Source organism: Anolis sagrei, chromosome 5, assembly GCF_037176765.1.
Source record: "Anolis sagrei isolate rAnoSag1 chromosome 5, rAnoSag1.mat, whole genome shotgun sequence".
Lineage (NCBI taxonomy): Eukaryota > Metazoa > Chordata > Lepidosauria > Squamata > Dactyloidae > Anolis > Anolis sagrei.
The window spans coordinates 189788122-189932300 of record NC_090025.1 but is presented as its reverse complement, the minus strand read 5'-3'; the positions used below and the strand labels follow the sequence as shown (position 1 = coordinate 189932300).

Genomic DNA, 144179 nt, shown 5'->3' with positions numbered 1-144179 from the left:
AGTGGGTGTATGGATGTGTATGGGAGTTTTTGCTTACTTAAAATGGCCTTCAGTCGTTACTTGTTAAGCAATGTTTTGGAAGTGCATTTGAGGCTGTGACACCATGTCGCGTGGAGGTTTGGAACATAGGTGTGTAGTGATGTAGGAAAAGGCATTACTGGCTCCCCTCATATTAATATGTCTTTCAAGGACCCTGTACTCTAATAATACTTACATTGAGACTTGATGCATACTTTGGGTGATAATTGGACAGGAGATAGAAAACCTTTTCCAATGGCAGGCAAAAGTGAGTTGCAAGATCCAGCATTCCAGTCTCAGAAGGAATACCATTAGTGAAGAATGCTGAAACCTCTCCAGGCTGGTTCCCCACTTTCTCTATTCACTATCAAGTTACAAATACCTATCAGCATCCCACTTAGAGAAGTGTTATCTCAAACCTAGACTAGGGCAGTGGGAAGTTATCCCTGTTCTTCAGACCTTTGAGGGGTCTAAATAACTTTTCCTAAATCGTGACATTAGCAAAAGCCATATTGTCCTTTGTGTTGTCGAAGGCTTTCATGGCCGGACTCACTGGGTTGCTGTGAGTCTTCTGGACTGTATGGCTATGTTCCTGAAGCATTATCTCCTCTAACGTTTGCCTGCATCTATAGCAGAGGTTGTGAGGTCAGTTGGAAACCAGGCAAGTGGGGTTATCTGTGGAATGTCCAGGGTGGGAGAAAGAACTCTTATCTACTTGAGGCAAGTGTGAATCTTGCCATTGGCCACCTTGATTAGCATTAAATGGCCAATTTGCAACTGGGCAAGGACTTTTCACTCTCGATAATACGTTCAGTGTGACTTCGTTAAGTATTTCTTAGTATTCACCCTAAAGTTGCATTGTTTAGATGAGAGATGGGTAAACTTTGACCCTCCAGGTGTTTTGGATTGCAATTCCAAAACACCCAGAGCGCCAAAATTTGCCTATACCTTGCTTTCTTCAGAGGTCCAACAGAGACTTTTAAGACTGAACCCAGAACCTCTTTATATTCCTGTCTTGAAACCATATGCTGAGTCTCTTCATACGTTGTGTTTGTGAGAGAGTTTTGCAAGAGTGAGACCTCGCATCATTTCAAAATATCCCCAAGTCTTCCCCCAACTTTCACTTTTTGTTTTGGAATATTTTGGCAGATCGACTTAACCCATCATATGTTTTTTTTAAAACTGCTTTCTTCATACGTTTCGCTGCCTTCTTCCTTATTATCCTTTTGTTTTTTATCTTTGTCTCGCTCTGATTTAGGATGCAAAGAAGGGACCTAACACCCTCATGAGACGCAATAGCGTCACCCCTCTAGCGAGCCCAGAGCCCACCAAAAAACCTCGCATCAACAGCTTTGAGGAGCATGTGGCCGCTGCCGCCGCCGCTGCTGCCGCTTCTGCTGCCCTGCCCACCATCTGTATTCCCCCGGAGGTGCCCACCCAGGTGCCTGGACAAGTTGGTTACTTTCTTTTGTTGGCGGTTTTGCCTTATTTTGGTGTATGTGATGCTGCTGGCAGTGATGCTGTTGACGTCCGAATGTTGTGGCTGTTGTCATTGCATGCTTGTGCCGTCTGTTGCTTTATATCTGGGGAAGTAGTACAGTAGAGCCTCGCTGATCCAACCTTCACTCATCCGACGTTCTGTATTATCCAACGCAGTTTGCCTCCCTGGATCCACAATTGTTTCAATACATTGCGATGTTTTGGTGCTAAATTCATAAATACAGTAATTATTATGTAACATTACCTTGTGTTGAACTGCTTTTTTCTGTAAAACATGATGTTTTGGTGCTTAATTTGTAAATTCATAATGTAATAAGACATTTAACAGTATTTTCCTTAATCCCTCCTTATTATCTAATATTTTCGCCTATCCAACATTCTGCCGGCCTGTTTATGTTGGATCAGCAAGGCTCTACTGTACTTTGATCTGACCCTTGGATTAAGGCAATCTAGGCTTTTTAGGATGATCATTTGATTTAAAAAAGTCTTTCTTATGTATGTCTGGTCTTCAGACTTCTGAGATAAACACAAATGCAAAGTCTTACTCGTTTGTCTTTCTGCTCCAGCCCTTTCCATTTTTGTCATCATGCCATAATTTGAAAAGTTAATCAACAATGTCAGTTCATTGATAGTGTAGCGATGTTTCTTTACTCTTACGTCATCAAGAAATCAATATTTATGTATGTATCCAAGGTTAAGAAAGAGCCATAGAAACCATTGAGTTGGAAGAGACTCCAAGGGCCATCCAGTCCAACCCTCTCCCTGTAACTTGGAGAGGTACAGCCTGCCTGAGTTGTTAATACTGAACCAGTTGACTATTGACCTGAACCAGTTGACTATTGACCTGAACCAGTTGACTATTGACCTGAACCAGTTGACTATTGACCTGAACTATTGACCTGAACTCAATATTCAACTCAATTGAATACTGAACCAGTTGACTATTGACATGATTCAATATAAGGCAGCTCTCCTTTATTATTAAGGTCCAAAATTGCTGGCAGTCAACTCTTCTACTCAACCTCTCCGTATCCTTGTTGGGCCATTTCTGTTCCAGGACTCTAAAATGCTAGAGCCTGTCTTGCTGACCTTGTGTAACCTTTGAGCATGAATGCAGCTAGATACTGAAGCTGGGTGCTTTGTGTCTCTTTGTCTGTCTTTCCTTGGCCATCTGATTTACTCCCTCTCCCCGAGCTTTCTGTTGGCTGTCATGAATCAACGTTGCCAACCATACTGATTTCTTTCCCCATTTTTCTTTTTTCCCTTTTGTCTCTCTGCAGCCTTTACTGGGGAAAGCCTGCCTGTAAGTATCTTTTTGCAGGTGACCTCTTTCCTTTCTCACTCACCTGGCTTTCTTTGTTCCTCATGCTTCCCTTACACCGCCTTTGATAACTTGCGAAGCTTTCTTTGGCTGACGGGAACACAAAGTGCTGGGTTTAACCCACTTTAGCAGAATATTAGGCAGCTGTATAATCCTCACTTGTCATGAAAGGAGAAACTGTAATGCTGTGTATCTTACCATCTTTCTAGCAGACAGTAGCTCTATACACTACATGATTTGAATTCAGACGAGGCCAAGTTGAAAAGACAATGACCAGAGAATCCATATTATAGACAATCTGTAATGAACGGGATTAACCAGGAGTCCCCATCCATTGTATCTGTATCAGGTCCAGATGGCTGATCCTTCAGTTGTGAAACAAAACCTAGCTAGAGATCTGAGGCAGAATTTGATATGGACTTTTGTTGGCGGGATAGCGGAATCCACTGGAAAGAAGGGAAGTTGATCTCCCTCTTCGTGGATCCCATTCCCTGTCCTCTGTATGTTCTCAGAAGCTACAGTGAACTTCAGGATGGAAGGAAGGGACATCTTGCCATTTGGTTACGTTTAAGCCCTGTAGTTTCCAGTGTGCTGGATAACCTTCCAAATGTTTTTGGATGCTGATTTCCACCTTCTTCTGCCAAGACTGATGGTAGGGTCTAATGGAAGTACCAGTTCATTGGAGGTCCATGGGTTCCTCAACATTTGGTTCTGAAAAAAATACTGTTTCAGAGCTAAAAAGGCTTGTTTTCTCCAAAAGATATAATGTAAATTGTAGGCTGAGATTCAACCTTGAGTAGTAATCTTGAGTTTTGGATCCCAAGGCTCTAGAACAGTGTTTCTCAACCTTCCTAATGCCGCAACCCCCTAATACAGTTCCTCATGTTGTGGTGACACCCAACCATAACATTATTTTTTGTTGCTATTTCATAACTGTAACTTTGCTACTGTTATGAATCGTAATGTAAATATTTGATATGCAGGATGTATTTTCATTCACGGGACCAAATTTGGCACAAATACTTAATATCCCCAAATTTAAATACCTGTGGGGGGGGGGGGGATTGATTTTGTCATTTGGGAGTTGTAGTTGCTAGAATTTATAGTTCACCTACACTCTGAAGGTCATACTCTTTCCATCTCAAAAGAAAACTCTTTTGAATATTTTTTTCCCAAGGAACCCTTATGTGAGGGCTTTTGGGGTGACAATTATCTAAATTGTTCAGAAGATGTGACAGAAATTTTCCTATCAGAGGCACCATGCTTCCTCCCCTCACAATAGGGCTGGGAAGGACCTCTTCTTTCAACCTTCATTTCACCTTAGTGATGGGCAGAAAGTAGAAAATTGAATTAATTAGTCGTCCAACCTGGGGATAAGGCAGTGTTTGAGGTTTCTGTCTTAGTTGAGTCGTCGTCACCTCACCTTGATTTTGGAGGAATCCCTTGCATCATTGCATTAGTTTTAAGACAGTTTTGCTCCATGGTCGCTCTTCTTCACCGCTTGTCTCTCTCTTCCCTTTCCACGCTGAAAGACGGCCCCTTTGCCACCTTTTCAACCTTTTTACTTTACTAATATTTCCAAGGTAAATGGTTTGCTGCTCTGCCTGCTGTGCTGTCCCCCAAACCTACCCTCAGCTCATCGAAATAACAATCTAGATGGTTTCTGCCTTGGCTTTTTCTTTGTGTGTCCCTGTGTGTTTTGAGGAGGAGAACTTAGGTGAAGGCAAGGTTTGTGGTTTCTGGTGATGCACGAATGAGAACCCCTTTCAGCAGCTGCTTCCCTTCATTGGAAATGCTTTCATTTGGAGCAAATGTGTGTCTTTCTCAGGTCTTGCTTTGTGTCTTGAAATACTTATGCAGCATTTGCTTTCTGCCAAACCGGATGGGTTATATCTGCATTTTTGGACTCTGCTTTCCCCTCCCTTTATCTTTGCAGCTCTTTTAAGTGCCTTCACTAAGCGAAACTTGATGGAATGTGCTAGTGTTTTGATGCATCAGTTTCTTTACTATTATAAAAAGTATTTCAGTTTTTCAGTTACACAGAATTGTTCATCAGACATGACAGAGACATTGCATTTTCTTTAGCATTTACTAAAACATATCCCTGAAGCAAAAAGCCAAAGATTCTAGACAGGTCATAGAATCATAGAATCAAAGAGTTGGAAGAGACCTCATGGGCCATCCAGTCCAGCCCCCTGCCAGGAAGCAGGAATATTGCATTCAAATCACCCCTGACAGATGGCCATCCAGCCTCTGTTTTAAAGCTTCTAAAGAAGGAGCCTTCACCACACTCCGGGGAAGAGAGTTTCACTGTATTACTGTACAGAAGGCAGGTAATATTTTGGACCTGCTTCTTATGTGCTGATCAAGGTGGCCAATTGCACCATTCCCACTTGCCTCTAGCAGACAAGAGTTCTTTCTCCCACCCTGGACACCATTCCACAGATATATAAACCTCACTTGCCTAGTTTCCAAAAGACCTCACAACCTCTGGGGATTCCTGCCATAGATGTGGGTGAAATGACAGGAGAGAATGCTTCTGGAACATGGCCACACAGTTCAGAAAACTCACAGCAACCCAATTTCCCCCTCTACACTGTCCTATATCCCAGGATCTGATCTCAGATTATCTCCTTATCCCAGATTATATGGCAGTGGAGACTCATATAATCCAGTTCAAAGCAGATAACTTGGGTTGAGATCCTGGGATATAAGGAGAGCGTAGAAGGGGGCTCAGGGCCCTTCCAGACATCTCCTATAGCCCAAGATCTGATCCCAGATTTTTTGCTTTCATCTGGTTTATGAGTCCCCACTGCCAGATAATCTGGGATAAACAAAAAACCTGGGATGAGATCCTTGGCTATAGGGCCTGTCTAGAAGGGCCCTAAATCTTCCCACAACATTTGCAGATTTTATCTTTTGTGGAGTTGATTAATAGTATCTTTGTACGAATCTTGAGGTCGTCCAGTGCAACTGTGGTCACAGAAAGACCTAGAGGTTTATAGAGAAGTGTCCTCATAGGTTAAGAACTTCAGTATCTATTGTTTTTCCACTTTTGAGGGGATGCCATGCACTTAATCCTAGAGATTGTAGAAGTCTGGCTGTAATAACTAAACATACCATTGAAAAACTTTCCATAGTGTTTTCAAGAAAGGGGATCATGCCTATCACCTGTTGGCTCTGTTCCTTCATTGTGCTGTATGTCCAAATTAGCTCTAAATACAGTGTTTAGTCCCATAGCAGCATGCACCTACCAGAATGGTTAGCTCCATGTAGACAAAACAGGTCTACAAATCTTTAATCTTTCTCCCTATAGCTCTCAAGGAAGCCAAGGGATATTTTTTCCTACTGAATATAATTTTGTAATACCTTCATTTGGTTAAAAAAAACCCAAACAAGATGAGTAGGGAAGGGGAGTAGACTGCTATTTGTCACCTTCAGAAGTAGCAGGCATTTCTTCAGTGCTCCTCTTTCCTTACAAAACTTGGTTTCGAGTGCTTTGGGGGTTGTTTTGGTACCAACTTTCCATCAACCATCACAACAGCTACCTCAAGCCAGAGGCATTGAGCTCTTCCTATAATAGCCAGCAACAGGCATCACACAAACCCTTCTCCAGGCCAGGCAAACAGATAAGACCAGTGGGTTGCTATGATTTTTCCGGGCTGTATCACCATGTTCCAGAAGCATTCTCTCCTCATATTACGTCCACATCTATGGCAGGCATCCTCAGAGGTTGTGAGGTTTGTTGGAAACAAGCCAAGTGGGGTTTATATATCTGTGGCACGTCCAGGGTGGGAGAAAGAACACTTCTCTGCTTGAGGCAGGTATGAATGTTGCAACGGGCCTCTTTGATTAGCATTGAATGGCCTTGCAGCTTCAAAGCCTGGCTGCCAGCTGTAACATTTACACTCGCCTCATGCAGACAAGGGTTCTTTCTCCCACCCTGGACATTATTTCACAGATATATAAACCCCACTTGCCTAGTTTCCAGCAGACCTCACAACCTCTGAGGATGCCTGCCAAAGATGTGGGGAAAACGTCAGGAGAGAATGCTTCTGGAATATTTATGTATTTTATTTATTTATTTATTTGCGGCACTTGTATCCTGCCCTACTCAACTCCGAAGGGAACTCAGGGCGATAAATAGATAAATAAAAGCATTAAAAACCTACCAGTTTAACAACGATTTACAAATCATATGGCCATACAGTCCGGAAAACTCACAGCAACCCAGTGATTCTAGCCATGAAAGCTTTCAACAACACATGGAGTCAAAATCAGCTTTCATTTCACTGGCTCAGTGACCTGTGCTTAGGACACAATGAGATATTGGGTTGTTGTAGGTTTTTTGGGCTATATGGCCATGTTCTAGAAGCATTCTCTCCTGACGTTTCGCCTGCATCTTTGGCAAGCATCCTCAGAGATTGCGAGGTCTTGCTTGCCATAGATGCAGGTGAAACGTCAGGAGAGAATGCTTCCAGAACATAGCTATATAGCCCAAAAAACCTACAACAAGCCAGTGATTCCAGCCATGAAAGCCTTCGACAATACAATGGGATATTTTTCACAATTCAGTCCAGGGGAGGAGATGAAGGAGGGAAATGAATGAAACTCTAGCCTGTTTGGATTGGGATTCAATGTGTCTTCAGCGAGGTCATTTTGCCCTGTGGCTATTACTATCTCCCTTGATGATGTTTCCATAGCAATCTCTGTGGTGGATTCTTGTTGCTTTTTGAAAACCCTTTGCATGCCAATTATGTCTTGCTTCTCTCCTGCTGTTGCATAGAATTTTATTTTGAAACTTAAAAAAAAAATAACCCAATGAACTCAAAAAGTTCTTTTCTTTCCCTTTTCTCTCTTTTGGTCACAGAACCTGAACTGTTCCTAGAAGCAATCTTGAATTTTCTTGGGTCGAAGCTTGAAAACCTGCCGACGGAAGCCCGGCTCCTTTGCATCACCATCCATCCTCCGAAGCATTTGTCTGCTGTACGAACGACTCCATTTGACTTGAGGCTGATGGCCCTGGAAGATGATCACCTGCCTGCCTTTCTGGACTGAACAGAAATGGGAGTTTTTGGGAAAGGCAGGGGAAATAGAGAAAGAGAGACTGAGAAGAGGGAGAAGGAAAAACAAAGCATCTCATAATGTAAACACTGGATTATGCTGGTCGTTCCTCCCCAGTAGACTACAGTAGGCTCCAATGTACTACGTTGCAAACTGTTATATCCTAATCAGTTTTATTTTTTGTTATGATTTTTGTAAAGTGACACTCTTGCCTTGCTGAGGAAGGAGGAGAGGCGGCACACTGTGTTTGCAAACCCAGATGGTCTTTGTGCACATATGAGAAAAGTAGTTTGAGAGGAGGTCATAAAGGCTGCTCTTGGAGTCACCAACCAGTGTGTCTGCTCTCAACAGCTTGCATGTCTCTTGTATACACTCCACTTAGGAAATATGTTGGTCACCTGCAGAATCTGTGCCCGTTTTGGGATTGAGAAAGGGGAAGAAGAATTTGCAATATCTCCTTCCAAAGAGGGAATTTCAGCTGCCTTTCTGGGCTGGGAAATCTCTCTGCTGATAAACATAGCAGGCAGCTGATGGCCTGGGTTGCAGGTGATAAGTAGAACGTGACGGTCTGAAAATATTGTTGATTTTGATTTGACCGAATGCATAAAAGAAACATGTGTGTATTGTGTTTTTTTGCAAGCTAGCTTTTCACTTTATTTTTACTTCCTTCTGCCTTTTCACCCCATTTATGCAGGGCATTAATCCAGCTGTGAAGGAAGTGTAGAAGACTAATCTGTTGACGTTGCTTTTGGGGATGCGCCGAGGATTAGTTGGCTGCTTTTGTTAGTTCTCTAGGGATGCACCTTGACCATTTACTCCTTTCCATTTCCACCAGTGTCATTTCCCTACATGCAAGACAGCCTGCCTTCTTCCATATTCTGCTTCCCCTTCCTTTCCCCCCAACGAAGCCTCCCAATTGCGAACATGGATAGATCTTGATCCAACAAAGGAGATTGTTTCTCATCACATTAGAGAAAAATATCCACTTAAAATCCAGTTTCTGCCTCCTGCAGAATCCTGGGGTTTGTAGTTTAGGGAGGAGCCTTTAACAGCCTCACAAAACTACAAACCCCAGAATTCTACAGGAGGCAGAAACTGGATTTTAAGTGGATTTTTAATCTAGTGTTATGAAATGGAAAGGCAAAACACCCCTTAAAAGTGGATCTAATAGTGCAATCTATAAAGTACAGTTGGGCAAAGCAGGTCCTTCCAGATGCAGTTGGAAGTCCATTGCCCAGCATCCTCTAACCATTGGCTTTGCTCACCAGGACTGATGGGACTTGCAGTCTCATTGGAAGGGATCCGCTTTGCTCCCTCTTGCTCTCTTTGGCATTTGCAAGAAATCTGGGCATCCAAAAGCAAACACAGGCTCATTTCAGACCCCTTTCCTACTCTTCATTTGAACATTTTCAGACTGAAATACTTGATAGGAAATTCTAAGTGGTTCTTGATCCAACAAAGGCAAAACACCCCATAGAATTGGATCTAACAGTGTAATCTATAAAGCAGGGTTGGGCAAAGCAGGTCCTTCCAGAACATCCATCTCCCTGCATCTTCTAACCATTGGCGTTGTTCACCAGGGCTGATGGGACTTGCAGTCTCATTGGATCAGCTTTGCTCCCTCTTGTTCTTTTTGGCATTTGCAAGAAATCTGGGCATCCAAAAGCAAACGCAGGCTCATTTCAGACCCCTTTCCTTTTCATTTGAACACTTTCAGACTGAAAGACTTGCTAGGAAAGTCAACGTGGTTTGCGTGTTTACAATTTGAGGAACCATTTGAGGTTGGCTTTTGCAAAGGCGAACAGCAGTGCCTTCAGCCTTAGCCTTGTGCTGTGACAAGTGCTTTAGTATGTTTGTTTTTTTCCTTTTTTCTTATTGACAAAAAGTAGTATTAAACTGTGACACATACGAGATCGCTGACCATTTTTACAGGGATTTGCAGTGTGGAGGGATTTATAAGTGTGTCCTTGTGTATAGGTAGAACAACCCTTTTGTTTTCTAGTGACTGTTTTAAAACCCCATCCACTTTGGGGAGGGGAAGAGTGTGTTTCCAGAGTGTTTTTGCACACAACGAGGTTTTTTATTTCCTCCCAGCTTTTTAGCCATTGGGATTCTCTTGTTTCCTCCCTGACTTTAATTTTTTTTAAAGCGTGTACATGACTTTATCTATTGCATTTCCAACAAGTGGCTTTTTTTGTGGTCCTTGTTTTGCCTTCTGTCCCGCTTAGATAAACCCATTGCGGGGAAACACCATGGCTTCTGCTGCCCTGTGATAACACCCTTGCTTAGTCTTACAGAAATTGGAAACCGAGGGACATATAACTGGACCATAAGCAGGGAATCCCGGGACAAGAAGACAAACTATTTCTGCTTCAAGAGATTTTAGGGAAAGAGGGAAACATTTAATGTTAGGTGAGTTAGTGTTTTTGCAGAACTACCAACTGGGGAGGCTCAGCCATTATGAAGATACCATTGGTTGCGTAGAGAAAGGCAATTGAAAACCACACCGATGACTCATTCTTTGATTGTGTTTTTCCTTTGATACTTGAATTTCTATTTTTATCATTTTTAATAGCAAAAATGCTATTTATTTAATATTTAACGGATGTTGCAAGAACTGAGAAAGGAAGTGTGCATTTTTTCAACGAGTGAGGTTAATTTTGTATGTATATATATATATATATGCATTTGGAATAATTTCTGTATTGTTTTTGGTGGGTGGGAAGAGGGTGTTGCCTGAGGCAAAGCAGTGCCAGCGTACTCAACAGGTTTGCCTTTTGGAAATTTGTATATTTTGCAGTTGCTGGACCAATTAAATATCTTCTTGAAATAAGATGCTCATGGGTCTGTGTGTCTGTTCACAAAATGTTTTATTGCTTCATGGGTGTTTCCAATTGATATTAATTTTCTAGCCCATTTTATATACTACTAGCCTCGGTACTCAGCATTGCCCAGGTTATTTGAAAATATCATTTCATAATTGTACAAAATGTATAAAGTTGTGGGTGAACTACAACTCACATCATGCCAGGTTAACCTCCTGAAACTCCCATCAGTAGTTAAAGTTTGTCATGTTGGGCAAGTTTGCTCTAGATGAATAATTGTTGGGGTTCAGTGTAATCTCTGGTTGTAGGATGAACTACAGCTCCCATCATGGTGTGTCAGTGCCCTCAAATTCCTCCAGTAGATTCAGTTGATTATAGAGGTTCTGTGTGCCAAGTTTGGTCCAGATCCGTCAACCGTGGTGTGCTGTCAACGCGCTGGGCCTATAGTTTTTGAACAGGACGTGTTCTTTGTGCCCAGCGGGAAGCCGGGGTGCCTCAGCTGAGAGGCCCTAAGGATTTTCCTATACAAAGTCTTTAGAAGCTTGAAAAGTTTAACAAAGCCCTTTATTATTGCTTATTTCTTCAATAAAACAATCACTTCTCAGGTCAAACAAATACTTCAAGGCTTTGAATCAATTGGTGGCTTTCTTAATCTTGTCCACAAGGGACAGGCAACTGACTTCGTGAACTATTTCTTTTCTTTAAGAGGAAAACTCCTTTTAACCCCTCCTTGGGCAATCTATTTTCTAAACTTTGCTGGTGTGTGCCCTACTCCCGGCTCCAACTGCTTCTTGGGTACCGAGTAGACCTACCAGCCAAGGCTTTGTAGATTCTCCAGCTGGAGTCCTTTGGAGTCCTTTGGAACTGTTTCCCCTCGGAATTTCATAAGAAACGAAGCTTCTCTACAGGTGGAGCTGATTCATGTCCTGCAGCTAAGCTTTCAACTATAAGACTGAGCTAAAATGGCTCTCTTTCCTTCCTGAACCCTGGGGAAAGGGGCGGAACTAAAGAACATAATGATAATTGATGGGTCATTGGCCCTATAATTGCAAACCAAGGGAAGCCACCTTATTGCAAAATTCATGGAACCTTGGAATACATGCAAACACTCAAAGAAAGAAAAGGAAGTTGGAGCTCCTGGTACAGCCATACCAACACACGTGGTTACAGTGTCTCTGGATGTAAGTGAACTACAACTTCCAGAAATGAAGATCAGCTTCCCACCAAACCCCTCCAGTATTTTCAGCTCGCCATAGTTGGTGGTGTCCAGAGTGCTCTTTGATTGCAGGCGAACTATAAATCCTAGTACCTACAATGGCTATAAATCAAGGTGAATCCCCCCCCGCAAACCTCTCCAAGATGTTTCTTATGTCATGGGGGTTCTGTGTGCTAAATGTGGTCCAGGTCCATTGTCCGTGGGAGTCATAGTGATCTGACTTGATGCAAGGTGAACTACTATTTCCATGGTGTGGAGTCAATCCCCCAAACACCTCCAGTATGTTTAGTTGCTGATTACTTTTGCTCTGTTGTGGAAAAGAGTAGGAAAGGGTTAAGGGAGAGGAAATGGGTAGGATCATGCAAATTCCACACCAATGGAGAGAATAAGAAACACTGGGATGTCTTGCTGTAACCTGTAATGTGATTGGAAGGAGAGCCTTTTGGTGGCTCTTCAACACTGGATTAAAGCTGTTTGTGGAAGTGGGCACCGCAGCCACATACACACATACATATTTTCACTTTTAGGTATAATATAGAAGATAATAGATTTGTGTGTGTCCATTGACTAGTTACCCTTTTCACTAACTTCCAATTCTACGATTTTACTTATTTTATTGCAGTCTTCATTAAGAGAATATTAGGCTGTACTTTTCACACCAACCTTATGAGCAGTTAGGCAAATAATTATCCAGACCAAGACTGACCAGAGCCAGATGTGGAGCTTAAATGTGGATTTCAGTCATTTTACTACTACACTACTAAAGTTCATAGAATCATAGAATCAAAGAGTTGGAAGAAACCTCATGGGCCATCCAGTCCAACCCCCTGTCAAGAAGCAGGAATATTGCATTTAAATCACCCCTGACAGGTGGCCATCCAGCCTCTGTTTAAAAGCTTCCAAAGAAGGAGCCTCCACCACACTCCGGGGCAGAGAGTTCCACTGCTGAACGGCTCTCACAGTCAGGAAGTTCTTCCTCATGTTCAGATGGAATCTCCTTTCTTGTAGTTTGAAGCCATTGTTCCGCGTCCTAGTCTCCAAGGAAGCAGAAAACAAGCTTGCTCCCTCCTCCCTGTGGCTTCCTCTCACATATTTATACACGGCTATCATGTCTCCTCTCAGCCTTCTCTTCTTCAGGCTAAACATGCCCAGCTCCTTAAGCCACTCCTCATAGGGCTTGTTCTCCAGACCCTTGATCATTTTAGTCGCCCTCCTCTGGACACATTCCAGCTTGTCAATATCTCTCTTGAATTGTGGTGCCCAGAATTGGACACAATATTCCAGGTGTGGTCTAACCAAAGCAGAATAGAAGGGTAGCATTACTTCCTTAGATCTAGACACTATGCTCCTATTGATGCAGGCCAAAATCCCATTGGCTTTTTTTGCCGCCACATCACATTGTTGGCTCATGTTTAACTTGTTGTCCACGAGGACTCCAAGATCTTTTTCACACATACTGCTCTCTAGCCAGGCGTCACCCATTCTGTATCTTTGCATTTCATTTTTTCTGCCTTGTTAGTTTTGGCCCATCTCTCTAATCTGTCAAGATCGTTTTGAATCCTGCTCCTGTCCTCTGGAGTATTGGCTATCCCTCCCAATTCGGTGTCGTCTGCAAAGTTGATGATTTATTTATTTATTTATTTATTTATTATTTGCACTTGTTAACCGCCACTCTCAGCCCGAAGGCGACTCGTGGCGGTGTACAGAACATAGAACATAAAGGACAACAGGTTACAATAGATCGGGACCATAACACACATCTTACTAATACACAGCTACTTAACTAAAAATCCGCTTCGTCTTGTTTGGGTCATAATCAATCTCGCAGTCATGGTCCATTCCGGTGGTCATTCCAAAAAACATAGCACTTAGTTGAAGGCCTTTTCGAAGAGCCAGGTTTTCAGGCCCTTACGAAAGGCCATGAGGGAAGGCGCCTGTCTGATTTCAGCAGGGAGGGAGTTCCATAGCCGGGGGGCCACCACCGAGAAGGCCCGCTCTCTTGTCCCCGCCAGGCGTGCCTGTGAGGCAGGCGGGACCGAGAGAAGGGCCTCCCCGGATGATCTTAAGGTCCTCGTGGGCTTGTAGGCCGAGATGCGGTTCTCAAGGTATTTTGGGCCGGAACCGTTTAGGGCTTTGTAGGATAACACCAGCACCTTAAATTGGGCCCGGTAGCAGATCGGCAGCCAGTGGAGCTGGGACAGCAAGGGCGTTGTATGCTCCCTGCGTCCCGCTCCGGTTAACAGCATGGCTGCCGCGCGCTGGACTAGCTGGAGCTTCCGGGCCGTCTTCAAGGGCAGCCCCACGTAGAGAGCGTTGCAGTAGTCGAGGCGGGATGTGACCAAAGCGTGTACCACCGTGGCCAAGTCAGACTTCCCAAGATACGGGCGCAGCTGGCGCACGAGCCGAAGCTGTGCAAATGCTCCCCTGGTCACCGCCAAAACCTGGGGATCCAGGCTCAGCGATGAATCCAGGGTCACACCCAAGCTGCGAACCTGTGCCTTCAAGGGGAGTGCGACCCCGTCCAGCACAGGCTGTAACCCTATACCCTGTTCGGCCTTGCGACTGACCAGGAGTACCTCTGTCTTGTCTGGATTTAATTTCAGTTTGTTCGCCCTCATCCAGACCGTCACAGCGGCCAGGCACCGGTTCAGGACTTCGACAGCCTCCTTAGTAGCAGGTGGGAAGGAGTGACAGAGTTGGACGTCATCTGCGTACAGGTGACACCGCACCCCGAAACTCCGGATGATCTCACCCAGCGGCTTCATGTAGATGTTAAACAGCATGGGGGACAGTATGGAGCCCTGAGGAACACCACAGGTCAAAGGCTGTGGTGTTGAACAGGAGTCCCCCAATAACACCTTCTGGGTACGACCCTCCAGAAATGACTGGAGCCACCGCAAGGCGGTGCCCCCAAGGCCCATCTCTGCAAGGCGTCCCAGAAGAATACCGTGGTCGACGGTATCGAAGGCCGCTGAGAGGTCCAGGAGCACCAACAGGGACACACTCCCCCTGTCTAGCTCCCGACGGAGATCATCCACTAAGGCGACCAAGACCGTCTCGGTACCATGTCCCGGTCTGAAGCCAGACTGTGACGGATCCAGATAATCCGTGTCTCTCAAGAATACCTGGAGTTGTGAGGCCACCACGCTTTCCATGACTTTGCCCAAGAAGGGAAGATTGGAAACAGGCCGAAAGTTGTCAAATTTGGTGGGGTCCAGTGATGGTTTCTTCAACAGCGGCTTTATAATAGCCTGTTTTAGGCTCGCTGGAATCGTGCCTTCCCGAAGGGAGGCATTAACCACCACCGTTACCCACTCAGCCAATCCCCCTCTGGCCTCTTTCAGAAGCCAGGATGGGCAGGGGTCTAGGATGGACGTGGTAGGCCTCATTCCTCCAAGTATCTTGTCCACATCCTCGGGTTTCACAAACTGAAAAGAATCCATCAAAATAGGACAAGCAGGTGCTTGTGTCACATCCACAGAGACTGCATTTAATGTGGCGTCCAGCCCAGAACGGATCAAAGCGACTTTGTCTGCGAAGAACCGAGCAAATGCTTCACAGCACGTGGCCGAGTTGTCAGGGCTCCCACCTGAGGTAGGGGGAGTTAAAAGACCTCTGACAATCCGAAACAACTCCGCCGGACGGTTTTTTGCAGACGCAATAGTGGCCGCAAAGAAAGTTTTCTTTGCGGCTTTTATTGCCGCGGCATATGCCCTTAGAAAGGACACAAACTGTGCTCGATTTGGCTCGCTGCCAGCTCCTCAGTGAACCAAGGAGCTGGTTTAGCTCGGTTACTTGAGAGGGGACGTTCTGGAGCGATCCTGTCGATTGCCCTGGTCATCTCCCCATTCCAGAGAGCGACCAAGGCCTCGACATGGTCACCTACCGAGGTAGCGGGGAACTCCATTCGGATCCATACGCCTCCTGGGGCGGACCATCTTAACCTTTGCGGAGGTTAGGGGGCGCAGTGAGCCTAAATCTGATCAGGAAGTGGTCGGTCCATGGCAACGGAGAGATAGACAACTCCTCCACACCGCCACCCTGCTCCCATCCCTGGCAGAAAACCAAGTCCAATGTGTGTCCAGCACAGTGGGTGGGGCCAGTTATTTGTTGGGACAGCCCCATGGTTGCCATGGCAGACATGAAGTCCTGAGCCGCTCCTGTGAGGGTTGCCTCGGCATGGATGTTGAAGTCCCCCAGCACAAGAAGCCGTTGGGACTCCACCACCAGGCTCGAGACCACCCCCGCTAGCTCAGGCAGGGAGACTGTAGTGCAGCGAGGTGGACGGTACACTACAAGAATCCCTATTCTGTCCCGGTCACCCACCCTCAGGTGGACGCATTCGAAATTTGTGGTCTGCGGGATGGGACTCCTGGTCAGATGGATGGAATCTCTATAGACCACTGCGACCCCGCCTCCCCGTCCTCCGGCTCTTGGTTGGTGTTGCACGGAGAAGCCTGGAGGACAAAGCTGGGAGAGGTTTACGCCCCCCGCTTCATCCAGCCAGGTCTCCGTGATGCACGCCAGATCTGCCCGCTCCTCCAGGATTAAATCCTGGATCCAGGTCGTTTTTCCGTTGACAGATCTGGCGTTCAACAACACCACCTTCAAACCAGAGGGCCCGCTCACCTGGTTACACCAATTTACCTTAGGAGACCGGTTGGGGGTTGTTAATATGGATAAGCGGTCCGAATTAGGCCAAATTCGAGGTCTCCTTTTCCCGCATCTCCTCCTTCCCACCACGACCTCTATGGGGGCCCCTCGGCTAATGGAACACCTCCCCCCCTCCATGCCGCAGTCTAAAGACAAGATCTTGCTTTCTGCTTTGTTCGTTGTTTGATTTTTCGGTCCTTGGCCATATCCTTTCTTCCCCTCTACCCCCCTCCCCACCTCATTCTTATTTACAGGGTCCAACCCACCTCCTCTCTTGTCCCTTACACTATACAATAGCAACAAGGATAGTACACAAAGGGGGATGGGGGACCACATGGATAACAACTATACAGGTGGTGTTCGATGTTCCGGCCACACCAATCAAATAGTTCATAAAGTGCACAAATAAAGTGCTAGGTCTAAAGTGCAATGAGTGCCCTATATTGATTGGACGGTAGCTACAGTAGCTAAAGTGCGGCACAGAGGGACAGGAAAGGGGCGAAAGTGCTAGTGCAGTTAGCGGCAAGGCAGGCGCCTTAAAGTGCTCTCTTACGTAAAGTGCTATATTTCGTATTTATATCACATTATCAACCGATATAAGCCCAGGAATGTGCAAGCTGATGGTATATAATCACCCTCCTATGGGGTTGAGATGATGGCAAGTTAGCTCAATGCTGTTATGACCCAGATGGAATCCCTAGACGGTTGGAATGAAGCGGATGGGAGCTTCCGGGGGTGGCAACTCGGCAGTGGGACAGCACTGTTGGTCGGTTACAATATTCCACACTCTGTACTACGCAGAGAGGGTCGGCCCAAGGTCTACACAAGGCCAGCGCTAAGGTCTACACAGAGGTCTACCCAAAAGGTCTGCACAGAGGTCTACACAGGGAAGGCCAACACAATATAAGGTCTACACAAGAAGGTCAGCCCAGCCCCTACAGTGGGGCGGCAACGGGCCCGTCCGGGCGGTGCGGCCCAGCCGCGGCCCAGCCGCAGCCTGATGGTGGAGGCGGCCGCAGCGGAGGCGGCTTGGTAGAACGGCAGTCGCAGCGGCAGCGGCCCGGCAATGGACCCGCTCCTGCAACGGGCGGCCGAAGTCCCGTCTGGCAGCGTCCGGCGGCGGAGCGGCTCAGCAATGGCCCGCTGGCGGTGGCCCAATGGCGGCTACGGCCTGGCGACAGCAGCGGCCCGGCAGCACAGCGGCAGCACAAGAGGATCAACACAAAGGGGGTCAGCGCAAAGGTCTACACAGTGTTGGTGGGCCCAAAAGATGGAAAAGGTTGTGGGCCAGAGTCTAGCTCCACTGGCTCCTGTGAACTCCTACAATGTATCAGCCCGCTCAACAGGAGCCTGAGGGGGCAGAAGCGATGGAAGGAGTCCTGCCAGTGGGAGCAGCAAGCAGTGCTGACTCAGCAGCCGCATCCTGTGCGGCCAGATGGAAAGGCTACACAGCCGCGGCCTAGCTAGGGCAGCGCCCAATGGCGCCGTCAGCCCCCCAGAGATCCAGACAGCTCACCTCGGAGCTTTCTCGCTCCGCAGTCTCGCCGCTTCGCCCCGGAGGGGGGGGCGAGCCAGCCGCTCAGGTGGTCCCGGCGTGGTTCAGCCTCTGCCGCGGCGGCGGCGGTCTCTCTCGAAGCAGCGGCCCCCGGCGGCGGCTAGGCCTCTTTGGCGGCCTCTTTGGCGGCGGCGGCTTCAGTGAAGGCCCCTACAGCGGCAACGGTGATCTTATCCAGGGCGGCCCCAACGGGATCCTGGCCTCTGTGCCGGCGGGGGGCGGACTCGCCTGAGGTGGAACGGGCCCCGCAGCGATGGCTTGGCCTCCTCGGCGACGTCTGCCCTCGGCGCTTGGCCCCCCTTCGGTGGCGGCCTAGCAACAACAGCGGCGATGGCTTGGCCTCCTCCGCTCTCACGGCGGCGATTGCGTCGGCACTCGGCCTCCCCTTTCGGCGGCCGGTGGCAGCGGCGGTCCGGCGGTGGCTGCCTAGCGGCGGCCCCAACAATGATCTCCTCACCGGCGGCGGCAACGGAGGCCAGGCAGCGGCGGTGGTGGTCCGGCCAGCCAGCTAAGCCAGCCAAGCCCAGGGTCCTGGCGGCAATGCGACGATGCGGCGGTTGTAAGGTAGGCCGCGATAAAATGGCGGCGGGCGTTTTCCTTCTCCCTCTCCGTCTTCTCCGCCTTTCCTCCGTCTTCTCTCTGGCCTTCCTGGCTCTTTCCCGGCTCTCCGCCCCTCTGTCGGGAGCCTGAGGCTTGGGGTTCATCTCTCCCCTCAATTTGAGGATGGTAGGCGAGGGGGAGGCTCAGGATTCCTCCAGATTGAAAATTTGGCTGAGCAGCGCAGCGTTTTTGCTGTCAGCCACCATACCGAAACCGGAAATTTGGCTGAGCAGCGCAGTGTTTTTGCTGTCAGCCACCATACCGGAACCGGAAGACATGATCATGTCTTCTAACCCTTCGTCTGAGTAATTAATAAAGATGTTGAACAGGACCAGGCCCAGGACGGAACCCTGCTGATGGCACCTCCTTGTCACTTTGAATCTAGTTTGGGAAGTAGCTCCAGCTGCATAAAAGTACAAACCTAATTGAAACATAATATGCCATCCCAGTTAACAGTCCTTCAGGAAGTTTGGATTTTGGAACTAATTGTAGTTTCCTAACTATATTGGGTGGCAACTCTTCACACAACACACAACCATAGTCTGGAAGTCACTGGACATGGCAGTTGAAATGTGCCCATCTGTTTCTTGTGTCCCTCTGCAATCTCATTTCACTGATGGGAAGCATTTATTTACCATAATACATTCATTAATTGCTTTCAGGGCTGCCATAGCGATGTACAATGCAGTATATCATCATCGAGCGATTTATATAGTAATCTTATATGGTGATTTTTATTTATACCCCACTTTTTATCTCCACAAAGGAGATTGAAAAGCATTCGGATGCCAGCGTGAGAAAGGATAAAGACCAGCAGATAATTCTTATAACCTGGAATCAGGGAAGTTGCAGTTGGACAGCCTTCACTTGCTTCTGGGCCCAGGTAGGATCATCATCATCATCATCATCATCATCATCATCATCATCATCATCATTTAATAACTTATTAATCGCCCTCCATCCGAGAATGCTCCAGGCGATTTACAGCTAAATTACAAAAGATAAAATACATACATACAAAAATTAAAAATCAACAGAGATTGAATGCTCTAGTAAAAAGCCAGGTCTTAAGTGCGAGAGTAAAAGGCCCTAAGTCACGCATGGCTCTCATGTAGGGCGGCAAGGAATTCCACAAGGCAGGGGCAGAAATAGAAATGGAGCAGTGCCTCCTGCTTCTCCTTTGCAACCAAAGCAACTGCAGTTGCAGTGAAGGGAGGAGGGCCTTTCATCTGCTCCTGGTGCTAAGCATGGTGGAGCTGGGCCTCTTTCTTCTCTTCCTTTGTCAACAGGTGTAGGTTTAAGACCTCCTGTGATTATTCTGCATATTTCATTCAATGCTATGTTCACCTGCTTTGCATGGGAAGACCTATGCCAAACAGGACAGGCATACTCAGCAGTTGAGTTCCTAATGTGAAAAATGGACAACTGTCCAGCTGCCACATTTTGCATTAGCTTTTGACTTCTGAATTGTTTTTCCAAGTCAGCTGCACATAGAGTGTATAAATCAAGAGTTAATAGATAGCTCATCAAATCCTCCCTCTTTTTCTTCCTACAGCAGCCATTGTTTGCCACCTTGAAATACTCTTTTGCACATCATAGAATCATAGAGTCAAAGAGTTGGAAGAGACCTCATGGGCCATCCAGTCCAACCCCCTGCCAAGAAGCAGGAATATTGCATTCAAATCACCCCTGACAGGTGGCCATCCAGCCTCTGTTTAAAAGCTTCCAAAGAAGGAGCCTCCACCACACTCCGAGGCAGATAGTTCCACTGCTGAACGGCTCTCACAGTCAGGAAGTTCTTCCTCATGTTCAGATGGAATCTCCTCTCTTGTAGTTTGAAGCCATTGTTCCGCGTCCTAGTCTCCAGGGAAGCAGAAAACAAGCTTGCTCCCTCCTCCCTGTGGCTTCCTCTCACATATTTATACATGGCTATCGTATCTCCTCTCAGCCTTCTCTTCTTCAGGCTAAACAAGCCCAGCTCCTTAAGCCGCTCCTCATAGGTCTTGTTCTCCAGACCCTTGATCATTTTAGTCTCCCTCCTCTGGACACATTCCAGCTTGTCGATATCTCTCTTGAATTGTGGTGCCCAGAATTGGACACAATATTCCAGGTGTGGTCTAACCAAAGCGGAATAGAGGTAACCCTGGAATAAGTAACCCTGGAAAAATATATAATGGTCAAATCATCAGAGATGCTGTTTTCAATAACTTTAAATGGCTTTATGTATATTGAACCATCAGAGAGCAAAGGTGCACAATCTCAGCCAGGTATATGGACAATTTTGGAATATTGTGGAATTCCAAATGAGGGATACCCAAGTCTTATATTTTTGCCCAAACTGAAAAGTAGGAGTTGTGGACTTGAATCATAAGGATTATGTAACAAATGAACAGGTTCATCCTCCCCAAAACCCACTAATCAAATCAAGCAGAGGAGGAAAGAAAGATTTGGAAGACAGCTAATACGATGTTGTCCATCCAATAGCCTGTGAGTGTGTGCCAATTTTATTTCAGTTTCCAGGGGAAGGGAGAATAAGGGTTTTCTTTCTATTCCATTGGGAAATATCAGACCAGGGAGATTGTTTTCATCCATGGCCATAATAGCCTTCCCTGCCCAATCAGACACTGAGATGAGACTGTGATAAGATCACTTTGTCTACAGGTCAGTTACCAAATTCTTCCACTGTCCCTGTTTTGGGCTGCACAAAAGGGTAATTCAAAGATGTTTTTCTGCTTTTTCCAGTAGTGGCGTCGTTGTTATCAATAAGCCCTACTTTTCTCAAAGCTAGATTTCAAAAATGTCCTCCCCCCAGCAGTGATTTTCCATTTCAATTCTGTTGGAATCTCATTGTGCTTGACAAAGCCAAAAGACTTGAAGTATGACCCACATAATCTTTCACGTTATACCCTTACAGCATATTGAGCCATGGATGCATCCTACAAAATCCTAGGATTTATAGTTTAAGGTCAATGAGGCTAGAAGCACAAAATCCTTACAAAAGTGGAACAGACACACAACACAGTCCTTCTCTCTCTCTCTCTCTACACACACACACACACACACACAGAGAGAGAGAGAGAGAGAGAATCTCTAGATCTTCTAGTGCAACTGTTGTCATCCTCTGGAGGAAGTTGACCATGTCGTCATTCCTATAGAGAACATATTAATCCAACCTGTAAATACTGCAATCTACAAAAGCAAAACTCACAAACATGGAGAGTCAATGGGACATCTCATGAAATTATGGAAAGTGGAGTTTATTCAGGCTCTTGACTAGACTACATTTGATTGAATCCTGGGATTTGTAGTTCAGTATGGGCCGTGGTGGCGCAGTGGGTTAAACCGCTGAGCTGTGGAACTTGCTGTTCGAAAGGTCTGTGGTTCAAATTCGCAGAGCAGGGTGAGCTCCCGTTGCTAATCCCAGCTTCTGCCAACCTAGCAGTTTGAACCTATTGATCATGCAAATGTGAGCAGATCAATAGGTACCACTTCGGTGGGAAGGTGACAGAGCTCCATGCAGTCATGCTGGCCACATGACCTTGGTGGTGTCTATGGACAATGCCGGCTCTTTGTCTTAGAAATGGAAATGAGTACCACCCTCAGAGTCAGACTCAACTAGACTTAATGTCAAGGTGAAACCTTTCCCTTTCCCTTTAGACTTCTCTGGTGGAGAGGTTGAAATATTTCATGAAATGACAAATCCTAGGGTTCCATAGGATGGAATGATGGCTATATTTGTGCAGTATGGAGGACACTCCAGAGTGCAATTGTGTAGTATATATATATGAAAGTCTTGCTTTAAGTATGTCATTCTAAATGAAAATAATTCAGGGTCTATCTTCCTTGAATTTTTTGGGGGGGGGGGGGTGGTGGTTTGGGGGATGAAAAATAGTGCCTGCCTTCAAATGGAAAAGGATGCTAATGTGGGATGTGTGAATTGCAAGGTATGGTTAGTGATGGAGCATGTCTGTGTGTGAACGTGCCTCGGTGCACATGTACAAACAGGGACCATAGCAGCTGTGTGAGGCCCACCCATTTGCAAGAGAGGAAAGATAAAGTATGGGAGGAAAGCCTGGACTTGTTTCGGCTGTGAAATTTACTGGTCTATATCTCACCATCACTGCATTTTCTCCGGTCAAGAGTGGTCCCTCCTCATAGTGCAAAAGGACTCTATGGACTTCGGTCTCTTCAAAATATCTCAGCTTCAATGAGAGGTCAAGACTGCTATGGACTTGGTGATTTTTTTAAAGTAACTAAAATCCAACAAATTTAAGGTTGAATTAAAAAAAAAACAGATACAAGAAAATTAAGAATCAAATACAAAACTGTTATATTTGAGCCACTGCTATGGAATCCCGGGATTTGTAAATTTGGGGATGTGCCAGCACTCTAAAAACCTTGGTAAAACTACAACTCCCAGGATTCCACAGAACTGAGCCATGGCAGTTAAAGTGATGTCAAGCCGCATTAATTCTACATGCACCCCAAAAACAGGCAAGTTTTATAGAAGTACAGAAAAAACACATGGAGACCACTTGGTCTTACAAAATGCATCCAGAATGACTTTTTCTTTGCTCATGATTTCCATTTTGGAGGCCAAAAATCTCACTCTAAAAATATGTTGGATGCAACTTAAGTGGTTGGGGGGGGGGGGATTATTATTATTATTATTAACTTTATTTATACCCCGCAAAATCTCCCGAAGGACTTGATGCGGCTTACAAAGGCCAAGGCCGCCAACAAACAACAACATACAAATATAACAGTAAAACTCATAAGCAAATAATAAAACATCAAGCAAAGACATTGAAACACTAAAAACAATAACACCATGACCATGGATTTAAAACCTAAGGGCCGGGCCAAATGTAATGGACAAAATTTAAAAGTGCTGAACTTGACAGGAGGTATGTAGAGGTTTTTTGGAGGTAGGAGCAATGTGCAGACCACCCTAGTCTCTAACAAAGTGGATTTGGGACATGATGCCAGGAGTTTCCTAATCTGGAAAGGCACACTGGAACAGCCAGGTCTTCAGGCTCTTCCTAAACATTGCCAACGTTGGGGCTTGTCTGATGTCCTTGGGGAGAGAGTTCCAGAGTCGGGGGGCCACCACAGAGAAGGCCCTGTCCCTCGTCCCCACCAAACACGCTTGCGACGCAGGTGGGATCGTGAGCAGGGCCTCTCCAGATGATCGAAGGGAACGTGTGGGTTCATATATGGAGATGCGGTCACGCAGGTAGACGGGTCCCAAACCATTTAGGGCTTTGTAGGTGAGCACCTGCACCTTGAATTGGGACCGGAAGATGAACCAATGGAGCTCCTTAAACAGTAGGTTGACCTCTCTCTGTAAGGAGCGCCAGTTAACAGCCTGGCTGCCGACCATTGGACCAGTTAGAATTTCTGAGCCGTTTTCAAGGGCAGCCCCACGTAGAGCGCATTACAGTAGTCCAATCTAGAGGTGACCAAGGCATGGACCACCCCGGCCAGATCAGCCTTTATGAAAGGAAAGGGCCTGAGACTGTACGCAGATGATGTCCAACTCTGTCACTCCTTTCCACCTGCTACTAAGGAGGCTGTCGAGGTCCTGAACCGGTGCCTGGCCGCTGTAATGGTCTGGATGAGGGCGAACAAACTGAAACTAAATCCAGACAAGACAGAGGTACTCCTGGTCAGTCGCAAGGCCGAGCAGGGTATAGGGTTACAGCCTGTGCTGGACGGGGTCGCACTCCCCTTGAAGGCGCAGGTTCGCAGCTTGGGTGTGATCCTGGATTCATCGTTGAGCCTGGACCCCCAGGTTTCAGCGGTGACCAGGGGAGCATTTGCACAGCTTAGGCTCGTGCGCCAGCTGCCCCCGTACCTTGGGAAGTCTGACTTGGCTACGGTGGTACATGCTCTGGTCACATCCCGCCTTGACTACTGCAACGCTCTCTACGTGGGGCTACCCTTGAAGATGGCCCGGAAGCTTCAGCTAGTCCAGCGCGCGGCAGCCATGTTACTAACAGGAGCAGGACGCAGGGAGCATACAACGCCCTTGTTGTTCCAGCTCCACTGGCTGCCGATCTGCTACCGGGCCCAATTTAAGGTGCTGGTGTTATCCTACAAAGCCCTAAACGGTTCCGGCCCAAAATACCTTTCGGACCGCATCTCGGCCTATGAGCCCACGAGGACCTTGAGATCGTCTGGGGAGGCCCTTCTCTCGATCCCGCCTGCTTCACAGGCACGTCTGGCGGGGACGAGGGATAGGGCCTTCTCGGTGGTGGCCCCCCGGCTGTGGAACGCCCTCCCTGTAGACATCAGACAGGCGCCCTCCCTTATGTCCTTCCGTAAAAGCCTGAAGACATGGCTGTTCGAGAAGGCATTTAACTGAATGCTACAGTAACTGGAAATGACAACTGGAACGGAAGATGGACTACGAGCTTGGTTATGATTCTATGATAAGACGGAGTGGATTATTTTAGTGTAATTAGATGATTGTGTATTAGTGATATGTTGGTTTCTTTTTGTTGTTGTAGCTTATTGTAAAATGTGGTTTTATATGTTGTACAGCGCCGCGAGTCGCTCTAGGGCTGAGAGCGGTGGTTAACAAATGCAGCAAATAAATAAATAAATAATAAATTAGGAATTGTGGGAGTTGAAGTCCAAAACACCTGGAGGGCCCAAGACTACCCATGCCTCATGTAGATGATGAAAGCTCTTTCTGTTTTATTCTTTGTGCATGTTTAGTAAAGGATTCTGGAAGCAACCACTGTTTATTTTCCCTGTTGTTGGCACACTTACGCAACTACTTAGGATTGGATAGAGGAAAATCCCATTTCCCCCAGTTCAAGACAATGGAGAAAGTCTGCGTTCCTTCAGCCTACTCAATGCTGATACTGCCAATAAAACCTCCAGCTGGAGAGGAGAGGAAGGAAGATAAAGGGGCTGTGCATATGTCAAAAGCCCTTTTAAGAAAGGCGTTTCACTGCCAGAAGTTTCCTTAACCAGATTTGCCAGCGAAGCCCTGTTTCCCAGCTAAGCTTTTTGGCTTCCCACATGGATTCCCAAGTGCCAGAACAGCATGTGGGTTGCCTTCATCTTGATGCATCACAAGGAAAAGGGAGCGTAGGCCTGGTTTAACAGGGTGATTCAATCCCTTCCTGCCTTTCTGGGGGGAAATGCACTCAGGATCATTCACACATTTGTTCAGCTTAATATACATAACAGAGAAAGGATTGCAGGGAGAGACCGGAAAGAAAGTCAGTTCAGTTGTCAGTGCTTTCAGGTGGCCAGATGTCTTTCTTTACAACAGGAGGTTGGCTGTTTGAAGATGTTATCAGGTCCAGTATAAAGCCTGTTATGACCTGGAGTGCATCTGCACTGTAGAATTCGTGCAGTTTACTTTTTTGAAATCCCGAGACTGGAAGAAAAGGATATTGGATTGTTGTGAGTTTTTTGTGCTGACTGGCTATGTACTAGAACAGTGTTTCTCAACCCTTGGGTCAGGACCCCGGGGGGGGGGGGGGATCACAAGAGGGTTTCAGAGGGGTCACCAAAGACCATCAGGATGCACAGCATTTTCTGTTGGTCACAGGGATTCTGTGTGGGAAGTTTGGCCCAATTTTATCATTGTTGGGGTTCAGAATGCTCTCTGGTTTGTTTGTTTTTTTGTCGTGTCAGGAGTAACTTGAGAAACTGCAAGTCGCTTCTGGTATGAGAGAATTGGCTGTCTGCAAGGACGTTGCCCAGAGGATGCCCGGATGTTTTGATGTTTTATCATCCTTGTGGGAAGCTTCTCTCATGTCCCCGCATGGGGAGCTGGAGCTGATAGAGGAAGCTCATCCGCTCTCTCCCCGGATTCGAACCTGCAGCCTGTTGGTCTTCAGTCCTGCCGGCACAGGGGTTTAACCCACTGCACCACCGGGGGCTCTCTGGTAGTAGGTGAACTATAAATCACAGCAGCTACAACTTCCAAATGTCCAGGTCTATTTTCCTCAAACTTCACCAGTGTTTATATTTGGGCATACTGAGTATTTGTGCCAAGTTTGGTTCAGATCCATCATTGTTTGAGTCCACAGTGCTCTCTGGATGTAGGCGAACTACAACTCCAAAACTCAAGGTCAATGCCCACAAAACCCTTCCAGTAGTTTCTGTTGGTCATGGGAGCTTTGTGTGCCAAGATTGGTTCAATTCCATCATTGGTGAAGTGCAGAATGCTCTTTGATTTTGGGTGAACTACAAATCCCAGCAAGTACAACTCTCAAATGACAAAATCAACCCCCCCTCCCAAACTTCACTAGTATTCAAATTTGGGCGTATCATGTATTTGTGCCAAATTTGGCCCAGTGAATTAAAATCCATCCTGCATATCAGATATTTACAGTACAATTCATAACAGTAGCAAAATTACAGTTATGAAGTAGCAATGAAAATAATTTTATGGTTGGGGGTCACCACAACATGAGGAATTGTATTAAGGGGTTGCCACATTAGGAAGATTGAGAAGCACTGTTTTAGAAGCATTCTCTCCTGACGTTTTGCCTGCATCTGTGGCAGGCATCCTCAGAGGTTGTGAGGTCTGTTGGAAACTAGGAAAATTGTGGAAAGTCCAAGGCAGTTTCTGTTCTGTTCTGACCTGGAGTGCATCTGCACTGTAGAATTCATGCAGTTTAACATCACTTTTTTGAAGTCTCGAGACTGGTTCAATGAAGAGAAGAAGAACATCAAATATGGTTATTTCCAAGCTTCCTTGCAGAAGATGTTGCCGAGAGAGAGAAAGAGAGAGAGATTGAGAGAGAGAGAGAAAGAGAGAGAGAGAGAAATGGCACTATGCTCTTGATAAATAATTTGTGGTGACAGTCCCTTGTGGCTCTTGCCCGATTTTGCCGCTCTCATTCCTCCATCTTTCAGAAATCGGGTTACCTAAGGTTATTGAAATGCTCCTTTCTTCTCTGCAGAAACCTTCCCTTTTCAGAAAACTTGTGGAAACATCTACACTATCTGCACTTTTCCGATGGGAAAATAAATGATGAGTTGGTGTGGAATCATACCTCATCATTTACTAATATCACAAATATCACAGAACAACTAATACCACTGGGTGGTAGGTTTTTCGGGCTGTATGGCCATGCTCTAGAAGGATTCTCTCCTGAGGTTTCGCCTGCATCTGTTACACACAGGCAGGGCTGATAGCAAGGATTAAAAAGTTTAGAAACACTAGGTGAAAAGGCAATGTATTGTATCTGGACAGGGGATCAGAGGGACGAAAGTAGGATTTAATTGCCCTAGTAGGTAGAAAATAAAGTGCTTCCAAGAACATTATTTTGCAAGGTTTGGCCAGGTCAGGAGTTATAGTTCAATTCATCATTCCTTGAAGGCACACTGGAACGCATGTGCGTCTGCCTGAAGCCGAGAACCTCCTCTGAAACAGAACTTGCCTTTTTGCCTTGGAAAGTGCATGTGGCGTGCAGACCCAGAAAGCATGCCTGTCTGCCTGCAGCCAAGCGCCTCCTTTAGAGTAAGAAACAGGTAAGAAGGCCTCCTTAAAGGGCACACCTGCCTGCAACTGAGCACCTCTTCTCTAGAGTAGAGCTTAAATGCCTTAAATGATGGGAAGGGGAGCCTGGGAAACCCCCCCAATAATGGGCCAATTGAAAATGGATCTTTCGGCACACCAGAGCGAAAACAGATATCTGCCCTCCTGATTTTGGGAAGCTTTCAAAAAATAGATTGGGGCTCCCACCAAAAGCTGGGACACTAAACGGGTCAAGGTATACCCAGATTGCACAAGCCTACCATCTACACAGCCTTTGACTGTGTGGATCATAATAAACTGTGGCAAGTTCTTGGTGGGATGGGCATCCCAAGCCACCTTGTCTCTCTCCTGAGAAATCTGTACAAGGACCAAGTCGCAACAGTCAGAACTGACCACGGAACAACAGACTGGTTCAAGATTGGGAAAGGCGTCCGGCAAGGCTGCATCCTCTCACCCAACCTTTTTAACTTGTATGCAGAACACATCATGCGATGTGCGGGGCTGGATGAATGCAAAGCTGGGGTGAAAATTGCTGTAAGAAACATTAACAACCTCAGATATGCAGATGACACCACTCTGATGGCCGAAAGCGAGGAGGAGCTGAGGAGCCTTCTAATCAAGGTGAAAGAAGAAAGCGCAAAAGCTGGGCTGCAGCTAAACATCAAAAAAACCAAGATTATGGCAACAAGAATGATTGACAACTGGAAAATAGAGGGAGAAAATATGGAGGCCGTGACAGACTTTGTATTTCTAGGCGCAAAGATGACTGCAGATGCAGACTGTGGCCAGGAAATCAGAAGACGCTTACTTCTTGGGAGGAGAGCAATGTCCAGTCTCGATAAAATAGTAAAGAGTAGAGACATCAGACTGGCAACAAAGATCCATTGCCTAGTCAAAGCCATGGTATTCCCTGTAGTCACCTACGGATGTGAGAGCTGGACCTTAGGGAAGGCTGAGCGAAGAAAGAGAGATGCTTTTGAACTGTGGTGTTGGAGGAAAGTTCTGAGAGTGCCTTGGACTGCGAGAAGATCCAACCAGGAAATAAAGCCCGACTGCTCATTGGAGGGAAGGATACTAGAGACAAAGTTGAACTACTTTGGCCACATCATGAGGAGACAGGAAAGCCTAGAGAAGACAATGATGCTGGGGAAAGTGGAAGGCAAAAGGAAGAGGGGCTGACCAAGGGCAAGATGGATGGATGGCATCCTTGAAGTGACTGGACTGACCTTGAAGGAGCTGGGGGTGGTGACGGCCGACAGGGAGCTCTGGCGTGGGCTGGTCCATGAGGTCACGAAGAGTCGGAGACGACTGAACGAATGAACAACAACAAACCATCTACACTTAATGCCTTTGGATAGCACTGCAGTGGCTCTGACTCATAGGAGTTGTAGTCTTGCGAAGCACCAGCACTCTTGGCACTTTTAGCAGTTGTTGTAAAACAACAACTATCTGAGCAAACCTTTTACTTTGAAGCAATGCATATCTTTAATGATGCCAGTGCCTTTAACAGGTATGTCTCTAAAAATAGGTATGAGGGCAAAATGATGCAAGAATGCAGTGCGTCTTTAAATATCTTTTGTCTCAAAGGCATAGAGAGAGAGAGACAGATGGACAGATAAAAAGAAGACAGGTGGGTTGAAGGAGCTTGCATTTGAGAAGAAAGATCTTCCATCAGAGCAATAAACAATAACCTGGAGCTGAGCCACAAAAGGGTTAAGGATGCTGAGCCAACCTTTAAGGACCAAGTCTATGGGAATGAGCAGCATCTGTGCTCTGTTGCCGCCACGGCCTCCTCCGAAAACTACAGAGGACCAATGAAAAGGGCTCTTCTGCCTTGCCTTACAAAAGCTGGGTTCTAAATGGATGTTGAAACACATCAGGCGATGAGATGCTGCTTCAAGAGCAGGAGAAGGATGCAAGAAGAGGAGGAGGAAGAAGAGAAGGGGAAAGACAAGAGCCGATGAAGAAGAAGAGCAAGGATTTGGGGTTATGAGGGCAGTTTAACATGGAGACTTATTGGGTTTATCTTCTGTGAGACTAGGTGTGTGATGCACCATTGCACTTCTACGCTTGTTCCATATCAAAGCATAGGAGTGTTGGGCAAATATGGTCCTAAGGTACCAATCTGGGTCTTCATTTCTCCAGACTAATCTCCAGACTAATTTCTCCAGACTAATTTCTCCAGACTAAACTGTGTGTGTGTGTGTGTGTATGTGACAAAAACAGAAGGAAGGTTCTTGGAAGATTTCAGGATTTTACTTCTGCAGGAGTCTACCATATACCATGCAGCTGTGGACAAGTCTACATAGGGACCACCAAATGCAGCGTTGCCCAAACACAAATCAAGGACCAGAGAAGTCAGCCATAGCAGAGTACCTGATGAACCAACCTGGACACAGCATATTATTTGAGAACACAGAAATGCTGGACCACTCTAACAACCACCATGTCAGGCTACACAGAGAAGCCATTGAAATCCACAAGCATGTGGACAATTTCAACAGAAAGGAGGAAACCATGAAAATGAACAAAATCTGGCTACCAGTATTGAAAAACTCTAAAAACTAATCACCTCTCAACAAAAGATTGCCCCAGGCACAGCCAGGCCATCAAATGCTAATCAAGGTGGTTAGTTGAAACATTCACACCTAGCTCCAGCAGACAAGAGTCCTTTGTACCACCCTGGTCATTTCCATTGTGCATGTGGCAGGGCTCGGTTTGCATTATAATAGGTGGTCTGTAGTTTGCTCTTCTCCGCACTTGTCACTTGCATGTCATGGATTTCGCCAACAAAGTTGACCATTCGTAGGATCACCAGATGTCAACCAGTCATGTGTTGAGAGAAAGAAGGCCGATGACAAGACTAATGTCACGTCTACTTTGGCTTGTTGCTTTCTTCCTGGTGGGGAAGTATCCCACGAGAGAGAATAAAGACCACGTTTTGCTTCTGCAGTCATTAATCATAATCCTTGACGGGTATGACTGGGAAGGATCCATACACACTGAAAGTGCACATTGCAGAGGCCAAAAATACTTAGTCGGTTGCACACAGTTCGACTTTGGGAAGATGAGATTTCTGGCAAAATGGTATCAAATAAATCCTTCAGTGTGCCTTGCCTTGTCTTGTTTTTTCTCTCTCTGTAAGGCATTAGACAAAACTGCACAGTTATCTCAGCAAGTGTGCATTCCCAAACATGTGTTTGCTAAGATAACATGAATGGAAGATTTGGGGCTTGGGCAGAGAAGCGAGTGGATGGGACGGGTTGCAGATGTGCTTCTCCAATCGGCAGGCGAATGAGAAACTTGTCACGTAGCTACTGGTCATGTGCATTGACCATTGAATCTAGACTATTAATTCATAAGAGATCTGGAAGGTAGCAACAGGTTAGTAGAAAAACAAGAGCATTGCCCACCCGTATTCCACAGCCTCCAAAAAGATTTTCCTTCAGTCCCTAACTATCTAGAATAGCAGTAGCATAAAGCATCTTACCAAGCATTTAGGACTTGGGACGTCCAAAGAAAAGGGTCAAACAAAGTACGCAAGGGAATGCAAACACAGCAAAAACTTGAAATTTGGAAGGTTGGCAGTTCGAAGCTGCGAGTCAGAGTGAGCTCCCACTGTTAGCCCTAGCTTCTTCCAACCTAGCAGTTCAGAAACATGCAGTGTGAGTACATCAGTAGGTACCACCTTGACGGGAAGGTAAAAGGTGCCCATGCAGCCATGCCGGCAAAACAGGACCAAGAAGGCTCCTTGGCATGGAAATGGAGCAAGAGCACCTCCCCATGGCTAGTGTTGAACTCTGCCTCCAGATGCCGGAGATGGAAAGGGAAACCTTTGCCTTTGTTGTACATTGTATGTCATTGTTGTTATGCATAAAAGGCATTGAATGTTTGCTTATATATGTGTATACTGTAATCCACTCTGAGTCCCCTCGGGGAGATAGAGCGGAATACAAATCAATTGAATTATTATTATTATTATTATTATTATTATTATTATTATCACACGTCGAACACTTCCCAAGTGTCTAGGACTCTGTGATATATCGGCGAATAAGGCATGCAGATCCCAGTAAGGTGTCCTTCTGCAGCTGACAGCGCTGATTGTGTTTAAGTGCAGGCCAAGGTCTTTAGGCACTGCGCCCAGTATGCCAATCACCACTGGGACCACCTTTACTGGCTTGTACCAGAATCTTTGCATTAGTACATGAAATACGAGAAGCTCGGCCTGTCATTGAACATCGAGAAAACTGAAGTGCTATTCCAGCAGTCACCAGCCAACCCCTTTCCAATGCCAGAGATACAGCTTAATGGTGTAACATTAGAAAATGTTGACCATTTCCGCTACCTCGGCAGCCACCTCTCTACCAAAGTCAACATCGACATCGAAATACAACACCACCTGAGCTCTGCGAGTGCAGCATTTTTCCGAATGAAGCAGAGAGTGTTTGAGGACCGGGACATCCGTAGGGATACCAAGGTGCTTGTTTATAAAGCTATTGTCCTCCCAACCCTGCTATATGCCTGCGAAACGTGGACTGTCTATAGACGTCACATGCAACTCCATCAGCGCTGCCTCCGGAAAATCCTGCAAATCTCTTGGGAAGACAGATGGACAAATGTCAGCGTGCTGGAAGAAGTAAAGACCACCAGCATTGAAGCGATGGTCCTCTGCCATCAACTCTGCTGGACCAGCCACGTTGTCCGGATGCCCGATCACCGTCTCCCAAAGCAGTTGCTCTACTCCGAACTCAAGAATGGAAAATGGAATGTTGGTGGACAGGAAAAGAGATTTAAAGATGGGCTCAAAGCCAACCTTAAGAACTCTGGCATAGGCACTGAGAACTGGGAAGCCCTGGCCCTTGAGTGGAGGTCAGCTGTGACCAGCAGTGCTGCAGAATTTGAAGAGGCACGAATGGGTGCCCAGGAGAAGCACTCACTGCAGTCCTTATTATTCTGGGTGAAGACCGAGCAAGTATAGATGATGATGATGATGATGATGATGATGATGATGATGAGTATTATTATTAGAGGGATTTCGTTTTTGGATGGGAGGTAATACCATCACTCTATTCCTCTTTTGTTTCATCCTTGAGAAAGGAATGAAAAAAGAGAAAGGAAGCTGGTCTCTGTGTGTCTGAGCGCACAAAGAGAGAGAGACATGCACCAGCCTCTCTATGTGCTCTCAGTCACATCTGCTGGCCCTCCTGACTCATCTCCCAAGCTGCAGAGGAATGAAAACCTGACTTTGGTCACATCATCACACTTTCTCATAAGGACACAAACCTCCTATGGATCCAGCTGGAAATCCACTGATGGGAATCTGACGGGGAAATGAAGAAGCAGGTGTACGCCTCCTGTTTTGGTTTTTCTATCTCCTCTAATCTCTCTGCATTTGACAAAGTAGACCTTTTCCCTCTGTAGAAGCAAATAGTACAATCAGTGTATGAGCAATATGAGTCTAGGGCTGCAGTCATAAGTACGCTTACATGGCAGTAGCATCGATTGAACGAAGTGGGGCTGGTGCTTCTGTGCCACTTGGGGTGTATGCATATCCACTTCAGTTTGACACCACTTTCACTCAATGCCATGAGAGATGCAGTTTCACAAGGTCTTCTCTGCCAAAGGTGCTAGTACTCATCAAACTACAAACCTAGGAAACTACAAATCCCTGGATCCCATATCATTGAGCCTGCAGGGTTTTTTTTTCCGTGTCAGGAGCACCTTGAGAAACTGCAAGTCGTTTCTGGTGTGGAAGAATTGGCCACATGCAAGGAAGTTGCTCAGAGAATGCCTGAATGTTTTACCATCTTATGGGAGGCTTCTCTCATGTCCCCTCACGAGAAGCTGGAGCTGACAGTCAGGAGCTCACCCCACTCCCCAGATTTGAACCGTCAATCTTTCGGTCAGCAGTCCTGCCGGCGCAAGGGTTTTTACCCATTGTTCTATTGGGAGTTCTGCGGCCTGCAATTAAACTGATATCAAACTGTGTAGATGCACCCCAGGACCTTCTAAGGCCAAAGCACCTGGACTTTTTGATTCACGGGTGCCATAATATGGGTCATACACTGCACCTACAGTAACACACACACACAGAGGGAACCATATATAAGGAGATCTCAGTATGACCTAAATACAGTCACTAGAACCCATCTGATCTTGGATGATAAGCAGGGTTATTCCTGGTTAGTACTTGGATGGGAGACCACCAATGAATCCAAAGTGCTGTAGATTATTTTTTATGAGGAATGAACTGGCAAAATCACCAGTGAATATTCATTGCCTAAGAAAACCCTATGAAATTCACGGGGTTGCTATAAATCAGCTTCAAGGCACATATACCCCTACTCATAGAATAATAGAATCCAAGAGTTGGAAGAGACCTCATGGGCCATCCAGTCCAACCCCCTGCCAAGAAGCAGGAATATTGCATTCAAAGCACCCCTGACAGATGGCCATCCAGCCTCTGTTTAAAAGCTTCCAAAGAAGGAGCCTCCACCACACTCTGGGGCAGAGAGTTCCACTGCTGAACAGATCTCACAGTCAGGAAGTTCTTCCTCATGTTCAGATGGAATCTCCTTTCTTGTAGTTTGAAGCCATTGTTCCGCATCCTAATCTCCATGGAAGCAGTAAACGAGCTTGCTCCCTCCTCCCTGTGACTTCCTCTCACATATTTATACATGGCTATCATGTCTCCTCTCAGCCGTCTCTTCTTCAGGCTAAATATGCCCAGCTCTTTAAGCCGCTCTTCATAGGGCTTGTTCTCCAGACTCAGCAGTCTATAAAGTCCGAATCTTTGTTTATTTGTCATGTCTAGAATAATCAGATTGATTGATGAATCATGATGAATCAATACGAGCAAATTACAAGGTTTCAATGAGCCAACTCTATTTGGGACTGACAATAGAATATAGGTCTCCAATCCCCTTAAAGACATATCATATGGCTTTGGTGATCACGTGGATTGCCTGTGCAGTGGGTGCCTATATGGCCATAGTCTCATTATGAATCCAGTCTCATTATTTCATCCACCTTCACAAATATAACAAATCGCCTCTTTCAGATGTTCTCTTGGCTTTTCCCTTTGGTACAAAATATTAGCCAACAAGTGAAATATGTTCTTCTTTAAATGGAAAGGCAAAGATAGGAACGCTGTGCAACTGCCTTGGTGTAATGAGTGACGGGGGTGAAAGGGAACATTGGGAGCAACCTGTTCCAGAAGCATAATCTGTTTCCAGGACAGGTAGACGCAATCTCTCCCACCCACACCTCGCCTTTTAGCCTTCGCTCCGGTTCCAGTGCTGTTTGCACAATTTATCGAAGGTCCCTCTGATAAGTGAGCAAAGTGGCAGATTGGCACAAGGGCAGTCATGCCATTAAGCTTTCACCTGCTAATCTAATGAGTCTTTCTAATTTTGGATTTAGTAACAGAGTCAAGAGCTGGTTTCCATAAAACCCCTGTTTCCGATGCTTTGTCAGAGAAAATTATTGCTACTTCATCACAGCTGTGACATTATTGCCACAATCATAACTCTCTATGTCTCTATGAGTAAATGTTGAAGGAGCTGTGCATGTTCCACTTGGTGAAGAGAAAACTGAGGGGTGATATAATGGCACTCTTTGAATATTTAAGGGGCTGCTACAGAGAGGCCACATCATGAGGAGACAGGAAAGCCTAGAGAAGACAATTATGCTGGGGAAAGTGGAAGGCAAAAGGAAGAGGGGCCGACCAAGGGCAAGATGGATGGATGGCATCCTTGAAGTGACTGGACTGACCTTGAGGGAGCTGGGGGTGGTAACGGCCGACAGGGAGCTCTGGCGTGGGCTGGTCCATGAGGTCACGAAGAGTCGGAGACGACTGAACGAATGAACAACAACACAGAGAGGAAAGGGCAGATTTATTCTCTGCTGTCTCCAAGGGAAAGACGAGGTCTAATGATCTGAAGTTACCAGAGGGTAGAATTCAATTGAAATTTTGATTGCACGTCTTGATGGTAAGAAAAGGCACGCAATGGAATTGTTCTATGGCGCGCTGGGCCTGTAACAGCTGTCTTTTCTTTAAGCCCAGCGGGAAGCCAGGGTGCCTCAAAGAGAGGTTCTCAGGGATTTTTCTGAAGTAATGGTCTTTAGAGTCTTTAATGATACAACAAAGTCTTTATTATGGAACAAACAACGAATCTTCAATGGTTCAAACAACACTTCAAGGCTTTCTTAGTCTAATCCTCAATGGACTGGTACCTGACTTTAATTAACTGTACTTTCTCTGTAGGAAAAAACCCTATTTAACCTCTCCCAGGCTGTTTACTATCTATGCCTCATCGGTGTGGGTCCTACTACCGATTCCAAATGCGTCTGGGTATCAAGTAGACCTACCAGCTGAGGCTTGTAGATATTTCAGATGGAGTTCTGTGGATCTGTAGTGCTGTCCCCCCTTAGAGAATTCTTTGAAAACCTCAGGGTTGTTTTCCCTCTGATTGCTGTGAGGCTGAGAGGCTGTGAGCTCTCAGCCAGAGCCTTGGGACCTTTTCCCTGGAATTTCTGTTTCTGTTTCCCGATGTTCTTGAGAAAAGAAGCTTTTCTACAGGATGAGCTGATCTATGTTCTATAGTTTAACTTCCTTATGTGAGACTGCCCCCAAAAAATGGCTCCTTTCCCTCTCAGAGCCCTGAACAAGGGGTGGAACCAAAGCTTAATTATGATGGACAGGAGGCCTGCCCTATGACTGCAAACAGATAATAGAAAGAAAATAAAGTTGGAGCTCCTGGTACAGCCGTACCAGCACAGGAATCAATTAGTGAGGTCTTTTTCCTTGGAGGTCTTCCAAGATACACTGGACAGTTACCTGTTAGGAAGGCTCTAGCTCCAGCTCAGCATTTCTCACCTGGGGGTTGGGACCCCTGGGGGTGGGGTCGCAAGGGATTTTTGGAGGAGTTGCCAAAGATCATCAGAAGCCATATATTTCTGATGGTCTTAGGAACCTCTTTGACAGAGAAGGCTGAAGATCTCTCCGCCTGTCCTTCTCTTTTTTTTTTGGAAACAGACAGCAAATCCTCCCACCAAAAGCCCTCCTCCACTATGATTGGCTGGCCTCTCAGCCAGCCTCTCAGTCAAGGGGAGGGCTGTTTCTGAGGCTCTAAGTAGGATGGGAAGAGCAGGCTTGCACAGCATGGTGCACATATGTGGGCAAGGGAGAGCCTATGAGGCTGAAGGTTGGCTCGTGTCAGTGGGTTCCTCCATGGCATGGGGGCAGGGGCGGCTCAACCCATTACGCAAAGTAAGCATTTGCAGTATAGTTGATTTTGCCCAGGGGCACTTTTGAGGTGCTTTTTGGGGAACATAGACCTTGTCATATGCGAGTTGTAGTTACTGGGATGTATAGTTCACCTATAATCAAAGAGCATTCTGAACTCCACCAATGATGGAATTGAACCAAATATGGCACACAGAACTCCCACGATGAACAGAAAACATATATCAGTGATTGGTTGGGGGGGGGGGGGGCACCAAAATACTGTTTGCTTACTGTTGAAAATTACCTAGGGCCACCTCTGCACAGGGGTTCTGTGTGGGAAATTTGGTCCAATTCTCTTGTTGGTGGGGTTCAGAATGCTCTTTGGTTGTATGTGAACTATAAATCCCAGCAACTGCAACTCCCAAAGGTCAAGGTCTATCTTCCCCAAACTCCACCAGTGTTCACATTTAGGCATCTTGAGTATCCGTGCCAAGTTTGGTCCAGATATATCATTATTTGAGTCCACAGTGAAAAACTCAAATCCTGGCCTTGGGATCAAGCATTTTTGTAATAGATGAATCAACTGGGAAGAGAGTGTTTTAGTGGACCGCAATGGACTGATCTGGATTATGTTTTGAACTGATGAATTTTGTTAATTGAATGCTTATAATTGTTTTAACTGTCTTAATTGTAGTTGTGATTTTTAATGTATTTTTGGCACCTAATGGCTGCCTGTTGTAAGCTGTCCAGGGTCCCTCTTTGGAGGTGAGAAAGATGGGATATAAATGCTTGAAATAAACCAATAAATCAAGGTATAAATGTTACAAATGCTTATAAAATGAATTTAGAGGGCTTTCACTAGAAAAAAAGCTGATGACTTGCCTCGTTTCCTAAAATCCATGAATGATTCCATGGATTTTAAGAGTTGCTCCAGTGTGTGCTGCTTCCTTACCTGCGTGAGTCAAGTGTTGCCAAATATGGGGTCAGATTTCCATTAGGTACCAACGTGACGCAGACCTTTCTCCGGTGACTCACAAGGCTGGTATCTGTCGCCATGTGATTTTTGAGATGGAGCTGATTCATCCTTCCATGTGATATCAACCTTCCAGGGAGGAAGCGAAGGCTCACAAAGCAGGGTGATTACACACCCTGAAATCTACAACCTTCTCTAGGATCTGTCTTCACTAAAAGGCTTGGGCCCTTTCTATACCACCATATAATTCAGATTATCACAGCAGATAATCCACATTATCTGCTTTGAACTGGATTATATGAGTCTACACTGCCATATAATCCAGTTCAGAGCAGATAATATGGATTTTATATGACAATGTAGAAAGGTCCATTGATTTAAGTAGAGTTTAGAAAAGATGATTTTTTGGGGGACTGCAAATCCCAGAATTCCCTAGTCTGGTTTTACTATTTTCGAGTTGTAAAGCAACAGTCTTGCTGAACATGCTGCATTCAGCGTGCTTTATTATAATGAATCTTAATAATCATATTAGTATAAATAATCACAACAATAAGGCCAGGATGTAGTGGTTTGAATGCTGGACTTCGACTCTGAGGTCAGGGTTTGAATATCTTTTCAGCCAAAGAAACCCACTGGGTGGCTTTAGGCAAGTCACACTCCCTCAGCCTCAGAGGAAGCAAAGGCAAACCCCTTCTGTACAAATCTTGCAACTCTAAGGTAAACCTATAATGGGATTTTCATTCCCATTATAGGCTTTTCATTGACTTCAAAGAATCATAGAATCCTTGAGTTGGAAGAGACCTCATGGGCCATCCAGTCCAATCCCCTGCCAAGAAGCAGGAAAAAAATCACATTCAAAGCACCCCCGACAGATGGCCATCCAGCCTGTGCTTAAAAGCCTCCAAAGAAGGAGTCTCCACCACACCCCGGGGCAGAGAGTTTCACTGCTGAACAACTTTCACAGTCAGGAAGTTCTTCCTAATGTTCAAGTGGAATATCCATTCCTGTAGTTTGAAGCCATTGTTCTGTGTCCTAGTCTCCAGGGCAGCATAAAACAAGCTTGCTCCCTCCTCCCTATGAATTCCCCTCACATATTTATACATGGCCATCATGTCTCCTCTCACACTCTCAGCCTTCTCTTCTGAAGGATAAACATGCCCAGCTCTTTAAGCCGCTCCTCATAGGGCTTGTTCTCCAGACCCTTGATCAGAGTCTTCCTTCGAGGCTGAGAGCATGTGACTCGCTTAAAGTCAGCCAACAGGATTCCATGGCCGAGCAAGGATTCAAACACTGTTCTCTTGATTTTCAGTTCAATACTCAAACTACTATATCACACTGTCTCCTCTGAGGGGAGAAAATGTGGGGCTTTTATTGGGTTTCTCACTGTGAATGGGAGGAAGAAGTTCTCCAAATATTTCTTTAAAGATGGGCCCTTCCTTTGAACAGCTCAGTTTTGAACCTGCAGGTGGAGCATCCCTTATCTGAAATACTCCAAAAGTGTCCATATGAGTATCTGAGATAGTTGCACTTTGCTTTCTGATGGCTCAGTATTCACATACCGTATATACTCGAGTATAAGCCGACCCAAATATAAGCTGAGGCTAATTTTAACAAAAAAACTGGGAAAACGGATTGACTCAAGTATAAGCCAAGGGTGGGAAATGCAGCAGCTACTGGTAAATTTCAAAATAAAAAATAAGACAGCAATAAAATTACATTCATTGAGGCATCAGTAGGGTAAATGTTTTTGAATATTTACATAAATTTGTAATTTAAGATAAGACTGTCTAACTCTGATTAAACTATTATTCTAACCTTCTTCATTGTAAATGTGCGTACGTATCCTTCCAATAATAATAATAATAATAATAATAATAGTAATAATAATAATGATTTAAAATAATAAATGTAATCATAATAGAATAAAATGATAAATGTAATAATAATAATAATAATAATGTAAAATAATAAATGTAATCATAATAGAATAAAATGATAAATGTAATAATAATAATAATAATAATGTAAAATAATAAATGTAATCATAATAGAATAAAATGATAAATGTAATAATAATAATAATAATAATAAATAAATAAATAACATTGACTCGAGTATAAGCTGAGGCAGACCTTTTTAGCCTAAAAAGGGCAGAAAAACTAGGCTTATACTCGAGTATATACAGTACTTGGTTTCATGCACAAAATGATTTAAAATACAGTATATAAAATGACCTTCAGGCTATGTGAAGCATAAATGAATTTCCTGCTTAGACCTCTCATTATTGATATGCAAGTATTCCAAAATCTGAAGTACATAATACTTCAGGTCCCAGGCATTTTTGGATAAGGGATGTTGAACCTGTCTGCACGTTCTGTGCTGGATCGTCCCAAAAATTCCCATAATTGGTAACTCCTGAAAAGTGCTTAAACTGGAGACAATGTAATAGTTATTTCATAATGCTTTCTCCCCCTTAGGTGATAGACTGCCTCTGGGCATGGAGGTTCTTTCATGAGCAGCAATTAATACAAATTCACCTGAGACAGAACTCTCTTTTTCACAGACATTGAATACACATTGCGTTATGGAAGGAATGTCATCTGACTCTGTGAGAGGAACTGGGTGTATTCTTTGTTTACAGTTTAGTGCCTGTGTGAACAAGGGCAAGGTATTACAGTCTGATTTCATCAGGGCTCGTGAAACTCCTGAAGTCACACATTCAAGGGTCAGGAAAGGATACTGAAGGGAAATAATAAAAATAAATAATAATAATAATAATAATAATAAATAATAATAATAATAATAAAAATAAAATAAAAAAAATAAATAAAATAAAAATAATATTAGGGGGTTAAAAAAAAAGGAGAAAAAAAAGGACAATTACAATACATATTTAAATTGCCTTAATAGACAGAGAACAAGGAGCAGAAGAAAGAAGGAGAAGGAGAAGGAAAGAAATACCAATATACCAAGGATTGGAACACAGACAATAAAAGAGAAAAATAAAAGTGGCATATGAGAGAGTGGTGGGGTATAAAGAGACTATTGGAATTCACGATGGCTGCCAATAAACTGAAAGGAGAGAAAGGAGAGAAAGAGGGAAAAGAAGCAAAAGGGACACCAAGGAAAATGTCAGTGACAGAGGAAATGAACTTAAAGGAAATGATGAAGGAAATGATGACAGAAGTGTTGACAGAAATACAGACGATGAAAACCGAGGTTCAAACAATAAAAGAAAGACAGGATATATATCAGAAAATCGCACAAGAACAGATGACAGACCTAAAAAGGGATATAAGAGAGGAAATTGGAAAATTAAAACTAGAGATGTTAACGATGCAACAAGAAATGAAAGAACGGAAGAAAGGGGAAGAAGACATGAAGAACAGACAAGAAGAAATGCAAACAAAAATGAAGAATATTGAGATAAAAAATACAAGAATGGAGGTGAAACAGGAACAAATGGAAGCAAAAGAGATGGAATTTCAACTAAGGATAAGGAATATCCAAGAGGACGCGAATGAGAACATAAGAGAAAAGGTGATAGAAATTCTGGCAGAGTTAATGGAGTGCACGGGACAGTTAATGCAAGAACGGACGGACAGAATCTATAGAGTAAACACTAGTTACGCGAGACGAAACAGGACGGCACGAGACGTGATAGTTCATTTTGTGAAGAAGACGGTGAGAGATGACATTCTGAGAATGAACAATAGAAGAAGGATCTGCTACAAAGGAAAGAAAATAGTCATACTTAAGGAATTCCCGGGAATAGTGCTAAAAAGGAGAAGGAAGTATGCTCCACTGACGGAAGAACTAAAGAGACAGAAGATACGGTTCAGATGGGAGAGAGAAGAAGGACTGATGTTGACATACAAAGAACAAAGGGTCTGGATAAAGAATGAAGATAGTGCAAAGGAATTCCTAAATAGAATAAAACTGGATTATGAGAGAGAAAAAGGGGAACATACAAAGGGAACAACAAAGAAGAAGAAACGCACAGACTCGATGGAAGAAGAAGGCTTAGAACAGGAAGAAAAGGAAGAATTAAGAAGAATGTCGGAGGAAGGTGCGGGAGTACTGGATTTAAGTGACTCAGAAGAGGAAGAAATAGAGGAGGAGGAAATAAGAGAGGAGGAAGAAGAAGAAGTAATAGAAGGAGAAGAGCAGGAAACAAGAGAGAGAGAGGAAGCAGGAAAAGCATGCTGAGTGAGCTAAGAATCCACTCTAACAACGTTAACGGGATGAATTCCCCGAATAAGAGAAATAAAATTTTTAATGCATTAAAGAAAAAAGGACTCCATATTATTGCGTTCCAAGAAACACATGTTATGAGCAGACACACAAAACATTTGGAATATAAAAAAATCGGTCAAGCATTCTATGCAGCAATACAGGAAAAAAAAGGGGGCTGGTTACATATGTAGACAAAAATATAAAGGCAGAACTAGCCTTTAGGGATGAAGAAGGAAGGTTTCTGGGGGTGAATATTTGGGTACAAAACAGGAAAATACTTATATGTAATATATATGCTCCAAACAATGCAAAGACAAAATTTGTAGGAAAGTTGAGGAAGAGTATAGAAGAACAGGAGCCTGAACAAATGATAATGCTAGGGGACTTTAATGGCGTTCTAAATAAGGCCCTAGATAGAAGTATAACAAAATTAAAAGGGGCAAAAATAAACAATGAGAAGGGAGACCTACCAAAATCAATGATAGAGATGAAGCGGAAACTGTGCCTGGTAGACATATGGAGAAGCAGAAATGAGAGAAAGAAAGATTATACGTATTACTCACCGAGACACCAAAATTGGTCCAGGATAGACATGATTTGGATAACATCATCAATGCAAATAAACGTCTCAAAAATACAAATTTTACCCAGGACGAATTCGGATCACTGTGCGATGGAATTGGAGATAAAAATAACAGAAAGGACAAAAAGATGGAGGCTAGATGAAAATCTATTAAAGAAAGAGGAAGATATAGAGAGAAATAGAAAGTTGCTAAAAGAATATTTTGATATTAATGATGGACCAGAAACGAAAATCTTCACATTGTGGGAGGCGAGTAAAGCCGTTATGAGAGGGAACTTTATACAGCAGAAAATAAGAAAGAACAAAGAAAAAGATGGAAAAATGAAAAATCTACTTAAAGGAATAAAAGAAGAAGAAGATAAACTAAAGGCCAACCCAAGGGATAAAGAGGCAAAACTAAGATTAGAACATCTACATAAACAGAGAGAATTCATAGAAACAGAGGAAAGGGAGAAGGAGCTAAGATACATGAGACAGAATTTCTTTATGAATGCGAATAAACCGGGAAGATGGCTCGCAAACAAAATAAGAAAAAGAAGGGAGACAACATATATTACGAAACTGAGAGATAAAGAGAGGAATATAACCCAAGAAGAAGAGATAAGAGAACAATTTCATGGATTCTATAAAAAACTGTACCAGGAGGAAAATATAGAAGAAGAGGAGATCTACCGCTACCTAACCAATCATAAGATCCAAAGAATTTCAGAAAAACAAAGGGAAAGCTTAAACAAGGAAATCTCAGAGAAAGAGATTAGAGAGGCGATAAACAAATTAAAACCAAATAAATCCCCGGGACCAGACGGAATGTCGGCAATGTATTATAAAACCTTTCAACAGGAATTGGCACCTTACCTAAAAGAAATGATGAACAGAATAAGAATCTACAAGGAAATCCCAGAAACATGGAAGCAGGTGAATATATGCTTGATACATAAAGAAAACTCAGATGAAGAACAAGTAAAGAATTACAGACCAATCTCGTTGTTGAACGTAGATTACAAGATCTTTAGTTTGATTATGGCAGAAAGATTCAAATGGGTACTCAACGAATACATAAAGGAAGAACAGGTGGGTTTTCTACCCAACAGGCATCAAAATGAAAATGTGAGGACGATTGTGGACCTGATTGAATTCTATGAAAATAATCACCAAAAGAAAGTAATGCTACTCGCGCTAGACGCGGAGAAAGCTTTTGATAATGTAAATTGGAGTTTTTTTAAAATTATAATGAGAGAAATGGATCTGGGTTTTTATTTCCAAAACGCAATCGAGGCCATATATGAGGAACAAAAAGCAAAAATCTTAGTGAATGGGAAAGAATCAGAGGACATTGATATAAAGAAAGGAATGAGACAGGGATGCCCCTTATCGCCTCTAATTTTTATTCTAACGCTGGAAATATTGTTAAACAAGATAAGAGAGGAAAAAACCTTGGTAGGCGCACAGGTGCAAGGTCAAGAATTTAAAATCCGCGCATATGCGGATGATGTAATATGTGTAATTGAGGATCCAAAGAACAATCTAGGAGAATGGATAAGAATAATTAAGGAATTTGGCAAAGTATCAGGATTTAAAATCAACATGGAAAAAACAAAGGCAATAACTAAAAATATTGGGAAAAAGGAACAAGAGGAATTAAAAAATCAATGGAGGATACAAATAGTAAATAAGCTAAAATATCTAGGGATAATTTTGACGTCAAGGAACCTACACTTGCTACAAAACAATTACATAGAAAAATGGAAGGAGATAAGGAAGGACTTGGAAAAATGGAAGAACTACAACCTCTCACTTCTCGGCAGGATAGCCACAGTGAAAATGGCAGTATTGCCAAAATTAATCTTCTTATTTCAGAATTTGCCAATAATAAGAAATAAAAAAATCTTAAAGGATTGGAATAAAGATATTAAGAAATTTATTTGGAAAAATAAAAAACCGAGAATTAGTTTTGACAATTTAACAGAAAAAAAGGAAAAAGGAGGAATGGCAGCACCAGATTTGGAACTATATTTGGAAGCAAACGCATTAATTTGGGCTAAAGATTGGGCGAAATTAGAGAAGAAGAAATTATTAATATTGGAAGGAGCGGATTTGCGAGAAGGCTGGCACACATATGTGTGGTACAAAGGGAAAAAAAAGAAAAAAAAATTGGCAATCATTTCGTAAGATCGGCAATTCTGAATATATGGGAAAAATATAAAAATAGACTATATAACAAAACACCGATGTGGGTATCCCCGCTAGAGGCGGGACAAAGAAGATGCACAGGTTGGCATGAATGGCTAAAATATAAAGATTTACTAAAAATGGAAAGAGGAGAGATAACACTAAAATCACAAGAAGAATTAAATACAGTGGAGCAGAAAGTATCATGGCTAGAATATTGGACAATAAAAGAAAAATATAAGAAGGATAAAAATATAGGTTTTAACCAGGACAAAAATTTCTGGGACAAAATAATGGAGTCAAAAAAGAAACTGATAACGAAGATATACAAAAAGCTACTGGAATGGAAAATGGAAACAAAGGGAGAAAAAAATTACAAAAAAAGGTGGAACGAAAATATTGGAAGAAATATAAAGCAAGAGGAATGGGAAAAAATTTGGAGAGAAAAATTAAAATATTGCCATGCCATTGATCTGAAGGAAAATTGGCTTAAGACGGCACATAGATGGTATATGACGCCGAAAAAATTAGGGAAGAGCAATAGCGACACTAGCACAAGGTGTTGGAAATGTAAAGAAAAGGAAGGCTCGTATTTTCATACATGGTGGACCTGTAAAAAGGCGAAAAATTTTTGGAGGGAAGTTCAAAAGGAACTTCAAGAAATACTACAAATTAAAATACCTTGGAAGCCAGAATTATTTCTCCTAGGGATGCACGATATGAAAATAGAAAAGAATACAGATAAGATTTTGTTTCTGATAACAACAGCAGCAAGAATAACTTATGCCAGAAGATGGAAGCAGGAAGACACGCCAGACGAAAATGAGAGGCTGACAAAAATCTTGGAAGTAAGAAATATGGACCGGCTCACATTTCTAATAACAAGAAGTAAAGGGATACAAATGAAGGAAACAAACTGGAAAGTAGTGATGGATTACTTTAAACAAAGGAACAAAAAGATCCTGATGTAAATGAGGAAGAGATGGAGGGAAGGAAGAAGAAAAGAAAGAATACGAGGAGAGAGGAAGAGGAAGGAGAGGGGAAGGAGGCTAGAGGAATGATGGAGAAGACCCTGTGAAAAACCCCGGGAAGTTGAAATCAAGAAATATTTCTTTTTTTCTTTTCTTTTCTTTTTTTTTCTCTCTCTCTTCTATGGGCTTTGGGGCTTTGAATCTTCTCTTACTATATCTCTATATATTTCCTTTCCTATCCTACGCACTATATCACTTCATATTTCGGAGATAAGACATACACACTTTTTATAGCTCTTTTTTGGTAGCCTTGGCTACAAACTATATTTTAAATGTATGCTGAAAAACTGAATAAAGATTATTTGAAAAAAAAAAAAAAAGGAAAGGATACTGAAGGGCATAATTAGAACCAGGGTTGCTGCCCTTGCCTTTTGGAAAGGAAAGATCATTCTCATCAATGTCATTTTCACTATAAGATCTTGTGCCTGCCTTTCTCTCTTACCATTAATAAGCATAGCCATGATTTTGGGAAGAGACAGTTTTGTGGTCTGGAGAGCAATGAGGACCTTCACTTGAAGATGCTCTCAGATGCTGGAGTCCCTTTAAAAATTAGGCTTGTGCATTTCAGATGAATCACTATCCGTTTCTGCTTGCCGGATACCAGAAGCCCCTCATATCTGTTTTAGTGTACCTCCCGAAAATGGGTGTGCTGCTGAATGGACTTTTTTGTTCCACATTTGAAAAAAGCGGCTCTTTTTTGGCCAATTGGTGGCAATGGAAAACTTATGAGGCTCCCCTTTCCCCTGGAAGACTTTTCTTTCTTCCTGTCAAGGAAGCAATTGGGTTAAGAAAGCACCCTTTCTTAGCCCAATTATGCCCATTATGGGGTGGGGGATGACTTCCCACAGGCTCCTTTTCCATATCCTTCATTAAAACCTGGATTTTAAAAAGCATCAGAGTTAAGTAGCCATATTATCATACACAGTTGCTCCCCCTCAATGGTTTTTGTCCCCAGAGTATATTTCCCCACCTGTATGAAGGTGAAACACACCCTACAGCACCTGGTATTTGTTGATGGTCAATCATCCAAGGACTAACTAGGATCTGGACATTTTTCCTCCCTTTGGACATTGGACACTGAAACTTTATATCTAACGTTTTAAGTTACTACAGTGCTAGATTTTTGAGGCTGAATGAAAAGTTAATTGCAGGACAGATTTCTTATTTTGTAGGTGATGATGCCCATGAGCCCATGAAATTGCATTATATGGTTAGTGTGTTGTTGTTCATTCATTCAGTCATCTCCGACTCTTCGTGACCTCACGGACCAGCCCATGCCAGAGCTCCCTGTCGGCCGTCACCACCCCCAGATATTTCAAGGTCAGTCCAGTCACTTCAAGGATGCCATCCATCCACCTTGCCCTTGGTTGGCCCCTCTTCCTTTTGCCTTCCACTTTCCCCAGCATAATTGTCTTCTCTAGGCTTTGCTGTCTCCTCATGATGTGGCCAAAGTACTCCAACTTTGTCTCTAGTATCCTTCCCTCCAATGAGCAGTCGGGCTTTATTTCCTGGAGGATGGACTGGTTGGATCTTCTCGCAGTCCAAGGCACTCTCAGAACTTTCCTCCAACACCACAGTTCAAAAGCATCGATCTTCCTTCGCTCAGCCTTCCCTAAGGTCCAGCTCTCACATCCGTAGGTTACTACAGGGAATACCATGGCTTTGACTAGGCAATGGATCTTGGTTGCCAGTGTGATGTCTCCAATCTTTACTATTTTATCGAGACTGGACATTGCTCTCCTCCCAAGAAGGAAGCGTCTTCTGATTTCCTGGCCACAGTCTGCATCTGCAGTAATCTTTGCGCCTAGAAATACAAAGTTTGTCACGGCCTCCACATTTTCTCCCTCTATTTTCCAGTTGTCAATCATTCTTGTTGCCATAATCTTGGTTTTTTTGATGTTTAGCTGCAACCCAGCTCAATGGTTAGTGTAGACGCATATAATGCTGTTTAACAGCACTGAATTGCACTGTCTGCAACTACACTGACACATCTAATGTCATATGAGTCTGTGGCCGTGTAGATGGGGCCTCTGACACACACAGCAAATGAGACAAAAGGCTGGCAGTCAGCTGTTTCAAAAAGCAATAAAATTGTTGGCATTTCAACTAATTAAACAATTTTGGGTTGGGTGAGTTATTTACACAAGCAGACAATCATATGAATACGTGCCCTTTGTGACATGCTGTAGGTTAGTGCCAACTAGAGCAAGCCTGTTGAATCAATGGTTGAATGGTGAGTCACATGTCTAAGGATGCATCTACACTATAGTATTAATTTAGTTTGATATCAGTTTAGTTGCCATGGCTCAAGCTATGGAATCCTTGAGTTGTAGTTTGGTGAGGCATTAACGGTTTGCAACAGAGTAGGCTAAAGAACTTATAAAACTCCCATGATCCCATAGCATTGAGCTATGGCAGCAGAAGTGGTATCAAACTGCATTAATTCTACACTTAAATGTTTTGTTCTCGATAGAGTAGAACCCAGAGAGATTGGTAGGACTTAAGACACGAAAAGTTGAGTCACACTGGCTTTGGGACTCCGTTCTTTCCGTGACGTGTTGAACAGGTATCAAAGGCCAGCTGGGAGTGCCGATTTGATCTACTTCTTCACGTGCCACATCTAGCCGGGCAGGGCATTTCCACACTAGTGTTTCTCACATTCCTTTCCGTGTTAGGAAACCTTGCAGTGACGCATCATCACCTGCCTGGCACGTCACCAACAAGGGCGGGTATCCTTTTAAATGGAGAGAAAGTTGGGTTAATTGTTCTGTCCTTTGAGATGGTAACCCCACAGAGAGCAAGAAAACAGCTGGAAATGGGTCACAGCTGGTGGAATTCCAGGTCAGTGGGGCAGTGAATTCACTCCAGGTTTAAGTTCAAACTTCAAAGGAGTTATCTCAGTGCCTGCTTACATTTTAAAACAGCAAAGAAGAAGACTTTCCCTTCATCAGATATTGTAATGGGTATATGACAATGATTAAGGTATATGACAATATCTGATGAAGGGAAAGTCTTCTTCTTCCTTGCCTTAAAATGTAAGCAGTCTCCAAAATAACTCCTTTGAAGTGTGAACTAAAACTCTTGTCTTGCAATCCTGCGAGGAGGCTTCTCTCGTGTCCCGCTCATGTCTCTCATGTCTCATGGCCTGCCTCAGGGGAGCGTGCTTGCTCCATCCATGTTCAACATCTACACAAATGACCAGCCACTGCCAGAAGGGACAGAGAGTTTCATCTATGCTGATGATCGTGCCATCACTGCTCAAGCAGGGAGCTTTGAGATGGTAGAAAAGAAGTTCTCCGAAGCTCTAGGTGCTCTTACTGCCTATTACAGGGAAAACCAGCTGATCGCCAACCCATCTAAAACACAGACATGTGCCTTTCACCTTAAGAACAGACAAGCATTCCGAGCTCTGAGGATCACCTGGGAAGGAATCCCACTGGAGCATTGCAGCACACCCAAATACCTGGGAGTCACTCTGGACCGTGCACTTACCTACAAGAATAATTGCCTGAACATCAAGCAAAAAGTGGGTGCCAGAAACAATATCATACAAAAGTTGACTGGCACAACCTGGGGGTCACAGCCAGACACAGTGAAGACATCTGCCTTTGCGCTGTGCTACTCTGCTGCTGAGTACGCATGCCCAGTGTGGAACACATCTCACCACGCTAAAACAGTGGATGTGGCTCTTAATGAGACATGACGCATTATCACAGGGTGTCTGTGGAGAAATTACACTGCTTAGCCAGTATTGCACCACCTGACTTCCACTGGGAAGTAGCAGCCAATAGTGAAAGGACCAAGGCAGAGACATCTCCAGCTCATCCCCTGTTTGGGTATCAGCCAGCACATCAACGACTTAAATCTAGAAATAGTTTTCTAAGATCTACAGAGACACTCACTGGAACACCTCAGCAAGCGAGAGTCCAAAAGTGGCAGGCTCAAACCCAGAACCTCAATCAATGCCTGATACCAAATGAGAGACTCCCTCCTGGGCACACAGAAAACTGGGCAACTTGGAAGGCGCTGAGCAGACTGCGCTCTGGCACCACGAGATGCAGAGCCAACCTCAAGAAATGGGGCCATAAAGTGGAATCCACAACATGCGAGTGTGGAGGGGAGCAAACTACTGGCTACTTGCTGCAATGCACCCTGAGCCTGCCACATGCACAATGGAGGACCTTCTTGCAGTAATACCAGAACTACTCCAAGGGGCCAGATACTGGTCAAAGGACATTTAATCAACTACCAAACTCACAAATTTTGTATTTTGTCTGTCTGTTTGCTTTGTTCTGTTAGAAATGTAATATAAATGACTGGTTGCCCTGACACGACTAATAATAATAAGCTCTGGTTTGTAGTGCATTTTTCTTGTACTGATTCTTTGTCTGCTGTGCTTTGAGAAGTTTCTGATTATTGACTTCAATTAAAGCAGGTTCTTGGCTTTCCTTGACATATTCTGCCAGGGAGAGTTTTTCTTCTTCAACTGCTTGCTTTACTTGTAAAAGTCCTCGGCCACCAGACCTTTTAGGCAGATGATGTAGTGAATTATGTATGGTCATGAGTTTTCTGTTGTTGTTGTTGTTGCTGTTGTTGTTATTAGGACTGTAAATCAAATGGTTAGCCTTGTGTGATTTTATTTTGCATTCTTTTCCCTCCCAAGTAAAGCAACCACCTTACATTTCTTCAGTTTGGTGGTCAAAACATTGTAGAATTATTCCCCTGCTTCCCCTTGCATTAATAGACGAAGCTGCAGTATTTTGACAAATGGGATTAAGAATGAATTCTGGTAACGTTCTATAGAATAAGGCAGGATTCAAAGATGGATGTTCAGCTCCCAGTGAGATAAGCTGATTTCTTTGGAAGCCACAAAGCTGTGCACAATTCCTTCTGAATGACCCATTAAAATACTTGTCATGGTCTAGTATTATAATACTCCCTGATCCAGCACGGCAACCTCCATCCATCTCCACTCTCTGGCAATTTTCTGTGTGTTCCCTTTTGGAGATGAGTGAGAATCAGCGAGCAACGAAATAGACTTTCCGGCATGGTCTGTCAACCCTGATCAAGTCGGCAAGGCTAATGTTCTCATCCATTTTAGATGACGGTTATTGAAAGTGGCTTCATTTACAGGAAAACCTCCCATTATTCAGTTGAAATGCATTTGGATTCTATGGAGCAAGATGTATCTGAATATTGCAAACACAATTATAGTTTCACTCTATCTCCTTGTCTCTCATTCATAGAATCACAGAATCATAGAGTTGGAAGAGACCTTGTGGGCCATCCAGTCCAACCCTCTGCAAAGAAGCAGGAAAATTGCATTCAAAGCACCCACAACAGATGGCCATCCAGCCTCTGTTTAAAAGCTTCCAAAGAAGGACCCTCTACCACATGTCAGGACAGAGAGTTCCACCGCTGAACGGCTCTTACAGTCAGGAAGTTCTTCCTAATGTTCAGATGGAATCTTCTTTGCTGTAGTTTGAAGCCATTGTTCCACATCCTAGTCTCCAGGGCAGCAGAAAACAAGCTTGCTCCCTCCTCCCTATGACTTCCTCTCACATATTTATATATGGTTATCATGTCTCCTCTCAGCCTTCTCTTCTGCATGCTAAACATGCCCAGCTCTTTAAGCCACTCCTCATAGGGCTTGTTCTCCAGACCCTTGATCTCAATAATCTACATCTGTACTCTATATATAGTATTATATTATATTATAATATATTCTATTATATGTGTAATATATATTATATATATAATTATATAATCTCTCTCTCTCTCTCTCTCTCTCTCGGGGGTTATATATATGTGTGTGTGTGTCAGCTTAAGTGGCTGAGAGGGAAAAGGAAAGGGCCTGAGGCTGTTAGGAATGATGGGAGTTGAAGTCCAAAACACCTGGAGGACCAAAGTTTGCCTATGTCTGCTCTAGAGTCAACATAGCTTAGCTTCTAGGATTACACAGCATCCCGTGCCTTTAGGGTATTATGTCCATTCAATTTCTAGCTTTGAGCTGACATACAGTAAAATCGGCTCATTATTTCCCCTTTGAAACCATCTGAGATGAATTTACCCCCTACAGTTTTCCAAAAGCTGCCAGGAATAAATAAATAAATTCATTACGTAAGGATGGATTTGTCCGAAATGTGGTGAAGGCTGGGATATAGTTACTCTGCTCTTTAAAAAAAAAATTCAGACAGGCTGTAAAAACAACAACAAATAAAACAAAATGCCAATTCCCCGAAGCAGCCTCTGGCTGTGTCCTCATTTCACCTCCTCAGCCCTGCAAATTGGAATCTGTTTTAGTGGCCAAACATTGAATGTGCAGCCACGAAAATCATCAGCAGGACTAAACACTGCTGGCATTTGTTTAAAGGCATGCAACTTTTTGCCATTAAAAACAAAAGCTGTTACAAGCGATTAACGCTGCCAGCTAATTAAGCCAGGAAGTGGCACTGGTGTTTGCTTCGGCTGCCAACTGCAGGGCATGAGGTTTCGGGATTCTCCCGCTGCACGTCTGTCTTGCTGGTAATCAAGGATAAAAGATCTAATGCAAGATCAGACCACACCTGGAATACTGTGTCCAGTTGTGGGCACCACAGTTGAAGCTGGAATGTGTCCAGAGGAGGACGACTAAAATGATCAAGGGTCTGGAGAACAAGCCCTATGAGGAGCGGCTTAAAGAGCTGGGCATGTTTAGCCTTCAGAAGAGAAGACTAAGAGGAGACATGATGGCCATGTATAAATATGTGAGGGAAAGTCATAGGGAGGAGAAGCAACTTGTTTTCTGCTGCTCTGAAGACTAGGACACATAACAATGGCTTCAAATAATAGGAAAGGAGATTCCACTTGAACTTTAGGAAGAACTTCCTGACTGTGAGAGCTGTTCAGCAGTGGAACTCTCTGCCCCAGAGTGTGGCGGAGGCTCCTCCTTTGGAGGCTTTTAAGCAGAGGCTGGATGGTCATCTGTTGGGGATGCTTTGAATGCAATTTTCCTGCTTCTTGGCAGAATGGGGTTGGACTGGATGGCCCATGAGGTGTCTTCCAACTCTATGATTCTATGATTCTAAGTAGGCGAACTCCAGCAAAGGATCACCGCCTTGTCGGGGCGCTGGAGCTTGAGCACCTCAATGATGTCATGAGCGAAACCGTGAAGGGCCACCCAAGACGGGACGGTTGTGGCAGAGAGGTCAGACCAAGCGTGATCCCTGGGGAAGGCAATGGCAAACCACTCCAGTATCCTTGCCAAGAAAACTAAATGGACCAGTACAACCAGAGATATGTCGGTATGCCATTGGAAGATGGGACTCCCAGGTCGGAAGATGGCCAAAATGCTACTGGGGAGGAGCAGAGGATAAGTTCAACTAGCCCCAGATGTGATGACGCAGCTAGCTCAAAGCCGAAAGGAAGGCTAGCGGCCGACGGTACTGGAGGTGAACGACGAATCCGATGCTCTAAAGATCAACACACCATAGGAACCTGGAATGTAAGATCTATGAGCCAGGGCAAATTGGATGTTGTTATTGGTGAGATGTCAAGACTAAAGATAGACATTCTGGGGGTCAGCGAACTGAAATGGACTGGAATGGGCCACTTCACATCAGATGACCACCAGATCTACTACTGCGGACAAGAGGAACATCGAAGAAATGGAGTAGCCTTCATAATTAATAAGAAATTCGCTAAAGCGGTGCTTGGATACAACCCAAAAAATGACAGAATGATCTCAATTCGAGTGCAAGGAAAGCCTTTCAACATCACAGTGATCCAAATATACGCCCCAACCACAGCTGCTGAAGAAGCAGAAGTAGATCAGTTCTATGAGGATCTGCAGGACCTACTGGATAATACACCAAAAAGAGACATTATTTTCATTACAGGAGACTGGAATGCCAAGGTGGGAAGTCAAATGACAACTGGGATCACAGGCAAGCATGGTCTGGGAGAACAAAATGAAGCGGGACGCAGGCTGATAGAATTCTGCCAGGAAAACTCGCTGTGTATAACGAATACTCTCTTCCAACAACCTAAAAGGCGGCTTTATACATGGACCCCACCAGATGGTCAACACCGAAATCAGATTGACTACATCCTTTGCAGCCAACGGTGGCGGACATCCATCCAGTCGGTGAAAACAAGACCTGGGGCTGACTGTAGCTCAGATCACGAACTTCTTATTGCCCAATTTAGAATAAAACTAAAGAGATCAGGGAAAATACACAGACCAGTTAGATATGATCTCACTAACATTCCTAGCGAATATACAGTGGAAGTGAAGAACAGATTTGAAGGACTAGATTTAGTAAACAGAGTCCCAGAAGAACTATGGACAGAAGTCCGCGACATTGTTCAGGAGGCGGCAACAAAGTACGTTCCAAAGAAAAAGAAAACGAAGAAGGCAAAATGGTTGTCTGCTGAGACACTGGAAGTAGCCCAAGAAAGGAGGAAAGCAAAAGGAAACAGTGAAAAGGGGAGATATGCCCAGTTAAATGCGCAATTCCAGAGGTTAGCCAGAAGAGATAAGGAACTATTTTTAAATAAGCAATGCATGGAAGTGGAAGAAGACAACAGAATAGGAAGGACAAGAGACCTCTTCCAGAAAATTAGAAACATTGGAGGTAAATTTCAGGCAAAAATTGGTATGATAAGAAACAAAGATGGCAGGGACCTAACAGAAGCTGAAGAGATCAAGAGAAGGTGGCGAGACTATACAGAAGATCTGTATAGGAAGGATAACAATATCGAGGATAGCTTTGATGGTGTGGTGAATGAATTAGAACCAGACATCCTGAGGAGTGAGGTTGAATGGGCCTTAAGAAGCATTGCTAACAACAAGGCAGCAGGAGATGATGGGATCCCAGCTGAACTGTTTAAAATCTTAAAAGATGATGCTGTCAAGGTGATGCATGCCATTTGCCAGCAAATATGGAAAACACAAGAATGGCCATCAGACTGGAAAAAATCAACTTATATCCCCATACCAAAAAAGGGAAATGCGAAAGACTGCTCCAACTTCCGTACAGTGGCCCTTATTTCTCATGCCAGTAAGGTAATGCTCAAGATCCTGCAGGGAAGACTCCAGCAATACATGGAGCGAGAGTTGCCAGATGTTCAAGCTGGGTTTAGAAAAGGCAGAGGAACGAGAGACCAGATTGCCAATATCCGCTGGATAATGGAGAAAGGCAGGGAGTTTCAGAAAAACATCTACTTCTGCTTCATTGACTATTCTAAAGCCTTTGACTGTGTGGATCATAATAAATTGTGGCAAGTTCTTGGTGGGATGGGCATACCAAGCCACCTTGTCTCTCTCCTGAGGAATCTGTACAAGGACCAAGTAGCAACAGTCAGAACTGACCACGGAACAACAGACTGGTTCAAGATTGGGAAAGGCGTACGGCAAGGCTGCATCCTCTCACCCAACCTTTTTAACTTGTATGCAGAACACATCATGCGATATGCAGGGCTGGATGAATGCAAAGCTGGGGTGAAAATTGCTGGAAGAAACATTAACAACCTCAGATATGCAGATGACACCACTCTGATGGCCGAAAGCGAGGAGGAGCTGAGGAGCCTTCTAATCAAGGTGAAAGAAGAAAGCGCAAAAGCCGGGTTGCAGCTAAACGTCAAAAAAACCAAGATTATGGCAACAAGAATGATTGACAACTGGAAAATAGAGGGAGAAACCGTGGAGGCCGTGACAGACTTTGTATTTCTAGGTGCAAAGATTACTGCAGATGCAGACTGTAGCCAGGAAATCAGAAGACGCTTACTTCTTGGGAGGAGAGCAATGTTCAGTCTCGATAAAATAGTGAAGAGTAGAGACATCAGACTGGCAACAAAAATCCGCCTAGTCAAAGCCATGGTATTCCCTGTAGTCACCTACGGATGTGAGAGCTGGACCTTAGGGAAGGCTGAGCGAAGGAAGATCGATGCTTTTGAGCTGTGGTGTTGGAGGAAAGTGCTGAGAGTGCCTTGGACTGCAAGAAGATCCAACCAGTCCATCCTCCAGGAAATAAAGCCCGGCTGCTCACTGGAGGGAAAGATACTAGAGACAAAGCTGAAGTACTTTGGCCACATCATGAGGAGACAGGAAAGCCTAGAGAAGACAATTATGCTGGGGAAAGTGGAAGGCAAAAGGAAAAGGGGCCGACCAAGGGCAAGATGGATGGATGGCATCCTTGAAGGGACTGGACTGACCTTGAGGGAGACTGGGGGTGGTAACGGCCGACAGGGAGCTCTGGCGTAGGCTGGTCCATGAGGTCACGAAGAGTCGGAGACGACTGAACGAATGAACAACAACAAAGTAGGCGAAACTGTACTATTAGTAATTATGCTCCTCACTTATGCAAGTTGGCCCCTTTCTCATTGTCACTTTTTATATACCATCATGGTGTTGACAGCAGGGTTGATGCTTGGTATCTCATAGAATCATAGAGTTGGAAGAGACCTCATGGGCCATCCAGTCCAACCTCCTGCCAAGAAGCAGGAAAATTGCATTCAAATCACCCCTGACAGATGGCCATCCAGCTTCTGTTTATAAGTTTCCAAAGAAGGAGCCTCCACCACACGCCGGGGCAGAGAGTTCCACTGCTGAACGGCTCTCACAGTCAGGAAGTTCTTCCTCATGTTCAGATGGAATCTCCTTTCTTGTAGTTTGAAGCCATTGTTCTGTGTCCTAGTCTCCAGGGAAGCAGAAAACAAGCTTGCGCCCTCCTCCCTGTGACTTCCTCTCACATATTTATACCTGAACCTTATCATGTCTCCTCTCAGCCTTCTCTTCTTCAGGCTAAACATGCCCAGCTCTTTAAGCCGCTCCTCATAGGGCTTGTTCTCCAGACCCTTGATCATTTTAGTCACCCTCCTCTGGACACATTCCACTTGTCAATATCTCTCTTGAATTGTGGTGCCCAGAATTGGACACAATATTCCAGGTGTGGTCTAACCAAGGCAGAACAGAGGGGTAGCATGTCTCCTTGGATTTCAAGCCACTAAAATGCTCGACATACCTGCAGTTAAAAGAAAGCAATGTCAAAATCCTGTGTTTTGTGAAAGAAGTGAAACTTGAACTGCTATGGCTCAATCTTGGGGTTTGTAGTTTACTGAGGCACCAGCAATCTTTGGCAGAGAAGACTAAAGACATTGTAAAACTACATCTCTTAAGATTCCTCAACAATTAGCCTTGGCAGTTAAAGGGATGTCAAACTGTATTAATTCTATGTATTGTCGAAGGCTTTCATGGCCGGAATCAATGGGTTGTTGTGAGTTTTCACTCACAACAACACTCAAAACAGGGGAATTCCAGACAAGAAACAATCAGGGCCAGCTAATCACCTTCCAACAAAGGATTCCTCCATGCAGTAAGAAGCCAGACCTTGAAACTGCTAGGTCAGGTGGCCAATTGTAACATCCGACACCTACCTCATAGAATCATAGAATCATAGAGTTGGAAGAGACCTCATGGGCCATCCAGTCCAACCCCCTCCCAAGAAGCAGGAATATTGCATTCAAAGCACCCCTTACAGATGGCCATCTAGACAAGGTTTCTTTCTCCATCCTGGACATTCCACAGATATACAAACCCTATTTTCCTAGTTTCCAACAGACCTCACAACCTCTGAGAATGCTTGCCATAGATGAGGGCGAAACATCAGGAGAGAATGCTTCTGGAACATGGCCATGCAGCCCGGAAAACTGTGTTAATTCTACAGTGTAGATGCACCCTTTGAAATATCACAGAGAGGTTAGTTTTAACTTGGCAACTCTGCAACAAATAAGAGCTCAGGCTATCACAAGTTAGTTTGTTTTCCTACTGCCAAATAGTATTTACTGTAAGGAGCTCAGACATACTTCCTGGCAATTTCCACCTGTTGGTTCCAGACTTACCCTCGGCTGCAACAGAAGAAATCTGACTCACCTTCCGCATGACTACCCTTCAAATATTTGAAGACTGATAAGATTTCTCCCTTTAATCCCCTTCTCCGACAAACATATTCACCTCTTTCAAAGCATTTTTTTTACAGATCGTTTTGAAATAAATCATTGCTGGGCTCTATTCTTTCATTCAGAAGGCTTGTGAGAGGAAGCTTCATGGCCGGAATCACTGGGTTGTTGTAGGTTTTTTCGGGCTATATAGCCATGTTCTTGAGGCATTTTCTCCTGACGTTTCGCCTGCATCTATGGCAAACATCCTGAGAGGCAGTGAGGCCTATTGGAACTAGGAAAGTGGGTTTATATATCTGTGGAATGACCAGGGTGGGGCAAAGAACTCTTGTCTGTTGGAGCTAGGTGTGAATGTTTCAACTGACCACCTTGATTAGCATTTAATGGCCTGAGGGGAAACAATCAGGCACATCTAATCACCTCTCAACAAAAGATTGCCCCAGGCACTGCCAGGCCACCAAACGCTAATCAAGGTGGTCAGTTGAAACATTCACACCTAGCTCCAACAGACAAGAGTCCCTTGTCCCACTCTGGTCATTCCACAGATATGTAAACCCACTTTCCTAGTTCCAATAGACCTCACTACCTCTGAGGATGCTTGCCATAGATGTAGGCGAAACGTCAGGAGAGAATGCCTCTAGAACATGGCCATATAGCCCAAAAAAACTACAGCAACCCAAATTGTTGCTTGTTGGATATGTATGAGAAACGGACTTCAATGTGATCCCATTTGCCTTCTTCCCATTCTTATTTTCTTACAAAGTAAACCCTTAAGACCCTGGCGTCAAATAGTTCTATTAGCAAGTGCTCCAAATATGTGGGTTTTCCAAATTTCTAATGACCTGCAGGGCTTTCTTTTATTTCCAGGGCACCAGTGATTGCCACAAAAGGAGAATAATAAAAAAGAGCGGCTGTGTTGAGTTGTTTTAATGCTGCAATGTGATGCCAGAATCCAGGATCAAAACCCGGTCATCTGAGGATAACGGATGCTGAGAGCAGCCCAGAAAGGGCTTTTGGCCGCAGAAGGGATTCGCTCGGCAGCAGCCGGTTGGCTTGCAAAGGCAGTGATGAAAAGGCAGGGAAACTTTTATGTAACAGAGGCAGACTTTTGCTTCCTTGCTTGCATAACTCTTTGCATAGAGAAAAGCATCAGGCAAGAGAAAGAGGCTCTCCCTGATGGGCTAGTTTTCTATGTACAAGGAAGTTGTCTTTTTTGTTTGTTAATTTATACTTCTGTCTCTCAGGTGCTGAATGTGAAGATTTGAAAAGAGACACCATGATGTAATAGGTTGACCGGAAAGACATATGCTGGCAGCTGATTGACTGAGCATGCGAGGACCCAGAGTTCTAATTGGTTTGCTGCTGAGACAAACGGTTTTAACTGCCACTTTCACCCTGGGAAGTGGAGCCCCCGGTGGCACAGTGGGTTAAACCTCTGCACTGGCAGGACTGAAGACCGATTCAAATCCGGGGAGAGTCGGATGAGCTCCCTCTATCAGCTCCAGCTCCTCATTTGGGGACATGAGAGAAGCCTCCCACAAGGATGATAAAAACATCAAATTATCTGGGTGTTCCCTGGGCAACATCCTTGCAGACGGCCAATTCTCTCACACCAGAAACGACTTGCAGTTTCTCAAGTCACTCCTGACACGAAAAAAAAAAAAAACAACCCTGGGGAGTGAAGAGAGTGCTGACTGGAAACAGCCAGGAAGGAAATGGCTGCCAACTCTCTGAAGCATGATCATATCTATGGCATGAAGCATATTTTAAAGACTATTTAAAAGGACTGTTTTATCCCCTCTGTTCTCTGTGTGTATTCAGAGAGACTGCTGTATATATTTTTACCCTGTTTGACCTTTTGAATTGAAGTAAAGTAAAGTGTTTTTGTTGTGTTTCGCATAACACAACAAAACCTCAAAGAAATGATTGGAAACTATTTCTGGAATTTGTGAGGAAAGAAAACAGAGAAATATATATCAGAAATTTGTAATTGAAACTCGAAGTATCAATACAAAACCGACGACAAAAATAAGCAAACACAGGAATATATATATATATATATCAGACAGTTGGGTCATCCTGGAGGATCCTGAAAGCACCCTACCCACCCCCTTCACCCTTTTCTTCTTCCCTCCTTCCTCTTTTTTGCTTTTCTTTCCCCCTCCCCTTTTCCCTCCCCCCACCTCCTTTATCTACTTCACTTCCTTACTTTCCTACTTTACTCCACAGAAACGTATTGTTCACACTCTTTTTATGTAAATAACATGAAAGCAATAAAAATATTATACATAAAAAGATACTGTTACTTGTTACACAAGCCCGAGTGACACTTTATTATATTGCAGGGTATATCTTGGTTCAGAAACGGAGATAATGCTTCTGTTTATTTACATTTACCAACCCCAAACATTGATGAATACACAATCAGCATGCTGTAAGAGGATACAGAAGGCTTTAATAAGGTACTTTCTGGTGGTAGTTTGGCTTTATTATATTTTCGTAGATTTTTTTTTTGTGGTTTTACACACCTGTGATTTTTAGAGGTATATTTTCAGATATTTGTAAGTTTTCAGTTCAGTGTGTATTAATGTACATTGTTAGCTGGCCTCCAAAAAGCTTCATGAGAACCACCACTCCTCTTAATGATCCCCAGCAACAGCAAGAGTATCCCTTTGGGCAGTTAAACCAGGAAATCCCAACTTTAAAAGGGTCTTCCTTCAGGGGCAAACCAAAAATGGACGGGTTGTCATGTGTGAGCATTTACCTTGAATTTTGGAGTTGTAGTTCACCTACATCCAGAGATCACTGTGAACTCAAACAATGAATACTCCATATGCCTAAATATGATCACAGATAGAGTTTGGGGGAAATAGACCTTGACATTTGGGAGTTGTATTTGCTGGGATTTATAGTTCACTTACAATCAAAGAGCATTCTGAAGCCCATTAATGACAGAATTGGGCCAAACTTCCTACACAGAACCCCTGTGACCAACAGAAAATGCTGTGTTTTCTGATGGTCTTTGGCAACCCCTCTGACACCCCCTTGCGACCCCTCCATGGGTCCCGAGCCCAGATTGAGAAACGCTGACCTAGAAGAATCTTTACCTTGTGCGGCTGTGAAGCAGTGCAAACAACTTCACATTTGTATTCTTGCCCACAATGCCCTGCCCCATGCACAGAGGAAGAATTGTTTAAAGTCAGACAATGTGGTCACTGTTGCCTGGTTTTGGTCCAAAATTATTTAGTTGCTTGTGCTCCCTCTATTTTATCAGTTTTATACTTATTTATGCAAGACCTCTCAACCTCTGAGGATGCCTGCCATAGATGTGGGCGAAATGTCAGGAGAGAATGCTTCTGGAACGTGGCCATACAGCCCGGAAAACTCACAGCAACCCTATTTATGCAATGCCTTTGACACAAAATAAATAAGCTGGCCTCCAAAAATGGAAGTCCTCCTTTGTGCCAACTCAGCAGGGAGAACTTTGCTAAGTGATTTTTTCGTTTATGAAGTTTGCAACTTTCAAGAGGCTAAAATGGTCTTTTAGATAGTGTTAAAAGGGGATTATTTATTTATTTGCTTTATTTCTATCCCACTCTTCTTACCCTTGCAAGGGACTTTTTTCCTACTTTTGTGGGATTTGACTTTTTAAAAAATACCCATTGCAAACTGTGGATACAGAATCTGTGCATATGGGGGGCCAACTGCATGGCAAGATGATTAAAACTGGACCTTTTCAAATTCTGTTCTTCTCAGAAGATGCAAAAGAGTCCAAGAAGTCCCTTGAATTAATTAATGGAAATTGCCCTTGATGAATTAATTATGTAATTAAAATAGCTGCTTAAGGAGGTAGAGTTATGTTATATCTGCATTGGACTTTCAGAATCCATTGCACTATATTTTGCCACATTATCCTTAGATTTCAGCCTAATCCAAGGCTTGTGTTTCTGAATAAGGTCAACATTTTTGTGGGCCCATTTCCTGCCATTTAGGCTAAGGATTTAATGACTCTTTTTGAGGTCCAGTAGGGAAGCAATCAGCCTAAATTGAGATTCCAAGGGAGGGTGTTAGGAAAACAGAGGACTTGCCAAGGTTGGCTTATCTCATTTGATTGGAAGTGCGAACCATGCTTTAGGGGGTGTTAACACAGCTGATGGATTTGGCAAAGTGCTTTAGCAAGAATGTGCTGCTTTGTCATGGGTTTGATGCCCCACTGAGCGTACGTGATGGGGCTCACATCCCACTCACATCCCAGTCCATTTGCCTTCTGCAACCAATTGCCATCAGAAAAGGCTTCTGAGGAACCATCTTGCCCCAAAACAGTGTCTGTGGGGCAGCAAATCCACTCCAGGTATTCCTCTGCACTTCAATGGAGCTGTCCAAAGTGCTGAATGGATTTCCAATGAGAGAAGAGGCGGGCTAAAGAGTTGAGAAAGTGAGAAGAAAAGGAATAAATAAAGAAACCAAGAGACTGTTGCAACTCAGGGTAGTTCTCACCTTGCTCCCAAACACCACCACACCAAAGCTGAAATTTTTGTAGTTTATTGAGAAAAAGGCAAAGTCAAAACATAGTATAGCAAATGCAAGAGTTCCATAGGCAGAACACAGGCTTAAATGCAAAGACACAGTTCCTAAGATCCAAAGGCAAAAACATGAAGCATAATCCTTTAAGCAATGGTCAAACAAGAGTCCATGGTAAAACAGTTGAACACAAGACCCAAAATCCCAGAATCAGGAAGCCAAAAGCGTCATGCTTAAAGCCAAGGTTAATCCATAGAAGTTTGGATGGAAAGAGCCATGTTGAACTGACAATGCCTGTTTGTCAGCCAGAAGGCTAAATACCATTTGTAGTCATGAACACATTGCAATGACCTTTGGCAGACTTAGCTTCACGTTTGCTAGCTAAGCGAGAACTTCTATGGACCCTTAATTGCAGGCGATCCTGCCTGCTCATTATCTTCAAGGCTCTCTAACCCCTTATCTTGGTTTACCAGCTGGGCTGGATCACCGTGGGAAGGCAAAGGAGGTGAAGACATCTCCACCTGGCCGTTTGGGAAATCACTCTCGTTATCAGTTTCACTGACCTCCTTTTCCCCTGAGAACTGACTTGCTGTTTCCCCTTCTGCAGCCTCACCTCCAACCCTGTCTGAGACATAAACAGAAATCTGTAACCCATCATCCTCCTCCTCAGGGAACTCTTGCTCACAAGACCCACAGGGCTGAGCTTCAGACTCAGAGTCAAACTGAGTCACAACAGAGACCAGCTCAGAAATCAACAGGTTGGTTTCAACTCCTTTGCTTCAACAAGTCCTCTGGCTGGTAGTCCATTTCTGGACAAAATTTAATATATAAATTACAAGGACCAGGCTGTGGCACAGCAAGTTAGTAGCCAGCTGCATTAAATCACTACTGACCGAGAGGTCATGAGTTCAAAGCCAGGCCGGGTTGAAGTAAGCTCCCAACCATTAACAGTCCAGCTTGCTGTTGACCTATGCAGCCCAAAAGACAGTTGCATCTGTCAAGTAGGAAATTTAGATACCGCTTTATGCGGGGAGGCTAATTTAACTAATTTACGACACCTTAAAACCTTCCAGCAGCATGCGTAAGAATGAGGAAGTACTCCATCAAGGACTCGGTGTCACAAGTTGACGGTGAAGCAGCATCTCCTCCTGTGGCCAGAATTGAGCATACATGAAGCTGGAAATAATTGCCTCTGTGTCTGTCTATATATGTTGTATGTCTATGGCAGTGAATGTTTACCATGTATATGTGCATTGTAATCCACCTTGAGTCCCCTGCGAGGTGAGAAGGGTGGAATATAAATACTGTAAATAAATAAAAAAATAGTTCCTGGCAACATGACAGATTGTATCTCCCCATATGGGTCTATCTCAGGCATGGGCAGACTTTGGCCCTCCAGGTGTTTTGGACTTCAGTTCCCACAATTCCTAACAGTGGCTGTTAAGAATTGTGGAATTTGCAGTCTAAAACAACTGGAGGGCCAAAGTTTGTCCATGCCTGGTTGATCCAATTCTAAGTCTCGGAGGAAAGGATATATGAGATGAGATTTAGGAAGGCTGTAACATATGGGAGATGCATGGCTTTGGCTTGCTGGTGTTAGCAAAGCTTCCTTCCATCCACCTCTCCAAATCCGGTTTGCTTCTCAGCCCTTCGTTCCACAGCTGCCATGCCAGGTTATTCCAGTGCAACCAAGTCATATGCCTGCGGTCTGCAGGAAGCACACTTTCGGGCACTGGTGCAGAAATGGCGGCTGGGGTCCTGTCCTTGAGTTGCATTGCTAAAAACGTGCTTTGGTTATGTAAGATTGTGGGAAGGATGGAAAAATACTGCCAGATGCAGGGGATGTGGGCATTCATTCCATGTCTGTGACTCAGAGGAGAGAACGGAAAAAGGGAGCAGTCGAGGGCATCCCAAGACTGTGTTGATAGTCAAGCCAAGCTGGGCATTGGGCAGGTGGGACATGAGTCCCAAACAAAACCCTCAGATCCAGATGTAAGTAGGACTCCTTTATGGCTAGATCAAGTTGGAAAAGTTACTTTTTCATCTTTTTGGAAGATTCTGAGTGTTTTACTCCCAAAGACCATCTGCATGAATTCTACAGTGTGGATGGACTCTAGGGAATTCCTGCAAGCAATAAAAGGCAACAGATCTGAAATCTCTTAAATAAAGAGGTGAGAGGGGGAAGATCCAGCCGGCTCCATTGTTGAATAGGGTAGTTTTGACTTGGGCCCCTTCTACACTGCCATATAAAGTCCAGATTATCTGCTTTGAACTGGATTATATGGCAGTGTACACTCATATAATCCAATTCAAAGCAGACAATGTAGATTACCTGCTTTGATAACTTGGATTATCAAAGGGCCAGAGAAGCAGATGGTGGAAACAGAAGAACGGCCTGCCTCAGGGGAGCGTGCTTGCTCCATCCATGTTCAACATCTACACAAATGACCAGCCACTGCCAAAAGGGACAGAGAGTTTCATCTATGCTGATGATCGTGCCATTATCGCTCAAGCAGGGAGCTTTGAGATGGTTGAACAGAAGCTTTACAAAGCTCTAGGTGCTCTTACTGCCTATTACAGGGAAAGCCAGCTGATCCCCAACCCATCTAAAACACAGACATGTACCTTTCATCTCAAGAACAGACAAGCATCCCGAGCTCTGAAGATCACCTGGGAAGGAATCCCACTGGAGCATTGCAGGGCACCCAAATACCTGGGAGTCACTCTGGATCGTGTCTTACCTACAAGAAGCACTGTCTGAACATCAAGCAAAAGTGGGTGCTAGAAACAATATCATACGAAATCTGACTAGCACAACCTGGGGATCACAACTAGATACAGCGAAGACATCTGCCCTTGCGCTATGCTACTCTGCTGCTGAGTATGCATGCCCAGTGTGGAACACATCTCACGACACTAAAACAGTGGGTGTGGCTCTTAATGAGACATGCCGCATTATCACGGGGTGTCTGCGCCCTACACCACTGGAGAAATTACACTGCTTAGCCGGTATTGCACCACCTGACATCCGCCGGGAAGTAGCAGCCAATAGTGAAAGGACCAAGGCAGAGACATCTCCAGCTCATCCCCTGTTTGGGTATCAGCCAGCACGTCAATGACTTAAATCTAGAAATAGTTTTCTAAGATCTACAGAGACACTCGCTGGAACACCTCAGCAAGCGAGAGTCCAAAAGTGGCAGGCTCAAACCCAGAACCTCAACCAATGGCTGATACCAAATGAGAGACTGCCCCCTGGGCACACAGAAGACTGGGCGACTTGGAAGGCGCTGAACGCACTGCGCTCTGGCACCACGAGATGCAGAGCCAACCTTTAGAAATGGGGCTACAAAGTGGAACCCTCGACATGCGAGTGTGGAGAAGAGCAAACCACTGACCACATGCTGCAATGCACCCTGAGCCCTGCCACATGCACAATGGGGGACCTTCTTGCAGCAACTCCAGAAGCACTACAAGTGGTCAGATACTGGTCAAAGGACATTTAATCAACTACCAAACTCACAAATTTTGTATTTTGTCTGTTTGTTTGCTTTGTTCTGTTAGAAATGTAATATAATTTGACTGGTTTGTCCTGACATGACAAATAATACTTGGATTATATGGCAGTGTAGAAGGGGCCTCAGTGCTTGATTCTTGTTCACCATTTTGCTGTCTATTCTCCTAACTTGGAAATTTTCTTTTCCCAAGAATCCATTTTTTCCCCCTTACATCCCAAATAACTTCTTATTGGAAAACTTGGACAGCCTCACTCCTTAGCTGTAACTCCAGGTCACTAATTAGCCAGGAGCCTTTCACAATTATTGCACTTTGGATGGAACCAGAAATGTTGAATGTTTTCTATGCCAGTGAAGGTGTGAATCCACTCTAAGTTTTAATCTGAACTTTGAGCTATCCAGCATGTTGAACCTATTGGAAGGGTGAGGTTTAGAACTTGAAGAGGTTCTTTGAAGTCCAGACCAAAACATAAAGCTGAATTGTATCCTTAGAACAGATTTGTGTCTTCTAAAAGTTTCCTGTTATAATGGTATTGAGTTTTGTACCTTGATAAAATGCCATATCTTGTTAACTGCAGCCAAGTCGACATTGATTATGGTGGCCCCATGAATAAGAGACCTTCAAGTCAGCCTCTTCTCAACAGCCCTGCTAAGGTCTTGCAGACTTGTTTGAATCTGTCCATCTGGAATGCAGTCTTCCTCTTTTTCGATTGCCTTTGACTTCACCAAATATGAAGAAATAGTTTTCTAAGATCTACAGAGAGACACTCGCTGGAATACCTCAGCAAGCGAGATGGAGGATCTTGTAATAGTAACACCAGAGGCACTCCAAGTGGCCACCTACTGCTCATACAGCTTGGAAAACTCACAGCAACCCTATTTATGCAATGCTTTTGACACAAAATAAATAAGCTGGTCTCCAAACATGGAAGTCCTCCTTTGGGCCAACTCAACAGGAAGAACTTTGCTAAGTGATTTCTTCATGCCATAACCAATTAGTTTATGAAGTTTGCAACTTTCAAGAGGCTAAAATGGCTTTCTAGCCTAGAGAGTACTAAAAGGGGTTTATTTATTTATTTGCTTTATTTCTATCCCGCTCTTCTCACCCTTGCAGGGGACTTTTTTCCTACTTTTTTGGGATTGACTTCTAGGGAAAGATCAGGCTTGATTTGCTTTGGGGGGCATTTATTTGCTTTTTTGGAAGTAACTCACAATATTAGCAAAACTGCCCTCCAGCATTGTATGGACCGGACTTTAGCAGAGCAGGTTAAACTGTCAGCTGCAGAAAATCCTGCTGATTGAAAGGTTGACAGTGCAAGCCCAGGTTGGGGTGAGCTCCCAACCCTCAGCCCAGCTTCTGCTCACCTAGCAGTTCAAAAAACAGTAATGTAGATACCGCTTTGGTGGGGAGGTAATAAAAGGCGCCCATGCAGACATGACGGTGATTTGATTGGGAGAGTGTCTAGAAGATGGAGCGATAGCATACACTCCTCCTCCCGGTGGCCGAGTGTGGTGGAGGCTCCTTCTTTGGAGGCTTTTAAGCAGAGGCTGGATGGCCATCTGTCAGGGGTGATTTGAATGCAATATTCCTGCTTCTTGGCAGGGGGTTGGACTGGATGGCACATGAGGTCTCTTCCAACTCTTTGATTCTATGATTCTATGAAATAATGCAGCCTTCAGATGCTGGAGATGGAAAAAGATGGGAAGCCTTTTCCTCTGTTTATGTACTTTCTTTGTTAATTGTATAACACTATTGAATTTTTGCTGTTCATGTGTACTGTAATCTGCCCTGAGTCCCCTCGAGGAGATATGGTGGAATATAAATAGAGTATATTTTTTATTTATTATCTCAAATGATGTGATTTTCTTCCCATCAACTTTCTTCACTGTCGGCTTTCACAACTATACATAGAAATGGTTAAAATCAATGGCATGGACCATCCAACCTTTAGTGTTCCTGACACTTCAAAATCTGGCCTTGTTCCTCCATAACTGGTTCCTCAGCTTATTCCAAATGGTATCCAGTTTCAAACCAGACTACAGGTCACCTTGAATGCATGAGTGCATCTACACCGTAGAATGTATGCAGTTTGATACCACTTTAACAGCAATGCTTCAATGCTATGGGATTATGGGATTTGTATTTTGGTGGGGCACCAACACTCTTTGGCAGAGAAGGCTACGGATCCCATGATTCACAACTCCCATAATTTGATGACATTGAGCCATAACTATTCAAGTGGTGTCAAGCTGCATTAATTCTACAGTGTGGATGCACACACCACATCACAAGGGAGTCTCAAAGGGGACGGAGAAGAGGGGAACAGAGGCACGTAGGTTTTCTTCAACTCTCTCCTCTGATTCTATAATTTTGGAGGGATGCCAACATGAGGACCTCAAGGACAGGAAGCAGTGAGGAGACAAACGGCCACTCGTGACAGCCTGCCTTTGGGGAAAGCATCACCAGGGGTTATTGCAGGACGTGCCCACATTCATAAATTTTCAGAGCCAGCTATAATTGGAAACATTGATTTAAGCTCCCGTGATGAATGGCAAAGCACAGACGGAGTGGCACAAGTCCAGAGGTTGGGATTAATGGGTTAGTCATGATGACGTTATCAGTATGGGAGGTAAGAAGGAGGCAGATGTGTTAGTATTACCCAAAACCTACCAGGTGCTAACATGATCACTTTTTTTCTGTCTTAGGTGATCACTTGTACCTTGAGGATGATTGTCTTCCAGATGTGGTGTCTTGGCAATGGGTCCGTAGGTGGCTGTGGAGCCCTATTCTTGATCTGTATGTCCTCCTGCAGTGAGGACATCGGTTTCCAGATGGAAGGTGATCGGGTTAGGGTTGGCTTGTTGTGCATTCCTCTTGGCACATTTCTCCCTTTCGCTCTCCATTCATGCCTCTTCAAATTCTGCAGCACTGCTGGTCACAGCTGACCTCCAGTTAGAACGCTCAAAGGTCAGGGCTTCCCAGTTCTCGGTGTCTATACCACAGTTTTTAAGGTTGGCTTTAAGCCCATCTTTAAATCTCTTTTTACGTTTCCCTTTCTTTAGTTCAGAGCAGGCCCGTAGCCAGGATTTCATTTCGGGGGGGGGGGGGGGGGCTAAAAAATTTTCAGGGGGGGTTTCGGGGGGGGGGTGAGTTTCGGGGGGGGGGGCTGAGTCTGAGTGAAAGAGGGTCTAGCCTAGCAAACCTTTTGTATCATTACCCCAATACCCCCATGCATATGGGATATATTGAGTATGGTGATCAGATCATGATATGAATAAACATAACAGTTTAAATAATGCACCAGTAAGGCCTTTTCGCGAACCACCATGAGAATTTGGGGGGGGGGGGGGGCTGAAGCCCCCCGAGGGCCCCCCCCCCCCCCCGGCTACATGCCTGGTTCAGAGTAGAGTAACTGCTTTGGGAGATGGTGATTGGGCATTCGGACAACGTGGCCAGTCCAGTAGAATTGATGGCGGAGAAGCATCGCTTCAATGCTGGTGCTCTTTGCATCTTCCAGCACACTGACATTTGTCTGCTTGTCTTCCCAAGAGATTTGCAGGATTTTTAGGAGGCAGTGCTGATGGAACCGTTCCAGGAGTTGCGTATGACAGTCCACATTTCGTAGGCAAGGTTGGGAGGACAATGGCTTTATAAACAAGCACGTTGGTATCCCTACGGATGTCCCAGTTGGATCCCTTTTTATACCTGTATTGGACAGTCTATTTACTATTCCTGAAGTGAAGATTTTTGGGGAGGGGTTATTTTGGAGACTTGTAGGGCATTTTTGTCTCCTCCTCTTCTCCTTCTCCTTCTCCTTCTCCTTCTCCTTCTCCTTCTCCTTCTCCTTCTCCTTCTCCTTCTCCTTCTCCTTCTCCTTCTCCTTCTCCTTCTCCTTCTCCTTCTCCTTCTCCTTCTCCTTCTCCTTCTCCTCCTCCTCCTCCTCCTCCTCCTCCTCCTCCTCCTCCTCCTCCTCCTCCTCCTCCTCCAGTTTGCCATCCATATTTACTGGGTTAAGGGCACAGGGCCTCCATGAAAATGAATTCTAATTGCTATTACTTGGCACTTTCCACATGTTGATCCTAGCCCTGGGAATCCTGGAATTTATAGCTTAGCAAAGCACCAGTGGTCTTTGGTAGCAAAGGTTAAAAACTTTGTAAAACTGCAACTCCCAGAATCCCATAGGATTTAGACATGGCAGGGAAAGTAGTTTCAAACTGCACAACTTTTACAGTGCAGATGCACTCCAGGTTTATGATTCTTCTGAAAATTCATCTACGATATCCAATTGTGGTCTCTCATCTATTGTTTTTACTATTGGCTGCTACTTCCCGGCGGATGTTGGGTGGTGCAATACCGGCTAAACAGTGTAATTTCTCCAGTGGTGTAGGGCGCAGACGCCAGCTACTGGTCAAAGGACATTTAATCAGCTACCAAGCTTGCAAACTCTGTTTTGTCTGTTTGTTAAAAATTTGTTAAAAAATGTAATACAATTGTCTGGTTGATACTGACACGATAAATAAATCTATTGTTTTGTTGTTGTTCATTCGTTCAGTCACTTCCAACTCTTCGTGACCTCAAGGACCAGCCAACACCCGAGCTCCCTGTCAGCTGTCACCTCCCCCAGCTCCTTCAGAGTCAAGCCAGTCACTTCAAGGATACCATCCATCCATCTTGCCCTTGGTCGGCCCCTCTTCTTTTTTTCCTTCCATTTTCTCCAGCATAATTGTCTTCTCTAAATGTTCCTTGTTTCTCATGATGTGACCAAAGTACTTCATCTTGGCCTCTACTATCCTTCCCTCCAATGAGCAGTTGGGCTTTATTTCCTGGAGTATGGACTGTTGGATCTTTTCGCAGTCCAAGGCACTCTCAGAACTTTTCTCCAACACCACAGTTCAAAAACATCTCTCTTCCTCCACTTAGCTTTCCCTAAGGTCCAGCTCTCACATCTGTAGGTGACTACAGGGAATACCATTGCTTTGACTATACAGATCTTTGTTGCCAGTGTGATGTCTCTACTCTTCACTATTTTATCAAGCATCTGTTGTTATGGTAACATTATTCTGCAACTGGAGGAAATGAATACGACAGACTTTTAGTGCCCTCTAGTGTCAATCAGATCTACAGCTGCACATCCAGCTGTTGAAAGAATGAACAAAATGGGGGAAAGTCTTCTGCTGATAGCTACACAGTTCTCATTGCAACAGTAAACTGCTCCACAGTTACTCTGAACACTTGGTGCATCTACACCAGCCATGGGCAAACTTCGCCCCTCCAGGTGTTTTGGAATCCAACTCAACCAGTAGGCTGTTAGGAATTGTGGGAGTTGGAGTCCAAAACACTTGGAGGGGCGAAGTTTGCCCATGACTAATCTACACTATATAATTAATGCATTATCTTCTATAGCTAAATGCTATGCGGTCCTGGGAGTTCTAGTTTGGTTACGCACTGTAAAGAACGTATCAATGCCACCAATAAAATGTAAAGACGTGGTGTTAATCCCACCAAATGGGACCACCAAAAATGTAAGAAAGTTCCTAGACTGCTATTAAATTAAACTGCCACCAATAAGTTTAGAGACGCTAGTCTTAAAGTCTCTATTTATCCCTATTTGCGTTGTGAGGTGACTTTGGTAGAGTGGAATGCACCGAACGTAAAATCAATGGAGGAGGCAGATTTAAAATACAAAGAGAACAAGTTTATTATTAAACAAAGCGTAATTGTTGCAATATTGAGATGTTGAGCTTGGCATATGCTTGATGGTTACAAAATGGCTTGGTTGAGATACATTCAGGCTTTAGATGTTACAATCTTATAAACTCCTTCTTCAGTGAAGTGCTTTATTATTTCAATGTTCCCTGTTGTGAATATTCACACTGTTTGTCCTATACCGGATCAAACCACTGATCTCCAGTCTTCCACTACTGGCGATCCTAAAACCCCCTCTTGTTAGATTCTTTTTTACTCAAGCAATCTAACAAGGTTTCCCTTCAGCTCCCTTGCTGAAGAAATATTCACAAACACTAAAACTAACTGAATCTATACTGCTTCACACCACAGAGCCCTAACTGTCTCTGCTCCTCCTCTCAGGGTCTCATCCTCCTGACTGAACTACTTTCTCAGAGTCCCTTCTTGACTCTGCTTCTCTCAGGGTCTCTTCCTCCTGACTGAAACTAACTGTCACTTTCAAACCTTTTTCTCCTTAAGCTCCGCCCACCTCCTCTTCTTGCCTTGTCACCATGGCAACCTATCTCTCACAGCTAGGACATGGCAACCAATGTAAAACATAAATACAGTTTAAACACATTATAAATAACACTTTATAATAAACATATCTCTACACCTTCCCCCCCAGAAAAATTATTTTTGGACCATTCTCAATCCTAGAATGGCAAAAATAATTCCACATATTATTCAACAATAAATACATATACACCAATTCTGAAAGGGAAACATATTATGGTTAAGTACATTTCAATTACACATACATACAAACCTTTAACCTATGGAATCCTAGATAAGGCGTCCGCAACTATGTTTCGTTTACCTGAAACATGTTTAATTTCAAATATAAAATCCTGTAAACACAAACTCCATCTTAACAATTTGTTATTCGTACCTTTCACATTATCTAACCATTTTCATTTGTTGACATACTGTACTACATTCATCAGAATGCCATTTTTTACTTAAAACTTCCACAACCTCTCTTCTCTGTGGTTGGGACAATTCTATGTTCATATCTACCCGATCTAAATTTTTGTACTGTTCACGATCACCCTCCCAAAAAGAAAAGGGACCGGATTCCTCTTCCGAAACAACAAAACATACATTAGCAGACCTTCCAACATAAGGCTTTAACATGTTTACATGGACTCTTCTTTCTACATTGGAATGTTCATCAAAAATATCATAGTTTATGTGGTTGTGCTTTCTGATGATCTTCCAGGGACCAGACCAATCCAATTGAAGTTTGTTGGTTTTGTTGGGAGATAAAAATAAAACTTCATCTCCGATGTTGAAGATCTTTGGTTTAGCAGTAGAATCATAATAGTCTTTTTGTCTCTGCTGAGCCGCAAGCAAATGTTCTTGAGCAATGTCCCTAGCCAGCTGCATTGTTGCTTGAAGATCCTTTAGATACTCCGACACTGGAACTGGATCTGTTGCTGGACTTTCCTCCCAATATTCTTTTATCAGGTCTAATGGTCCACGAGCTTTCCTCCCGTATAGCAATTCAAATGGACTGTAGCCAGTACTGTCATGAGGGACGGTCCTGTAGGCGAATAACAGTTGTTGCAATTTGACGTCCCAGTCGTATGGCTTCTCTTGACTGTAAGACTTTATCATTTTGACTAAAGTCTTGTTCATATTTTCAACTAGTCCATTTGTCTGTGGATGATAAGCTGTTGAAGTCAGGTGTCTAATACCACATAACTCAAGCAATTTCGACATAAGTCTGGAAGTGAATTGGGTTCCCAAATCTGAAACCAATTCTCTAGGATAACCAGTTCTTCCCCAAATGGATAACAGGGCATTTGCAATTGTTGTTGTCTCGATGTTAGTCAGAGCTACAGCCTCTGGATATCTTGTGGCGTAGTCAATCATGGTTAAAATGTATCGGTAACCACGTCTGCTTGGTTTACAAAGAGGCCCCACTATGTCAATGCCTACTCTGTAAAATGGTTCTCCAATTATTGGCATAGGGATCATAGGAGCTTTAACTTTATCCCTTCCAGTACTCAATCTCTGGCAGATGTCACAAGATTGGCAAAACTCTTTGATCTTCTGGAACATGCCAGGCCAATAAAAGTTCTTAGTGATTCTCTTCGTGGTTTTCCTCACACCCAAATGTCCACCTTGAGGGTTTTCGTGTGCCACCCTCATCAGCTGTTCTCTAAACTTTTGAGGCACTACAATTTGACTACATGTCACTGATCCCTCTGTCGACTTCACATTTCTGGTTTCTCTATATAAGACACCATTCTTTAACACAAACTCGGAGGGCTGTTCTTTTGCCGATACTGTGGGGTTTTGAGCTAAAGCGAATAGAGGGTTAAGAGAAACATCGGCTCCTTGTTCCTGCCGAATCTCTTCAACTCCTCCCGTCTTCTTAACAAGCTCAGCAACTGTAGCGCTGGATTCCGGACTCTCATCCCCATCTTGTTGTATGGCAAAACACATGGCTTTTTGTTCAGGGCTTTCGTTGTTACATTCTTTCTCCTCACACGCCATCTTCCAGCTTTCAATCTTCTTGGCCAAATAATTTCCAATTAAACATTTGTATGGTATGTCAGGACTGACTGCAAAATCCCACATACCCTTCCATCCTTCATATTCTATTGGCAAAGTCACCACTGCTGTTGGTATCGCAGGTCCTAAACCTTTTAATCTTATTTCAGAGGTTGGCTGCTGAAATTTCTGAGGTATTATTTCGGGGTGCACTATACACACTTCGGAACCTGTATCTCTAAGTCCTTTCCTGTCTTTGTTATCAATAGAAATGGTTTCTAAGTAATCCTTAGATGGGCTGCCTGACAAGATGAACAAACATTGTTTCTCTTGAGGCTCTGAGCCTGAACTCTCCTTTGAAACAGTATCTGGTTCTGCCTTTGGTGTTTCTTTCACTTTATTCACAAAGAGGGTTGTTTTCTCTTTCCTTAACAGAGGACATTGATATTTTATATGGTCCAATTTTCCACATTGAAAGCAGCGTCTTTTTACCTCAGGAGCAGTTTGTCTTGTTACACTCTGCCTCCTATAGATGGTGTTTTCTAAGTCAGAGCCCTTTTCTTGCTGTGGGCGCATTTGTTGTGGATAAAATGGCTGCCTGTTTGTTCTTTTGTCATTTGGTGGATCTTCCCTTTTGAATCCTTCTTTTAAGGTTGTTATTTGATCTGCCATAACCGCTGCCTCTACAATAGTGGATGGCTTGCGATCTTGAATCACCCAGCGAATATCATAAGGCACTAACTGAAAAAACTGTTCCAGCTTTAAAAGTTCTCTCAGCTGTTGGTAATCTTCCACCTCAGACGTCTTTATCCAACTATCGAACAGTTGAGACAATCTTGAGGCCACCTGAGCAAAACTTTGAGTTTTATCTTTCTTTAAGGTTCTGAACTTAAATCTATAATATTCCGGAGTCAACCTAAACTCTTGTTGAATCTGTTTCTTAAACAGATCATAGTCTCCATAAGACTCCTCAGGCATCTGTCCATAAATCTGCAAAAGTTTCCCACTTATCTGAGGCCTAAGGTATGTCATCCATTTTTCCTTGGCCACCCCAAAATCTCGACAACATCTCTCAAAAGATATTAGGAATTTCTCTGGACAATCGTCCTTGGTAAATTTTGGGAATTTCTTTGTCAAATCTGGGGTATCCACTCCAGATCTCCCTTCCTGGATATCACTGGATGTTTGAGACAAAGCTAATCTTTGCTTTTGCAGCTCAAACTCCATTCTCTTCAATTCTATCTCCTGTTCAAATTCTCTCACTCTTTGTCTTTCTTCAAATTCTCTTTGTTTCGCCTCTCTCTCCATCTCCTGTTCTCTCTCTCTTTGTTTTTCTTCAAATTCTCTTTGTTTCGCCTCTCTCTCCATCTCCAATTCTCTTTCTCTTTGTCTTTCCTCCATCTCCAATCGTTTCATCTCTAGTTTGTACTTATAAGCCATTTCTGACATGGGCACCGGCTCTGTCTCTGCCTCAGAGCCCGAACTTTCTTCTTGGTCTCCCTCTCTTTCCTCAGCCAGCTTTCTCTGCCGCCTGGTAGCCATGTTTCAACAACTTTTACCTCACAACTTATTCTTAAATTAAACTTAAGGCACTCGATTAGTTGTTACACGAATCCCGTCGTCTGCCACCAAAAATGTAAAGAACGTATCAATGCCACCAATAAAATGTAAAGACGTGGTGTTAATCCCACCAAATGGGACCACCAAAAATGTAAGAAAGTTCCTAGACTGCTATTAAATTAAACTGCCACCAATAAGTTTAGAGACGCTAGTCTTAAAGTCTCTATTTATCCCTATTTGCGTTGTGAGGTGACTTTGGTAGAGTGGAATGCACCGAACGTAAAATCAATGGAGGAGGCAGATTTAAAATACAAAGAGAACAAGTTTATTATTAAACAAAGCGTAATTGTTGCAATATTGAGATGTTGAGCTTGGCATATGCTTGATGGTTACAAAATGGCTTGGTTGAGATACATTCAGGCTTTAGATGTTACAATCTTATAAACTCCTTCTTCAGTGAAGTGCTTTATTATTTCAGTGTTCCCTGTTGTGAATATTCACACTGTTTGTCCTATACCGGATCAAACCACTGATCTCCAGTCTTCCACTACTGGCGATCCTAAAACCCCCTCTTGTTAGATTCTTTTTTACTCAAGCAATCTAACGAGGTTTCCCTTCAGCTCCCTTGCTGAAGAAATATTCACAAACACTAAAACTAACTGAATCTATACTGCTTCACACCACAGAGCCCTAACTGTCTCTGCTCCTCCTCTCAGGGTCTCATCCTCCTGACTGAACTACTTTCTCAGAGTCCCTTCTTGACTCTGCTTCTCTCAGGGTCTCTTCCTCCTGACTGAAACTAACTGTCACTTTCAAACCTTTTTCTCCTTAAGCTCCGCCCACCTCCTCTTCTTGCCTTGTCACCATGGCAACCTATCTCTCACAGCTAGGACATGGCAACCAATGTAAAACATAAATACAGTTTAAACACATTATAAATAACACTTTATAATAAACATATCTCTACAGCACCAGCAGTCTTTAGCAGAGAAGATTAAAAACCTTGCAAAACTAGAACTCCCAGAATTCCATAGTATTGAGACATGTCAGTTAAAGTGGCGTCAAACTGCATTAATTCTGCAGTGTAGATGTATACTTGGTTCATCTCATAGAATCAAAGAGTTGGAAGTGACATCAGTGGGTCATCCAACCCCCTGCCAAGAAGCAGGAATATTGCATTCAAATCACACCTGACAGATGGCCATCCAGCCTCTGTTTAAAAGCTTCCAAAGAAGGAGCCTCCACCACACTCCGGGGCAGAGAGTTCCACTGCTGAACGGCTCTCATGGTCAGGAAGTTCTTCCTCATGTTCAGATGGAATCTCCTCTCTTGTAGTTTGAAGCCATTGTTCCTTTGCGTCCTAGTCTCCAGGGAAGCAGAAAACAAGCTTGCTCCCTCCTCCCTGTGACTTCCTCTCACATATTTATACATGGCTATCATATCTCCTCTCAGCCTTCTCTTCTTCAGGCTAAACATACCCAGCTCCTTAAGTCGCTCCTCATAGGGCTTGTTCTCCAGACCCTTGATCATTTTAGTCGCCCTCCTCTGGACACATTCCAGCTTGTCAATATCTCTCTTGAATTGTGGTGCCCAGAATAGGACACAACATTCCAGGTGTGGTCTAACCAAAGCGGAATAGAGGGGTAGCATTACTTCCCTAGATCTAGACACTAGGCTCCTCACTTGTGTCCAATGCACTAACCACTCCATCAAACTGCCTCTGTTGTCCAAACCAACCAGATCTCACCTACTTTTGCCTTTTCTTCTCTATCGAAAGAGGGCCACCCAGTTTCCCCTTTGTTCTTTTGCCCCCACGGTTGCCTTTGTTCCATGCCAGTGAAGTCAGCCTATTCGGCAAGATGGGGGACTTGGCAAGGACATTGGTGTGACTCAGTGTTCTCTTTTTTCCCTGACGGTCACATCACAAGGTCCCCTTTGCACAAAATGCAACCAAAAGGGAACAAAATGGGAGTTAAGCTCCAGGGTTTTAAGCAGTCCAGAGGCTATTGTTTCTGCCCGACGCTTACTTCAGCAAAGGTCCCACAATGGCACGCCAAGCCATATAAATAGCTTCTGCTCACAAAGGAAAGCTGGCCAAAACACCATTGGTTAGAGTTGGCCACGAGGCCTCCTTGGCGTTTGTCCCACTCACGACCATTGGTAGTCCTGTGGCCACTTCCTAATAGTCAGGCGAGTCAAGAATGTGCTTAACATTCTCTGGAAACATTGATAGGACTATCCAAATGCTCCTCTTGGTTTTGGATATGCTTCGTGCCATGGAAAGGCCAATGTTAGCGTTGTCAAGCCAGAAGCATCCTTGAGACCTAGACAGAGATGGTTTCTCCAGCTATGCTGCAGGAAGTAAACTGCCATATAATCTGAATCCAGATTATCTGCTTTGAACTGGTTTATATGGAAGCATAGACTCAGGGCCCATCTACCCAGGTCTAAAACCCATGCTTGTTTCTGGATTAGCCTGAAGTGTCCAAACAATGTTCAGGCTAATCCAGTTTAACCTGGATTTCCAGATGTATTCCAGGGTCTGGAGAACAAGCCCTATGAGGAGCGGCTCAAAGAGCTGGGTAAGTTTAGTCTGCAGAAGAGAAGGCTGAGTGGAGACATGATAGTCATGTATAAATATGTGAGAGGAAGTCATAGAGAGGAATCATAGAATCATAGAATCATAGAATCAAAGAGTTGGAAGAGACCTCATGGGCCATCCAGTCCAACCCCCTGCCAAGAAGCAGGAATATTGCATTCAAATCACCCCTGACAGATGGCCATCCAGCCTCTGTTTAAAAGCTTCCAAAGAAGGAGCCTCCACCATACTCCAGAGCAGAGAGTTCCACTGCTGAACAGCTCTCACAGTCAGGAAGTTCTTCCTCATGTTCAGATGGAATCTCCCCTCTTGTTTGAAGCCATTGTTCCGCATCCTAGTCTCCAATGAAGCAGAAAACAAGCTTGCTCCCTCCTCCCTGTGGCTTCCTCTTACATATTTATACATGGCTATCATATCTCCTCTCAGCCTTCTCTTCTTCAGGCTAAACATGCCCAGCTCCTTAAGCTGCTCCTCATAGGGCTTGTTCTCCAGGAGCAAGCTTGTTTTCTGCTGTCCTGGAGACTAGGATGCAGAGCAACGGCTTCAAACTACAGCAAAGGAGATTCCAGCTGAACATTAGGAAGAACATTAGTGGAACTCTCTACTTCGAGGTGTGGTGGAGGCTCCTTCTATGGAGACTTTTAAACAGAGGCCGGATGGCCATCTGTCAGGGGTGCTTTGAATGCAATTTTCCTGCTTCTTGGCAGAATGGGGTTGAACTGGATTGCCCATGAAGTCTCTTCCATCTCTAGGATTCTATGATACCTGCAAAAGATCCAGACCTTTCAATAAAAAGCATGTACTGTTGAAGGATTTCATGGCCAGAATCACTGGGCTGCTGTGAGTTTTTCAGTCTATAGAGCCATGTTCCAGCAGCATTCTCTCCTGACGTTTTGCCTTCATCTGTGGCTGGCGTCTCAAACCTTTGAGGATGCCAGCCACAGATGTAGCCAAAATGTTAGGAGGGAATGCTGCTGGAACGTGGCCTTACAGCCTAAAAAACTCACAGCAATCCAAAAGGCATGTAAGTTTCTGCAGAGTGATTCCTTTAGTATGTTTGCAAACATAAGCAATAACAATCCAATCCAATATTATAATAAAACAACCCTAAAACTGCCAGTTGCAATGTAAATTCATCTGCAAATTGGTCTCCTGTTATATCTAAAATGTAAAGTTCATCTCAAAAGACCTGGATTTGTTTACCTGCTTAAGTAATAAAAAGTATCAAAGTGGATGAAGTTCATACAGTTCTGGCAGACCGGTCCATGGAAGCCTGAATGATTCAATCCATAGGCAATACCGCCACCTAGTGGCCATATGCAAGAAACACACTTTAAATGACAATTACTTTTTGGATAGGAAGGTGGTGAAAAGGGACACAAAATTAGTCAAAAAACATGTTTTTCATGAGAAAAATCCCAGACTGAAAAAATGTGACTTATTTTACAGGCTTGTTTTGTGCAGAAAACAGCATTTTTGTGCAAAAGGCCATTTTTTTGGCAGAGGAAACAGCATTTTCTGTTGTACTTGCATTTGGAGTTTGCTTATCCTTGGAAAACTTACCCTTGACTTTATATATACTGTGCTGGTACGGCTGTACCAGGAGCTCCAACTTTATTTGCTTTGTATTAAATGTTTGCTTGCAGTCCAAGGTTTCAGGGTTTCTGCAGAAAGGTGGCTTCCTTTGGTTGCAGTCGTAGGGCAAGTCACCTGTCTATCATCATTAAGTTTTGGTTCCACCCCTTGTTCAGGGCAATTGGGAAGGGAAGGGAGCCATTTTTAGTTAGTCTCAGTAAGGAAACCTAATTTAGAGATTGTGTACAAGCTTCTCCTGTACAAAAGCTTTAACCCTTAAGACTTTCCAGGGGAGAACAGTCTTAAGAGCACCCAAATATTTCCAAAGATTTCCAGGGAAACAGCCCTAAAGCTTTGAGGAATTTTGGAGGATAAACAGTTTGGAAGACCAAAAAACTCCAGCTGGAGAATCTACTGGCCTTACTGGTAGGTCCACTCGGTGCTCGAGACGCAGTTCGACCCGGTGGCGGAGCCCACATCAGTAAGGGTTAGATTACAGTCAGCCTGGGAAAAGTTAAAAAGGGATTTTCCTTTAAAGTAAAGAAAGAGTTATTGAAGACAGTTGCCTGTCCCTCGTGGGCAAGATTGAGGAAGCCACCAGTTGCATAAAAGCCTGGAAGCATTTGTTTAACTTTATTGAAGACAAGAGAAGTTTCTGTTTGATTGTTCATTAAGAAAGGACTTTGGCATACTTCACAAGCCATCTAAAGACAATTTGTGGTGGAAAATCCTTGAGAACTTCTTTTCGGGGGGGCCTGGCTTCCCGCTGGGCTCAAGTTGCACGTCCTATTTTAAAAGCAATTCATTACAGCCCAGCGCGTGACAGAACATACACATATACTTCATTCATTCTCATCTAGACACACACTGGGATAGCCACGTTCTCTCAGGCTCCTTCTACACTGCTATATAAAATCCAGATGATTTCCTTTGAACTGGATTATATGGCAGTGTAGACACATATAATGTTTGTATACCATCCTGAGTCCCCCTCTGAAGGTGAGAAGGGAAGGGCATAAGTACAGTAAATAAATACACAATAAATATTATAATCCAGTTCAAAGTAGATAATGTGGGTTATGTGCTTTGATAATATGGATTTTATGGCAGTGTAGAAGGGGCCTCAGTCTCAGCGAAAGGCAAAGGGATAATTGACCTTAGAGCATTCAAACTGGAGGTCAGCTGTTACCAACAGTGCTGTGGATTTCGAAAAGGCACGAATGGAGAGGAAGGCATGTCACGACAACCCTTGTCGGGACTGCCTTCCATCTGGAAAACTATGTCCTCACTGTGAAAGAACATGCGGCTCCAGAATAGGTCTCTGCTGTACTTATGGACCCACCATCAAGATCATACTCAAGCACGAGTAATAGCTTGTGATTATGACTGTTGGACTGTTTCTTTTGAAATGACTCTCAAGTTACTGAAACTGCTGCTGGGTCTTCCTCACTGACTCACTGCTGAGTCAAAGCAGGAACGCTGCCAAGCTTCAGATGTTCGGTGGTGTATTCGAGTGCAGCGGGATGACCCACTTTCACATTGATGACAGTAGCTTGAGGAGGACATGCAGTCGATGACCTCCAACCCTTCCAGAGCCAAATCTGCTTGGGTGCAAACTGTGATTTGACTGTACAAGCAGTGGTCCCTCCCCAGAAGTTCCAACAGACAAAGAGCACCATTCTTATTGCCCCATTGTTCAGGATGTATGCATATGTGCAGTGCCTCTACAATCCCTGTGAATCAAATGGTAAACTGAAGGCATAAATAACCCAAAAGAGCAGGGGCCATGCATTTGGAATGGTCAAACTATGCAAGTTTTCCTGCTTCTTGGCAGGGGGTTGGACTGGATGGCCCATGAGGTCTCTTCCAACTCTATGATTCTATGATTCTGTTTACTAACAGATCCATGGACTGAATACAATCTCAATGACCAAAAACTGACAATAGACAATCAATTGACAATCACATCTTTAGGGCTTCCAGGGCAAGTTTATGACAACTTCCCACAAAAATCATTCATTTTAGTTGGGTTTGCTATTATCCATGGTTACCAGTTTCCATGGTAAGTTTAGGAACATGTGCCCTATGGATATAAGGGTCTTATAGTATGCATATTAATCCTCAGCATTGCAGTTGTGGATTCATAACATGGATTTATGGATCCATCACTGGTCTGTATTCAGTAAGACTATGCTGCAAGTTGCCTTTGGTTGCTTCTGGTGTGAGAGAATCAGCTGTCTACAAGGAAGTTGCACAGGGGCCTCTGCATCTCGAGCTTGGAGGATTACCTGGGAAGGAATATCACTGGAGCATTGCAGAACACCCAAATACCTTGGACCGTTCTCTGACCTACAAAAAGCACTGCTTGAATATCAAGCAAAAAGTGGGCCCTAGAAACAATATCACACAAACGCTGACTGGCACAACCTGGGGATCACAACCAGATACAGTGAAGACATCAGCCCTTGTGCTTAGCTATTCTGCTGCTGACTACACATGCCCAGTGTGGAACACATCTCACCACGCTTAAACAATGGATGTGGCTCTTAATGAGACATGTTGCATTATCACGGGGTGTTTGCACCCTACACCACCGGAGAAATTACAGTGCTTAGCCGGTACTGCACCACCTGACATACAATCATAGAATCATAGAATCAAAAAGTTGGAAGAGACCTCATGGACCATCCAGTCCAACCCCCTGCCAAGAAGCAGGAATATTGCATTCAAATCACCCCTGATAGATGGCCATCCAGCCTCTGTTTAAAAGCTTCCAAAGAAGGAAGCTCCACCACACTCCGGGGCAGAGAGTTCCACTGCTGAACGGCTCTCACAGTCAGGAAGTTCTTCCTCATGTTCAGATGGAATCTCCTCTCTTGTAGTTTGAAGCCATTGTTCCATTGCGTCCTAGTCTCCAGGGAAGCAGAAAACAAGCTTGCTCCCTCCTCCCTGTGGCTTCCTCTCACATATTTATACATGGCCATCATGTCTCCTCTCAGCCTTCTCTTCTTCAGGCTAAACATGCCCAGCTCCTTAAGTCGCTCCTCATAGGGCTTGTTCTCCAGACCCTTGATCATCCGCCGGGAAGTAGCAACCAATCGTGAAAGAACCAAAGCAGTGACATCTCCAGCCCATCCTCTGTTTGGATATCAGCCAGCACGCCAGTGCCTTAAATTAAGAAATAGTTTTCTAAGATCTGCAGAGATAATCACAGGAACACCTCAGCAAGTGAGAGTCCAAAAGTGGCAGGCTAAAACACTGAACCTCAATCAATGGCTGATACGAAATGAGAAACTCCCTCCTGGGCACACAGAAGACTGGACAACTTGGAAGGCACTGAACAGACTGCACTGTAACAGCTTGAGATGCAGAGCCAACCTTAAGAAATGGGGCCACAAAGTGGAGTTTACAACATGCAAGAGTGAAGAAGAGCAAACCATAGACCACCTATTACAATACAGCCTGAGCCCTTCTTATAGCAACATCAGAGGCACTCCAAGCGGCCAGCTACTGGTCAAAGGACATTTACTATAATACCAAGTTTGTTTTTAATGGCATGTTTTTGAAAAATACATTACAACTGTACCCCTGGTTCGCTTATAGTGCGATAAATAAATAAGTAACACTATGGAATCTTACTTGGAACCAGCTTAAATGCTACACCAACTCATCCCAAGAGCTAGTCACCAGGTTGGGTCAAGGAGATCTATTCAGTTCCCTATAAGAGTGTGAGGGAGAAAATGTTTCCATCCCACTCCTGGCATTGAAGCCCTTGCTGTAGTCATTTTCCTTGTGTGACTGTTGGAAGCTAATAGACCTCCTTTGCTGATCTGGCTGCAAAGATTTCCTTTACACACAAAAGGTAAATGGCTATTGTGACTAAATGGTGACTATGCTGACTGTGTGCTCTTTGCAAAAATATAAAAAAATAAAAATGAGTCACCATCCTCAAGCCAGCTGTCTGGCAGCCTTCTGAAGAGGGCAGCCTTTGCCCAAAGCAGGAAAGGGAACTTTTCAATAGTGAGACAGTGATAGCCACAGCCAGCTTCTTCTTGAGGAAAATGATACTTTGGGTTGCTTTCACAATATGCTAGGGCAGTGTTTCTCAACCTGGGGGTTGGGACCCTGGGGGGGGGGTCACCAGGGGGTGTCAGAGGGGTCTCCAAAGACCATCAGAAAACACAGTATTTTCTGTTGGTCATGGAGGTTCTGTGTGGGAAGTTTGTCCCAATTCTGTCATTGGTGGGGTTCAGAATGCTCTTTGATAGTAGGTGAACTATAAATCCCAGCAACTACAACACCCAAATGTCAAGGTCTATTTTCTCCAAACCCCATCAGTGTTCACATTTGGGCATATTGAACATTGCTGCCAAGTTTGGTCCAGATCTATCATTGTTTGAGTCCACAGTGCTCTCTCCAAAACTCCAAAACTCAAGGTCAATGCCCACAAAACCCTTCCAGTATTTTCTCTTGGTCATGGTCTTCTGTGTGCTAAGCTTGGTTTGGTCCAATTCAATTGTTGGTGGAGTTCAGAATGCTCTTTGATTGTAGAAATCCCAGCAACTACAACTCCCAAATGAGAAAATCACCCCTCCCCAAGCCCACCAATATTCAAATATGGGGTATAGGATATCTGTGCCAAATATACATCCTGCATATCAGATATTTACATTACAATTCATAACAGTAGCAATATACGGTTATGAAGTAGCAATGAAAAGAATTTTATGGTTGGGGGTCACCACAACATGACGAACTGTATTAAGGGTTCGCAGTATTAGGAAGGTTGAGAAGCACTGTGCTAGGGGTACTATGTATCCCCTATCTCCCTTTTCAGAACTATTTTTTCTATCAGTGGGCTTAAAAAAAAAACTCATTTGGTTTTCTTAGTCTTCCACACCACGTCTGAAACTTGGAAGCCAATTACTATTTCAAATCCCTGGGGGAATAAGAAATCCCCAAAAGAGAACATTATACCACTAGACATGGCCAGGATTATAACTTGCAAAATTTAATGGCATCACCCTGTGCCAATAGGATTCAAGGCAGGAGAATGAAAAGAGATGATGAAGGCTGTGGCAAGGATGTAGCTATTGCATGGTTTTCCTATCTGAACGTATCTCTCCTTATGAACCATCTAGGACTTCAAGATCGTCTGGGGAGACCCTGCTCTCAATCCCGCCTTCCTCGCAGATGTGCTTGGTGGGGATGAGAGACAGGGCCTTCTGAGTGGTGGCCCTTCGGCTATGGAACGCTGTAGTGAAATCATACCTTTGCTTCGTAGGCTTCAGCCTGGCAGTCAGTGAGCAGGCCTCCATGTTGGGAGGGTAGCTCAGAATAGCTGACATTTTGGTAAGGCAGAGAGGCAAGGGGAGGAGTCAGCTAACTTCTGATTGGCTCAGACCCCTAGGGGAGGAGTTGAAGGAGTGTGTAAAAAGGCTGTACTTTCTGTCAGAGAGGGAGAAGAATGATTTGATCTAGGAGAGAGATGGTTTTGATCTAAAAGAGAGAAGAGGGATTTGATCTGAAAGAGATAGGATTAGGATTTTCAGGCAGGGAGAAGAGAGTTTCTGAGTGAGTTAGAATTAGACTGGGTCAAGGTCAATGCCCGCCAAACCTTTCCAGTAGTTTCTGTTGGTCATGGGAGTTCTATGTGCCAAATTTGGTTCAATTCCATCATTGGTGGAGTTCAAAATGCTCTTTGATTATAGGTGAACTATAAATCGCAGCAACTCCAACTCCCAAATGACAAAATCATAATTTTTTGAGTGATGGTCACTCCTTGTGTTGTGAGACGTTTTGTTGCCAAATTTGGTGTGATTTCGTTCATTGGTTCTTTTGTTTTTAAGGAACTCATTATGCACAGAGCATTTTTATATATATATAGATTTCACTATTTCCTCGTTACCTCCATCCTCTAGTTGCAAATCCTGCTATTTTTTTAATTCATTCATTCAACATTTTGGCACACAGTTCCACACAGAACATTTTTATTAATCTATACAAATACAAAGTGTTTTTTCCTTTCAGTTATGGCTGGAATTCTGCATCAGCTTATACTTAACAAACTACATATCTGAGTAACATTTCCTAACCTGACTGCTTCCAACTTGATGGAAACACCATCCAAACATTTTTGATCATTGACAGAATGGTTCTTTTTCTCACCTAATTATTGATGCCCAGCAAAGTAAGTTGGGGAGCAGGTTAGTATTGTGTTTAAATCACGACTGAATGGTGATTGTGAATATGAAACAGTTACGGTTAGGCAACTTCCATATTCTTAATCACCATGTAGTCAAAATTTTGACTACAGTTGTGGGTTTCACTTTTCTGGATTTGATTATTCATAGATTTAATTAACATGTTCTCTCTAGGAATCTCTAGGTCAGGCATGGACAAACTTCCACTGCCCAGGTGTTTTGGACTTACAGAATTCCTAGCAGACTACCGGTTGTTAGGAATTGTGGGAGTTGAAGTCCAAAATGCCTGGGGGATTGAAGTTTACCCATGTCTGCTCTAGATACTTTCACCAGAGGTTAGCCACAGATCTCTGCTGGAAGACCTTGAGAAACTTGAAGAAAACATATTTCTAGGCAGTTCTAGCTTCTCCAATGTGACTATGGCAGTGGTTTCGGGACCTGTGGGTCCCTAAGTGTTTTGGCCTACAACTCCCAGAAATCCCAGCCAATTTACCAGAAATAGAGTGTCGACATCTTTCGTGACGGCTTCAGAAAACTTATTCATTGTTGGCAGAAATGTATCCAATTGTCTGGTGATTATGTGGAAAAGTGAATAGTGGTAGTTAAAGATTATTTCTGCATTTGATTTATTAGTAATGAAGGTGGAGGCATTACTTTTCATTCAACCCTCATACTATGCTGCAGGCTTTTCAGGTACAAGACTACATTAACATCAGAAGATGGCCCTGAGCTCTTAAAAACCTTTTCACAAAATCTGTTGCAATTGGGAGAATCCCTTGGGGGTTTTTTTGGGGGTGGGTGGGAGCAGTAGTCAATCTCCATTCTCACAAAATGCTATTCTCAAAGTTTAGAAGCACCCTTTTCCTGGTGGAAGGAGCTTTCCATGATCAGATGCAAGCTGCCACCTCCAGTAGAAGAGCATTTGAACTTCAACCGTAGTCCTTTTTTGAATCCTCCATTTCCTCAGGTGAGCAGCTTGTCCATGATGGGACTGGTGAAGGAAAAATCACTGAACATGTTTTGGTCCATGCTGTTGATGAGAGTCCGGTCTCCCAGCGACAGCCGGGGCTTCTCGTTCAGAAATTCCTTGTCAAAGTTGCTGCAGTCACCTGGGGATTTCTTCCAGAAGAAGAGAGAAATTGGAGTTAGGAGTGGTACGAAAATGAAACCATTGCCAACATAGGAAACATTGCATTAAAACCAGGAGCGACAAAATATGATTCTTGTGGCCTCCAAGGCTGTTTCTCTGGTCTTCGACTTCCCTGGAATTGCAAGGTCATTAAGTATTGAACATGATGCTAGCCTTGTGTCATGTATCATGTTCTGCAGTTGTGGTTGGTGGTGGTAGGCCTAGCAGTTGGTGATGGAAGGGTCAATGTAAGTCTTCGTTCTAAAGGATTGAGTAATCTGTAAGTAAGAGTTCATGGGTGAAAGCAATTAAGGGTGGAGGTATGCAAGAGATAGTCTGCAGCTGGATGTTTCTAGACATAATGAGCTAGCTTTAGGACTGATCTTCTGGGGGAAAAGTTTTTGCCTTATTTTGATGGTAGATGCTGCTGGTTTTCCCCCAGGTTTGTGGATTTTCGGTATCCTGACCTGTTTTTAGAACCTTGAATCTTTGGACTGGCTTTTGACTACGGTATAGACTCTTGATCCCTGGACTTTGCTCATTGAACTCTCAGCATTTGACCACTGAACTGGACCTTTTGACTACAGGGTTATCTTGAATATGCAACAGCATTTGCTGTCAGTTTTGTTTTATATTCTGTGGCTGAGTGCTATTTTTATGTTTTACGTTTTGGACTATTAAAACAGCCAGAAGGTAAGTGCTGCTTTAATTAAATTGTTTAAAACAAAGTGGGAGTTTGTTTGGTTCATCTCTACCTGAATAAGGCAGAGCCCTGGAATTGTGAAACCTTGCTTTTTAAAACAGACATGGGTAAACTTTGGCTCTCCAGGTGTTTTGGACTTCAACTCCTACAATTCTTAACAGCCTACCGGCTGTTAGGAATTGTGGGAGTTGAAGTCCAAAACACCTGGAGAGCCCAAGTTTGCCCATGCTTGCTTTAAAGTGTACCTACAGCTCTAAAGTATTATTTGTGCTGTTCCAAGGAATAGAAAGAGTAGCTATTTATTCCGCAGAAGTAGATTTTTTGCTTGTGACAAACTATTGTTGCAATCCAGAGCAGGGAAGGAAGCCCTAAGATAACTATCCACCATACTTGGCTGTGAAAAACAATCCTTTTTTATTGAAGAAAAATGGTTACAAAATAAAGGAAAAATGCAAGTCAAAAGCCACAGCAAAATCAGCAAACATGAATTTAAATGGACAAAGCAAAACCAAAAGCTTCACTGGGAAAATACTGGAATCTGTTAGCAATCCACTAACCATACTTGATATCCTAGAAATCTTTCCAAACTATGACCAGGGAACTGGGAGAACTGCCAAGGTCTTCATCAATTCTGAAACGATGCCTGAACTGAGGCAATCAGCCTGGCATATTGCAATTAAAACTCAAGAATCGGTTCCGTGAACCGCCCTTCTGTTTTGAAGCCAATGTTTTTAATTCTTGAATTCGGGAGGATCGACGCAAACTGAGTGTTTTACTTCTGTCTTCCCAAATTTGGCCCCTTCTGTTGTCATTACAGTTAACAGGTGCAGAAGGGAGGGAAAGTTCAAGGTCTCCCTCTGAAACATTCTCAGGAACACTGGTACTTTCATTTTCCAAATCTACAGAAGTTCCTTCCTCACTAATTTCAGGAACATTGGCATTTTCCAAACCTACAGCAGTTTCTTCCTCACTAATTTCAGGAGCATTGGCATCAAAAGGTACATTTCCACTAGCATCAGTAAATCTATTTTCATTTGCATCAGGAGGAACAAACAGAGAATCAGGTTCAAGATCAAACTCAGGCTGAACCCCAACACCTATTATAATTGGTCAGAGGATCAAAGAAAAAGAGTGAGCAAGTGAACACAAGGATGATTCTCACCACTCTTGGCTTGAAGGGTGGCTCCACGGCTCTCTCCTCTATTGCATCCCAGTTGATGTCTTTGAAAAAGGGGTGTTGGCGGATGTTCCCTTTGGCTCCCAGCCTCCTCTCTGCCTCTCTCACAAAGAGCTAGAAGGCAACAGAAGGGGAAACAATATCAATACAGTGAAAGAGCAGTTGCTCAAGTACATACAACTAAATAAAGACCGCGGTTGGGAAAATACTATATATATTGTTGAAGGCTTTCATGGCCGGAATCACTGGGTTGTTGTTGTTTTTTTCGGGCTATATGGCCATTTTCTAGAGGCATTTCTCCTGACGTTTCATCTGCATCTATGGCAAGCATCCTCAGAGGTAGTGAGGTCTGTTGGAACTAGGAAGAAGGGGTTTATATATCTGTGGAATGACCAGGGTGAGACAAAGGACTCTTGTCTGCTAGAGCTAGATGTGTATGTTTCAACTAACCATCTTGATTAGCATTTGATTGCCTGGCAGTGCCTGGAGCAATCTTTTGTTGAGAGGTGATTAGATGTCCTTGTTTGTTTCCTTTCTGTTGTTGTGCTGTTCTAATTTTAGAGTTTTTTTAAATACTGGTAGCCAGCATTATATATGAGTTTTGTGAAACCCTGATGAGAAGAATCATGGACAGATGATTTTCAGGTGGAGACTTATTTTATGCAAAATTCACAGCTGGCTGAGCAGAAAAAAAAGGCTTTTTTTTGCGCAAAACAATTTTCTGTGTAGAAAACAGCATTTTCTGCACAGAAAATAATTTTGCACAAAAATATTATTTTCTGCACGGAAAATGCTGTTTCTCCATGATAAAAAATGCTGTACTTGAGAAATTATTCTTTCAAATTTGCACGTGATTTATTATTGTTTATTGACATATTTTTTCTGAGTGCATCCTAAGAATTTGCTTGGTCTCATAAAGCAAATCTATGGTGAATTCTATGCGAAACATACCACAGAATCATGGGGAAGACCGAGCAAGTTCCTAGGGAGACTTAAGACAGGGCTATAAATTCAATCGATTCCTATCCTATCCTATCTCTTGATCTCACCTTTATTAAGATATCTCTCGCATCCTTGTCCAACCATCGCGGATAGAAAGGGCTGTCCATTCGGATTGACTGGAAGAGTTCCTCTTCATCCTGCCCATGGAAGGGTGACTGGCCAATCAACATCTCATACAAAAGGACTCCAAAGGACCACCAGTCAACAGATGTGTTGTATTTCTGTCCCAGAAGAATCTGTTGTTGAGAAGGAATGGAGATTTGAAAACGAGGAGCAGAGTTTTGTTTTTGGATTGTATCTTGCACAATCTCTCAGACAGAATGGTCACTAGGAGTTGATTGGGTGTCAGGTTTTACAATGTATTGCAATGTAATATAGCTGAGTCATGCATTGCTAATGGGCTTCTATTGGGAATGCTGAGTCATTCATTAACTGTATATAGAACTTCATTTGGGGAATGTGTTCTGGCCTAGTCTAGGTGATTGTGAATGATGTAATCCTGGGTCTGAGTTAAGTTAAAGAGTTGAGAACCAATCAGAGATTGCTATGTGTAATTGTATATAAGGAAGTCATGTACAGTGTGTATTTCTCCTTGTGCTGTGATGTTGTTCGTCGAAGGCTATATGTAATTGGATAAAAGAACCTGTCTGCTAAGACAAGATATAACTGTATGCTGTGGTAAGTTTGTAATATCATCTAGACTGGGGGAAAGACAATGGTAAAACGGACAATGGCCGGGCATGTGCTCAAGTGTCTGTAAAAGGTTCCAGAGTGACTGTTGACTGAAAATACCGTGCAGGAAGAAGCTACTGGAAAGCGCTGAAGTTGTGCAACTGATCTGCTGCTGAATTGTGAAGTTAATCTCAACATTGGGGAATTCTGGGAACCGTGGTGCAACATGAAAATTGCTTGACCATTATGTACTGTCAGGTACCTTAATTACATAGTGGATTTTAGCCAGACTACCATCCAAACCTTGTTAACTAAAATGCAGACATTGTGATTGACAGGGATCTGTCCCCTGTTAATCAAGAAGCAGTTGCCTGATGTTTCCATCTCATCCATGAGCTATCTCCAATGCAATAACAAGACAAAGGATCCTTTGCATTTGAGATTGCTTGAGCTGTGTTTCAACTGACAGGGAAATGGATTCTTGTCAATCCCAGGGCCTGTTATAATTGAGATTTGGGGTATTTTCACAGTTCCTATGTAACTAGGGGCTACAAAAAAAAAGAGAGAGATGGTGAATACATAGCAGTTACGAATGCATACTTATAAGTTATGTATTCATAACTACCCAACATGATTCTGATCAATATTTCCAAGAACAAGCATTATGAATAATACATTTGCACCTACCTCAGGAGCAATATAGTCGGGAGTCCCACAGAACGTGCTTGTTTTGGAGCTCCCAAACATATTTTCTTTGCACATTCCAAAATCAGCAATCTTAATGTGCCCTTCCTTGTCCAAGAGTACATTGTCGAGCTTGAGGTCTCTGCAAAGTCATGAAGGATTACATTGCTGCTTTGGCAATGCTAAATGCTACCTAAACACAGTGAAATAGCTATGGTTCCCCATCCCTATCTGAGAGAATGAGGGTCCTGGCCACTTCTCAGTTGATTCAGGGACTTGTCTAGGGTCGTCTTTATCAACTTTTGATCACCAGTTTGTGACAATGTTAAACCAGGCAAATCAAGTTAACATCAACACTCAATGTAAACATTTTTAATTCTTGGAGTTCCTGGATATATACATGGAAATGAACAGAGTCTTCTGGTATTTTTTTGAGTTATTTAGCCTGCAAAAGATAAAATTGAGAGGAACTATGTTTAAATATTTAAAAGGATGCTATAAAGAAGAGGGAGCAGGCTTATTTTCTGCTGCTCTGGAGATTCGGAGCAAAGGGTTCACATTACTGGAAAGGAAGTTCATTCCACCTGAACATTAGGAAGAAGCTCCTGAACGTAAATGCTGTGCAACAGTGGAACTCACTGCCTCAGAATCTGCTGGAAGCTCTTTCTTTGGGGGCTTTTAAACAGACATTGGATGGCTATTTGTTGGGGTTGCTTTGATTGTGCTCTTCTTGCATGGCAGTGGGTTGGACTGGATGACCCCTGTGGTCTCTTCCAACTTTATTATTCTATGATTCTCATTAAGCCTCAGAGGAAGGAAATAGCACAACATTTATATGCCGCCCTTCTCACCCTGAAGGGGATTAAGAACAGTTTACAAGACTCAAAAATATTGATATGTAATATTTATGCACCAAATGGTCCAAAAATAAAATTTGCTGAATTTTTGAACTCCAAACTAAAAGAAGTAGAATTTGATGATTTGATTTTGTTAGGTGATTTCAATGGAGTGATGGACCCTCAAATAGACAAAAATGCGAAGAAAAAGAAAATAAAGGAAGGTAAACTCCCCCAAAAATTCATAGAGTTGCAAAAAGAATTTGATTTAGAAGATATCTGGAGAATTAGAAATGAAGATAAAAAAGATGATACATTCTTCTCGAATAGACACCAATCCTGGTCCAGGATCGATATGGCCTGGACAACTAGAAAACTCTCCGCCAAAGTGAAGGAAATTAACATTTTACCACGAGACTTGTCAGATCACTGCCCTTTAGAAATTTGTATTAACCATAAAAACTACTCCAGGAGATGGAGATTGAATGAGAATCTAATAAAAACAGAACAGGATAAAGAATATTATAATAAAATAATTCAAGACTATTCGCAAATAAATAAAGTGGAGGAAACGGACCCACGTGTGGTGTGGGACGCCTTCAAAGCAATTCTGAGAGGGCATTTTATACAACAAGGATCAAGGAAGAATAGAGAAAGGAATAAAAGAATAAATGAGTTGACGGCCGAAATTGCAATTAAGGAAGCAGAATTAAAAAAGAGACCAAGAAAAAAAGTAGAGAGGCAACTTTTGGTGTTAAAACAAGAGAAAACTCATGCAGAGTTAGAATCTCAGTCAATACAACTGAAGTTTCTAAAACAACAGACGTTTGAAAATGCAAATAAACCTGGTAAATGGTTGGCGAACCAAATCCGGAAAAAAAGACAAATAAATCATATATCTAAAATAACTACATTGGACAAGGACTTGAGGACTGATAAAGAAATCATAGAGGAATTCAGGAGATTTTACATCCAATTATATACAAAGGATAAAATAAAGAAAGAGGAAGTTATGGAGTACATTGGCCAAATGAAATTAGACAAAATAACGGATGAGGACAGAGAAGAATTGAATAAAGAGATATCGGAGGAGGAAATAGAAAAAGCAATTAATAAAATGAATGGAGATAAAGCCCCAGGGCCGGATGGATTTACGGCTGGATTTTATTAATCCTTTAAACAACAGCTACTCCCAATACTTAAAACTATCGCAAATGAAGCGATGAAATATCGGAAAGTTCCAGACTCATGGAAAGAAGCGGAAATTACAGTGATTCATAAGGAAGGCTCCCCGGAAAATGATATTAAAAACTACAGGCCGATCTCTCTTTTAAATACGGATTATAAAATATTTGCAAATATCATGGCCACAAGGTTAAAAGTGTTTCTTAATAAATGGATTGGAGAAGAGCAAACGGGCTTCCTCCCAAATAGACATATGAAATAAAATATTCGCAACGTCCTCGATATTTTGGAATATTACGAGATAAATCATCAAAAAGAATTCGCCATTTTAGCAATAGATGCCGAGAAAGCTTTTGACAATTTAAATTGGGATTTCTTCAAGATATTAATACAAGAATTGGATATGGGAGAAAAATTTAACAACTCAATTAATGCTATTTATAATTATCAAAAAGCCAAAGTGAAAATAAATGGACAATTGACACAAGAATTTGAAATTGCGAAGGGCACTAGACAAGGATACCCATTATCCCCATTGATTTTTATAATGGCTATGGAGATCCTAATGAAGAAAATTAGAGAAGACGAAAATATAAAAGGAACGAAAATCGGCAAATTTGAATATAAAATACGGGCGTTTGCAGATGATTTATTAGGAACAATTGAAGATCCAGATAAAAACCTACAATATTGGATAACGAAAATAGAGGAATTTGGAAAAGTGGCTGGATTCAAAATGAATATGAAGAAAACAAAACTATTATTCAAAAATGTGAAAAAGGAGAGACAAATAAAGATTCAACAACAATTGGGGATAGAGAGTGTAAAGAAAATTAAATACTTAGGAGTCTGGATTACCGCGAGAAATTGTCAACTTCTGAAGAATAACTACGAAATAGTTTGGAATAAAATTCAAAAGGATTTACAAAAATGGAACTACCTAAATCTATCACTCCTGGGTAGAATATCGTTAATAAAGATGAATGTTCTTCCAAGACTTATATTCCTATTCCAAAATATACCGGTAATAAGAAATCAAACCTTATTTAAAAAATGGAAGAAAGATCTACTTAAGTTTATTTGGAAAGGGAAAAGGCCAGAATAAATTACATAAATCTAATTGACAAAAAAACGAGAGGAGGTCTGGGATTCCCAGACTTGAAAACCTATCATGAGGCTTGTGCTCTATCATGGATAAGAGATTGGATGAATTTGAACAAGGAAAAGTGCTTAAACTTAGAGGGCCATGATTTGAGGGTAGGTTGGCACGCTTATGTGTGGTACAATAGAGAATCTAAGGAAAAAAACTTTGGGAATCATTTCGTGCGAGCCTCCCTATTGAGGACATGGTTAAGATACAAAGCCCTCTTTTATAAAGCTACACCTCTTTGGGTCTCGGCGATGGAGGCCCACCAAAGAAGACTCTTAGGATGGAGGATTTGGCCAAGATACAAGGACATTTTGTTGAAAGGGGAAATGAAGATTAAATCGTTTGAACAACTCAAGAACATGTTTGGAAATATAACCTGGTTACATTACCTCCAAATTAAAGAGCATTTCAAACAAGATCAAAAAATTGGATTTGACTGGGAAGAAAACACATGGGACAAAGTTTTAAAAATTGAGAAGAAGGTAGTCACAATTCTTTATAATAAATTGATCCAATGGCAAACGGAAAAGGAGCAAGTTAAAAATTGTATGATTAAATGGGCAGAAAATTTAAGAAGGCCCATTCAATTTAGAGAATGGGAACAAATGTGGAATAAAAAATTGAAATATACTTATGCCATGGACTTGAAGGAAAACTGGTATAAAATGTTTTATAGATGGTATTTGACTTCGAATAAACTAAGCCATATGTACCCAAATGTCTCAGATAAGTGTTGGAAATGTGGAGAACAAACGGGCACATTCTTCCACATGTGGTGGACATGTAAAGAAACAATTAAGTTCTGGGCATCTATACATGAAGAAATACAAAAGATATTGAAGAGAAGTTTTAAAAAGAAACCTGAATATTATTTACTAGGATTTACGGACTCTGATCTTAAAGTGGAGGAAAATGAAGATAAACTACTCACGTACTTTACTACTGCGGCAAGAATTACTTATGCCAAATTTTGGAAAAATGAACAGATACCTACTGCTGAAGAATGGTTGGAGAAAGTTAAAGAAATTAGAGACATGGACGAACTGACATTTTTAATGAGAAGAAATACCGGGAAACCACTAAAGAGAACAGATTGGACTTCTTTTTATGACTATGAAAAGAAATTTAGAAAAATATTAGAGGTTAAGAATATACAAGAGTAAAAGAAGTTGACGGAAAAGATCCTGATGTTGGAGTGGAAGTCATTTTAGAATAGTTTAGGTTAGTTTAGTCTTCTTTTTTGTTTTGTTTTTGTGTGGTTTTTTTCTTTTCTTTTCCTACTTTTCTATCTCCTTTTCATTGTTCCCCCTCTTTCGTTGTTTTGTTTTATAAAATACTTAATAAAAATCATTAAAAAAAAGAACAGTTTACAAGATATATATATATATATATATATATTGCTAATAATATAATATATTGCATATATATAGCGTGTATATATATATAGCATGTGTGTGTGTGTATATATATATATACACACGCACACACACACACATGCTACATATATATACACGCTATATATATGCAATATATTATATTATTAGCATAGTACAATATCAGTATTGTATATTACTATATTGTACTATACCATTATATTGTAACATTATTAGTAATAGTACATGAAATATAAAATATATATTATAATATTGTATTATTATTAGTAGTATTATATTGTATTACATTATAATATTATAAATATATGTATATACAATATACATATATAATAAAATATATTATATTACCATATATTATATTATATTTTATGATGAAAACCCTATGATAGGATCACCATAAGTAAAAGTTCATTTGAGGGGATATGAAACCAGTCAAATCAGAGTTTAAAATCATTAGCTCACAATATTACATTGGAGAAAGAAATAGGTTGGAGGGAAGGCTGGATTTGTTCTGGTTACAGGAAGCATGTAAGTGATTTTCTTATTACATGGATCTTGGGTGTTCCTCCTTTCCCACATACACATGCACACACTTCTTTTGATTTTTAAGCCAGGAATCTCCTCTTACAATTTTCAGAAAATTTCTGTATTTTAAAATAGCACCAATTCATTTGGAAAGAAGTTTGAATGCACTGGGGAGGACATGTTCAGCATTTCTGCTTTAGGATCAACATCCTACCTATAAATGATTCCTTTGGAATGAAGGAACTGCAAGCCACAGATTATTTCAGCAGCATAGAACCTGGAAAAAAGAAAATAAAATTGTTTTTCACTGAGTTGTTGTGAGTTTTTTGGGCTGTATGTCTAGAAGCATTCTCTCCTGATGTTTCACTTGCATTTATGGCAGACATCTTCAGAGGTTGTGAGGTCTGTTGGAAACTAGAAAATGGGGTTTATATATCTCTGGAATGTCAGGGGTGGGCGAAAGAACTCTTGTCTGTTGGCGCTAGGTGGGAATGTTTCAGTTGACCATCTTGATTAGCATTAAATGGCCTAGCAGTTTCAAGGTGTGGCTTCTTACTGCCTGGGGGAATCCTTTGTTGGGAGGTGATTAGCTTGCTCTGATTGTTTCCTGCCTGGAGTTCCCCTGTTTTTGAGTGTTGTTCATTTTTAGAGCCTGTTGGATTAGACTGCAGGTCTACTGAACCCAGTTTTCCATGGTGACCAGTAAGATATTGGGAAGCTCCAAATTTTTAGATTTTGTGTGTCACTGGATAATATTCCTAAAATGGCACTTTCAGAATAGGTTGAACTACAACATTTATAGCAGTTAACAAGCCCCAGCCATCTTTTCTGAAATGGCTAGGAGATTCACTGAGTCCAACTTACCTCGATGTGTAGACCTTTCCACAGCTGTATGGGATATGGTAGAGTCCTGCAGGATGCCTCCAGGCAACAAAGGCTAGGCTACCTCTATGGAGATACCCTCACTGATTGACTTTGCAAACTTCATGGCTTCTCAAATGCTAATTCAAGCTTGCTAATTGCAACACTCACACTTGCTTTAAACAGATTAAGGTTCTTTCATTCCCCGGTGGTGAAGTGGGTTAAACCCCTGTGCTGGCAGGTTGCAGGTTCGAATCCGGGGAGAGGCGGATGAGCTCGCTCTATCAGCTCCAGCTCCTCATACAGGGATATGAGAGAAGCCTCCCACAAGGATAAAAACATCAAATAATCCGGGCATCCCCTGGGCAACGTCCTTGCAGATGGCCAATTCTCTCACACCAGAAGCAACTTGCAGTTTCTCAAGTCGCTCCTGACGTGACCAAAAAAATAAATTCCACAGATATATATACACTTCACTTACCTCACTGCCAACAGAACCTCTGAAGATGCCAGGGACATATGCAGGTGAAACATTAGGAGAGAATGATGTTGGAACATGACCATATAGCCCAAAAAACTCACAGCAACACAGTTCCTAAAATGGTTATATTATTTATTTTTAAAAAGAACTCTTCCCTTGGCCATATAGCCCAAAAAAACCTACAACAACCCAGTGATTCCGGCTATGAAAAGCCTTCGACAATACATTGAACCCACTTTCCTAGTTCCAATAGACCTCACTGCCTCTGGGGATATTTGCCATAGATGCAGGCGAAATGTCAGGAGAAAATGCCTCTAGAACATGGCCATATAGCCCGAAAAAACCTGCAACAACCCAACTCTTCCCTTGTCATACAAGGATCTATTTTATTTTGCCTAATCCCTCTGTTTGTTTATGTCTTGTTCCTTAGTCCAGTCCCTCTCTGCTCATAGAACAAAACAGAGACCTTCTTACCTTGCTCTGCCGATGTCAAACTTGTGGCAGATCTGGATATGAAACATCAGGTCTCCACCATTGAGATACTCCATGACAAAAAAGAGGTTCTCCTAGCAAACAATATAGATTGTTTTACCATTACCTCTAATCCAAAATTTTCTGTCTTGAATACTTAATTCCTGCTCAAGGAGACTCATTAACATTGATGGGATTGAGTTCTGTGTTGACACACCATTCAATGTCTATTTCAACAGGCTTACACTAATTGGACTCATCCAATCCAATGATGGGCAAAAGGTGACCTGTGGACTCCATGCCCTTGGGTTCCACTTTTGTAGTAACTGAAGACCCTCATCCAATCCTCAAAGCACCTCAACCCTCATTAAAAAAACAACCAGGGCAAATTGAGTTTGCCTAGATCAATGGCGGGCAACTGGGGGAAACCAATGGGTTGCATTAGACTCCTAGGAAATATCAGTGTAATGTTAATATATATTATACAAGTTTAAAATGTCCATGCTGCTAGCTGTGAAAGAGTTAATCTTTGGAACATTATGAAGTATGCTTGGAACAGACAAGGAAGATGTTGCAATAAACTAGGAGTCTGGACACTGAATTAATGAGCTGATAACAGGTGGGTTTAAATATAGCAGATACTGTGCTGCCATGTGCTGGGCCTGTAATAATTGATTTTTTACACAGGACGTGCTCTTTGTGCCCAGCGGTGAGCCGGGGTGCCACGGGTGAGGGGCCTTCAAGGATTTTCCCATACACAGTCTTTAGAAGGCTTGAAATATTTAACAAAGTTCTTTATTATTGCTTAGGTCTTCAATAAAACAACAAACACTTCTTGGATCTTCAACAGATTAAACAAATGCTTCTTAACTTGCCCCAAAATAGACAGGCACCTTGCTTGGGGAAACTATTTCTTTCTTTAACAAGGAAAACCCTTTTTTAACCCCTCCCAGGCAATCTACTGTCTAAGCTTTGCTGATGTGGGTTCTACTACCGGTTCCAATCTGTGTCTTGGGTCCCGAGTAGACCTACCAGTCAAGGCTATATAGATTCTCCAGCTGGAGTTCTTTGGGTCTGTAAAACTGTTTTCTTCCGAAACTTTAAGACTGTTTCCCTCAAATGCTATAAAGCTGAGTGGCTGTAAGCTCCCAGCCAGAGTTTTGGGACTTTTCCCCACGGAATATCTGCCCCAGATGCTGTAGGAAATGAAGCTTTTCGGTGGATTGAGCTAATCCACGTCCTGTAGCTTAGCTTTCCACTATAAGACTGAACTAAAAATGGCTCCCTCTCTTCCCATGGCCCTGGGGAAAGAGGCGGAACCAAAACTTAACAATGATAAACAGGTGGCTAGCCCTATGATTGCAAACCAAGGGAAGCCACCTCGTTGCAAATGCATGGAACCTTGGAATATATGCAAACACTCAATGGAAAGAAAATGAAGCTGAAGCTCCTGGTACAGCTGTACCAGCACAGATACCATTTGTTTTCTCCTCTTCCCCCTTGCAGCTGACCGTGCTAATGAGTAAGTGTTATTGTAATGAATGAAATGTAAATAAAGATAAGAGCCGCTACTGAAGCAGAAATAACAGTCTGAAGTCAGTTAATTGGATGATAAGAAGCAAGTTGGCCAGCAAATTGCATTGACAGGAAACACCCTCCATCACATACTCTCACCACAATCCATAACTTATTTTGTTGCACACAAATATTCCCATTACTCTCTAGCTCTGTGGGTGGGATTTTCACCATGCTTTAGTGTGCACATTTTACTTCTAATTTACTTCTGGTTTTTTTTAAACTTGTTCTTAAAATGATCTTGGGGAAGAATGTGGCCAAAAATGCTTTGTCATGTCTTTGAGGGAGCCATATGGCCATACCTAGCCTACTCTTGGTCTCAATTAACATTGTCTACTACTGTCTCGTGTATTGTTTAGACCAGGCTTGCACAATCTGTGACTCTCCAGGTGTTTTGGACTTCATCTCCCAGCATTCCTGATCATTGGATAAGCTGGCTATGACTTCTGGGAGTTGGAGTCTTTCCGACCAAGTTGTGCAGACTTAGTGTAGATCAACCATGGGCAAACCTTGGCCCTCCAGGTATTTTGGACTTCAACTTCCACAATTCCTAACAGCCTGGTCTAGATGAACAAGAGAAAAAAATAATTTTACCTGGGTTTGGAATGTGCAGAAAACATGGGTGAGAAAAGGGTGCTCCCAAGCCAGTGACAGGACACGTTTTTCAACCATGGTACATTCAACGTCATCGTCCATAAGCACAACTTCCTTCTTCAGTGCTTTCATGGCGAAAAACTGGTTGGTGGCCTTGAGTTCGACAAGGAAAACCTGGAGCAAAAAATCTTCCTTAATAAGCAGGGATGTAGAAAAGTTTTGTGAAGTTACGAGCAAGCGTAGAATTTAGAAATAGGTGCCAAATTGAGCGTTCCTGAGAAAAATCATTTGTATGTGTATTGGTGTGCTATTCGGCATTTCTTAATTTTTACAGTGGGCACATTCAAAATACAGAATTTAATACACAATGAGTCTCTTGGAACAGAGGAAAGCTCCATATAAACAACAGCAGCAGCAGCAACAACAACAACGACGATTTTACAGAAGGTGTTGTCAAAGGCTTTCATGCCTGAATCACTGGATTGCTGTGAATTTTCCAGGCTGTATGGCCATGTTCCAGAAGCATACTCTCCTGACATTTTGCTAGAGAGGTACCTCACAACCTCTGAGGATGCTTGCAATAGATGTGGGTGAAACATCAGGAGAGAATGCTTCTGGAACATGGACAGACAGACCCGAAAACTCACAGCAACCCAGATTATACAGAAATCATTGAGTGTTCTTTCAAGTCAGTTGCAGAACTATTTCACACAGACTATTTAGACCTGAAATTAATTAAAATTTGATAACTGTGGAGCCATTTCTTTATTGAGATCTGATATAAGGCAGGATTTAAAAAGATGTATGGCTTTTCTTATAAAAGAAAAAAAACCCACACGTAATTAATGAAATGAGTTTCGTATTTACTTCTTACCTTGCCAAAGCTCCCTTTCCCCAACATTTTGTGCAAGACAAAATCCTCGATGGTTAATTTCGGGAGGTCTGCTCGGACATCTTGCCTTGGTTCAAGTTCCACAGGAGAATCGGAACGTGTCACGTCTTCTGCTGGCGTCTCCCAAGTGACTCCTTGAGGCTCTACAATAGATCCCAGCACATTTATATCAGGACGACCCCCAAGAATAGGTTGCCTGAGGCAGAGCATACTACCTCAAAATGGGCAATTTATTTTTGGTGAAATGAGGTAGAAAATCTCATCAACTCCCAGTGGCGATTGGTAGCTTCCATGTCAGAGATGTGATAATCCATTCTGGATTTTCACATGAATTTTACAGGTGAGATTCAAGGTTTTTAACTCAATGCCAAAAATACATCAAGTCACATCTTGTATAACTCTTCCCTAAATTTTAGTTTAAACACCAAATATTCAATTCATAGTACCAAGCCTATTTTGGGGATATTTTTATTAATATTTATTTACAGCTTTTATATTCCCTGCAGGGGACTCAGTGTACAGATTACAGTGTACACATATATGGCAAACATTCAATGCCAATTTTTGACATACAAACATATACAGTCATACACAGAGGCTATTTAACTTTTTCTGGCTGCCAGGGGAGCTGTCGCTTTCATCGTCCATCTGCGACGCTGATGAAGCACTTCCACATTCCCCGCATGCTTCCCCGCTGGAATGCTTTGCTGGAGTCTTCTTTATGGCCTCATAAATCAGTTAATTTAGCCTCCCCACACTTTACGGTGGTACCTAATTTTCCTACTTGACAGATGCAACTGTCTTTTGGGTTGGAAAGGTCAACAACAGGCTACACACAATTGGTTGGAAAACTACTCCAACCCGGGCTGGCTTCGAACTCATGATCTTTTGGTCAGAGTGATCTTAATGCAGCTGACACTCAGCCAGCTGCGCCATAATCCCGGTGCCTGCGCCACAATCCCGGATAGGGGTCCTGTCAACCAGCAAAATTACTGTGCAAAATTAGGTTCGAATCCGGGGAGACATTGTAGTCCAACAGAGTGATGTGCCCAAGCTCTAGTGAAGAGGGGAAGTTATTGTCCAAAGGAAGCAAATGAGTACAAATAAAGAAACAACATGTAATACCTTTTTTCTCTGTTGGAGGCACTGGCACCGAAGGGGTGGAAGGCTCCTCTTTCTCAGGGAAGATGATCTCAACTGGCCCTTCTCTTAAAATTTGTTCCGAATCATGTAAACTTCGAGCCTGGCTCAAATAAAAACATATGCCAGGAAAATGAAACATGACAGATATGCTACATGCAGGATCAATGTTTGAAATCCTAGGCTTTGGAAAGAATTAAATCAAAACATTGCAGAAGACAGTTAGGCTCTCTAATGTTTTCTCTAGGTAGAACAAGGTGATGAAAGCATGGTTCTTCATTCAATCCTTTGGCTCAAGATTCAGGTTACCTCCCAGCTTATCTTGTTGAATCAGTGGTCAGTGTAGATTTTCCCCAAGACTCTGTCATCATACCCAAATATTCCCATAAATTTGATCCTGGAACTTTTGATATTTTGTGGGACTGGCAAATACTGGGCAAAATCTATCCCATAGGCTTTGCATTTCCCCCATCTTGCATCCTTACCTGCTGCCGGCTCTCGATCAAGGCCAACGCTTCCGCCATGAGTTTCTGGTTGACGCCGCAGAGGTTTGCCACTTTCATTTGGCATTTGTGGTGGACGTTCATGGTGCAGGCTGCAAGGAAGGCATTTTGTCAAGAGTTGAGGGACACTCCCATGTCAAATACCTGCAAAATCCTGCCGGCTGCTTCTGTTTTAAACATTATCTATTAAGATATAAATACATTTCCCCCAAAACTTGAAAGCACCAATCCTATCTGGTCTTGAAAGTTAGGCTGAAGCAAGCTTAATTTATGGAGATTGAATAATTTGTGGATTTGATTAATATGATCTCTCTAGGAATTGATAGGTGTTCCAGTACAATCCTAAAGTCAACTTTCTAGAGATTCTTATAGAGGTGTTCTTCCAGGTAAAGAAGCACCAGGTTTTTCATCCATGGTTTTCCCTTTTTTGCATGTGTCTTGTGCCCCTACCAGAGCTGACTGTACTTGGACCACTATGGAATCTCAAGTGCCATAGGCTATATGAGGTATGGGCAAACTTGGACCCTCCGGGTGTTTTGGACTTCAACTCCCACAATTCCCAACAGCTGGTAGCCTACAAGAAAGGAGATTCCACCTGAACATTAAGAAGAACTTCCTGACTGCGAGAGCCATTCAGAAGTGGAACTATCTGCCCCGGAGTGTGGTGGAGGCTCCTTCTTTGGAGGCTTTTGAACAGAGGCTAGATGGCCATCTGTCAGGGGTGATTTAAACACAATTGTCCTGCTTCTTGGCAGGGGGTTGGACTGGATGGCCCACATGGTCTCTTCCAACTCTATGATTCTATGATTCTATGCTTCTAAGTCCAAAAGACTTGGAGGGCCCAAGTTTACCCATGCCTGGGCTATATTCAAAAAAGGGTAGAATTTGGAGCAACCTATGATGCTTCTTAATGTGGTTCAAGGTCACATTAACCTGGATCAGCCAATTCATCTCTCTTTCAGTGCAATGGATCAGTGAAGATACGTCATAGTCCAACGCCCAAGGCGCTATGTCACACTGATGTTCAACCTTGCCTGGCAAGGATTAACTCCACATCCACAACTGTTTACAGTATATGCAGGCCCCATATCTATGGTAGATATGTTGCAAGACCTCCCATGGATCCATGAAATGATGGATAACAGCAAAACTTATATTTTAACTATACTTAGGCTGTAAGCATAGCATAGAATAGCACTAGAAGACCTATAGAGGCCCATAAACACTTCTAGGTTGGGGCATGGGTTGGTGAAACAATGAATACTGAATCCATGGATAAGTGGGTTGTATACAATACTACCACATTAAGTTTGAGATCATACCACTACTTTATGCGAGTAATATTTTACTGTTGTAAGAAATGAAAATCTCAGAGCTTGAAATATGCTTTTTGACCAGACAACATGGCTGATTAGAGCTATGGGAGTTTTCCAAGCTCTGCATTTACCAGTGTAATGTTCTTTGGCATTGAGAGCAAGTACAGCACCTGGACTCACCTTCACATTTCAGGCCCTGCCTGGTGAGGCCCCATAGCAGTGTTCCACAGTGGTCACAAAAAGTGGGGCTTTTGTAATTGTAGACCTTAAACCGGTGGGGCATATCAATCTTAAACCTCTCCTTGTGGAACTGCAAGAAAGAAAGAAAGGTTCTGATGATACTCAGCATTGGAATCTAGTAGTCCTCTTTCTCAATATACAGTGAGCCCTTGGAATCTTCTGAAGTTTGGTCCCAAAATCTGCTATCGATACTAAAATCCATGGATATCCAAGTCCGATTATAGACAATGGGGTAGCAAAGAGAGATAGAGAGAGAAGCGCAAAGGTTGTCCCCTGACATTAAGTCCAGTCATGTCCGACTCTGAGGGTTGGTGCTCATCTCCATTTCTAAGCCGAAGAGCCAGCATTGTCCGTAGACACCTCATGTGGTCGGCATGACTGCATAGAGCACCGTTACACTCCTGCCGGAGCAGTGCCTATTGATCTACTCACATTTGCATGTTTTCGAACTGCTAGGTTAGCAGAAGCTGGGGCTAACAGCAGAAGCTCACGACACTCCCTGGATTCGAACCTGCAACCTTTTGGTCAACAAGCTCAGCAGCTCAGCAGTTTAACCTACTGTGCCAACGGGCTCTCTCTCTCTCTCTCTCTCTTTACACACACACACACACACACACACACACACACTCACAGACTCAAACAACCATGGCACATATAGATTACAGACAATCCCCATGTTACAAACAGGATAGGTTCTGTAGGTTTGTTCTTATGTTGAATTTGTATATAAGTTGGAGCAAAGACATTTTTAAAGTGTAACTCTAGCCAATATATATATATATTTAAGCTTTGGAGAGCATAGTGAAGGGTTAACACCCCTATGAGGTTTGTTTTGGTGTGTCTGCCCCTCACCTTACTTTCTGTCCCTGTGATGAATGGGTTTTGAAAAATGTGTCTTATTGTGGAAACAAGGATTGGTGATAAAGCTTCAGTGGAAACCACTTTTGCCTATGATAACTCTTTCAGGAATGAATTTCCCTTCCGAGGGGCAGATTCCTCTCACCTGTTGTCTCACTCACATTTATAAGTAGGATGTTTTTAACTCGGGGACTGCCTCTGTATAGATTTCCTTATGTAGATTTAAATAACTCCACCGTAAACACTGAAAGAGGATTCTATATTCAATTATGATTTGCATCAAAAATGTCACACATTTTTAGGAGCACTTTGGAAAGTTACTTATGTTACTTTTGGACACTCGGAGTCCCCAGTCAGTACAGACACAATCATTCTAACAGGAAGATTCTGGGATCCAGATTCAAAAAGTATCTTCTCTATGTTCTTTCCAAAGGCATTGAAGTTTTGTGTGTGTGTGTGTCAGAAGAGACTTGAGAAACTGCAAGTCGCTTCTGGTGTGAGAGAATTGGCCATTTGCAAGCATGTTGCCCAGGGGACACCTGGATGTTTGATGTTTTACCATCCTTGTGGGAGGCTTCTCATGTCCCTGCATGGGGAGCTGGAGCAGACAGAGGGAGCTCATCCACATTGTTCCTGGATTAAAACCGCTGACCTGTCAGTCAGCAGTCTTGCCGGCACAAGTATTTAACCTATTGCACCACTGGGGGCTTCATCATGGAAGTGAAATAAAGTATTTTTGTTTGCTAGATTATGGATGAACATTTTGTCAATACGACACATTGGAAAGTAGAGTATGCTACTGTTGAACTTGGGTGAAGACTATTGGATTCCAGTCTTCTTACCCATCCATGACAGAAAGCAATATTTCTTTGGAGAACTATGGTTTCATTCCTTTCTGTCAAAGCGATCTTATAATTGGTGTGATTGTCCAATAGATAATACCAAATAAAAAGGCTGAAATATGAATATTTCAATAGCCAGTGGACGTCTGTCAACTTCCACTGGATATTGACCACAGACTTGCATTGGAAGACCTAGAGATTCTTAGGGAGATGTTCCATGGACCCTAAATGATCAAGGGTCTGGAGAACAAGCCCTATGAGGAGCGGCTTAAGGAGCTGGGCATGTTTAGCCTGAAGAAGAGAAGGCTAAGAGGAGATATGATAGCCATGTATAAATATGTGAGAGGAAGTCATAAGGAGGAGGGAGCAAGCTTGTTTTCTGCTTCCCTGGAGACTAGGACGCGGAACAATGGCTTCAAACTACAAGGAGATTCCACCTGAACATTAGGAAGAACTTCCTGACTGCGAGAGCCGTTCAGCAGTGGAACTCTCTGCCCTGGAGTGTGGTGGAGGCTCTTTCTTTGGAAGCTTTTGAACAGAGGCTGGATGGCCATCTGTCAGGGGTGATTTGAATGCAATATTCCTGCTTCTTGGCAGGGGGTTGGACTGGATGGCCCATGAGGTCTCTTCCAACTCTTTGATTCTATGATTCTTTGACCCTTTGATCACAAATACAAATCAACCTTACAACATGCCATTGTGCAAACCACTTCCTGTACTCTAGCATGATTTCATACAGAAACATTTGTGTTGTTATATTTAATCTAGTGTTTTGACGTTCTTAACAAACTTTATGTTTAACCACCTTGAAGTGTTTCTCAAGGGGGTGCGTCTACACTGTAGAATTAATGCAGTTTGATACCACTTGAACTCCTGTGCTCAAATCTTTAGCTTTGTCTGCTAAAGATTACTGATGCCTCACCAAACTACAGCTCCCGGGATACCATAGCATTGAGTTATGGCAGTTCAAGTGGTGTTAAATTGCATCAATTCTCCATTGTAGATGCTGCTGCAACTTCATCCAGATGCTTACCATGGTTTCTCTGCTGTTGATAGCTGATCCTGTACATTTAGCAATCACTTTGTCAATGCACTTCTTGTGAATGGCAGCATTGCATTCTGGGGGAGAGAAGAGATAGACTTTTTCAAAACATTTCACTGTGACTTAGAAAAAATATATACCAGAAACATTGCTTTCTAAACGTCCCAACCTCTGAGGATGCTTGCCACAGATGCAGGTGAAACGTCAGGAGAGAATGCCTCTAGAACATGGCCATACAACCCGAAAAACCTACATCAACCCATTGCTTTCTAAGCGTTTCAATAGATTAACTGTAAGACTTCGTAGTCTCACTGAATGAGGAACAGTTACAAAGGATTATGAGCAAGGATTATGGATGAATGAAATCATGCACTTTCTATGTTTCGATCTGTTATTATTTTATGTATTTTATTTGCTTACCATTTTAACTATTTTTAGTTTATGGGATATGTTTTATAACTATGTTTAAGCTGCATTGGATCATGCTGGAATTTAAAACCATCTACGGGGGTCAGAAAGGCTGGGTATACATGAAGCAAATAGTAATAATAAATACAAATCTAGAATTGCAATATTGAACATTAGTCGTGACGTTTTTGCTGACTACTAACCCCAATTATCTGAATAGAAAACATATTTGTTTTGCAGGAAAGAAATGTCTTGTATGTCCAAAAAACAATTTCTCAACAGGAAAACCTTTGTCAATACAGAAAAACAGCAGAAAGAGATTCTGCACAGAAAATAATTCTATACAAAAAATGGGTTTTGCACAAAAAAACCAACATGTTTTTCTGTGCAGAATAATTCAACAACATTAAATGCCAAATGAAACCAACCCAACATTTGTGGTGGGGTATTACTAATTCTATATATACTCTATATATACTAATATATTTTTCCTACACATAGATCCCTACAATAGAGTTAAATTCATTAATTACGCTTAGTAAAAGACTGACACCAAGAACTAATAATAAAATAGAACAATTATAACGCTATACTGTAACAAAACCTATGAGAATATGGCTTGCAATTGTAAACTTCTGAATTGTTCATTTCTAGGAATTCCATTTGATAGTGTTTTTTTGCAAATAAATATAAAGCAAATCTTATTGAGTCGATGGGACTATTTTCAGGGAAAATAGGATTGTTGTTTTAATTCCTAATCATGTTGGATGAATATAATTCGACATGACAAGAGTCTTACAAAATCATTTGTAGAGTTGGGTTACCTTGTACTTTCATATATGCTTTGTTTTTTATGTTTGGCTGTTAAGTTTTAATTTCATTTAATTTTTTCCTCACTTCTCAGGTTTTTTAGTGCCTATGCAAACAATACATATTACTGCATTCATCAGTATTGCCATGAATAAAGTCACTTACGTCTGCATTGATAACCTTGTTTGTTAAGACCCCTGGAAAGCAGAAAGGAAAGAATAGTCATATTAAATAGAATAAAGATAATTGGGTAGAAGTTTGCATTTACACTGAGAAAATGATTATAGTATTACTTTAAATATGAAGAGCAGAGCAGCAAAGATGATGGAAAAGTTATTTTTTTGTACCATGGTTCCTGGAATACCCCAGTTACTGCGAGATGCTGGGAATTGTAGTCCAAAAAGATAACATTATCAAGCTCTGCATCTTTGTGTGCCTCAACACTTTAGAATTATTGCAGTTTGACACCACTTTAACTGCCGTGACTCAATTCTATGGGATCATGGGATTTGTAGTTTGGTGAAGTACCAGCATTTTTGGTGCAGAATCATAGAATCATAGAATCAAAGAGTTGGAAGAGACCTCATGGGCCATCCAGTCCAACCCCCTGCCAAGAAGCAGGAATATTGCATTCAAATCACCCCTGACAGATGGCCATCCAGCCTCTGCTTTAGAAGATCTTCTAAAACTGCAACCCCCATGATGCTATACTATTAAGTCGCAGAAGTCAAAGTGATGCCAAACTGCATCAATTCTACAGTGCAGGTGCACCCTTTCTTTGCCCAAACAGGCTTTGGGTCATGATATTTTTTTTAAAAGGCAAAAGTGTGTCATACCAGACAAATTCGTGGCAAACGGAGCAGAATGTGGGCTGAGGGAAGAAAGTAGCGGTGAACTCGTGACACTTGACATCGTGAATCTTGGCCTGCTTGATGGCTCCCCTGCGTTGGTGCAGAGAGAAAAACCCTTCCTTTTCACAGTCTATAAACTCCGGATCATCTGGGTGGAGAGCAGAGAAAGAGAAGTCAAGTTACACATTTTTTAAATTGGTATTATGAAGAAATTTGTGGTCAGGCCATTCACCGAAATAGCGTGTATTTAAATCAGTCTGAAGAGCTGTCAGCTTTGAAAACCCCTCTAAAAATAGCAGACCACACTTCCCAAAATGTCAGGAGAATTAGCAAATCATCCAGCTAATAAGGCTTTGCAGAGCAGGAGGGAGGATCCTACACAGTTGACTCTCCACATTTGTTGGAGACCCCTGTGAAAGTGGGAAAAACATAAATATAAACACTATTTCACTTCTTCATTAACCCTTGAGTGGAAGCAGCTTAAGGAGCTGGGCGTGTTTAGCCTGAAGAAGAGAAGGCTGAGAGGAGATATGATAGCCATGTATAAATATGTGAGAGGAAGTCACAGGGAGGAGGGAGCAAGCTTGTTTTCTGCTTCCCTGGAGACTAGGTTGCGAAACTATGGCTTCAAACTACAAGAAATGAGATTCCATCTGAACATGAGGAAGAACTTCCTGACTGTGAGAGCCGTTCAGCAGTGGAACTCTCTGCCTCGGAGTGTGGTGGAGGCTCCTTCTTTGGAAGCTTTTAAACAGAGGCTGTATGGCCATCTGTCAGGGGTGATTTGAATGCAATATTGCTGCTTCTTGGCAGGGGGTTGGACTGGATGGCCCATGAGGTCTCTTCCAACTCTTTGATTCTATGAGTTCCCACCGTCAGCCCTAGCTTCTGTTTACCTAGCAGTTCGAAAACACCAATGTGAGTAGATAAATAGGTACCGCCTTGGCGGGGAGGTAAAAGGCACCCCAGAAAACATGTTGGCAATTCGATCAGGAAGGCATCCATGGACAACTGGCTCCTTGACATGGAAAAATGGAAGAACAGCACCTCCCCATGGCCAAGTCGAGCACAGGCTCCAGATGCCAGAGATGAAAAAAGAAGGAAGCTTTGCCTCTGTCTATGTACTGTCTGTCTTTGTTAATTGTATAATGGCATTGAATGTTTGCCATACATGTATTCTGTAATTCGCTCTGAGTACACTTGGGGAGATCGAGTGCAGTAAATATCTATCTATCTATCTATCTATCTATCTATCTATAGTATAGTATAGTATAGTATAGTATAGTATAGTATAGTATATCACAACCAGATACAGTGAAGACATCTGCCCTTGTGCTGTGCTACTCTGCTGCTGAGTATGCATGCCCAGTGTGGAACACATCTCACCACACTAAAGCAGTGGATGTGGCTCTTAATGAGACATGCCGCATTATCACAGGGTGCCTGCGCCCTACACCACTGGAAAAATTACACCGTCTAGCCGGTATTGCACCACCTGACATCCGCCGGGAAGTAGCAGCCAATAGTGAAAGGACCAAGGCAGAGACATCTCCAGCCCATCCCCTGTTTGGGTATCAGCCAGCACGTCAATGACTTAAATCTAGAAATAGTTTTCTAAGATCTACAGAGACACTCACTGGAACACCTCAGCAAGCGAGAGTCCAAAAGTGGCAGGCCCAAACCCAGTACCTCAACCAATGGCTGATACCCAATGAGAGACTCCCCCCTGGGCACACAGAGGACTGGGCGACCTGGAAGGCACTGAACAGACTGCGCTCTGGCACCACGAGATGCAGAGCCAACCTTCAGAAATGGGGCTACAAAGTGGAATCTACGACATGCGAGTGTGGAGAAGAGCAAACCACTGACCACCTGCTGCAATGCACCCTGAGCCCTGCCACATGCACAAGGGAGGACCTTCTTGCAGCAACACCAGAGGCACTCCAAGTGGCCAGAGACTGGTCAAAGGACATTTAATCAACTCTCATACTCACAAATTTTGTAATCTGCTTGTTTGCTTTGCTCTGTTAGAAATGTAATATAATTTGACTGGTTGTTCTGACACGACAAATAAATATAGTATATATACTTGGATGGTAGTCTGCCAATGCATAACTGATGCTGTAGGCTGTATTTCAGTGGAAGGAACTGGCAAAACTACCTCTGGATATCCCTTGATCAATAAAACCCTATGAAAAATTCATGGGCTTGCCATGAGTCAAAAGGTGTCTTAAAGGCATATATGAAAACAAACAATTTATACATAAATAAAGTAAATAAACAAATGAATAAAAGATTCCAAGGTTGGAAAGATAACCATCCATCACTCATCATTTAGAAGATTTCACTGCTTGACAGGCAGGTAAAATTGAGAGGTGTGAAGATCCAAGGAAATGTATTTTCAGAAACATTTATGAATATATATGCTGCCTATTCCACAATCAAAATGTGTCACTTCAGCTTCTTGCTTCACAGTTTGCTGAAAAGAAGGCATGAGATTCCCTCCTCGATTGGCTAAACCAGTTGGGGAATAAATGTTGAAACCAATAGAGATAAAACTGGAATATTTCCACTTGCCTGTGGTTTCCAGAAAGTATTTTGCATTCATTAGCATTCTGCCTTGCGGCTTCAGGTCTAGCTGAAAAACAGAAGAGAAAAGAAGGAAGGAAAGAAAGAATTACAACGCAATGCGATACTGGCCATTTCATGAAAGAATTTAGTGGAAAGTTCCCACCAAAATCAGACTGGAATGCATAGTTCAATGACAACTGTTCAAAGAGGACTATTAACAGCATTGTTTAGTCATTGCCAAAAATGCCAACCTGGAGAATATGGCCAAAGGGCACTCAATATGCAAATGTCAGCCTGTGGGATTTCAGCCTGGGATCTAGGAGATTTTACCAAACTAGAGATCCCAAGATTCCATGTCAGAGATTCCATGGCTGTTATAAGCAGTATCGAACTGCATTAAGTCTACAGTGTAGACACAGGCTAGGTCATCTAGTGTGACTCTGGGATCAGTATTGATGGAGATTGAACACAGAATCATGCTAGAGGCCCTAGGAACTCATACAGATAATATATAGATCTATATAGCTTTTGCCATCTTGACCATATGCTGGTTTAGCTTGGGGGCATGTGCCCCAGTTTTCATCTAGGACAGTGGTTCTCAACCTGTGGGTCTCCAGGTGTTTTGACCTACAACTACCAAAGATCTCAGCCAGTTTAGGATTTCTGGGAGTTGAAGGCCAAAACATCTGGGGACCCACAGGTTGAGAACCACTGATCTAGGATATTGGAGGGTATGGGACTTCAGTCTAGCTTTTGAAGGAATTCAAATTACCTGTCCAAACGTATCTCCCCTTACGAACCACTGAGGACTTTAAGATCATCTGGGGAGGCCCTGCTCTCGGTCCCGCCTTTGTCACAAGCACCTTTGGTGGGGATGAGAGACAGGGCCTTCTCAGTGGTGCCCCCTCGGCTATAGAATGCCCTCCCTAGGGAAATCAGATCTGCTCCCTCCCTCTTGACGTTTCGGAGGCAAGTTAAAATGTGGCTATTCAAGCAAGCGTTTACAAATACAGAGTAGCTAATATAGGAAATCGAATGACCTGACAATGGAATTGGACAATGCTTGAGAATAATGAGACGCTGATGATGTTGCTTTTATTGTTTTTGTGATGTCTTATACTGTAAATGTTTTTAATCTATTATGTTTTATGTATACTGATTTGTTGGAAACTGCCTTGAGTCCCCAATTGGTTGAGAAAGGTGGTATACAAATAATAAATAAATAAATAAATAAATTCTCTAAGAGATCTGAACCCAGCCTTCCAAGTATTTATTTATTTACAGTATTTTTATCCCATGCTTCTCACCCTGAAGGGAACTCAGAGCAGATCACAGAACACATATACGGCAAACATCCAAAGCTGTTATACACTGACGAACAGAGACAGACAACTCTACATAGATAGAGGTCTACATAAGCTTTTTCCCATCTTCAGCATCTTGGAGGCTGAGCTTGTTTCTGGCCACATGGGAAGGGGGTTCTGTTGCTCCATCTTTCCTGCCAAAGACCTTCATTCGTAAACTTCCTCCTTGATCAAATTGCTCGATTTTTTCTTGCATTTCCTTATGGGTGCCTTAAATACCTCCCTGCTTTAAAGCAGTACCTATTTATCTACTCACATGATGTTTTCTGTTGCACCCTAGAGCAGAAACAGGACCCTCTAATCATTAATTACACCACACCTTGAATGAACGGAGTCCTTTTTATTTGGAGCCAATAAAAGAGATGTATATAAGGTAGGTAGAAGTCCAAAAGCAAAAAGCCAAAAAAGCAGCAACATAAACAGTGTCCAAACATAAAAATAATAACAAAGTTTCAAAAGCTTGCAGTAATAATCCATATGCAGTGAAATACCAGAAGCCTTCAATATAAAACCATGAACATAGCCACTGCTAATCCACCTGAAAAGCCAGGAATCCTTAGAGATGAGGCCGTATGAAATAGGAATATCCAGGAGACTAGAGCTTGATTCCAAATGATGGCTGGTCTAAAGAAAATTCTCTAAGAGCTCAATTTAAGTCCCCAAAACTGCTTCCTACTCCCCCCCCCCCCCCAGTTTTTGGCCTTAATTGCCAAATTCTTTCTGACCTGCGTAAACATTGGGCCTCTCGACGATTCTGGCTGATTTCCAGACGGCGACTGGTCTTATCTATATCCTCACACCTGAAGCAGGTGTGAAACTATCTTGCAAATTCGAGCCTGCAGAAGGGAGTAAACTTTCCTGCCTTGCTGTGACAGGAACTTTCTCATGAGAACTTAGCCTTTCCCCCGACCCTTCTCGATCAGAGTCTGCAGTAACCTTATTGTCCAAGGTGCCTCCATTTTGCACCTCATTCTCATTGATCACATCAGGTTCACTATCCAAGTCAGACCCAAAAACATTAGAAGGGGGAAACAGGCTCCCACACAGAATCAGGCTCAAACACAGGCTGAGTCCCAACATTTTCGATCTGCTAGGTAGGTGGAAACTGGACTAAAGGGCCAGGAGCTCACCCCAATCTGGGCTTCAAACTGTCAACCTTTTGATTGGCAAGATTTACTGCATTTTGAATAGCGCCTTCAAAATTCCGACTAAAACCAGATTCACCATTCCACTAACATAGAAGCTACCAAGTGTGTTTTCAGGTGCCAGGTGAACTCTTTCCAGGAGTTCCATAATCACGGGTGACAGGTGAGAAACCCAACTCTTTTATGGCCCCAGTCTGGCCAAGGTCCCATTTGGACATATTGGTAAGAGAAAAGGTGGCCCCTAAGGCTGAATCTACACAGCCATATAATTCCATTTGGAATTGTGTTATATGGTCAAGGTAGGTCAATATAATGCACTTTGACTGCATTGGCTTGTATTATATGACTCTACACTGATCATATAATTGAACTGATTTTTATGGCAGTATAGATCAATGAGTTCCAAGCCATGAGGGAGTTTGCAAGTCAGAAATCAGTACCATTATGAAAACGAGAGAATATGCCAAAATCCGTGCACTTACCCAAATCTCTGTTTTCCCGTTGTTCTTCTTGCATTTTTCTGCGACCATATTGAGCTCCACAGTTGTTTCTGAGACCATCTCTGCGCTCTTGTCCTTCACAATGATGTGCATGATCCGTCCCTTTCGGATGTGGGCATCGAAAGTGCTGTTCCAAGGTGGGTACATGGTGGGCTTCTTCTGGACATAAACCTGGCCATTATCTGGGATGAGAAAAAGCTTTGTCTTGATTTCATAGAGTATATAGAATTTGTGGTGCAAGAAAGATAGCAGCTTATGCTGCAATTGTCCTTCAAAATAATTGTGCTTAATGATTACATTTTCCTTCTGTCCCCAATTTAGGAACTTTAAAGACAGAAGGGCATTTAGAAATACAGTCTAGGCATCCAAAGAAAAGGGTCAACAAAATATTTAAGAGAATGTGAACACAACAAATAGGTGTAAACTACATAAGGTCTCCTTATTATGGAGGTTGTTCACGTAGTTGAGCATCCGGTGGTGAGATGGGTTAAATCCTTGTATCAGCAGGACTGCTGACTGAAAGATCAGAGGTTTAAATATAGGGAGTGGGGTGAGCTCCCATCTGTCAGCTCCAGCTTCTCAGGAGGGGACATGAGAAAAGCCTCTCACAGGATGGTAAAACATCCAGGTGTCCACTGGGCAACGTCTTTGCGGACAGCCAATTCTCTCATACCAAAAGTGACTTGCAGTTTCTCAAGTTGCTCCTAACATGAAAAAAATTGACTGTATGAAGAGCTATGAATACCATAGAATCACGCTGGTTGACTTAGCAATGCTTAGAGAAGTGTTCTCCTTAGGTCTCCAAGGCAATTCAATGGTCATCTAAGGGTTTTCTTCCCTTAAGTAGTATGCCTAGATGAGTTTGGGAGCCGAAGTCCTGCAAACAACTTTCCCACGCGATTGAGTGAATGAATGTAAAGTGCTGCAATGAGAGTGTCAACAATGGCAGATTACAGGGACTGTTCTACTCCCCTGTCGAAACAGCACCATTGCCTACCAGTCTATTTTTGGGCACAATCAATGCTCTGGCCATGACCTTGTTGCCAGTAATGGGCATCAAGCCAGTCTTTACCCATAATGTAAAGGTAAAGGTTTTCCCTTGACATGAAGTCTAGTCATGCCTGACTCTGGAGGGTGCTGCTCATCTCCATTTCTAAGCTAAAGAGCCGGTGTTGTCCATAGACACTTCCAAGGTCATGTGGCTGGCATGACTGCATAGAGTGCCATTACCTTCCTGCTGGAGCGATACTAATTGATCTACTCACATTTGCATGTTTTTGAACTGCTAGGTTGGCAAAAGCTGGGACTAACAGCAGGAGCTCACACCTGTGACCCCACCTGGAACACTATGTCCACTTCTGGGCACCACAATTCAAGAAGGATGTGGACATGCTGGAATATGTTCAGAGAGGGGTCGAATATTTGAAATGATGTCACATTGAGATGGAGCAAGCTTCCCACCTTTCTGGTTGCTTCAGGGAGCAATGCATTCCAACTACTGGGAAAGAGATCCTAACCACAACAACAACAACAATCTCAGCTTGACACTTTCTACCAGCCAGCGCTTCTAACTAGGTACCTTCTAATGAAAGAGGACTTTAAAAGGTGAGCACGAGCACTTAGGATCGAATCCAGGTTTGAACAAACAACCAAAATATTGGCTCCCAATATGTATGGTGCAATATTGTCCCTCTTTATAGCTGCTGTGTCTATTCAACCAGCAGCGTATTAAACTAATTGGAGCTTCTGGCCAGTCTTCAAAGGCAGTTCCATGCAGAGCATGTTGTGGTAATCCAGCTCTGGAAGCTGGTTTATGGAAAGCAACTTTTGCTCCCTGGCAGGAAAGGGGCAACCTGCGGAGTTGAAGCACACCTTGACGGTGCCAGCATGTAAGTGTTGCCAAGGTGGCATTCTTCAAAAGGCACAAAGGTTCAGGTGACTTATTTGGACAGAAACAGCCTTGAAAGAGCTTTTTCTACTTTACTGGGGTCATTAGCAATCAGAAACCTTTCCTTTGAAGCAACGGCGGGAGCAGCACATACCCACCAGCTCCTGTTCTAGACAGAGATGTAAGGTGAGCAGCAGCTTTAATAAAACATTAGCACCATCTGCACTGCAGTTTAAGATCAGTCCTTCCTCCCAAACACACTGAGAAGGATGAAATATAGCAATGTGCTGCAGGACTGCCCATAAAACCTTTAAACACTCCCTTGAATTCCACGAGAAGCTTGATGAAGGAGTATAGCAAGCACAACTACATCTGAAAGAATCTCTTTCAAAGCTTTTCATGTTGATGATATGCTTTTTAGACATGCATCATTTCACAACATGGTAATTCAGTTTTACTAGCCGACTGGAGGTTAAACCAAACCCGTATAACCATGTATAAAGATGTGATGAGAAGTCTGACTTGGGAAGTCTGACTTGGCCATGGTAGTCCACACTTTGGTTACATCCCGTTTAGATTACTGCAACGCTCTCTACGTGGGGTTGCCTCTGAAGACTGCCCGGAAGCTTCAATTAGTCCAATTGTGGCAGCCAGACTACTAACAAGAGCGGGGTACAGGGAGCATACTACTCCTCTGTTGCGCCAGCTCCATTGGCTGCCAGTCAGCTTCCGAGCACAATTCAAAGTGCTGGTCTTAACCTATAAAGCCCTAAATGACTCCGGCCCAATTTACCTGTCCGAACGTATCCTCCCCTATGAACCATCAAGATTGCTAAGATCATCTGGAGGGGCCCTGCTCTCGGTCCCACCGGCCTCACAAGCACGTCTGGTGGGGACGAGGGACAGGGCCTTCTCGGTGGTGGCCCCTCGACTCTGGAACTCCCTTCCACTGGAGATCAGAACTGCCCCTTCTATCTTGACGTTCAGAAGACAGGTGAAAATTTGGCTCTGGAAATTGGCATTCGACGAATGAACCACGATCCCGTGATATGGGTGGATGATGACGAACAATGACTTTTTGATGACGACTGTAATTATGTAATTATATGACTGTATTTTGCTATTTTAATGTTTTAATGTGATTTAGAATATGATGTTTTTAATGACTGTCTGTAATATTGATGTTGGAAACCGGCCTGAGTCTCTCGATGGAGGTGAGAAGACCGGTATACAAAACTGCTAAATAAATAAATAAAATAAGTCCTAGGGAGGAGGGAACAAGCTTGTTTTCTGCTTCCCTGGAGACTAGGACATGGAACAATAGCTTTAAACTACAAGAAAGGAGATTCCACCTGAACATTAGGAAGAACTTCCTGACTGTGAGAGCCGTTCAGCAGTGGAACTCTCTGCCCCGGAGTGTGGTGAAGGCTCCTTCTTTGGAGGCTTTTAAACAGAGGCTGGATGGCCATCTGTCGGGGGTGCTTTGAATGTGATTTTCCTGCTTCTGGATAGAATGGGGTTGGACTGGATGGCCCATGAGGTTGTTTCAGTGCTATGATTCTATGATTTCACATACACACACACACACACACACACACACACATATGTGTGTGTGTGTGTGTGTGTTTCATATAGTCGTTATTGTATAAATGAGGTTTAGAATTTCTTCCTTTGCACTTCTTACATACTAGAGTTGATTCTTGTTTAGTTTCCTCTATAGCCACTCCATCACAAATGCCAATATCAATAGATTTTCTTTTCTTAATTAGAAACATATCCACTTTAGTGGTAGTTACGGTAATTCAATCGACAAATTGTGCGAATTATAAAAGTTATAAAACTACCTACACTTGAACAACATCAGCATTCCACTACTGTGGTGATCAAACCTCTCTGAAGGCTTTGAAAGAAAGGCTGCATGGCCATCCAGGGGTGTTTGATTGTGCGTTTTTTCCTGGTTGAAGGGGGTGGTGGGTGGTGGTGGACTAGATGTCCTTTGGAGGTCTGTTTGAACCATAGTAAAGTATAGACTGCCTGAGAATTCAGTGGAATCTCCTTCTCTAGAGGTTTTTGCACTGTGTCTTCCTGCCTTACAGAATGGGTTGGACTAGATGCCCTTTGGGGGTCATCTCCTCCTCCTCCTCCTCCTCCTCCTCCTCCTCCTCCTCCTCCTTATATAGCCAAGGGAACTTGGTGGTCTGTCATACAAATACTAAGCAGGGTTGACATTGCTTAGTTTCCAGATAGGATCTGATGCCTTGAGAATAAAAGGCATGCCTATAGCCAACTTCCCGTACCTTGGGAAGTCTGACTTGGCCACAGTGGTACACACTCTGGTTACATCCCGTATAGACTACTGCAACGCTCTCTACGTGGGGTTGCCACTGAAGACTACCCGGAAGCTACAACTAGTCCAACGAGCGGCAGCCAGACTACTAACTGGAGCAGGGTACAGGGAGCATATGACTCCTCTGTTGCATCAGCTCCACTGGCTGCCAATCAGCTTCTGAGCACAATTCAAAGTTCTGGTGTTGACCTATAAATCCCTAAACGGTTCCGGCCCAATTTACCTTTCCGAACGGATTCTCCCCTATGAACCATGAAAGTTGTTAAGATCTTCTGGAGGGGTCCTGCTCTCGGTCCCAACTCTTTTGCAATTGCGTTTGGTGGAAACGAGGGACAGGGCCTTCTCGGTGGTGGCCCTTTAGCTCTGGAACTCCTTCCCGATGGAGATTAGATCTGCCTCTTCCCTCCTAACTTTTAGAAAGCTGGTAAAATCATGGCTTTGGGACACTGCATTTGCAGATTGATGATTGAGTCAATAACTGCTGACCTACTGGCGGATGGCGATGAATTTGTAATTTGTGATTTCACTCTGACGAACTGACTTTTTTGTAAATGGTATGCATTGCATTTTAATGTATTTTATATTGATGATGTATATTTGCTTTATCTTGTTGTACTGAATCATAGAATCATAGAATCATAGAATCAAAGAGTTGGAAGAGACCTCATGGGCCATCCAGTCCAACCCCTGCCAAGAAGCAGGAATATTGCATTCAAATCACCCCTGACAGATGGCCATCCAGCCTCTGCTTAAAAGCTTCCAATGAAGGAGCCTCCACCACACTCCGGGGCAGAGAGTTCCACTGCTGAACGGCTCTCACAGTCAGGAAGTTCTTCCTAATGTTCAGATGGAATCCTCTGTTGTTAGCCGGCCTGAGTCCCTCTCCGAAAGTTGAGAAGACCAGGTTATAAAAACTCTAAATAAATAAATAATTAGGAGCACAAAAACCCTAAAACAGTGGTTCTCAACCTGTGGGTCCCCAGGTGTTTTGGCGCACAACTCCCAGAAATCCCAGCCAGTTTACCAGCTGTTAGGATTTCTGGGAGTTGTAGACCAAAACATCTGGAGACCTACAGGTTGAGAACCCTAAAGGTAACGGATCATGTCTGATCTTGGCAACGAACTAGGGTTAGTACTTGAATGTGAGAACAGCAATAAATAGGAAAGATTTCAGAGGAAGGGACTGACAAAACTACCTCTTGAGTAATCCTTGCAGAAGAAAACGCTATGAAATTCAAGGTGTTGGCAGATGATTTGAAGATACATGCCTCCATACATTAGACCTAAGGACACACATTTATTATCCCCCACCCTGTTCTCCCCACTTTCTCATTCATTTTGGCCACTGATCTTATGGCACCTGGCCCATCCCTTTTTTCATTGACTGAATTGCCATTAGAAAATTGGTCAAACCAAGTAAGACTCAAGACGCCCGTCAATAAGACCTTTTGTCCACCAGCAGCACTGCTATAAATTTCCGCCTCGGTCTATTACTTAAAACAGCACTGAAGCATGACATGTTCCAGGCTTTCCATAGTTGAATCTAACTAATGCATTTGCAGAGGGAAACTATTCATTCTTGCCAAAGTAATTACTCTCTTTCACTTTGAATCAATTCATTTGAAATGCAGTGCTGGAGAACAGTTCTGCAGAGACAGCTGACTGCTAAAAACGGGCCCGTGAGCAAATCAAGCCTGAGCTCTTCCTAGAAGCCAAGATGACTAAACCAAGGTTGTCATACTTTGGCCAGAAAACATGAATCAATAGAAAAAGAACAATAATGATTGGGAAGATGTTTTTTGTGTGTCAGGAGCAACTTGAGAAACTGCAAGTTGCTTCTTGTGTGAGAGAATTGGCTGTCTGCAAGGATGTTGCCAAGGAGATGTTTGGATGTTTTACCATCCTTGTGGGAGGCTTCTCTCATGTCCTCTGTTGCACCAGCTCCACTGGCAGCCAGTCTGCTACCGGGCACAATTCAATGTGTTGGCTTTAGCCTATAAAGCCCTAAACCAGTGTTTCTCAACCTGGGGGTCGGGACCTCTAAGGGGGTTGCGAGGGGGTGTCAGAGGGGTCGCCAAAGACTATCAGAAAACAGTATTTTCTGTTGGTCATGGGGGTTCTGTGTGGGAAGTTTGGTCCAATTCTATCGTTGGTGGGCTTCAGAATGCTCTCTGGTTGTAGGTGAACTATAAATCCCAGCAACTACAACTCCCAAATGTCAAGGTCTATTTTCCCCAAACTCTACCAGTATTAACATTTGGGCATATTGAGGATTCGTGTCAAGTTTGGTCCAGACCAGATCCATCATTGTTTGAGTCCACAGTGCTCTCCGGATATAGGTGAACTACAACTCTAAAACTCATGGTCAATGCCCACCAAATCCTTCCAGTATTTTCTGTTGGTAATGAGAGTTCTGTGTGCCATGTTTAGTTCAATTCCTTCATTGGTGGAGTTCAGAATGCTCTTTGATTGTAGGTGAACTATAAATCCCAGCAACTACAACTCCCAAATGAGAAAATCAATTCCCCCCCCCCCCAACACCACCAGTATTGAAATTTGGGTGTATTGGATATTTGTGTCTAATTTGGTCCAGTGAATGAAAATACATCCTGCATATCAGATATTTACATTAGGATTAATAACAGTAGTGAAATTGCAGTTATGAAGTAGCAATGGAAATAACTTTATGGTTGGGGGTCACCACACCATGAGGAACTGTGTTAAGGGGTCACGGCATTCGTAAGGTTGAGAAACACTGCCCTAAATGGTTCTGGTCCAATTTACCTGTCCGAACGCATCTCCCCTTATAAACCATCTAGGACTTCAAGATCGTCCAGGAAGGCTCTGCTCTCGATCCCGCCTTCATCACAAGTACGTTTGGCGGGGACAAGAGACAGGGCCTTCTCAGTAGTGGCCTCTTGGCTATGGAACACCCTCCCTAAGGAGATTAGATTGGCTTCTTCACTCTTAATGTTTCGGAAACAAGTTAAGAAATGGTTATATGAGCAAGCATTTACAAATGCAGACTAACTAACACAGGAATTGGAATCACTTGACAATGGAACTTGGACAATGTTTTTTAACTAGGAGATGCTAATGATAATGATGTTGGTTTTTATTGTTTCTGTTGAGGTTTTATATTGCTTTAATGCTTAACTTGTATTTTGCTATTATGTGTACTGACTTGTTGTAAACCACCTTGAGTTGCTGACTCGAAAGCTGACTGGCACAACCTGGGGATCACAACCAGACACAGTGAAGACATCTGCCCTTGCGCTGTGCTACTCTGCTGTTGAGTATGCATGCCCAGTGTGGAACACATCTCACCACACTAAAACAGTAGATTCCATGAGACATGCCACATTATCACAGGGTGTCTGCCCCCCACACCACTGGAGAAATTACATTGCTTAGCCGGTATTGCACCACCTGACATCCGCCGGGAAGTAGCAGCCAATAGTGAAAGGACCAAGGCAGAGACATCTCCAGCTCATCCCCTGTTTGGGTATCAGCCAGCACATCAACGACTTAAATCAAGACATAGTTTTCTTAGATCTACAGAGACACTCGCTGGAACACCCCAGCAAGCGAGAGTCCAAAAGTGGCAGGCCCAAACCCAGCACCTCAATTCATGGGTGATACCAGATAAGAGACTCCCCCCTGGGCACTCAGAAGACAGGGAGACTTGGAAGGCGCTGAACAGACTGCGCTCTGGCACCACGAGATGCAGAGCCAATCTTAAGAAATGGGGCCACAAAGTGGAATCCTCGGCATGCGAGTGCGGAGAAGAGCAAACCACTGACCACCTGCTGCAATGCACCCTGAGCCCTGCCACATGCACAATGGAGGACCTTCTTGCGGCAACCCCAGAGGCACTCCAAGTGGCCAGATACTGGTCAAAGGACATTTAACCAAATACCAAATTTGCAAAATCTGTGTGTTTTTTTTCCTTTTTTTCCCTTTTCTTTTTAATCTCTGTGTTTGTTTTGCTCTGTTAGAATTGTAATACAATGGTTGCTGATGACACGATAAATAAATAAATAAATAAATAAATACCTTGAGTTGCTGATAGGCTGAGAAAGGCAGTATACAAGTATAGTAAATAAATAAGTAAATAAACAAATAAGGAAGAGCTGGAGCTGACAAAGGGAGCTCATCTGTGCTCTCCCCTGATTTGAACCTCTGGCCTGTCAGTCTTCAGTCCTGCCAGCACAAGGGTTTAACCCACTGCTCCACTGGGGCTCCTCTTGGAAGGGTAAAATGTTATTATTATTGGGTTGTTGTAGGTTTTTTCGGGCTATATGGCCATATTCTAGAAGCATTCTCTCCTGACGTTTTGCCTGCATCTATGGCAAGCATCCTCAGAGGTAGTGAGGTCTGTTGGAATTAGGAAAATGGGTTACTACTATTATTATTTACCTGCCTTTCTCTACCCTGAGAGGGACTCAAGGTGGCTCACAACATACAATATTGAACTAAAAACATGGTTTGAATTTAGAAACATAATTAACATAATTAAAATACATTTCAATGAATCGCGTCATCCAGAGTCAGAGTCCAAGGCCATTCCATAGTTATATTGCACATTTTTCATATTAACCTTTATGCATTGCTCTATTTTTTAAAAGCCTCCTCCCAGAGCCAAGTTTTGACTCTCCTTCTGAACACTAGGAGGGTGGGAGCTGCCCTGATATTGCTAGGGAGGGGTTTACACAGCTGAGGGGCCACCACTGAGAAGGCCCTATCTCTCGTCTCTACCACCCGTGCTTGAGAATAAGGTGGAAGCGAGAGCAGGGCGTCCCCAGGTGGTTACTGGAAAAGAGGGAGATGGCATTCCAGAAAACAAGACTCAAAATATCACACACCATTCACATGATTAGGATTAGCGGCAACTTACAATCATAGAATCATAGAATCAAAGAGTTGGAAGAGAACTCATGGGCCATCCAGTCCAACCCCATTCTGCCAAGAAGCAGGAATATTGCATTCAAATCACCCCTGACAGATGGCCATCCAGCCTCTGTTTAAAAGCTTCCAAAGAAGGAGCCTCCACCACACTCCGGGGCAGAGAGTTCCACTGCTGAACGGCTCTCACAGTCAGGAAGTTCTTCCTCATGTTCAGATGGAATCTCCTTTCTTGTAGTTCGAAGCCATTGTTCCGCGTCCTAGTCTCCAGGGAAGCAAAAAACAAGCTTGCTCCCTCCTCCCTGTGGCTTCCTCTCACATATTTATACTGGCTATCATATCCCCTCTCAGCCTTCTCTTCTTCAGGCTAAACATGCCCAGCTCCTTAAGCCACTCCTCATAGGGCTTGTTCTCCAGACCCTTGATCATTTTAGTCGCCCTCCTCTGGACACATTCCAGCTTGTCAATATCTGTCTTGAATTGTGGTGCCCAGAATTGGACACAATATTCCAGGTGTGGTCTAACCAAAGCGGAATAGAGGGGTAGCGTTACTTCCCTAGATCTAGACACTATGCTCCTATTGATGCAGGCCAAAATCCCATTGGCTTTTTTTGCCGCCACATCACATTGTTGGCTCATGTTTAACTTCCTAGCATTGGTACCATCATTTTCGTACCACCGTTAGCATAGTGTAATGGAGTGTGCCAGCGGTGTGAGTTCCAGTGGCCGGGTGAGAGTAATAACTGCATTACTGGTATGTCACTTTTCTTGTGGCATACCACAAGACCAGAGTGCTAAATGGAAAGGCTTTCTGAGACACTTTCCAATTCCGTAAAGTAAAAAAATTTAACAAGAAAAGAAAAATCCTTCCTTTAATTGTGAACTGAGAGTGCGAGAAGAGGACAATCCTGCCTCCTGATGTCACTGGTATGCCACCATAGAAATGCCAGGCAGGTTGTGATAACATAGCACAATCCTCAGATTATTGATTATTACTGCACACCAAATACCTGGGAGTCACTCTGGACCGTGCTTTTACCTGCAAGAAGCACTGCCTGAACATCAAGCAAAAAGTGGGTGCTAGAAAAAATATCATACGAAAGCTGCCTGGCACAACCTGGGGATCACAACCAGGCACAGTGAAGACATCTGCCCTTGTGCTATGCTACTCTGCTGCTGAGTATGCATACCCAGTGTGGAACACATCTCACCACGCTAAAACAGTGCATGTGGCTCTTAATGAGACATGCCACATTATCATGGGGTGTCTGCGCCCTACACCACTGGAGAAATTACACTGTCTAGCCGGTATCGCACCACCTGATATCCGCCGGGAAGTAGCAGCCAATAGTGAAAGGACCATGGCAGTGACATCTCCAGCTCATCCCCTGTTTGGGTATCAGCCAGCACGTCAATGACTTAAATCAAGAAATAGTTTTCTAAGATCTACAGAGACACTCGCTGGAACACCCCAGCAAGCGAGAGTCCAAAAGTGGCAGGCTCAAACCCAGAACCTCAATCAATGGCTGATACCAAATGAGAGACTCCCCCCTGGGCACACAGAAAACTGGGCGACTTGGAAGGCGCTGAACAGACTGTGCTCTGGCACCGCAAGATGCAGAGCCAACCTTAAGAAATGGGTCTACAAAGTGGAATCCACAACATGCGAGTGTGGAGAAGAGCAAACCACTGACCACCTGCTGCCATGCAACCTGAGCCCTGCTACATGCACAATGGAGGACCTTCCTGCGGCAACACCAGAGGCACTCCAAGTGGCCAGATACTGGTCAAAGGACATTTAATCAACTACCAAGCTTGCAAATTCTGTGTTTTGTCTATTTGTTTGTTTGTTTTTGTTAAAAATGTAATACAAATGTCTAGTTGCGGATGACACAATAAATAAATAAGCTATTGATGAGTTTTGCTCATTAATAGCTGGAAAGGGCTTTGTTGCAGGCAGGTGATGGACCAGCAGTGGATATCTCATAGTATTGTACCAAAGGGACAGCCACCAAAAATGACCGTCCTGCTTCTATGCCAGTTTGCATAGGGGTCGCCAAACTTTTTAAACAAAGGGCCAGGTCACAGTCCCTCAAACTGTTGGAGGGCCGGATTATAATTTGAAAAAAAAGAAGAAGAATGAATTGCTATACATATTGCACATATCTTATTTCTAGTGCAAAAAACACTTAAAAACAATTCCATAATTTAAATGAAGAATTTCCCATTGAAATTAGTATTTCAATGGGAAGTGTGAACCAGCTTTTGGCTGATGAGATAGTATTGTTGTTGTTGTTGTTGTTGTTGTTGTTGTTGTGTGCTTTCAAGTGGTTTCAGACTTAGGTTGACCCTGAGCGAGGACCGGGTAAACGACCTTGGAGGGCCATATTTGGCCTCCGGGTCTTCGTTTGAGGACCCCTGCTCTATACAATAGAGTTTTCAATCAGGGAAGCTACCTCCCTGAGTTTGTATGATCTGAGCAAGGCCGTCGAGAATGGAGTTACTCTCATTCATAGGCTTGCGTATGAAGCCCCCGGTGGGACAATGGGTTAAACCCCTATGTTGGCAGGACTATTTGACCGACAGGTTGGTGGTAAGTGGGGTAAGCTCCCTTTGTCAGCTCCAGCTACCCATACGGGGTCATGAGAGAAGCCTCCCACAGGATGGTAATGTCATGTTATCATGTCCCGCAGTTGATGGTGGTTGGTGGTGGCCGACCTTGCAGTTGGTGATAGGATTAATGTAAATCTTAGTTCTTAAGGGCTGAGTAATTTGTAAGTAACACTTTACAGGTAAAAGCAATTAAGAGTGGAGGCATGCAAGGCATAGGTTGCAGCTGGGTGTTACTGTATTTAAGGAGCTGTTTGTCTTATTTTGGTGGTAGATGCTGCTGGTTTGCCCCCAGGTCTTTGGATTTTTAGTATTCTGACCTGTCTCCTGAACTCTTGGAACCCTAGAACTTTGAATCTCTTGACTGGCTTTGGACTATGGTATAGATTCTTGATCCCTGGACTTTGCTCATTGAACTCTCGGCATTTGACCACTGGACTGGACCAATTGACTACGGTTTAGCATTTGCTATCAGTTTTTGTTTTATATTCTGTGGCTGAGTTCTATCTTTATGTTTTATATTTTGGACTATTAAACCAGCCAGAAAGTAAGTGCTGTTTTAATTAAACTGTTTGATACAAACTGGATGTTTGTTTGATTAATCTCTACCTGGGTACAGGCAGAGCCTTGGCATCATGACAGGTAAAACATCAATCATCTAGGCGTCCCCTGGGCAACGTCCTTGCAGATGGCCGATTCTCTCACACCAGAAGCAACTTGCAGTTTCTCAAGTTGCTTCTGACATGAAAAAATAAGGTTGCATTAAAATCCTTCATTCAGAGGGCCACAATAAATGGAAATCAACTTATAATAGTTATCGACAATAACTTTGGATGCATACATTGGGTTACATCTGATGGAAGAGCCCACACAACACCCAGCCTTGCCTGAATATAACCACACATGCTTACCACCCTCTGTGGCTTCTTTGACCATCACGGCGCAGTATGGATCAACCACATCTCCTTGGGAAGGCAGGTAGGGACCGCTGTCAAAGTTGGAGAGGCCGATCCGGAGAAAGGGCGACATGGTGGGCACTGCATGGGCCAGAAAGCAGACATGGATGGGATAGATTTTCAAAGCCGCCTTTGCCTTGCTGACTTTATCGCTCATGCCAAGCCGAGGCATTTAATCCAAATGCCCCTTATCCATCCCAACAGCATTTCCCTTTCTCTGATCCCCAGTTGGCTGAGTTAGCAAAAGTTTGCCACGCAACCAGGCATAGCACAAGACCGCCGCTCGATCCGTTGTCTGCTCAGCTGCATTGCCGGAGGCTCCAATGTTGGTCACCAGGCAATGGCCAGGAATAACAGCCGATTGATTTTGTCCATGCAAAAAAAAAAAAAAAAAAAAAATCCTGTGCAGAAATAGCTCTACAAAAAAGTTCAAAATTACATATTGGATGCTGAAGAGAAAAAAAAGGAGAGTATGTGCTCATTGACCCTTGCAAGGGTTAATGCAAAGTCACAAGTTGCCGCTGGCCATCGCCAGGGAAACAGACAGATCCCATGCCTTTTGCCAAATGACACTGCAAAGTGACTGCTTGGTAGACTGCACGGTTCAACATGATGCTGTCAAGTGTTAAATGCGCTATTTATATACAGGAGGGAAATGAAGCTGACAGAGCCTTTGGGAAATCGCCCCTCTGTAGCAGAAAATAAGATGGCACAGTAACAAAAGAATGGCCAGCCTTTGAATCCTTTGCAGAGGCACCAAAATGATTTATACAGAGGCAGGTCAGGTTGGTGCAACAGAAAAGAGCAGAACGCTACAGCACTTTAAGCACTCGCAACGTTTTTCTGCAACCAACTACGAAATGAATGAGAGCAGCAAGATCAGAAATGAAACACTTTTAAAGCAGCATGACCAACTTTTCACTTATTTATTTTGGACATGAGTTCTTTCATCATTTATTTATTGGATTTATAGGATGCCTTTCTCCCAGGGCAGGACCTAAGCAGGCTGAGTGAGACTCAAGTCCCCCTAATGAACCAAAATATATTCTCCATCTAGAGCAGTGTTTCTCAACCTGGGGGTCGGGACCCCTGGGGTGATCGGGAGAGGGTGTCAGAAGGGTCATCAAAGACCATTAGAAAACACAGTATTTTCTGTTGGTTATGGGGGTTCAATTCTCTTGTTGGTGGGGTTCAGAATGCTCTTTGATTGAAGGTGAACTATAAATCCCAGCAACTACAATTCCCAAATGTCAATGTCTGTTTTCCTCAAGCTCCACCAGTATTCACATTTGAGCATATTGAGTGTGCTGGTACAGCTCTACCAGGAGCTCCAATTCTGTTTGCTTTGCATTAAATGTTTGTTTGCAATCCCAGCCTTGGGATTTTGCAGCAGGGTGGCTTCCTGTTATAGGCTGCCACCTGTCTATTATAGTTAGGTTCCCTGGTCCCACCCCATTTTGGGTTTTTGGAGGGAATAGGAGCCCTTTTGAGTCAGTTCTCACAGAGAAGCTTTCGCACAGGACATAAAACGAAGAACTCCTGTGGAAAGCTTCATCTTCTACGGCTTATCCGGGGAGATATACAGCCTACAGCCTGACTGGAGTTATACAGCCAAGATTGCAGAGCCAATAGACTGTTAAGAATGCTTTAAAGTACCTGTTTGTTTTCATCAATAAAGAACTTTGTTGGATTTACTTTAAGCCTCTACAGAACTTTGTTTTGGGGGAATCTAAGGTCCTTTAATCTGAGGCAGCCCCGGCGTCCCGTTGGGCACACAGAATTTATGTCCTGTCTACAGTCTAATGCACAGGCCCAGTGTGTGACAGCACATTGAGGATTTGTGCCAAGTTTGGTCCACCATGCTCTCTGGATGTAGGTGAACTACAACTCCCAAATTCAAGGTCAATGCCCACCAAAATCTTCCAGTATTTTCTGTTGGTCATGGCAGTTCTGTATGCCAAGTTTGGTTCAATTCCATCATTGGTGGAGTTAGGAATTGCAGGAGTTGAAGTCCAAAACACTTGGAGGGCCAAAGTTTGCCCATGCCTGATGTAAATGCATCTTATGCCAGACAGGCTACTAACATTTCCACGTCACCTCTTTTTCCAGAACTTAAAGGCTACTCCTGCCAGCGCTTTCCACCTGCAAGTGCCATCCATCCAGAAAGCAAACTGTTTGTCCTCTAATTACAAAACAGCCTCTGCTAGGATGGAAAGTGTCCGGTTGCACAGGAGGAGGATTCTCACATTGCCCCATTAGCATTTGGTGCTGCTCGCTTCAACTCTCCTGAAATGGCCTGTGACTCATTGGCTAGGTTTCACTTACAGAAACCCTCTCTTAAAAATACAAGACAGATCACGGCTCAGGCTTCTCCACTTGTTGTAGGCGTGCAAAGTGAAACTGAAGCCTCTTTCATGGGCTGCTTCCTTGTGAAAACAGAACAGAATGTGGAGGAAGTTCTCTTTTGGGACTACTAACAAAAACCAGAATTCCCCAACCATGCAGAGTTGGGGATTATGGGGACGTGGACCAAAAAACCCTCCCTAAATCTGGGTTGCTGTAAGTTTTCCGGGCTGTATGGCCATGTTCCAGAAGCATTCCCTCGTGACGTTTCGCCTGCATCTATGGCAGGCATCCTCAGAGGTCGCGGTGTCAAACTGCCTTCATTACGCATTGTAAATACACTCCAAGGAGATGTAAATAATACACTCAGACCTTCCCCGCCCCAGGGATGATCTCTGGCTGGAAATATATATTATATGGTTAGGTTGGATTCATATCACTGCATTAGATGGATCCACCACTGAGATGTTCCAACTGAATGATATGGCAGTGTAGATCCAGCCTCTAGTGATTGTAATGTGTAGTATTTCTATAGCCTTCCTTTATATGTGAGGAAAGAAGCCATTGCAAATTACCCTCCTTTGTGTATATTATATTACTATATCTATTTAAGAATCCAAATCTGTCTTAAGCTCAATAATAATGATGATGGTGATGCTATAATAATAATAATAATAATAATTGGAAAAGCTGACATGATATGAGGATTCAAAGATCGAACTTCAAAGACTTTGAAACAAGCCAATAAAGGTGGTCCCAGTGGTGATAGCACACTGGGTACAGAGCTTAAAGACCTTGGCCTGCACTTAAACACAATCGGCACTGACAAAATTACCATCTGCCAGCTGCAGAAGGCCACCTTACTGGGATCTGCACGCATTATTCACTGATACATCACACAGTACTAGACACTTGGGAAGTGTCCGACGTGTGATCCAATACAACAGTCAGCAGAGTGATATTGCCTGCTGTGGATTCATCTTGTTGTGTTTATTATAATAATAATAATAATAATAATAATAATAATAATAATAATAATAACTTTTCCTCTCTTGATCAAGACTCCAGTCTGCTGAATTTTGGATGCAACTGGGCTCAAACACTTTCTTCTCTCGTTTGCTGTGAGTTTTCTGGGCTGTATGGCTATGTTCCAGAAGCATTCTCTCCCGACGTTTTGCCTGCATCTATGGCAGGCATCTTCAGAGGTTGTGAGGTCCGAGGATGCCTGCCATAGATGCAGGTGAAACATCAGGAGACGTTTCCCTAAATCCTTTAAGAAAACCCTTCCTAAAATTATAAAAGCAAATAAAGAACAACACTCAAACACAAGGGAACTCCAGACAAGAAACAATCAGGGACAGCTAATCACCTCTCAACAAAGGATTCTCCTAGGCACGAACAAGCTACACCTAAAAACTGTCCGGCCATCAAATGTTAATCAAGTGGCCAATTGAAACATTCACACCTAACTCCAATGGACAAGAGTTCTTTCTCCCACCCTGGATATTATTCCACAGATATATAAACCCAATTTTCCTAGTTCCCAACAGACCTCACAATCTCTGAGGATGCCTGCCATAGATGCAGGCAAAACATCAGGAGATAATGTTTCTGGAACATGGCCATATAGCTCAAAAAACCTACAACAACCCTCCCTAAATCCTATTTTAAAAACCCACCTTGTTTTCTTGAGCTTTAGGATCTCACTTTCCTTGGGTTTTTTGGTGCTGGATCTACACTGTCATATAATGTAGCTTGAAACTTCCAGCAGGCGTTCAATAAAGAATTGCACAGGAAGACCGAGAGATTCCCTCAGAGACCATATTAATCAAATCTGTGAAATAACCAAATGTACTAAAATTAAGCCCACCCTTCCCAGTAGGCTCAGGCAAAAGCAAGCCACTTCAACATCTCCTAGCTAGTTTGCTCTTCCTCATTAATAACTTTTGCCATTATGTTCATGTTGATGTGGGATGGTTGGACTTTGGGGATGAGAGGCACCTCTTCCTCTTCAACCCACCAGCGCATCTGCCTGTGCCGATAGTTGTGAACACAACATTGGAGTGAGTACAAATACGCCTGTGGTTGGGGCAGGAAGCTCGCCCGCCTGTGTGTGATGTTTCAGGAAATCGAACTGTTTCAATGAAACAAGAAGAAATGCCAAAACCAGAGCGTGAATGTTTGATACCGTTTTTGTTTGTGAAATATGAAGGGCGAAGGGAACTGTGATAGAATGGCGATCTGGCTTCTTTGTCATGGTCCCAACTATACAAGGTGGAAACCCATCTCCAAGAAATGATGCAATAAACCAAGAGCAGAATGCTAAATGGAAAAGCCACATTGAATCCTAGGGAAATTGAATGGTTTGGAATAGTTTGGGGGTACTCCTGTCCTAAACTGGAATAGTTTGGGGGTACTCCTGTCCTAAACTTATTATTATTATTATTATTATTATTATTATTATTATTATTATTAAAACAGTGCAGTGTGATGCACATCTCTGCATCGACTCCAATGAGAGTAACACCTAGGATGCATCTGCACTGCATAATTAAAGCAGTTTCATTATGCCAGAATACACAGAGAAGCCACTGAAATCCACAAACATGTAGACAATTTCAACAGAAAGGAGGAAACCATGAAAATGAACAAAATCTGGCTACCGTTTTTTTTAAAAAAACCTCCAAAATCAGGACAGTAAATAAAGAGTAAGACTCTGAAAACAAGGGAATTCCAGACTTGAAACAATCAAGGCCAGCTAACAACTCCCAACAAAGGATTCTCCCAGGCAGGAAGCAGCCAGGCCTTGAACTGCAAGGCCATTAGATTGCTTCTATGATTTTTATATGTATTTATGATATAATTTAATTGCTTTTAATTGAGAGATGTATGTATATATGTGTGTGTGTGTGTGTGTGTCGGTTCTGTATGCCTCCCTGAGTCGCCTTTGGGCTGAAATGGGCAGGATAAAAACGATGTAAATAAATAAATAAATGCTAATCAAGGTGATTAATTACAACACTAACACTTGCCTCCAACAGACAAGATTTAGTTGTCTGTTTAGTTTCCAATATACCTTACAACCTCTGAGAATGCCTGCCATAGATGTAGGCGAAACATCAGGAGAGAATGCTTCTAGAACATGCCCATACAGCCCGAAAAATCTACAACAACCCAGTGATTCTAGCCATGAAAACCTTCAACAATACAATAAGGATGTATTGTTTGCTTATGAAGATTCAAACCTGACGAAAGAAGATCTCTTCTCTTTGAGAAGAACTTTGATGAAGGAGATCCTGTCATCCCTTAGTATAATGGGCACAATGAACAAGCCTCTTATTAGGAAGCTTCTCCAAAAGTTCAGTTGAAAACTTCCCTTCTTGTAACTCCAACTCACTATTTTTTGTAATGCCCTTAAGCATTGTTATATTATGTGCAAGTAAAAGTAAGATACAGTTTAGAGCTTCCAGTTATGAGCATCCTCTGAATATTTTCTGGAAAGAGAGAGACCAAAATAAATTCCGGTTGAGTATACCTTATCCAAAATGCTTGGGGACAGAAGTGTTTTGGAGTTTGGATTTTTGGGGGATTTTGAAGCAGAACCCAGATCTAAACTCCAATTTCATTTATGTGTCATATACATCTTATACATATAGACCAAAGCAATTTTATGCACAACATTTTAAATAACTTTGTGCACGAAATAGTTTGTGTACATTGAATCATCAGAAATCAAAGGTGTCAGAATCTCAACCATCCATGTGGACAATTTTGGAATTCCAGATATTGCTTTACATATGAACAAAATACTAATAAAATCTGAAATATGGAACACTTCCAGTCCCAAGCTTTTTTGATAAGAGATGTTCAACTTATATCCTCCTTAAACTACAGCCTTTGGAGATAAAGTTCAAAAATCATTAAACAAACCTGAGAAATTGGTGGAATTTCACTATTCCTGTAACCCAAGGTGGGACTGAGGCATGAAAAAGAGGTGAAATAGAAAATGCTTGCCTGCCTTCTCAGTTTAAGGTGTGTTGAACCCAAAGCTGTCTGAGCAATTTGGGCACCTGAGGCCAAAACAACCACAAAGACCTCTCCCTGCCAATTAAAAAAAAAGTTTAATAATTAACAATTTATTTTCCTTTTTACAGCTCTAAAAACTGCCTGCCTGCGGTGGAATTTCTGCTTTGCCTAATGGCCCAACATATTATGGGAAAACTTTGGCTAAACAAAGAAATTGGAAATTGTTTCCCTTCAAGTCAGAGAGGTTGTTGCAAAACAGTCAATGCAATACGCGGTAATATGCACACCATAATTTTAAAAAATCTCTAAAATGGCCTACGGTCTCAGAAGTTAGGCCAACTTACCAGGGAAAACATCAATCTAATGTATTCCTGCCCCTTTTAAAAATGGAACCAACAGATATTTGCTCTACTGAATGCAGATGGAGAACCTTTTTTATGACATGGCTTCAAACTACAGGAAAGGAGATTCCACCTGAACATTAGGAAGAATTTCCTAACTGTGAGAGCTGTTCAGCAGTGGAACTCTCTGCCCTGGAGTGTGGTGGAGGCTGCTTCTTTGGAGGCTTTTAAGCAGAGGCTGGATGGCCATCAGTTGGGGATGCTTTGAATGTGCCTTTCCTGCTTCTTGGCAGAATGGGATTGGACTGGATGGTCCACGAGGTCTCACAAACTACAGGAAAGGAGATTCCACCTGAACATTAGGAAGAACTTCTTAATGATGAGAGTTGTTCAGCATTGGAACTCTCTGCCCCAGAGTGTAGTGTAAGCTCCTTTTTGGAGGCTTTGAAACAGAGGCTGAATGGCCATCTGTGCTTTGAATGTGACTTTCCTGCGTCTTGGCAGGTTGAGGTTGGACTGGATGGTCCACGAGGTCTCACCCAACTCAATGATTACATAAAGCACAACATGATTCTAAGCTGCATCAATAGGAGTGTAGTGTTGAGGTCAAAAAAGTCATAGTCCCACCTAGACTTCTCCTGGATTATTCCATTCATTTCATGGATATTGAAAAGCTGGAAGATGTCCAGAGAAGGGCGACCAAAATGGTCAAGTTCAAGTCCAAGTTCTCTTTATCATGGTCAATGACCAGCTCATGAGAAGAGGGACAAAATGGTCAAATGTTTGGAAGCCATACCCAATGAGGAGCGGCTGAGGGACCTGGGCATGTTGTAGGTTTTTTCGGGCTATATGGCCATGTTCTAGAGGCATTCTCTCCTGACGTTTTGCCTGCATCTATGGCAAGCATCCTCAGGGGTAGTGAGGTCTGTTGACTTGTTCAAAGTCATATATGTGAAGATGAAACTATTAATTTCCCATTTGTATGCTATAACACTTTGACAATACATCGGACCTGGGTATGTTTTGCTTGGAGAAAAGAAGGCTGAGAGAAGGGACATGAGAGCCAAGTTTAAATATTTGAAATGATGTCCCCTTGAGTAGGGGTAACCTTGTTTTCTGCTGTTCTGGAGACTACGACACAATGGAGCAATGGGTTCAAACTGCAGGAAAAAAAGAATCCACCTAAACATTAGAAAGAACGTCCTGAGGGTAAGGATTACTCCACAGTGGAAGACACTACCATGGATTGTGGTGGAGTCCCCTTCTCTGGAGGTTTTAAAGCAGTGGGCTTTGATTGTGAATTCCTTCATGGCAGAAGGGGATTGGACTGGATGACCCTTGGAGTCTCTTCCAATTCTTTGATTCTATGATGACAGATTAAAATGTTAAAAGGATAGCTACATGAGGAAGGTTCTGAAATAGGCAATGCTGCTGCTGAACTTTCAAGAGCTGTGCCAAGAGGAATGTTTGGGAAGTTACACCTTGTGCCAACGAGAGCTGCCCTAGGATAGGAGAAAGAGGCTGTTATTAGAAACAAGAGCTCGATGCTATGAGAAAATAGCATATCTGCAAATATCTAGGAGAGTTTGCAGCAGTTTGCAAAATTTTGTCTTCTGCCAGGTTAATGGAGGAAAGTTCTGAGAGTGCCTTGGACTGCGAGAAGATCCAACCAGTCCATCCTCCAGGAAATAAAGCCCAACTGCTCATTGGAGGGAAGGAGACTAGAGACAAAGTTGAAGTCCTTTGGCCACATCATGAGGAGACAGCAAAGCCTAGGGAAGACAATTATGCTGGGGAAAGTGGAAGGTAAAAGGAAGAGGGGCTGACCAAGGGCAAGATGGATGGATGGCATCCTTGAAGTGACTGGACTGACCTTGAAGGAGCTGGGGGTGGTGACGGCCGACAGGGAGCTCTGGCATGGGCTGGTCCATGAGGTCACGAAGAGTCGGAGATGACTGAACGAATGAACAACAAAGCCAGGTTAATCAAAGGCAAAGTATGGTCATGTCCCAGAAGCATTCTCTCCTGACGTTTCGCCTGCGTCTATGGCAGGTGAATGAACAAAGTCTGGCTACCAGTATTAAAAAAAACCCTCTAAAATCATAACAGTAAATAAAGAACAACACTAAAAAAAATGGGTATTCCAAACATGAAACAATCAGGGCCAGTGAATCACTTCCTAACAAAGGATTCCCCCAGGCAGTAAGAAGCCAGACCTTGAAACTGCTAGGCCATTAAATGCTAATTAAGGTGCCCAATTGAACCATTAACACCTACCTCCAACATACAAGAGTTCTTCCTCCCAACCTGGACATTGCACAGATATATAAACCCCACTTGCCTAGTTTCCAACAGACCTCACAACCTCTGAGGATGCCTGCCATAGATGTAGGCGTAACGTCACGAGACAATGCTTCTGGAACATGGCCAGACAACACGGAAAAATCATAACAACCTAGTGATTTCGGCCATGAAAGCCTTCGACAATACAATAAATGTCAAAGTACTTTAGCAGTTTGAATTCAGTTTGCAACATAGAATCATAGAGTTGGAAGAGACTCATGGGCCATCCAGTCGAACCCGCTGCCAAGAAGCAGGGAAATCGCATGCAGTTCACCCCCAATTGAAGAAAGCTGAGAAGAAGAAAGGGAAAGTGGGAGAAGAGGAGAGCAAATGGAACATTTTAAAAGTGGGATGGCAGATGATTAACTGGGACTGTCCTGACCAAATTGGGACAGATGGAGGGTATAGCACAGCAATGGTGAACAGTAGGAAATCAAATAAGACTGGGTAGCCACTTGATGAAGGAATACAATGGCCCACTCTGTTCCTGCAACTTTAAGGTGTCCTTGTGACCTGCAAAAAGAAATGTGCCCCCTTCGGTATGCAGGAAAATCTTCTGTCACTTTCTCCTTGTTGCAGATCCGATTACGGTTCATGCCAGAGCCGAGGATCATATTTAAATATTGACACTCCCAGTGAACGAAGACTGGCAAAAAAGTAGTCCAAAATTGAAGCAAAAAAGTAATCCAGAAGGTGTTTTTTGAGAAAGTAATCCAGAAGGAGTTTTTGTGAAAGTGTGGAGGTGCAGAGTAAAATGGCATGTGTTTCCATCTCGGGGAGAAAGTGCCACTGGTTTGGACAAGGCAAGGGTTCCCCATCCAGCCTCAATGTCTCAACCATACTGTCTCCAATGGTTTAGTTGTCAACCTGGCTCCTTCTCCCCATTTGTCCCCAAGGTGTCTCCTTACCTGCTCTCCAGGCTGAGGCCTCCTGCCCTGTTTCTTGCCTTTGCCGCAGTTCAGCCGGAGTCTTTCTCAAGGAGCCTGCCTCGGTTGGTCGTGGTGGCTGGGGATACAGCTGCTGCTCTCACTCAGCCACCCACACACCCACCCGCCATCGCCTCCTCCATGGCTGTCACTGCTTCAGAGGAGACACACAGCCTTGTCTCAGCTCGCCAAGACACCAGCGAGCGAGGGGCTTCCTTCTACAGAGGGTGCGGAAAAGAACCACGCGCCTCTCCCTAAACCACAGCCACCGAGCTCTAGACTTCCTTCTAGTGCTGTGTTTCTCAATCTTCCTACTGCCCCGAACCCTTAATACAGTTCCTCATGTTGTGGTGACCCCCAATCATCAAATTATTTCCGATGCTACTTCATAACTGTAATTTTGCTACGGTTATGAAAATGTAAATATCTGATATGCAGGATGTATTTTAATCCATTGGACCAAATTTGGCACAAACACCCGATACACCCAAATTTGAATACTGGTGGAGTTGGGGAGGGTGTTGATATTGTAATTTGGGAGTTTTAGTTCCTAGGATTTATAGTTCACCTACAATCAAAGAGCATTCTGAACTTCACCAACGATGGAATTGAACCAAACTTGACACACAGAACTCCAACCAAGGAAGGCTAGGCTACATTTAGAAGAAGGAACTGGTGAAACTACCTCTGGGGATTCCTTGCCTATGAAAATCCTAAGAAAATTCATGCCAAAAGTTGACAGAATCATGGAAGAGAGCTCAAAGGCCTTCCAGGCCAAACCCATTCTGCTAGGAGACACAACAAAAGCACTCCTAGCTGATGGCCATCTGGAGAAGGAGATGTCACCACGCAACAAGGCAACGTATGCAGAAAGGATTTTTAAAAAACAGTATTTGATACCTTCAGTATCCTAAAGGTATCAAATTCCATCTGATCTTGAAAGGTATGCAGGATCAGCCCTGGTTAGTATTTGGATGAGAGGCCACCAAGGAATACCAGTTTGCATTTTCAGAGGAAGGAACTGGTGAAACTATCTCTGAATATGCCTCACCTAAGAAAACCCTATGAAGCTTCATGGAGTTTCCAGAGGTTGACTTGAAGGACCGTACACAGAATTCTTGCCCGGCATTGTTGCTATTATATCCATTAATAATTCTTGATAATAATTCTATGTTTTCAAACTCTGCACATGGATAATTAAAATAATGGAAACCATTTGACCTAGATATCTACACTGTATGATATGATACTCAATATCTATGATGCTTGTTGACTGCATATTGGTTTTTTTCTGGCTGATGCCCCACAATATTTATGAACAGTGGCATGGCACAAGAAATCCAGGAAGCAAGGTTTCCTCATTGCTTTATGTTGACCTAATTATCCTAAAGGTACCAGAGCCTTTCTGATTTTGGAAGCTAAACAGGGCCAGTCTTAGATAATACTTGAATGGGAGACCAGCAAGGGCTCTTGCATGCTATATTTCAGAGGAAGGAACTGGCAAAATCACCTCTGAATACTCTCTGCCTAAGAAAAACCTATGAAGTTGCCACAATCACCTCCCAACAATGCTAATCACTCACAACAAAGGATTCCCCCAGGCAGTAAGAAGCCAGATCTTGAAATTGCTAGGCCATTAAATGCTAATCAAGGTGGCCAATTGCAGCATGCACACCTACTTCAAACAGACAAGAGTTCTTTCTCCCACTGTGGACATTCCACAGATATATAAACTCCATTTTCCTAGTTTCCAACAAACCTCACAACCTCTGAGGATGCCTGCCATAGATGCAGGCAAAATGTCAGGAGATAATGCTTCTGGAACATGGCCGTACAGCCCTGAAAACTCACAACAACCCAAAATTGCCATAAGGTGGCAGGTGACATGAAGGCACTTGGTCAAAAGTCTTCACAAAAGGACAGCTTCAGGCCTCTTGGATAATCTCCGTTCCAGGGCAAAGCGAGGCCAGACCAGATGCCCTTTGGGGGACTCTCCTTCTCACCCTTCTAAGCTCATTCACTAATTCCCACCACCACCATAGCCACTGGGATCGTGTGCCCTCTGCCCAGGACATGGGTGACCTAGGAGGGAGGCATATCACAACAACAATAATAGAATGTGTGTGTGTGTGTATATATATAGTATCCACATAATAAAATTCTCTTGGGGAATGTCACTACAACTTCCAGAACCCCCCAGCAAGGTCTCCCATCTCACAATGAGGAGATCTTGAAAGAGGTTATGCCATTGTCCATCCATCCGGACCAGGTGCTTTGTGAGATTTCAACTCTTTAACCTCCACCATAATAACAACAATGATGTATAACCCACCTCTCCTTCTTGCTCAAGACAATGTACAACTGGGCTAAAACAGAGAGAGAGAGTTGATAAACTCTCAAGGCTAAAACAGATGAACCCATTGTTAAGACTTAAATTTAACTTAAATGTCCATTTTTAACTGTATCTTGTTAACACGCCAAATTGTTGCCTATCTGTAAGCCACCTTGAGTCCCCCTCAGGGTCGAGAAAGGTGTGATGTAAATTTAGTAAATAAATAAAAATATTCATAGAGTGGGCCTTTGGTATCTGCTGGGGTTTTGTTTCAGGAGATGCCAACATTTGTGGATGCTCAAGCCCCATTATGTACAATGGCAGAGTAAAATAATGCTCCTTACATCAAATAGAAAAACCAACCATTTCAATTTGCTTCTGAAAATATTGTAAGAAGCAATAGCAGCAGAAATAAACTAAAGGGCTCTATCTGGTGGCAGGATCCTGCTACGGCAATAGAATGGCATGATCTTAGAGTGCCAAGACAGTTGGAGGAATATCATCCTTGAAGGGTGCAGTCAGATGGCACAAGAGAATTGAATGTTTCATCCTTCTCCTCTTCCTCTTCCTCCTCCTCTTCTTGATGTTACAATAGGCACTCCATTATCACTGAGATTAGTGGCACAGTGGAATAATAATCACAATAATAATAACAGAGAGATCACTCTATATTGAGGTCTAACTCCTCCAGTATGACTCCATGGCAAACTTCCAGAAAGACTATGTTAATAAAAGCTGCAATTAATCAAGTCCACAAAAACTAAATCTACAAATGCAGAGGCCTGACTCTACAGGCATTTTCACAGGTTTTCCTCCTTCTGTGTCCAGTCTTTTTGTGTTATATCTCAGGTTTCCCTTCATCCCTTGTGTCCTTCCTTTCCACTGATCAAAGAAATTGCATTATATGGTCAGTTTGGATCCATATACAGGCAGTCCCCGAGCCTATAAAGTCCTAAATGGTTCTGACCCAACTTATCTATCCGAATGTGTCTCCCCTTATGAACCTTCCAGGAATTTAAGATCATCTGGGCAAGCCCTGCTTTCAGTCCCACCTGCCTCACAGGTGTGTTTGGTGGGAACGAGAGATAGGGCCTTTTCAGTGGTGGCCCCTTGGCTGTGGAACTCCCTTCCTGGGGATATTAGATCGCCCCCTCCCTCTTGACCTTTAGGAAAAGAGTGAAAACCTGGCTTTTTGAGCAAGCTTTTGGAAGCTCATTGTAACCAGACATCTCAGTATTGTGAACGAATATGGAATGGCTTAACAATGCAAATGGACATAATCATAATCATAATCATCACCATCATCATCATCATCATCGTCATCATCATCATCTTTTATTTATACCCCACTACCATCTCCCGCAGGACTCGGTGTGGTTTACAAGAGGCCGAGCCCAAATACATCATAAAACATAACAACAACAATACAAACTATAAATAACTCATAACAAAGCAAAACAATACAATAATGACATGACGCATTTAAAAACCTGTGGCAGGGCCAACTGTAAGGATTAAAATTTAAAATGCTGGGCATGTCCAAGGGAAATAGGAAAGATATTTTGGGGATAGGTGGACGTGCAGACAGTTCTAAATCTCTCGTAAAGTGCATTTGGGACATATTGCTTGGGAGTCCTTATTCTGGGAAGGCACACTGGGACATCCACGTTTTCAAGCTCCTTCTAAAGACTGCCAATGTTGGGGTCTGTCTGATGTCCTTGGGAAGGGCTTCTAGAGTCGTGGGGCCACCACCGATAAGGCCCTGTCCCTCGTTCCCACCAATCGCGCTTGCGATGCAGGTGGGATCGTGAGTAGGTTCTCTCCAGATGAACGAAGAGTCTAGTGGATATAATGCCTGGCTTCAAAATTGATTGACATGGATTGATTGACATGGATTTTTACCCAGAAGTCACTGATTTTTATAGTTTTAAACTGTTTCTATTATGAAATTTATTATGTGATTTAACCTGTTTTGAATGAAGTATTTATGTGTGTTCAACATCTAATTGTTGCCAGTTTGTACATCGCCCTGAATTGCCTTCGGGCTGAAAAGGGTGGGATAAAAGTGTACTAAATAAATAATAAAATAAATAAAATACATACAAACATCGGACTTACAAATGACATAGTTAAGAACAGGAGTGAGACAACAGAAAGTGAAGAAATCTCTCCCTTGGAATTGAAATTCACTCTTGAAAGAGTTATCATGGGGAAAAGGGGTCTCCACTGAAGCTTTCTCACCAATCCTTGTTTCCACAACAAGCCATTTTTTCCCCAAAATCCACAGTCACAGGGATACAAAGTGCCATCCAAAGCTAAAAGCAAGCAAGCAAGATACGGCTGGAGTTGTACTTAACAAATGTACCTATTTCTACTAGCTAACAAATTCAATTTATGACCAAACCTACAGAACCTAACTTGGGGATTGCATGTAATACTGTTCAATTTTGAAGTCAGGCATTATATCCACTAGACTTGTATCTAAATTCAAACATCAATCTCCTGACTCAACAAAACGAACGGTAGCCTTCTAGATGTTACTATATCACAACTCCCATCAGGCTTAGTCATGGTGCCTACTGATTAGGAATACAGGAGTCGTAATCCAGCATCTGGAGGGACACATACACTTACTTACTTAGGTGATCCCTCGTTTTCCGAGGAGGATTGTCTTCCAGTATTCTTGTGGGTCTGTATGTGGCTGTGGAGCCCTATTCTTGCTCTGCATCTTCTTCCGCAGTGAGGGTATTGGTTTCCAGGTGGAAGGCGGTCTCGGTTGGGGTTGGCTTGACACGGGGTTGGCACGCTTCTCCCTTTCGCCCTCCATTAGTCCCTCTTCAAATTCTGCAGCACTGCTGGTCACAGCTGACCTCCAGCTGGAGCGGTCAAGGGCCAGGGCTTCCCAGTTCTCAGTGTCTATGCCAGAGTTTTTAAGATTGGCTTTGAGCCCATCTTTAAATCTCTTTTCCTGCCCACCAACATTCCATTTTCCATTCTTGAGTTCGGAGTAGAGCAACTGCTTTGGGAGACGGTGGTCGGGCATCCGGACAATGTGGCTGGTCTAGCGGAGTTGATGGCGGAGGAGCATCGCTTCAATGCTGGTGGTCTTTGCTTCTTCCAGCATGCTGACGTTTGTCCTCCTGTCTTCCCAAGAGATTTGCAGGATTTTCCGGAGGCAGCACTGATGGAATCGTTCCAGGAGTTGCATGTGACGTCTGTAGACAGTCCATGTCTCACAGGCATATAGCAGGGTTGGGAGGACAATAGCTCTATAAACAAGCACCTTGGTATCCCTACGGATGTCCCGGTCCTCAAACACTCTCTGCTTCATTCGGAAAAATGCTGCGCTCACAGAGCTCAGGCGATGTTGTATTTTGGTGTCGATGTTGACTTTGGTGGAGAGGTGGCTGCCAAGGTAGATCAACATTTTTTAATGTTACACCATTAAGCTGTATCACTGGCATTGGAGCCACATACAATGACACAGTGGGCCAGAATCAGCCCATGGTCCTTGGGTTTGACATGTGATGTAGATGAACCCCCAGACTTGCTAACTTTCTACATATAGGACTTAAACAAATCTGAAAGGAGGACATTTGGACATGCTGTCTACTATCAGG

At 43.2% G+C, this 144179-nt stretch overlaps 2 protein-coding genes across 9 annotated transcripts in view; one reads left to right on the top strand and one right to left on the bottom strand.

Moving 5' to 3' along the window:
- PFKFB3 (6-phosphofructo-2-kinase/fructose-2,6-biphosphatase 3) overlaps window positions 1–10736 on the top strand; it is a 97604-nt gene extending 86868 nt beyond the window's left edge. For 3 of the 7 annotated variants that reach the window (XM_067469337.1, XM_060776449.2, XM_060776451.2), the window contains exons 14-16: window positions 1277–1471; window positions 2799–2821; window positions 7710–10736. In XM_067469337.1, the coding sequence (XP_067325438.1) occupies window positions 1277–1471; window positions 2799–2821; window positions 7710–7716 (225 nt within the window). In that variant the 3' untranslated portion in view covers window positions 7717–10736. Of the gene's footprint in view, window positions 1–1276; window positions 1472–2798; window positions 2822–4371; window positions 4819–7709 lie in introns of those variants that run through there. The other 4 variants (XM_067469334.1, XM_060776454.2, XM_067469336.1 and 1 more) reach the window with 4 other exon arrangements.
- Window positions 10737–86391: 75655 nt separating this feature from the next.
- Window positions 86392–138419, bottom strand: PRKCQ (protein kinase C theta). 2 transcript variants are annotated; one of them, XM_067469333.1, is made up of 18 exons: window positions 138210–138419; window positions 128204–128329; window positions 115525–115724; window positions 112540–112600; window positions 109948–110110; window positions 109277–109308; window positions 107885–107970; window positions 105092–105221; window positions 103578–103687; window positions 103078–103195; window positions 101935–102095; window positions 101061–101234; window positions 98895–98986; window positions 97293–97355; window positions 91992–92130; window positions 90680–90868; window positions 89616–89744; window positions 86392–87740 (listed from the first exon to the last, which is right to left on the bottom strand). In XM_067469333.1, exons 2-18 carry the CDS (start codon window positions 128319–128321, stop codon window positions 87585–87587), a joined length of 2121 nt encoding a protein of 706 aa, XP_067325434.1. In that variant the 5' UTR covers window positions 128322–128329; window positions 138210–138419; the 3' UTR covers window positions 86392–87584. The 2 variants fall into 2 exon arrangements, with proteins under 2 accessions (XP_067325434.1, XP_067325433.1); XM_067469332.1 differs by lacking the exon at window positions 138210–138419 and having other exon boundaries at window positions 128204–128641.
- Window positions 138420–144179: the final 5760 nt, after the last annotated feature.

Coding starts and splice junctions, on each gene's coding strand:
- PRKCQ (XM_067469332.1), bottom strand. CDS start 128,420: ATGCCTCGGCTTGGCATGAGCGATAAAGTCAGCAAGGCAAAGGCGGCT. Junction 112,601..115,524: donor ACGGGAAAACAGAGATTTGG/GTAAGTGCACGG, acceptor TCTGTTTTTCAG/CTAGACCTGAAGCCGCAAGG. Junction 103,688..105,091: donor GCAGGGCCTGAAATGTGAAG/GTGAGTCCAGGT, acceptor CCTTCCTTGCAG/CCTGCACCATGAACGTCCAC.